The 141,118-nt window shown below is 40.4% G+C and overlaps 2 protein-coding genes across 2 annotated transcripts; one reads left to right on the forward strand and one right to left on the reverse strand.

Annotated features, from left to right (window-relative positions):
* Positions 1–15,585: 15,585 nt before the first annotated feature.
* ELF5 (E74 like ETS transcription factor 5) lies at positions 15,586–20,154 on the reverse strand. Its single transcript, XM_042038870.1, is given in 6 exon segments — positions 15,586–16,264; positions 16,266–16,292; positions 16,868–17,141; positions 17,578–17,630; positions 19,911–20,025; positions 20,028–20,154. Coding segments are annotated over 6 exon segments (654 nt in total). The 3' UTR covers positions 15,586–16,206.
* Positions 20,155–55,753: 35,599 nt separating this feature from the next.
* EHF (ETS homologous factor) lies at positions 55,754–89,644 on the forward strand. The gene is made up of 9 exons (XM_042038620.1): positions 55,754–55,896; positions 74,010–74,109; positions 76,552–76,797; positions 77,118–77,177; positions 79,514–79,582; positions 79,673–79,741; positions 82,699–82,758; positions 85,159–85,354; positions 86,178–89,644. Exons 2-9 carry the CDS (start codon positions 74,013–74,015, stop codon positions 86,275–86,277), a joined length of 897 nt encoding a protein of 298 aa, XP_041894554.1. The 5' UTR covers positions 55,754–55,896; positions 74,010–74,012; the 3' UTR covers positions 86,278–89,644.
* Positions 89,645–141,118: the final 51,474 nt, after the last annotated feature.

The raw sequence follows: 141,118 nt of genomic DNA on the forward strand, positions 1-141,118 counted from the left end.
ATGGCCAGCCGGGCAAGGGAGGGGATTGTCCTGCTCTGCTCTGCACTGGGGCGGCCTCACCTCGAGTGCTGGGGCAGTTTTGGGTGCCACAATATAAAAATGATACAAAGCTGTTAGAGAGTGTCCAAAGGAAGGCCATGAGGATGGTGAAGGGCCTTGAGGGGAAGCCACGTGAGGAGGGGCTGAGGGCACTTGGTCTGTTCAGCCTGGAGAAGAGGAGACCGAGGGGAGACCTCATTGCAGTTACAACTTCCTTGTGAGGGGAAGAGGAGGGACAAGCACTGATCTCTTCACTCATTACCAGTGACAGAACTGGAGGAAACAGCACGAAGCTGAGTTGGGGGAAGTTTAGGTTAGATATTTGGAAAAGGTTTTTTACCCAGAGGTGGTTGGGCACTGGAACAGACTCCCCAGAGATGTGGTCACAGCACCGAGCGTGACAGAATTCAAGATATATTTGGACAATGTTGTCAGGTACATGGTGTGACTCTTGGGGTAGCCTGCACAGGACCAGGAGTTGGACTCAATGATCCTGTTGAGTCCCTTCCAACTCATATATATGATGCTTCTATGAAAGTCCTTACAAAATCCAATATCCAAAAGGGACAAGATGTTTTGTCAGGATCAAAATGTTGCAAAACTGTGTAGTGCACATTACTGACCAGTGAAAATCATTGAGTGATTGCATATACCACAAATACTGCCCATGCCTTGCCACATCCTCATTTTCTAACATGTTCCAGACCAATCCTGTCTCCCAAGCCCTCACTGGTATGAACTGACCATCTCATCCTCTGTTGTTATAGTGAGTAACACCACGCTTTGCCAGCACAGTAATATCTCAGACTTTGAGCTGGCTTACTCTTTTTCCATTCTTAAATACTTTCTCTTGAAGAAGCAGTAACAATTCAGCAGATATTTAAGCAGATCAGAGTGTTTTGCCATGTCTTGCACCGCTTTTTTTAACCAGAACTAACCTCACTTGACTGAGTCGTCAACAGGGTTATCAGAGTGACAGTCAGATCTAGCACAGAACATATGGTGTGCATCTGTGATTGCAACAACAGAAAGATGTTTTGGGAAAATAAACATGCCCCTCTTCTCCTAACCAGGATCCTTTTTAGAACACTTTTAGTTTATTCATTTTCTTGAGTGAGACAGGCGTTTTGTTTTTAAGGAGTGGCAAAATGATCACTCAAAATATGTCAAGACTTTTGATTGGAGTTTAAATCCAAATATAACAAGTGTGCAGTGCTCTGTCAAACTAACTAGACTTTGCAGTCTGTCTGGAAAGTGAACACTTGCAGGTGCCATTTAACCAGTAAGTAACACATTATTGCTTCAGAAATGAGATCCTCTCCAATAATTCTCCATGGCCATGGTTATGTCCCCAGTCTCTGGTATTACTATGTTGAACAGCTGAGATAGTCTCACTTATTGGAGCAATACCTCCAAAAAGATGACCAGGGAACCAAGTTAACACAAGCACTAATCAATTTCCATTGAGAGGGCAAGTACTGGTCTAATATACTATTGACCAAAATGCCCGTAGGCTTAGCAGGTACCTAAGTTTTTTAGGAAAGCTTAAATTTTTAATTAAGCAACTGTGAGTAGACCCCATTGAGATTTCCTAAAAATGCCTGAGCATCTTTGGCAGAAGAGTGCAAAAGAAATTAAGTGATATCTACATACTCTATGTTCCAAGCAATTCACTGCCTCTCCACATTATTTTTATTACATGTTGACCACTAAGACCAGAATGAAAGCACTGCTGTAGCACACAGAAGGGAGAGCCCTTCTGGGCGAGTTCATAGGGGCCCTTCACTGAGAAAAATGGGTCAAGGGGCCATTTGGTGGGACCACCTGCAGCAAGTGACACTCTGCATCACATGCAGATTTTTAAATCTCATGGTTTTCATTTCTCTCCTTCTGATGTTTCACTTCTTATCTGTTGCTTTGTGTATTTATGGCTCCTGACTTTGTCCTTTGGAGTCACATTAAGTGAGGAATATGGATCTCCTGACACCATCCTAGATGTGGGAAAATGGATGACATCCCAGGTATAAAGGGTGTTACATACAAGCCTCACAGCACGTGCCTAAGGTTACCTTAATAGTAGCAAAATGGAGCCTGGCCAAGCTTTGAAAAGAAAGTATGTAGCTGGAAGTTTTCTAAGGCAAGGGAACAAGTCAAAACCACAATACTAAAGGTTACTGTGTATTAGAAAAAGCTGCAGTGAGTGCTACAACCTAATAGTGCTTGTGTCTGTGACACTCCCTAAACTCTGCAGAACTTTGAGAAACAAAACTCTCTGGCCTGAAAAGTCACATCTAGCAAAGACTAGAGATGTATTTAAGATTATTTCGAAAGTTATTTAGAGGCTTGGTTTTTAGATTGGCAGATCTGGCAGATACTTTTGGAAAGACACTGTTATATCCACTCATAAAATATTTAAAATAATCTACTGTCAATAGAAAATCTGTAACTCAGACTAACAGTCACTCCGAAACTGATAGCATAGTTTTCCTTAACAGTTTCAAATGCCAGCCAAAACTGAAGGGGTTTGTATTGCAGAATTTTTTGCTCATTGTAGTACTGTAGTACTGTATGTACTATTTTTGCTGCAGTCTCCTGGATGGAAGCAGAACTGTTACCCACCTAGGTCTGCAAGGACAATATTATTAATTATTTGCGACTATTTGCTTGATTTCTGGTGTACCAACTGTGTGCCTTACAGTAGTTCTCAGACTGGTTTCAGAGGTTGAAGTAGATTGAACTGCTGTTTAGAGACAAACCTTTAAATGAAGGAAGTGAGTTCAATTCCTTGCTACTCTAATTTACAGTCAAAGAGTATCAGCTGACTTCCTCCTGTAGTTCAAGTTAAGCAGAGGACATGGGAAAGCTGTGCAAAACCTGATCTGTGCAGGTGGGGTAGTAAGGAGGAGAAAAGTCCTGTTGTTTCACCTGTTTTTGCCATTTTAGACAGAATGAGAAATGCACAGGATAAGAGTACATGCTGAGTGGATTAAAAGGTTTGGAGTGGACTGAAGGATTCTTCCGCTTTCCTCATGGTTTTTGAAGAAACAAAACCTCAAAGCCTTGCAACACTCACTAGGACAGCCGTTGGTTATAGAGTGTTGCTGTGTCACTGTGTAACCCAGTGTTTCCCTTCAAACGTCGGCATTCATCCCTACCTGACTGAAGCACATCCACACATCATTATGGCATTTTCCTTACTACATTTCCTTCTCACTCAGATATGCCTTCTTTAGTGTGGAGTACAGCTGTGTGAGGACATACTCTTCCATCCTGCCTAGAGCTTTGTGATTATTTGGCTCTACATTTCAGAATACCTCTCAGAAAAGACAGGAAATTTGAATCACACCAACTCTGCCCTCATCAATCTTCTCTTGGCATCTAGTATCTGTGCCAGAGCTATTTCCAAACTAAGCCAGATAAAATATCCAGTACTGAACACCACAGTCACAGCAATCAAACTAAGATCCACAGCGCTACTCTTTATAAAAACTGTTCCCCAGCCACTGTTTCAGGAAAGGTAAAGGTATTCTAACTTTAATCGTGAAAGAGGGCTCATTTTCATTATAATGTTCATCCTAAAGTAAAAACTGTCTGTGCTGTAGTTTCTCTCAAATCACACCAGAAATTTCCATAAATAAACTGCAATATGAGCTCAATTTCTCAGACTTTGTTTCAGATGTATAATGCATAACCAACGGATCTTAAGGCCCTGTAGATTGGCAGTGTATGCAAGTCTCATCTTCAGTCAAAGCTGAGTGTACGCATATGATTCAAATCCACCTTTGTGCCTTTTCTGTTGAATTTCCTTATCTTTTTATATTTGCAGCCATAATAAAGCATGATTTCTTTGTGATGTGTTTCCTTTAACTTCTATGGTACCACCAGCTCCAGCGAAGCAGAGTGCTGAGTGGGTAAGAAGAGGGAAAGATCCTTCAGAAACTGGGACAGGACATTAGAAAGCATTCCTCCCCCTCTGTTGTGTTCTGTTGCCTTTGATGTCCCCGATGACATGTTAAAGCCTCTTGCTTCCTTACCAGGAGGAGAGGAAACATGTGGCTGACAAACCAGGATCTTGGTTACTGGTCATAAATGTTTAAATTAGAAGCCCAAGTGTTCCTTACATCTGCCATGGAATATCTGACATCAAGCAAGATAGGCTTTTTGCCTTTTTTTCCCTTCATCAGAAATTGACACTAACACTAACAAAGTCAATGGCTAGTTTTACCTCCAAGGCCTCAGTAGAGAGCAAAATTGTTTAAAGGCAAAGAACTGGTTCCAGAGTTACTTTGGGTGTTGGGTTTCTTGCTTTATAGTTGTCTGTTGTGCTGTTTGTATTTATTATCCCCACTTGAGCAATTCCCAGAGCAAACAATTTGTCATATTGGTCTTCCTTCCTCACTTAATTGTCAAAATGTATTGCCTTTATATTTTTGCAATTTAGTATTTCCTGAGCACATTGATGTATCTACATATATGAAAGCAAAGCAAGCTTGGAAAAGGTATTTTGTACTGGGTGCAGAAGTAGAGAATTTTGTGGTACACTTCACCTAAACATGTGCAGGTGAAATGTTGGCTCTGTGAGTAAACAGCTAAGAAGTGCACCATAATATTTTTCAGTTTCTGGAGAAATTGAAGTATTTAGTCATGTTTAATGACCCTGTGTTTATCAAACCATCCCAATGAGTAATAAAAATTGTTAGAGAAAGCAAAATATTTGACTAATCTATGTACCAAAATTAAGTTCAGGTCATGTCAAGACGGGCAGCAGAAAGTAAACCAAGTGCTTTACTGCTGTTTGGCTGGTCTGTGAAGTGACCCAAGCATCCAGTGGACTTTGTTCATATTTGTGACTGAACAGTTTGAGTCCGTGTAATTCTGCTCAGTTTTGTGGTTGGACACAAAGAACAAATTCTTCCCACATGCATCTAAAGCACATATTGTAACCACATAAAGAGCTGAGAACAGATAAGTAAAAGTGACTGGAAGCACAGATCATCAACATGTTTCACCAACAAGTTTTTCAGGACCTAAACAATTACAATATACCCAACTCTGGGCATTTTACTACCCTGCAGGCAGGTCAGCTTCCTAGGTAAGCCATGTCTGCCAGGCTACTGGTCAAAATACTGTCAGCCAGGGAGTGATTATTGCAAACCCCTGTGTTCTCCCTGATGGAGCTTCACACTCTCTTTCTGAGAACAAGCCTAGTTTGCATTTGTGCCTGGAAAGCTAATGAACTTAGGAATCACACAGATGACCTGCTGGATGAGTAGAATAACATCTGCAGTTTAGGATCGAGGGGAAAATGGGTAAGATAAAAAAAGACATGGGTATGTGGAATTATTGAAAGCAAAGGCTGAGAAGTTTGTTGCCTTCTATATACAAGACAATATAAAAGAAAATTAACTGGTCAGAGAAGGGACTGCAGTCACATCTCTCCTTCAAAGACTCTACTTTTAAAAATGAATTAAAATGAACACTAGTGGAGAAAATCAATATTGTGAAATATCACAGAATGCAAGGAAAAATTGCTTTCTACCAAAGCTCCTGAAAAAGTAGAGTGCTATTCCTCAGGACATCTTATGCAGGCCTAGTACTTGTAACAAAGTGAGAATGACTCCACCAGTGACTGATTTTACATGGCTCTAGGAGGAAAATAAGATTTGAATAATGAATTTGATGCAGGCAGATTGTGGTTTCAGAAATAATGACATGAAAATTACTTTGGAAATGATGCATGGGGGAAAGTTACGTGCTCTAGAGTAAAGACATTTTAAAAAGGCCATAATACTATGTCCCTAAATGTACTTATCCTCATGAATCTTCAACTTGATTCAGGATTTCAAAGTGATCCTCACTTTGAAAACTTGGTGAGGTATTGCATTGTGTCACATTAGGTCTTTAGAGTGCAAGTATCAACTGCATATGTTATTGAACAAGCACTTTGTGCAGCATGGTCAGTAGAAAACGGGTCATACTGCCGTCATGTGGCTGTTGCTAAAAGAAATAATAAATAAAGGCCTTGGAAATGTACGCTTCAGGGTTTAATGCAATGTAACTGCCAAGAAGTGGCACTCACCAAACACAGACTGCACATTTTTCTCATTGGGAAACTTTTTCTTCTTGCCTTTAGAACAGCTGCTTTGAAGAAGGACTTGACTTGATGACCCACTGATCTTACATTGTCTGACCTTTACCTTTTCCTGGACTCTTCTATATTTAAGGAGGTATTTTAGCTCATCTTTTTGGAGACAAGAAGGTAATGATGGATTCATTTTTTTCATCCTATAATTTTTGTGACTGATCTTTTGTTCTTTCATCATTTTCTCAGTAGTATAGGATTACCTGCATGGAGGTCAATATTCTTCTTAAATCCCAGCATAAAATGTGTTTAAATAGTTTTGGATTACTGCATTTGAGAAATTAGCTAAGATCAGAGTTATTCTGCTCTCATACTTTTTCAGAGTGTACTTCTACAAAGCCCCTTTGAAAGCTGAAGGGGTTTGCTTGTTTGTTCTTTTTTATCTTGGTACAAAGTCGCACACAATGCAGGCTTCTCACAGATATCTGCAGTTCTCACCCCTCTCATGGGATTTGGGTTGGACATGACCTCCAGAGATAGAAGTGTGCAGTTTTGCTGGACTTCTCGTGATAGTGTACAAACAGCATGAATATTGATGCAAATATGATTGGACTGTTTGGAGATATTAGTTAACATCCCTCACCCCCTTTCATCACTAGCTTTCTGTGGAGGGGCTTCTGGCTGTATGCATCACTACTTTTCAGAAGCAACAATAATAATAACAACAGCAATAACAATAATAATAACAACAGCAATAACAATAATAATAATGCAACAGAGATGAGCTTGCAAAGCTCCATTTTTTTCCACAGGGTGCAAGCCTTTGCAATCTTCCTCTAATACCTGGTGATTACACTGACAACACTGTTAGCCCTGTGAGCTCACGACTGACCCTCCACATTGTACCTGCAGCCTTCCAAGTGAAAATGTCGCCATTCAGTGTCATGGGATTCCAGCATTGCACGAAGGGCCATTACCCACCAAAGATGTCCTTGCCTGGAGCCTCATGTGTAGGATGCTGTCACTGGCCATACTCCTTACCAGGCATGTTAAGTAATGGATATTACAGCATGTGCAGGTGCACGTGTGCTATGCACATGTCCCTATGCCTGTAGGGTTAATATCAGATATAATACCTGACTTTACTGGGAAAATTTAGACATGTTCTCCATTCCTGCTCCTCCCTCACACAGATTCTTGCAGCAGTCAAGAGAGAGTAGAGACCTTTGAATTATCCTTTAAAAACAAATGCTGAGTACAAATAGAGGGAGTCTTTCTCAAACAGCTTGTTGTTTCAAAAGAAGGCCACAGGCACAAAAACACTTGGCACCCTTGCCCAAAATGGACTCTTGAACTGGAAAAGATACATGGTTTGAGGTTTAGCAACTTATTTATTTCTCTCTCTGTAAATACTGGTGCAAGGACACTATCACCTACGCTGGTGTTTACATTTCAGCCTGCTGACAGGAAAGGTGGACAAGTGTGGCTCAATCGCATCTTGTTCAGCAAAATCTCACCAAATACCAACCAGTCATGGTAGAAGTGGTTTAACATCTTATCAAGTTGTTCATATAAATTAAAAGAAAATAAACAACATAAGAAAAAAGCAACATGCTTTGCTGGGAAAATTACTGGAGAAAGCATCGTTGCTGGTGCCACAGCTCTCGGAGGCAGTCCAGGGTGGCACAGGTTTTTCTCATGGTCCCAGACCCTGGGCTGCAGTGGTTAATCAGGCCACTGGTGTTTTCATGTACATGGGGAGTTTATGATTTCTGCCTCAGAAGGAGAAAGCACAGTTTATTCAGGGGGCTAAAGTGGGAAAGCTCCCACTTTAGAAAGGGAGGGTACATAAAGCCAGGGTATCATTTTTTAGGCTGAGGAACCTGGTTTAATGAAAATTTGTCACCATCCAGGCACTTGCTCCAATTTGCCATCATGACAGAGTTTTTCTTGCCTCATGGTGGCTCTCTGATACTTAATCCACTAAATCTGATCCCAGGTCCCTCTGTGAGCAGCAACAACACCTCCTCTTCCAGGCAGCAGGAACGTGCCCCACAGGCATTGCAATGACTCTCCAGGGCGAAGAGAGGAGCCCACTTCAAAATTAATTCTTAGACACCTAAAATGAAGCGAGATGGATTCCTTCACAAGTAAGTTAGTTCAGTGATGTTAATTAATGGCCAGATGCTGTCTGCCTGCTCCCACTGATGACTGCAGTGCAGTTAACTCCATTTCTTCCAAAGTAAGTGAAGTGTTTTGCTGTGGGCGTTAGCGCTACAGATTTGGTCTTCTGACTATAATCTGTGTTGTGTCCATATAGCAACTGAAGTAATGAAACATTTAATTAGAAAAGGAAGTGATTCATAACATCAACTTTAAAGCAAAATGTTTTTTCACAATGAAGCAAGAAAGTTGCAGTGACTCATTTTATCTTCATTTAAATGACAGGGCATCTCAAGAAATATCTGCAATTTGCGGGAGTCTCCTTTGAAATCCAGCCCAGTATACTTACTTCTCTTAGCTAGAGTGTGGCAAGGCTTGGGGGCCTAGGGTAATCTTTCTACATGACACTCTGTGAAAGACACTGGCTTGCTGAGTGAAGAAACTCTACTGTAGAAAGATTTACACCCACACTGCAAGATTGCTAAATTAGCCTGCTGAGATCCTGGCTCTGACAGCTGATTGTCTTGACTGTGTCAAGTAGCACATTCAAGCACATCCATGCTCTTCTAGGCTACAGATCATAGTGCACAAACAGCCTAAAGAATCACAGCACTTCAGCAAAACTGTTAATTGTACTTACTGCACCTGCATTTGAGTAAGCATGGTGGTCCTGTCTGACTCTTGGGGCAGGCCCTTTCCATTTGTAGTGATGGGTTCTTATCAAGGACAGAACCAAAATCAGTTGCAGATCCTCCATCTTCCCAAGAGAAGTCTGTACTGTGACATGTTGAGTCCCTGTCTCCAATCCAGCAAAGCATTCAAATCATTTACATGTGTACTTTGTGTCAGTGTTCATGTGCTTGGAGATTAAAAAGTCCTTAACTGGTGATGTGGTGGTGTGCAAAAACAAGAGCAGCCTTAACACAAAACATGGTATTTGAACTTCTCGCTTTTAAGATTTTCAGGCCTTCCATCTGAGTGACATCCATGGTCAAACAACTACTTTCAGCAGGGATTTTTACACTAAAGCCTCCTTTTAGGCTTTTATGTCTAGATTGCTCTGCAATATTAGAGAGTGGAACCTGGCCTTCAACTTACAAGACCACCAATCCCACCAACAGGAGTGACAAATAAGACAGAAAGTCAAAGAATGCCTATTTTTGGTACATGTCTGGTATTTGAAATACCTTTCTCTGCTAGATGCCACCACCAGTTAATTTTCTGAAGTAATTTTCACCAGTATACAGGGATATCAAGCAAAACAGTGTGAAGTACAGAAAAAGTTGCTGCGAGACACACAGATTCAGCTCCAAAGGCAAAAAATTGTGCAAGAATTTCCTGTAACTGATGAGTTATTAAACTAAGGTGTGTTTATGAACTACAGGAACTGGTTAATTATCTACTTCCTGGAAGTACCTAAGTGTTGCCGGGAACATTTAATTCGCTTTAACTGAACAAAGTCAACTATAACACAGAAAAATCCTACAGGTTACAAAGAAAGCTTGGCAAGCTTTGAAAGAGGGAAGAGCAAGACTGGCGTGTGCCACAAACCACTAGAGCCAGTCCCAAGCTGTTGTAATTTACTTGCTGCATGTCTGGTGTGTCTTCCCAAGCAGCCCTATCTCCTGGTGCTTTCTATTCAACAACCTTGTCCTAGGAAATGCTGAGTGCTACCAATCTTTACCATTGCAGCCTGTTAACTACACCACTACCACTGTGGCTAAGCACTTTCCTTCCAAAGGAAATAAACCATCACATTATTTTACACTCCGCAGAGCCCACCTCCAAAATGAAAAAATTTCAAGCACTGCTCCCATACAAAAAGTGCCAGGACAGAAAGCTGCTGCTGGCTTCTACCTTGCCCCTGTTGCCCACCCACAATGCCACTAGACGGGGATAAGCAGCTGCCTAACAAACTCAATGTACCCTAGCACTATTTAACCTATCACAACTGCAGCTCCAAAATTGAGTATGTCTGGTGACTGTTCACACACAGGAGGTATCTGGAAAGAAAGCAGCTGCAGGCCTTCAATTTTGCATTGCAGCCTACAAGCTACACACCCAGTGCTATGTGCTTTCTTCTCCACCTCAATATACCATGACATTATTTACTTTCAGCAGATTCCAGCACAAAACCTGAAAACATCCAGCATTGGCTACCAAAAAAACCCCAACAAATGCCAGGATAGGAAGCTGTTGCTAGCCTTCCTTTCTCCGTAGAGCCTATAAACTGCACTTTGGGCACTGGGGCTGTATGTGCTTTCCATGCCTTGTACAGCTGCCTGTGATATGCTTGCTGAACATAACAGCTGCTTGTGTATGAATGGAAATCCTGGGTTTGGCAGGCGTTTGCAATGTCACTGGTGGCCCTGTTGTGATTGTGCTGGAGCAGGAAGCAGGATTCTGCAGCTTTTGATGATGGCATTGGTGGTGGAGTAGATGTCAGGGGAGAAGCAGGGCACTGGTGTGAATTGGGAGGAGCTATGCTGATGCCAGGTATTGAGGAGAAGGAGTAAAAAAAGCAAGGTAGGTTGTGGTATGTTGCAGAGGGGATGAACCAGAACATGTGCAAATGTTAGTTCCCTCCTTTCCACCCTATATAACATTGGGGCAGGGATAGATAAAGAGGACGTGATTTATTATGCAAGTTAAGTGCTCAGATAACTGGGAAATTCTGCATAGTTGCAGATCCCACAAGAAAAGGCATGGACGGCTCAATCCTATTAACAAATGAACCAGATCTTGGAGGAACCTGAGAGTGACATCCTGGATGTGGTATTGAATGCTGCTTAGAGAATGTCAACCTGAATTTAATACTTCTGTATTACCAGTAAAGAAGGCCCTTGCTGAAGAGCATAGGCTGGTACAGGATTTAAGAGCAATAATCCAATAATCGAAATACAAACAAAATAAATAATGGGCAAGTAATTATTTGACTGTTTTGGATTTAGAAGATGCTTTTTTTTTTTGCATTCTGGTGGATGAGCAGAAATCTAACAATGGGAATAAAGATGCAGCTATGTTAGACAGTACTACCACAGAGATCAAAAAACAGCTCTTCTCCGTTTGGTGATGTATTTGCAACAGAACTGGAACAATGGTTAGGTAACAATAACAACATAATTCCATGCCAATATGTGAATGAAAGACGGTTGATTGGCAGAAATACTGAGACATTCAAAAAAGAAAAACTTTCTGCAGTTTGGTGGATAACTCTGTGTTGGGAGGAAACGGGTTGAAGGAGGAAAACTGGCGAGGAATATTGTCAATAGCTCAAGTGACTGTGCAGCTGGGAATAACCCCTGATAAAGCAGAGTGACCAGCAGGCCAGTGATGCTCTAGCATGCACGAGTTCAACAGTGCCTGTGTGTGCCTCTGCCCGGGTGCTGCTTTGGGGATACCCCAGTAAGCAAGACAATGGAAACAGATTTACTATTTTTAAGTGTTTTAAGTGTAGGTTTGTGGTTATTATGGTTGGCTGCCTGTGAACTTTGAATCACACACTGAATCAACAAATTCTCACAACCACTAGAAAATCAGTCTGCTGTGCAAATAATACTAAAACCCCTGTAGGAGGGGTAAAAGGGGGAATAGCCCCAGGGCAATACTGGAAAACAGATTTCTTTGAGTTATCTAAATGTGGATGTTGTAAGGATCTGCTAGTTCTAGTTGATACTTTCTCAGGATGTCCGGGAACTTTCCATTGCTGCATCAGCTGAGCCAGGGAGGTTGTTAAAATTTTTATTAAAATAAATAATTCTTAGATTTGGAATTCCAGAGGGTTTCTCTTCAGACAGTGGACCACATTTCATCAAAGAGATGGTTCAGGGATTGTCTAATTTCCTTCAGTTTAAGTGGTATTTGCACACCCCTTGGAGAAAACAATCTAATGAAAAAGTAGAAAGTTTGAATCAGACTATCAAGACAAATTGTCAGATTTTAGGTAGATGTATTTCCTGTTGCTTTACTGAGAATCCAGATTACTCCATGTGCTACAGAGGGAGTAAACCCCTTTGAAAATCTGTAAGGCAGACTGTATCCAATTAATACTGTGGTGACAAAAGGTGATCAAATGCCTGTGAAAGATGATGATATGTCGAGAAATTATCTATTGTATCTCTCTCTCGTGGATTTTGTCCTCTTTGCATAGGTATCTCAGTCAGCGGATTCTCCCTTCCTTTGGATGTGTCCGTCCATAGCTTTCAACAAGGAGACACTCTTTATGTCCAGAATTGGAAGGATGAACTGCTGGTGGGAAAGCAAATGTTTAGCTCCAATGCTGGTGATGCAGCTTATAGGCTGCAATGGGAAACCTACATCTTTCTGTCCTGGCTCCTTTTGTGTGGCAACATTTGCCTGACTTTTTCAATTTTGGAGCTGCACTTGTGCTCAGTGAAAAAGCATCCGGGTTCATTTAGACTGTTAGGCAGATACACACCACCATCTAGTGGTGTTGTTGAATGGCATTGCGGGAAGCCAGCTCTTGCTCACTTGCACTTTTCCATCGCACCCTCTAAAATGTACCACCAACTCTGAGGCTATGCACTCTCCTTCCCAACAAATGTGCCATCTCATACTTCCACTCCAGGAAAAGCCCAGCTCAAAACTGAAGAAGTCCAGCAACTGCTCCTGCACAAAAAATGCCAGGACAGAAAGCTGATGCTCACCTTCTTTCTCTCTGCAGTCTATAAGCTGCACTAGCAACTGTGGGGATATGTGCTTTCCTTCCCACCTAAATATACCATCACATCATTTACTCTCAACAGACTACAGTGACTCCAGCTCAAAAATTGAAAACATCCAGGGACTGCCGGCATACAAGTTCCGGACAAAGTTTCCAGGACAGAAAGATGTTGTTGGCACCTTTTCCTTGCAGACTGCCAACTGCAACGCCAATACTGGGGGCCATGCACTTTTCTTGCCAACTGAATCATCACACATGATCAGTCTGGAAGGAGACCATCTCCGAAACAGAAAACATCCAGCAACTGCTCCACACAAAAGGCTGAAGGACAGAAGGCTGTTGCTGGACTTCACTATGCCCTGCAGCCCATAAATTGTACTACAAACACTGTTGTTATGCGATGTCCTTCCCACCTAAATCTACGGTTAGGAAACTTTCCTGTCTGACCACCCAGGAGCCACTCAGGCAGTCACGCTCCCACCTCCAGATACTTTCACTGCTGGGACTGAAGCCCCTACACTGTAGATGGCCCCAGTGACCCCATAGGTGCCCCTCCTGACTCCCTGCACACTCCACACTCACAGTCAGACAAGGTTTCCTTAGTGGATCGACAGCCAGTTTCCCATAGCAGAGCCCCAGATATCTGGGTCAGGCGTTTGCTCGGGGCAGGGTGGGGGCATGCAGAGTGTGGCCCGGTGCGGGGGGAAGCGCTGTTGGGGGTATGACAAAGGCCAGCAGCAGCTTTCTGTCCTGTCACCTTTACTGTGGGAGCAGGCACTGAACATTTACAATTTTAGAGCTGGGCTCCAGAATGAGACTATGAGGGTGGGAAGGAAGGCATTTGGTCCCAGTGTTGGTGGCACACTTCAGAAAATAAGTTCAGAAATAGGGGACTTGCCCAGCCAACTAAATGTGCAGTGACACTCTCTAAATCACCACAAGCGTAGCTCCAAACCTGAAAATCTCCAGTGACTGCCCCTCCACAAAATTTGCCCAGACAGAAAGCTGTTACTCTGCCTTCACCTTCCCCTTGCAGCCTATAAACTGCATGACCAACACTGGGGCTCTGTGTTTTCCTTCCCACCTAAATGTACTACCACATTATTTACTCTCGGCAGACCCCAGCTCCAAGATTGATAACGCCCAGGCACTGCTACCACACCGAACTTGTCAGGAGGGACAGATCTTGCTGGCATTTACACTCCTGCTGTCTCTGTTCCACAGCACCACTAGATGGGGCGATGCACTTGCCTATCAAATTAAATGTACCCTGGCACCAAATGAAACCAAACCTAGCTCCAAAATGGAAAATGTCCAGCAACTGCTCCCCACAAAAACGGGCTCCAGGACAGAGAGCTGTTGCTGGCTCAAGGTCCGCACAGAAAGTGATCTAAGGGATGAAAAGTGAACAAAAGTGTACACGGGGGTCCCTGGGCTGTGAAGAAGGGCACTCAGAGGGCCATGGGGTACACAGGATGGCACTTGGTTCCCAAATCCACACAGAAAGGGACACAAAAGGTAGGAGATGAATGCATTGTGGTGTCATTCCCTCCTGCCCCCCCATTCTTTCTACCTCTTGCTCCCCACATCCCCCTTACTTCTCTAATATGAGTTTTGTAACATTTGGTGGGTAGACATGAAGCCAGGACAGGATGCAGGTGTACAGTCAGTAAGAGCCATCCTGGCCATTGCCCACTAACCCTGTGTAATACGGTGCCAACCTAAAACATTATTGCAGCAGCAGTTAATTTAATAATTCCAGTTCTCAAACCAAATGCTTTCTGTAAAAAAAACCCAACTTATTGTAGGCATGGCCATAGTCTTCTGATTTTCAAGAACAAGACTTTTAGGGCTAAAGAACAAAGGAACTCAACAATGAACTGAGGTTATGTGGAATAACATGCTGCAAAGAAGTCCACTGGAAAGCAAGATCAGAGCCCTGAAAGCCACCTGTGGTTAGCCTAAAATTGTTGATGGATTACAGCTGTTGTTTTAATTTGTAGTGCGTAAAAACCAGTGTCCACAAAAACTACCAAACAGCTATGATGCTTTCAAAAAACACAATTGAATTTTCATATATCATCTTTCATTCTAACCAATTTACTTATTGTGAAGTTTAGGTAGGGAGCAGCTGAGAGCACTTACTGCACACTAATTGTTACTGGTATATGTAAAACTGTATGTCATAGACTGCTTTGAAGAATTAAAACTATGGTTGCATAGATGTGGGCAAAAGTTCTAGAGAAACTTTGCCACAAATAATAATTTGCATTTCAAAATTAATCTACTTCAGCAAATGCTTATACCTTTTCCAGAACTGCTTCTTCCAAATGCAAAGGTTACTTGAACTCACCTTCAAGAGGATTAGTAGAAGAAAATTGAAATTTACATGCATGAGAAGTTGTAGAAAGTGAACTTGAATTTCAGTGGAGTATCTTCCCTGAAAATTCTTTGTAATAAAAATTATACTCATTCTGCCATGTAACAGAATTGATATCATGTGAGCAATTGCAACTCAGCACAAGGAAGAGTGATAAAAATTTGCAGTGAATGCTTTTTTTGCTCAAAAACCTAAATATACCACGTATATATGGATTAATGAATTTGCATAGATGAGATTAATAGGCAAGGAAGGTAGCTGCTTAATAAATAATTCAGAATAGAGTCATTTTTATTTGTTAAGTTGATTGACTGGACATATTAAATCCAGACAAATAGAGAGGATTGAATTGTTCATTTTGGATGACATGCTGAATTCTACCATATCTGAGAAATGCAATGGCTTAGGGTACAATGGATCAGAAAAGCTTTTTCTTATGAAATGAAAGAAAGTTTTCTGCGTTACTCCAAAGTACAAGAACCTAACTGGGAAATGTACCTAAATAATTTCTTTTAAAAGGCAATGAAATGGGGCAGAATTTAATGCTTTCCAGTGGAAATACTGGCTAAGACAGAGAGAGGCAGGTAGTTTTTAAATACCAACATTAATCCTAATCTCCTGAGGAGCAGTAAAGAGGTATGAGGAGATAATGCTCAGCTGAAATCACAAAGAAGACAACTCTGAAATTCAAGTGCTGTTTTTGTTGCTTTAGTCTGTGTCTTGAAGCAGACTGTAATGAGTTCAACCAGACTGGCAGAGGGGAGAGAGGGAGCAGAAAAACTCTCCCTCAAGTATCCATTCCAGCTGTGTAATTCAGGCTGCAGCATGTTCCATGCTGAAAAGAAAGCATGAGGCAGTTCACATCTTGTTCTCCTGCCATCCATGGGCATGCTTTCCAAACTCGTACACCAGCCACTTCCAAAATGCCAGTTTTATAATGGTAACTGCTGGGGAAACCCAGAAAGGAAACAATGGACAAAGTAGTAGTGGAAGTCACCTTAGGGAAGTTTTTTATATGGACTTTATGACAGCAGAACAGTACCTGAGTCACCGTGTTCTTTACAGGCAGAGAGCTCCTCTCTTCCTGTTAAATTGCTCTTGAGGATTTAAAACAACAGCTTAAAACTTTTCCATGTGCCCTGGAGGATGCCTTTCACTGTTTGAAAGATACAAGAATTACAGTGGTTATCACAGTTCAGAAGAAACCATCAGTGTTACTGGTACAGCAAAAAGAATAGTTTGGGGGGGACTGGTTTGCAAACATAGGGTAAAATTCTCAACTGAGATAAAATATGCTAATTTTGTTGTCATCAGTAGTTACAACTCTGTACTGCTTTACACTTAGCCTATGGATATTTTATAAGTGAAGGAGACCAGGTACTATCTCATGATCTATAGAAAAAACATGAAAATAACCACCTACCCAATCATTCTCCCCAACTCCCAAGTTTTCAGGATAGCTACGAAAAACAGAGCGGAAGAGTAACGAAATGAGGGATATTGCTGCCTGTTAATTCACCAGAGAGCTCTGCTCAATTTTTCGTATGTCCTTCTGTCATTTTTCTTCCTTTGTCCCCACATCTTTGCCAGAGCTTCTGATTTAACAACACAAAAAATGCCTTGCTGCCTGTCTTCCCATTTCAGAATGTCACTGTTTTCTTCAGGAGAAATGAGCAGATCCCTTACAAATTCCCACAAGTGAGAATTCTGTAAGTCTTAAACAGGAAGAAGACAGCTGTTAAGTTGATGTTTTCTTATGCATGCCAAAGTACTGGGGCTCTGAGAAAGCTGATCTAGTGAATGGCATCCCTGCCCATTGGAGGGGGGTGGAACAGGGCAATCTCTAAGGTCCCATCCAACCCTTACCAGTCTATGATTCTATGATTCTAAGTGAATAATTACCATGCAGCTCTATGCCTTGCAGGACAAGCAAACATGTTTTTTTCTCAATGTTCTGTTCAAAATGCTTCACGTGCAGACATGGGAAATTTGGCGCGTGGTGGGCATGGATCAAATGAAGCCCTCCCTTATGTGCAGCTCAATGATTTCTTGGCTTAGTGCTGTGCTTCTAGAAAGTCAAAACTGCCTCAGCACTAAAGAACATTAAAGAAGAAGAAAAGGGACTTTTTTTAATTTTTAGAAATCTTTTCATCTGCTACATACTGCTGATGTTTGAATACAGTATTTCCTGTTAAATGGAGCTTATTATGTACAAACAAGTTTACTTACAGTCCTTGTTTGATGGCTTTGTTACTTCTGCATCAGTAAAAAAGGAAATACCTAAAAGGGAAGAATATACCCAGTGTTTAGTTATTTTCTTCACAAGAATAACTTCTGGACTGAAATCTAAGTCCTGGTCTCCTGCATCACTGCTTGTGAATATACCTCAGAATAGATGTAGAAAATGCAGGCTGCAAAACCGCAAAATAATTTTTCATCTTATTTGCTGCAAAAATTATTTATTCTTCCCAATGTGACTATGTCTGTGTTTTAGTTAGTTTTGGGGTTTTTTTTTAACTTTTGGGGTATTTTTCTTACCCTTTACATTCTGTCTGTATGTCTCCGTTCTTATGATTCATGTGTTTTGTTTCTTTGCCCTCTGGTCCCTTGGCACTTCATTTTTGCTGTCATCTATATCACGGTTTCCCTCCTTGTCTTCACAGTTAGATTAGTTCTTTCTCATTCAGCTCCTTGTCCCTCGAAAACTACCCCTACAGTCCTCCCTCCCTCCTTCCTTTCCCTAAGTAAAATCATCCCTACTGCTGAAAATCATATCTTCACACAGCTGGAACTTGTCTACATTATTAGGACAGTATCACCTTTTCAAGGAGCAGTTACATTCACAAAACATTAATAAATGCCTGCATATACAGATCTGCATTCAAGGAACTTAACTCATGTGGTGAGTGTGGCATACAAAACTGGGAAAAGCTAGAATTAAGCCCGCTTATGCAGCCATGGCTTGGTCCATTGATTATGTTGCAGTAAGGTCTGGCATTGCTGGACCACTGTCTTTCCTCAAAGGTCTTATTTTATTCATGAGGTGGATATTCATGAGCTGTTGTAGTTTGTTTACTGCCAAGTGTCCAGTCTTTCTACTGACTATAAAAAGTTAATTTTCTTAATGAGATTTTCTTCACAGCTTTGCATTCTTTAATTCCCTTAATAACATCCTTATCTCCTACATCTAATAATTGCCTTCAGAATGGCCTCTCTGACATGATACATGAACACTGACTGGGTGGAAGAAAGTGATAATGGCCACAGCAGAGCACAACCAACCTAAACACAGGGTTGTTTTGTTCTTGTGATGGTCTCTAGTCTTGCTCACCTCTGCCAGTCTTACCTCTCCTATTGACAACAGTGTCAGTCACTGCACAACCCTGCTGCATTTTGATAAAGCTTGTCCACATATTTTCTTACTGCTTTCCCTCTGGTCTTCCCAGTCTGTCAGTGATCCTGTTTCAGCTTCAGCCTGCCCCTCCCTGTTCACTGTGTACCCAGGTCACCCTCTCCTGCTCATTCTGCCTTGCCAACCTCCACTCCCCACTGGGCAGTTCAAAGGTGGGTAGTGGACCAGTGAGGGATGGATAAATTCCAGTACATTGTGACTAAGCAGATGCTCACCACTGGCAGTGTCAGCTCCCATGAGATCCTCCAGGACTTGCTTGCCTAAGCCTTTAATCCTTTTCCAGGAGTCATAAAACTCCCGTTTGGTCAAATACTCCCCTAAGCCAGAGGAGGCTTGAGCTGTTGAGGGCTTTGAGCAGCTAAAATGCTCTTCAGATTCTCATTCCTAGGGCATAGGGAAATGACCTTCTAAAATTCCCTGCTTAATGGAAACTTTTTTGTTCGTATCACCACAATAGAGCTGGGTAGAATTGCCAAAGCTTGGCATGCAGACTAATTGATTTTTGGCAGGAGTGAATAGCAAGAAACGGTATCTGCAGCAGCAATTGCACTTCTGTTTCACTTACACTGAACGATCAATAGCTTAGTTTTTGAATCTTAGCTCATTTATGCAGTAATAAATCTTCCAAGACAAGGTTGAAAAGAGTAAATTAATAGTGTTTTCATTAAAGTGCATCATTAAGCATACTAGTAATGAGGTGGATTATCAGTGCAGTATGCACAGTAACACCATCAAACAAAATTTCTTCTTTACTCTTTAAGAAGCAGACCAATCTTCACTACTTTGAGTTACAGGAATAACATGTTGTGTCTTTCTGTATCCTGTCAGAATTAAAACCTCCCTTGGAGCATTCAGGTTGACCACTTTGAGTAGAAAAACCCAAGGAGAGAGCAGAGCTTGTGTCCTTCTGGAGATTTGACTGGTTCACGAAGATGAGCCTGGACTGCGTGTGATTGTGAAGCCAAAGCTTGCAGTGAGATTGTTGTGTGCCTGCCCTATATCTGAGTACTCCTCATGTAGTATCTAAGTGGCCTCTGTATTTTACCTTTTATCAGTGCTTGGGAATGTGGATCCCACACTTTCTGTTAAACTCACACAGAAATGCAATGCTTTATGTTTTGAGTTTGATTTCTGGAGCACTAACCATGCATCCATCCTGCTATTCTGTAAGATGAAATACAAGTATTCTCCACAGAGGCCTGCAGCATCCACAGACTATTCCTGGGTCATGTGGCATAACTACCAGCCATTGATATGAAAGTGGGAAAAGAAATGCACTTGGCATCTAGTTTGTACTGGTCACAGCAGAACTGCAACCACTCACAGATGTTGTGCTCACTCCAATATTCTGGGTGGGTGGATGGATGTTCAGAAAGAATTAGAATCTGTAACATATTTGACAAGAAAGAAAAACTGTAATGAAAAATTGACATAAACATATTTCAAGCAAAACTAATCCCTTTGCTTTCTCCTGACTGCAGTCTTCCTTCCTTATTCCTCCAGAGCACATCAAGCCCTGTGTTTTGCATTTTTCTTTCTGTTATATAGCCTTTAGTACTTCATTTTGTGTGAGATATTTCAAGAGAAAGTGCTTTCACCTGGACATAAAAAGAAAAACTTCCTCTTAAAACTGCAATAAAATTTTTTTAAAAGGTCAAAGTACAGAATTTGTGAAAATTTAGAACTCTGTAATAAAAAACAGTCATGTATTCCTAGACTGAAATAACTTGACTCTTACATGGGAAGGTACTCAGTCAAAGCCACCTAGCTACACTTTATGGCAGATAGATAACTTAAAATAATTTATTACATTTTTTTCATATAATTCCAGCAAGTTCTTTCACTCATTTCATCTAAAATAATGTTAATGTCATCATAGGGAATATTTTTTTTTGTTAGATTAGAACATGAAAAATCTATTACTCTCAACACACATCACTGGACAAAGAGCTTCCAAGTAACCCTGCCAGAAAATTATAGCCTAAAAGTACTTAGCCAATTAAATTCCAAATTTTTTAACAGGCTTCTCTCCTCAGAAATGCAGTTACTGGGAAAATGTGTGGAAATATGTATATATTTGCAATAAACTTTTTTTTTTTTTGCCTAGAAAAACTTATTTTAACTGTTACTGGTACAAAATCTAGGCCTGGTATGGTATACATACTGCAGCTAACAAGCATGATTTGTGACTCAAGCACTTTTTTTTTCCTAGAATCAAAGCACAGGCTTTTGTTATTGTATTTTTAACTTTTTAAGGATGACTAGTAATTTCTCTCAGTTTTGATTCTTAAGCAGTTACAGGAATACAAGTGAGGAATTATTGCTTTAGGAGTTTAAAGGAGTCTAAATTAATTTAAAATATATTATCTGCAATATTTATTATATCACTTGAGTGGGGCAGTTGCAGAACAGTAAATAGCAAAAGAAAGGCCATCAAGGATGTGAATGAAAGAAATATAAAAATGTTCAGTTCATTTTCACATCTCACAGCATCTTATACTTGACCTGTATTTCACAGTTTCTTAGTCCAGTCATCCATTACTCACAATGTAAGTTTCAAGTGAATCCAGAACATTTGATTTTAGGCATTGCTTATATAAAATTGTAATTCAAAATGGGTTATGATAGCACTGCAAGCCAAGTGAAGAGTGTCTAGACAGCAAGTTCAGAGTGCAAAATGATGCAAATAGGCTGGAGGAGTTTCCAGAGTAAAACTAATTTAAAGGGCTTGAAATTGTGACAGAATAACTGTAATATGGATCTTGCATCCTACATGGCTTCTGTAAAGTAATTAATACTTCTAATTACTTTAATTACAACTCCTAAATGTTTACAGAGGAATTTGTGGTTGCTTTCATGAATCATTCCCATGCTATAAATATCTTCATATGTATGCACATACAGAATTAATGTAATACTGCCTGCTGCGTTTTAAACCCTTGGATGCTGCTATGACATTGCAGCAAAGCCAAGAGGTGGGCAGAAGCTCTGGGTCTGACTTTTGAGACCCATACCTTGAGGATATTTGAATCTCAGATTTCATTCACCTCCTCATTTAAAAGGAAAATCAGATGAGCTTAACACTGGATGAGCTTTATAAGCCCTGCAGACTGAACACACCTGGCTGTGTCAGGGTCTGAAGGCTTCTGTGGGGGAGAATGGGAGTGCTGGGAGCATCAGGCTCACAGGCCTTCTGCCAGGGGAAAAAAAAAGCTTAAAAATTAGCTCTACAGGAACCCCAACTTCAGAGGCTGCTCAGGAAAAGCAGAAGGCTGAATCGATCCCTTTCTGAATCAGGCATACTTATTTTTTTTCTTCTTTTTTTAATCCTCTGCCAACAGCCTCCAGCCTCCCTCAGGAAAAATAGAATATCATAACATCCTCAACTAGACAGATTTAGAGGAGATGAGCATCCCTGTGGAGCTGGGCATGAATCCAGACTTGTGTTTCAGGGGCTGCTCTGTGAGCTGCCACAGGCCAGTCCAGACCCTTTCCCTGTATCTGTGTTTCCATATGCAGCCAAATGAAAAGTTCATGACATTGCTTTTCTATCTACAAGAGTGTTGGATTGCTCCTTGTTCTTCTATCTAAAGGTAATATGAAAGAAAACCAGAAGTATTTGTTTTGCCAATCCACAGGTACAGTGAATAACCTTGAAATACGTTGTCCATTGGGCTTGAAACTTTGATCTGATTTTGATAAATATATCCTCTGGCAATATTTGTACTGTCATATAAATGACAGGACATGTTTCTTTCATGGAACAGCACTCATCTGGTCCCATTTCTGTCTTTGCTTTGGTTTTGGAAAGACTCAGATCATGATTTTAAAATATTTCAAAGCCCCTTGTAGTACTGTTGTGTTTGATGAGCATTTTAAAGGTGCTGTCACCGAGACCTCACCTTCACACATGCTCATATCTTTTATATCTCATATCAATATGAGTAAAGAATTCAGGGAGCTTTGCTGTCTTGTAAATGCTGAACATGATCAAGGTATTATGCCACTGAGGAGGGAAAGATCAGCCAAAGCCAAAGGGTCTGTGAAAGATCTCAGGGGTTTTTTAAGGGAAAAAGAAAGGGGTGGGTAAAATTTCATACCACCTTACAAGAATATAAGGGCCAGTACACCCCCCTGTGACAGGAACCTTCCAGAACTGTGCCTAAAAGTACAGCTTGATGTGTGTGGGGGAAGGTACCTGGCAGGATGATGGTGAATAGCTGAGGGTGGAGAAGAAAGCATAAAATTCAGATCTTCCCTGTTCCAACCTTTTAAGGTGATTTTCCTCTTTTCAGGAAGTGATGGAAAACAAAGAGAAGGAATGAAAAGCTACACAATATTTTAATTGTCACAAATGTTAACATCCTCCATTTTGTATTAGAAAAAAATACCCTCAAATATAAATGCTGATCTATTCTGTTTGCCAGAAAATAAAAGCATTAAAATTACCAACATGGGAATGGAAAGGCAAACTTACCCTGTATTTCATCCCATGGGAACATGGGGGTGGCTGCAGTGTCCCAGATGACAGTCCTTCTATGGCTAGGGTCCTGTCTCTGATGAAGTGTGCCAGGACTATTCTACATTTTTGCAGAAAATATTTTAGAAACTGGCTCTGGGCTCATGCATTAAAATACCAGTGTGCTTTCTAGAAGAGAAGCTGAGCCCGGCAATAGCCTGTAAATCAGTGGTCTTCATCTGTTTCTTTCTAGGCAGTTTTGCCACCACAGTTTAGTCTCCTTTAATTGAGCTTCTATTTCGTTTCTACCAAGTACAAAACAGGTTTTCAAAAGGCATCAGGATCACAGTCCTTAAGCCTATTACTGTCACCAGAGGAAAGTGTAGGTAGAATGTTATTATGCTGACCTACATTCTTCTCTGGCTTCACAGCAAAGTTCTTTTCTGTTCAAGGGCTGCCCGTGCAATGCTGGTGGTACTGCTGTAGTGGCTTTATCTGTGTGTGCTCAACATGTCATATGTACTTCTAGGATACCATGCAGGAAATGACAAGGGAATTCCCAGGTTGGTTTAAATTTGATTCAGGAGAGAAATTACAGTAACCACGAAGGACTCCTAGAAAGCCTAAAAGCATCAGGAATAGAGCAATAGAAAACATGTGGAGGAAGAAGCATAGCTCCTACCTTGGTCAGAAAAGGTTCATTATTTCCTCAGCTTTCGTAGAGGCTTCTGACCTGATTGTTGTGTAAAGCTGCGTCTTTTACGAGCTGAGGGAGCTTACACTCAGCTACACGTGGAGTTCAATTTAGCATACTTTCTGGGGTGTAGTTGTTGCACTGCTGTTCATCTGGATGAAGTCAGAGCTGTGCAGCTGTTGCATCACAGACCTCTCAGTGAAAACAAGTAACAGTCTGCAGTAAAGTTAGAAATTGCCGAAATGCCTCAGATGGGCTGCTTTGCCTTTGGCAGTCGCTGATCTGCTGATACCACGAGTTCCCTAGGGATTCCTTCAATTTCTGTGTTGGGGTTTTTTGTATGTTTGTTTAAGAAAGTGGAAGAAGATTAAATAACAAGCAAATCTTTAATAGAAATCAAAGCAATTCATGTAAGTGATCCAAAATTAATTTTGAATAAATCCTATCAGGTATTTAGAATGCATGTTTTAGGACAAAATATTTTCTGTGATTTCTGTAATTTCAAATTAAATTTAGAATTGTATTCTAAGATGGAATGAAAACTAATATTAAAATAATATGATTCAAAAAACCTCAATTCCTGCAGGGCTTTAAATACAACCATTTAGTTGAAGCAAGAAGATTTATATTCTACCTCATATGTCAAACTTAGTGATACAGAAACAAAACACTACATGATCAGTAGCTGGATTAGCACCACCAGAAGCCATGAGGAAATTACTGTTATTACTCAAACTGTGTGTCAGCAAGCAAGGTCTTTTCCATAAGATCAGCAGTGTTGTCATGTAAAAGAACAAAGGTAGCTTTGGAAGAGAAAAATGTTGCATGCACCCATAATTTTTTCCCAGTTCTGGCCAAAATTTTGGTTCATTAGCATGAGTTGGTTGTACTACCTCCCTTTTCAGAGCCTCTTGAATGATTCAGCCTGAGTGCAGAGAAGAGTTTCAGGACTATTTGGGAATTTGAACCAACTGTTTAGAAGAGAGAATATTTCTAACAAGCAGTGCTTACTTAAGCTTCTGAACAGGGATCTCATCTGACACCAGAACATTTGGAATGAATTCCTTCAAACAGAGTTGGGATTCCCCACAGGAAATGCAAGGCCTGGTGAAGTATAGGGTTTCCAATGCACAGAGTATTGCTCTCTTAACATTGGAAATTCTGCAGTGGGCAAGTCTTGCATTATTACAGATGTATTTCCTCTGGCACCTTTCAGAATCCTTGTTCTTGCCGGATTAGTGTGTATTGACCTGGTCACTGCTTTCATTACCAAGTTGCAGAGCTTTTTAGGAACTAAATCCCACACTTGTACTCACACAGCTGGAGTGGTGTATTGTGTGGTGCTGCCAACTCAGTGGGCAGAAATAAACAGCTGAAAGCCAATTGCTGTCTTGGAGAGAATAGAATATCTCCACAGGTCATTGGAGGGACACAATTTAACAATGATTGCAAAGACAACCTGCTCAAAGTATCTCATTCACTCTCTATACCTGCCTCCCAGTATGTAAGATTTCCCACAAATAAATGTCTGGAATGAAACCCAGAATCCATGAACCACAGAAAATAGATATTCTCAAGGTGAAATAATATCTGGGAAGATGGGTGAACAAGGAAAGGGTGTAAAAAAAAAGTCACTGGATTGAAACTTAGAACTAGGCATGGACTTGATTTTGTAGTTATTGTGAGGATAACTTATTTCTCCAAGCTGGGAAACTGTGAAGTGGAATGGCAACCTCAGTCCCTACAGAGGACTGGATTTGAACTCACAGGTGTGGGGTAAAGCTGCCAGCTGCAAATCCTCTCAGCAGGTTTGACCACATGCCTTACAGGCAGCAAAAGCTATTTGGGATAGAAAACCCCTGTTTTATCCATATGCAAATATATGAATAATTACCATTAATTTCTCGAACATCCCATATAGAGCTCTGGATGTTCCAGAAATTAATGGTAATTATTAGAATTATTAGCAAAGATAATATATTTTCATGCATTTTATGCAAGCAGGATATTGGTTTGGGTCACATTGAATAGTACCTTACCATTAACTGGTGCTGTTTATGTATGCACATATCTGCTTAAATACACTTATGAGACACAGAAAGTGGAAGACTCAGGCAGGTTTTTTTCAAACCACAGGAGAGCTTTACAGCTCTCAGTCTTACTCATCTGGTGCTGTGTTCACAGAATCTATAAATTAGCTTTTGCATTACAAACAATCTCTTTTGATTTAGTGATACAGGCTGGGATTGCCAATTTACTAAAAGGTGTTGAGGCTCATGCTTGTCTCCACCATTAATTCATTGAAGCAAAGTCAGTTGTTTATTGTTGAGAAAGCTGGTGATGCAGAAATGAGAATGGCAGGCAGTACATCAGTTGAGTGCCTGATTAAATCATCACAGCAAAACCATTTTGGCAGCCTACAGCTTCTTTATAAACAATGACTTCAGTAAAGAAATGGAGCTTGCTTTTAGGTAGGTGATTACTCCTGATGCAGCACTTAAGTCCAGAAGTAGGTCTTGGGAGCAAGGGGGAGCAGGAGGCTTCAACAGCAGCACAGCCCAGCACTTCAGGAATAAAGCCACCTACAGGACTGTGATATATGGAACACCCTAGAGACAGGCTGGTTTGGTTTTTCAAGTTCTTATACACACCCCTTTTGATGACAGTGATAATATATAGCATAGCAGAGCGCAGAGACGGGGAGAAACATTCTCAAGTACAGAAAGTTTATCCTGTGTTGGTTTTTTCCTCTTTGTCTAACAGTGTTGACTTATGCAAACGTGACTTATGGACAACCTAAGCAAACCTGCAGTTTAAGCACTTAACTAAGGAGAGTCTCACTCCTTCTTTTGTGACCTTAGTATGTAAGAAGGGCTGTCAAATTTTGTTCAGAGCTCTCAAAGCCCAGGAAGTGGTGTTCTCACTGTTTGCATCTGGCAAAGACCAGGATGCAGAAAAGTAACTGGATTAAAGCCATGCAGCAAACCACTGTGGGTATTAGAAAAAGAATAGCACTCACCTGAGGCCAGGTGGCATCTCTGTCTGCCTGAGCACCATGCCTCTTAGACCCACAGAAACCTGCTGGGTTCCGGTCCAGATACAGCTGCTTACAGGTCTGATACGATCATTAAGAGATTTGGATAGGATCCATGGATAGGATGCTTGGCATGATTAGAAGCAGCAGACGAGAGACACCTACACAGTGGTAGTGAGAATGAATTGGTGAATGAAAAGCATACATCTAACATAACACTCTCAAAAAATTTAAATTAGGAATAGTTTTGATCAGAGTAGATTGAAATATTTTTGTGTCCCAGAGCTCCATCTTAATTAGCAGTCTTTTGAGGATGCCTGCATAAACAGCAAGAGCAAAACGTTTAGGCACATATCACTTCAAGTGGAGGGATTTCTTTGCTCCATTATGTGCTGACGGTGACTCATGAGCTTCACCATGCTAGTGTCACGTGCATCTCACGCTGGTGGTGTGACATGGCTGTAGGCAGAAGCAGCTCTGATGCAAGGTGATGTTGCATGGCGTGAATGCAAGGAGAGGTGACTCAGAGGGAGTGCCACATTTTACCTCCCCAGCACAATAGGGGGCATGCCAACAAATGCTGCTAATGGAGCTGGTCAAGGGCCACCCGGGTGCAGTGTCCCAGCCAGCATTTCAGAACAGCACCTCTTGTTACACAAGCTGATTGCTGACAAATGTGACTAAAGCCTACAGGCTACCTTTTGGCAAAGCCTTAGCCCTGAAGGACCCTCCTTCCTTCTCCCACTGCTCTCTCCTTGCTCTCCTTCAACTGACTAATCTCTCTACTCCATGCTTCTTTTTTAATTTCCTTCTCTGCTTACCTTTCTTCTATCTTTCTCTCTTCACATTTCTTTTGAAATGGTAGAATGGTGGAATTTGCTTCCACCAGTGGGGAAAATGCATATATACTGGTGCAGTTCCATTGCAGGAAGATCTTTCCAGAAACTCAGTTCGCAGTGTATGAGACCAAACATGTAAGGTTGTGCAACAGCTTATCACCTTGTCCAAAGGAATAGTCTGTTTCCTGCAATTTGGCTTTTGCATTGATAAAGCAGTGTATAAACTGTGGGATAATCCAGACAGGAAATTGTTCATAACCTTGTAAACATCAATAACTGTATAAATAAGGAGTTACTACACTGTACAGAAGGGATCTCAAAGGCTATATGAAAAATGTACAGATATAGGTGTAACCCTAAGAAATGAGCCATAAAAAAGGGACTTCCTCTCCTTCCCACTCCATGAAGATATTTAAACAATATTCTCATTTCTCAAGGATGTGGGAAAAGACCTCTCTTTTGATACAGTCTTGCAGACATGCTTCTGCACTTGTGAATTCTCAAGTCCATGCTGTGTATTTGGTTTTGCACAGAAGTACCTGAGCCTTGGTGCTCAGGACATGAACAATGGTCTGCTGGTTTAAATAAAACTGACTAAACTCTTGAGATTAGCAGGAAGAAGTTATCAATGGATTCGTCCATGGCAGCATCTTTCATGGTATTTAATAAAATTGTCAATCACAGAGCTTTTCAGACCGATTGGAGAAGTACTGCTGGGGTGTGCAAATGGACACTGAAGAATTCCACAGTGAGATGTCTCTGATTCAGATACATCTCTGATTTTGACTGGCAAAAGTGGACTTTGTTCACAGTCTATTAAACTGGCTTCATCTGATATTTCCTAGTTTATAACCTGTTATTATTTTTTATTGCTCACCATCATAAGAGTGACCCGAGACTTTGACTTATATGATGTGGAAAGTGTGGGGATGATAATACCATAAATACTAATCTACTTTCTTTTCTTTCAGCTACAGAAGCAGAGAAACTTGATTAACCCTGTTGCCTCCATCCAGAACTCACCAACACCAAACAATTCATGGTCAATCATAGCAGAGGATGTCATGAACACACTGCATCACATCTTCACCCCTACACATGCAAACCCTCTTAATAGGAATCATGCCACACTCAGCATTTATCCAGGCTTTTTCTATGTATCAGCTACTCCTACAAGTTTTCTATCCCCTGAAAAGGTACAGGATTGTCTGCACCAGACAGGGTGGGACTGGAGAATGATGGAACCACTGACATTCTCCTTGGCTGTATGTGGAATGATCACTGTGTCTTAAAGATTCGCTCTCAAAGAAATGCTGCACATTTTCTGCTCTAAGAAATTTTTGTGAGATGACAGTGTTGAATGTTTTTAGTGTTAGAACTAAAACTGGTGACAGAAAGAAACACTGAGAAAAAACAAAGCCTGACTACAGCCTTGGTGGTGAAGAATAGGCAGCACTTGAGCTTTTTGAGTTTGTCTGGCAAAAGCTGCTTACATTTGTAGCTGTAGATGGATCGGGAAGGAAACTTTGGTTCTCCAGCCAGCCCATCAGCATGGGTTTGACTTTTCTACAGAAAAGAATGCTTTGCTGAGAAAGAATTTGTGCACTTTTTAACTCAAGAAATTGGATTTACTACATTGTGGGAGAACTTGTTTTCTCTCTTGCCTTTTCCTTGACAAAAAAGGAGGCAGGGCCACAGACTTCCCACAGACACTGGCCTCTTAATCCAAAATCCAGTTCACTGGGATGTGAAATGGTTCTACTTTTAGATCCCACTCTTCTTCTAACTACACTCCCAGTTTTAGATGCTGTGAGTGGGCAGCTGCTCCAACAAACAAAAGTATGTAGATAAGTCCCTGCTAAGGAGTATCAGGTGGAGTGACAGCCATTTTTCTCTTGTCACCAGAAATGAGGGTCAAAATGCTTTGCACAACCGTATGTTATTTTTTTAAGGGGAAGAAAAATCAAGGGTGTGTCTTTGACCTTTGAAATATGATGGGAATTCCCCTACAGACTAAGGTCAGAGGAGTTAGGAAACAATAGGGTTGATCAATCTGAGACAGCTCAAGGGTTAGAAAACAGTAGGAGAGATCAACTTAGTGCTGTAAAAATTATCACCATTTAAAAATACCTTTCAACTCTTAATTTACAAGCCCCATAAAAAGGCAAAATAAAAGTGCCTAGTTCTCTCAGAAGTCTAGATGGCCAATATTCATGAAGAAGTCTATCTGCACAGGAGATCATAGAATTATTTAGGCTGGAAAAGCCCTCTAAAATCAAGTCCAACTGTTAAGCCAGCACTGCCAAGTCCAGCATTAAACAATGTCCCTAAACACCGCATCTACAGCTCTTACAAATACCTCCAGGGATGGTGATACAACCACATACCTGGGCAGCCTATTCCAATTCTTGACAGCCAGTGAAGAAAATCTCATTGAAGAAATTTTTCCTAATATCCTATATAAACTTCCCTTGGTACAACTTCAGGTAATTTCCTCTCATCCTGTCACTTGTTTCTTGGGAGAAGAGACTGACACCCACCTCAGTACAACCTCTACATGAAAGTAAGGATCTCGGGTAAAAGCAAGTAAAGCAAGGATCCAAAGGTAAAGAATCTCATGTTTGTTCTGACCTGGGGACCATCATCTGTATGCATTTGGTGCTACTCATCACATGATCCTCCCTGAAAATGTTTTCACTTCTCTGTTTAAAAAGTGTGGGACAATATGAATGGCTGATTTAGAGATGTGTACACACAACAGGTTTCTTGGTTTAATAAATCTATCTGTGTCTTAGAACAATATATTTAATCATTCTTAAGTTGAGGCCAAACTTTTTGTTCTTACTCACCAGAGTCTAGAAGGGTATAATGCATTAAATGGGACTTTAGGCAAATCTGAACAAAGCTATACCCTTCTTTATGCCTTGCAGATTCTGTAGCTTTGTAAGCTTGAGTACCCCTTGTTGTAAAGCCCATGCTCCCATCCCTGGAAGTGTTCAAGGCTAGGCTGGATAGGACCCTGAGCAACCTGGTCTGAGGAGCAGTTTGCCCGGTGGCAAGTTTGGCTGAAGCCCTCTGTGCTAGGCAAGTTTTGGAGACATTGTTGGGTTTGCATGCCTCGAGCATGGTCCTTGAGAAAGGATGATTCTGGGTCCTAGTGAGGCTAGGCAGCATGCTTGGACATATTTTGGTGGCTTGAAAAGAAAACCAGCAGAAATTGGGGTGTGCTGTCCCCAGGTGTATCCTTACTGATCCCAGTTCTATCGCCTCCTCCTCTTCAAATCTGGATTACCTGCTAACTCCTGAGCAAGGATCCCATTTTTCTGTCTGTTGCCAGAAAGCTCAGTGTCATGTAAACTGACCTATGATCAAAAATTCTGCTGGTAACAGCAGGCTCAGAGCCAGCTGAGGCTGCAGGCATCTGTGTGATTTTCCTATTTCTACCCCCATCACTCTCTGCAACTGGCAGGATAGAGGAGAACACCATTTGCACTCCACATCCTTCAACCAGGCTGTGAGGTCTCTCTTGGTTGACCTTGGACTTCTTGTTGGGACTTCATCAGTGCCCACCTGAAAAGACAGTAGTGGATAATACCCAGAGAGCTGTAACAGGCTGGAGAGTTTCTTGGTACTACCTTGTACCAAGGCCCAGTGACAAAACATGCAAAGCTAAAATGAGCTACCATGAATGTGATCAGCCTCATGCAGAGTTCATGCGCATCCTCCCTGAACAATCGCTCCCCTCACACACACCCACACACCCCAAATCGTGAGAAGCTGATGGAAAATCTGTAACAAAACTCCCAGATGCACCATCACTGACAGCTTCAGGTTTAAACAATATAACTCTCAAGAGAGAAATTTAAGATTAAAATATAAACATGAGTGAGAAATGGTGCCAAGCTTAGAGGGATTAAGGGATTCAATGAAAGATGAAACTTCATAAAGTGTTTGAACCTGTTTCAAAATCCTTAAAACTCAAAGGCACAGAAAAGTAACCTCTTAGTTGCTACACAAACCTGTGTATGCCTTTGCAACTGCCTGCAAAGGCAGCTCCTATGTTTTAGTGACCAGAAAATGAAACATCTTTCAACCACAGACCTGTGAACTGTTCCAGTTAAATAAACTCTTCCCTCTCTATCCATGCATGAGAAACACAAGGTCTCTCTTACCACAAAAAGCATAAAATCTTTCTTAGGCTTTTCTCTTGATACTAATCTAATCTCATGAAGTGTTCGTGACTTGAGGCACAAGAAACAGACTGGAAATATTCATCAGAGTCTTAGTTGGAAAACTTGATTATGAGAATTATTAAATCCTGCAAGACTCCATGATCACCAAGGGACTTGTGAATGAATGGGACTAACCAAGTAACCAGTCAGATTTCTCAACAATTTTTTGTCACCTTCCTTGGTACAACATAGAAGGGCAAAATGTTCACTGATCCTGATTGAAACTCAGCTGGAGGATACAGCAGGAAAAGAGCAATGGATCTGCCCAAATTAGGCTGTCTAGATGGCGGGTTGTATAAGTAGGCCTCTTTCCACTGGAAGACTTTTTTCTTCCTAAACCAGTACACCATTAACACTGCATTCTAATTCCTTGGCAGAAAGTGTTGCTTCAAAAGCCCTTTCAAACTATGTTCAGGAAGCTCAGAGGGATGTGTGTTTTGTTTGGAACGCAGTGAAAGACAACTCAAATTGCAGCCTATGGACCACAGAAAGCAGCCACCAACCAGGACACCTGTGCCTGACTTCTTGTCTTGCCATGCATTTCTTTGTAGAAATGCACGCATTCCACCTTTTGCTTCCTGAAAATTGGGGTAGCAGTAATTGTTCTGTAAAGAAGCACGGTGGGAGTCCACAACTATTTGGGAAGGTCACTTAAGGCTGTTTTTCTGTTTCATTTTGTTGAATTTCTCCATTAAATGACCTTGTAAGCTACAGGTGCAGCACTCAGCTGAAACTAACCCTTAACTAGACAGCTTCCAGAAAGAAATGACCATTTCTGTGTCTGCTGTTTCTCAGGAATGTTGGGCAGTACAGAAATCTTAATGCTGCCAATGTTATTGGCTCAAACACTGCTTTTGACATTTCAGGAATAAAGCATGAAAAATTAACAGATAAATGCACATTGTTATGCGTGAAGAACAATCCTTAACCCTTCACACATCCCCAAAGAACATTTGCATGGTCTGGGTGGGCAGGGAAGAGGCACTGCAGATGGGGCATTTGGCTTTCGTTTTGCATTCACACAGGATTCAACTCTGAACTTCCTCATTTGCCTCACATTCTGAAAGGATCAGAATACAAGAGTATATGACTAGAGCTCTGCAAAAACTTGACAGCAGATAGAATGACAGCTAGGTTAGGATGAATTATGCTTGTTAAAAGAAAGCTAAATATCATCACTTTAATCTTGAGGATTGGGCTATAGTGATTTAAGGCTACGTGAGAGCACTGAATTGGAGGTTTAACTTCCTTTAGGATATACATAACAACTTCACACACTTAACTAATTCATGTCCACTTTCCTGAATAGACAGATGACAGTCAGAGGTCAGCCAGAAAGCCAGGGAGTGGAACTGGGAACTAGCAAGTACAATGTCAGTTTCTGCAACAATTGCTATGTTTTTCTTTTCATATGAACTCAGCTAGGATTACACATGCCATACTCCTCCTATTAGCATGCATTAATTTTCTGTTATGCTGGCCTGCAGATCTCTCTCAAACCAACTCTTAGTGAAGTTTAGGAGGCATGTCCTCACTGCATATTGAATTCCTTTTACAATACTGAAATACTGTCAGGTCCTAACATGCTCAGGCTGTTCCAAGGCCAAGTCAGATAGTAATCAAGTTGTCGTGCTTGGAGAACATTTGCTCTAATATGTGTCTGTACATTTCTGTCAGCTGCCACCGAGGTGCCCTGGGAGGACAGAGGCAGGGAGCAACAGGAAGCTGCCATCCTGCATGTGTGCCAAACCCCTAGAAAATGAGGAAAGTGTGTTTGTACATTTTTACTGTTGGGGTCTGCAATGGTGATTTCAAACCTTCTGTTTTCCCTTTGGGATAACCAAGAGTCTGCATTACAACAGCATCAGCTGTCCCATAGAGTAGGCAGCATATGAGAGCGGGATACAGCTGTTATCAGATAGTGCTTCTGCAATGTTCAACAGTGTAAGCTTTACAGCCACAAGGACCACTTGTCTTTCTTGCTTCAGTTTTTAGTTCCCAGTCAATATTATTCTTTGGGCTCTTCTTTTTTCCTGTTAAGCTAGAAGGAATCTTTAGCATTTAATGGACTTTTAATAGGCATTTCAGTTTTCAAGAAAGAACAATCCCTTTATTTGTAAATTGTGCCTAGAAAAAGTCTTCAGTGCCTAGTCTGGCTGCAGTCCTCCTTCACTCAGGCACATGATGAGGTATATTTTAGAATGCCATTGCCATTAAGATAAATCAACTTCTTTAAGATATATGTATTATTAAGTATAGAAAGGTAGGTATCATCTAAGTGGTTCATCTATCATTGCAATATTTTTCTTGAAATGAATACAGTAACCATCCATGACCTATAATTTTCAGAGGAGAATATGTTTGTAAACCTCAACAGAAAGCAGGTTTGGATACTTCAGTTTGCTCAAAAGTCCTGTTAGAACCACCTATAGAACAAAGATAGAGGAGAATTGTCAATGACAAAGGCTCCTTTCTGCTCATTCAGGATACTGTTAAGTGTTCTAGAGCTCCAAGGGTTTGAATACCCTTCCATTAAAATTGTCATCTATCTATCTATCTATCTATCTATCTATCTCTCTATCTCTCTATCTATCTATCTATAGCTGTCAATGCATGTTACTACTTCACAAAGTGGAACTCTGATCTGAAACTCATCATGCATATTAATCAATTAGCTACAAATGGCATCAATTGACTCTCTGCAGCAGCTTTACATGAAACCTATAAATTCATTTTGTAATAATCTCTCTTATTAGCTCATTAGGGGAAAAAACCAAACTCCCAAACAACAAACAGAAGGATAAGAGTGTGGTCAAGGAAAGAATGAAAGAATGATATATCTCGTGGCACTGAGAAACCTCAAACTCAATTTGGATAGAGAATTTTCAATAAAGAACACATTTAGCAAGCAGTCTGTGTTCACTGAGATCATAACATCATTATAAACAAATCTCGAAGTGTGAAGTTTTAAACTAAAATGTACTTATCTTAAACTTATGAAAACTTTGTGTTTAATGGCAGAATGGAAAAAGGTAGCTCCTTGTTTAAATTCTATTTCCATTTAAAAATAAAAATAATAAAAGAAGAGAATGTCTCTGGGAGGACACATACATGTCTTGAATGCACAGTTATCCACAAAAAAGCAAGATTACTCCATTAAATGTACTCAGGCAGGCATGGGTCCCAGGCTGAAACAAGGAGCAGGCTGGACTGATCAAATACTTTCAGTAGGTGAGTCAAATTCTTTGTTCTCTTAGCATTGGCTCCAGGTCTGAGTTCACTACTACCTCTGGAAATTTCTCCTTGGAATATGCAGTTGCTGCTTGGCAGATGTAGTGTAAGCTACATGGGCAAGTGTTGGGGGCCATGTATCCTGCCTTTCCAACCAGATCAGGGCTGCCAGTGAGGAATGTAGCTCATGGGTTAACCACCCTCTTTGTGACTCCTTGTTGAGATGCAAGATCCAAGTTCTTAGCAAGAGGTTAGGAATTTTTTTTTAGATACTCATGGCATTTTTTTGTAAGTACTTGAATGCAGTGCTGGTGAGGAAGCTGCCAGGGCAGCATTTTTTTTTAACCAGAAAATTCCCTTTTGTCAATATTTCAAATATTTTGTGGAAATAGATCTACTTCAAAAGAATATTATGTGAAATGGCATTCTTGGTCAAAACAGGCAGTGATGAATTCTACCTGGTTCAAATATGAGAAGCTAAGTGGTAATAGCAGGATGGGCAAACAGTTTCTTAGAGCAGAAGATGTCCAAAATTATAATCCAGGTAAGAGAATACTTCATCCATTGAACTGTGATTTGCCAGTTAAAAGAAACCAAAACAACAAAACCCACAAAAAACAGAGGTGTTGATTTTTTGGTGAAGGAATATAGAAGTGCAAAAGAAATATCCCTAAATTGAATTAGAGGGTGGATTTTAAAAGACTGCAGATGTCTGTTGTTAGAACTGTGAAAACATAGAAGCAATTGTTTCCTTGAGCAATTGTTACTATTGTGTAAGTGGTTCCTAGCATGGTAAACAGCAAAGGTAAGATGGTGAGATACAGATAGCTTGGAGAAACACGTATTATTTGTCAATACCACTTTGGTGAGTGCAACTACAAATAGATTTGATATTTCATGTGCAGTGTTTGGTATCATTAATATTTGTGAGAAAATCCAAGAGTGTGTAGCACCATCAGTCCTTTTATCAAGGACAAACTTCAAAATTCTGTATTTGACTAAATATTGTCTGTGTAATTTTCTCTTCTACCTGAAAGAGCATTGTGCTGGGTTTGTCTGGGATGGAGTTAATTTCCTTCATAGTAGCTGGCATGGGACTATGTTTGGATTTGTGCTGGAAAGAGTTGTGACACTACAGGGATGTTTTCCTTACTGCTGAGCAATCCTTACACAGGGCCAAGGGCTTTTCTGCTCCTCACCCCGCCCCACGCCACATAGGAGTGGTCTGGGGGTGCACAAGGAGCTGGGAGAGGATGCAGCCAGGACAGCTGACCCCACCTTTGGTCAAGCTCCATATCATACAACATCATGCTCAGCACATAAATCCACAGGAAGATGAAGGAAGGGGGACGTGTTCAGAGTTACAGTGTTTGTCTTCCCAAGTAGCTGTTACACATCACTGCTTTCTTGGGAATGACTGAGCACCTGCCTGCGGATGGGAAGTGGTGAATGAATTCCTTGTTTCATTTTGCTTGCACGTGCAGCTTTTGCTTCAGCTATTAAACTGCCTTTATTGCAGTCAGTAAGTTTGCTCACTTTTCCCACCAGAGTACAAGACAGCTAAATGCTGTTGAAGTGAGGAAAAGAAACTGACCCCAGCTGAGGAAACAATTTAAGAAACTTGGTACAGCCTGCTTTTAATGTAATTTGCAAAGCTGCTGATTTTGAAGTTTCTTTTCAGGTGACCCTTGGATCTTCACTGTTGTAGAAACTTTAAATGGTGTTTGCTCAATATTATACTTTGAAACTACTACTAGATGTTTTTTTCCAAATTACAGAATCATTAGAATTGGCCTGAATTCTAACTCATTCCCTTAATTCTAATGAATGTTGCACTTAGTTTTTCTAAATTGTGTACCAAATAGCTGCTTGATATCCTTCTGCTCCTATGTTGATACTCTTGCAGAAATACTCTGCAATCACTAGACTGAGATCCATTCATTGCAAAACAACCAGATGAGCTAATGGCTCACATTTGGCTTCTTCTCTTTGCAGTCCTGTTTCCTGAGAAAGCTTGTGTGTGTCTAAGTTCATGTGCATCTTTCCTGTCTGCCTCCTTGGATCTTTTTCAGCTATTGATCAGCTTTAACTATACTTAACACATGAGTAGGAGTCCCAAGGATGCCACAGGTTCAATGGAAATGGTCAGATGAGAAAAAAGAGACTTTTTTTAAAAAAACAAACACGTAATACCTGGATCTGATTCTGCTTAAGAATTCAGACCAAAAACATCCTAAAACTTCAAGCTTCCCCAGACTCCCAGACATGTTTTTATGTCATGGGATGAGCTGCACAGATTACACACATTGAGACAGATCTGATCTTCTGTGAAGAGTGTATCAGGGGTTCCCAGAGTTCTGCAGAGTGAGTTAGAGGTGATAGTAATTCCTTTGCTCTTTACCAGGTGATGATAAAGAAAAGACCAGGAGAAACACTGCTTTTAATTTTGACCTGTTTTCCACCAGATGGTGCTCCTTCCCTTGTCCTGAGGTTGTTCTTCCTATCGAGTAATACCTATCCATATCAGACTCTCTGCATCTGTCTCTACCCAACCTGTATACTAGGGCGCATTGTTCTGGGTGTCTGCCTCTGGCCAGCACTGCTTTCCCAGCTCTGACCTGCGGCTGTGCTTTGTTTGGGGTCTGTTTGATTCTTCAAAGCCTTCTGCATTATGAAACTGTGATATTGTTGAGTCCAATCACATTGCGTCAGTACAGCTCAGTGCTTTGTTACCACCATACACATTCTCCTTTGTGGCACTGTCTGAGACAAGCAAACCAAGAAATGGGTGCAATTCCACACACCAGCATGAGTGTTAGAGGCCATGATATATCAATCAAGCGTGGGATTACAACCTGTGATGGAATGTGTTAGCTCTTCGGAAATCACAGACTGGTTTCTCCAGACTAGGTCTGTATCAGTGTAAACAAGTGGATGACAATACCAAATTAAAAACAAAGGCTGACTCAAGCAGGAAACAAAATTGATTTTACAGTGTCTGCATCCTGTGTTTTCCAGAGCACTTGCTGCACTTACCTTGACACTGTTCCCTGCAGAGGGCTTGATCTTGCACCAGCCAGAGCCAAGGCACTTTGGATCACTCAGAGCAGATCTCCAAAGTACTCTTTAACTTCCACTTTTATCTAAGACCAGTAAGACAGCCAGAAAAGGACGCTGTAAAGGCATTTTTATCTCTACTAAAAGTATAAAAAGCTTAGACAGTGTCCCATGACTTTTTCTCTGCCATTTTAGATGTACGGAGCGACACTGCACAGAATAGTAAAGGCACTGACCGACAGCTAATGCTCCTGGGACCTGACAAGCCCCCAGCCACTGGATGCTTAGTGGACACAGCAGAGCCAGCTGCAGCCCCATCCTTCAGCTGTCAGTATCCTCAACCTGCTCACAGCCCTCCCCTCTGCCTTTTTCATGGATCTGCTGTTAAGAAAACTCCTGAAATAACTGAACATATATTTTGCTACATGTAAGGCTTTCCCTTAATTTCTTTCTCCCTCTCAGTATATTTATCCTGCTGGCAGTCCCCACCCTACCTCCCACTCCCCCATGATGGTGCATTATTGCTCTTGTGCAGGAGATACACTTACCAGATGTGTCAGGAAGAGATGGGTGGGGGTTCCAACATCTGACGTAAATAGATTGTGAGCAGGTGGAGTTTCTTTTCTGCAGGACTTTTGTCCTTTGCTCTTACTATGTTACTGGGCTAGGAAGGAGGCAGGTTAGAGATTGTAGTGACAGAACTACTCCTTTTCATTGGAAGCTCTTGAAGTTTTTATGAGACTGAGAACTATCACTGCCCCATTCACCTCTTCCTGAACTGAGACAGACACTTGCCCGGGCTGCACAGTGAGTCACTGCTGAATGTGTATGCCTTGGCTTTAGCTTGCAATTCCATAATGCATTTTAGGGACTCTGTAACGACAGATGATATAAAAGAGAATTAAAATGAGTAAAGAAAACCTCAGTGAGACCAAATGACTATAACAAATCTAAGGGTTGTAACTGCTGAGTCCTATTCTCTCCTGCTGGATGGTGTTAATTCACGTTAGTCCTTACATCCATAGATCAAGAGCCACCTTAAAACCAGTTAGGACTTTTGCTTAAAGCTGAACTCAAATTCCATTTTACTTCTTTTCTCCCCCCCCCCCCCCCCACTGTTTAGTGGAACAAAATAAGTTTTCAACTGTGAAAATTTTACTTTCCTTTTTTTTTTCCTAAAGATTACATGTTTTTGCATTACCTGTGCACAAAGTGCAAGTGTGGATATTTAATTTTAATAGCAAAAAGCATTATACTTCACTCACTGTCAAGCAGCAGAGTCCTAGAAACAGCTTCTTCACAGTCTGCCCATGTTCAGGAATGGTGACTGATTGCACAGACCTTGAGACTCATCCTGAGCTTAATTTTCCTTGATGTCTTGGTGATGCATCGGATCATGTAATTTGTTGTGAGGTTTGTATGCCCCACATTTTCAAATGCCTGGATGTTCTAACCTTCATGGGCCAGCTAAAAGGAGCAAAGGTATACTCCCACAGTTATGATTAGTGATAGACCCATTGCATGTGTTTGCGCCAAATATTTCATGGATTAATGACAGTAAATGTTATGGCTCAAGACTTGCATGTTAGTATTGATTGGAAAGTCTATTTCAGCTTGGTCTTTTTCTACCTAGAAGTTTGCTTCATTTCAGAAACAATTCATAGGAGTGTTCTCATCTTCACTCTCAAGCTGCTTTAATAGTATGATGCATTTATAGGAGAAGGAAAATTATTAGAAGAATTTATGCTCTCATCTGATTCACTACCCAAGAGAAAAAAAAAACCATTTAGAGTATTTGTGGCTAAATGTACTCCTTCTTTCCCATTCAGAATGGCTTGATTCACACATCTCTGGGAATGATTTGTGCCAGAGGACAAACTGAGTATGGAGTGGTCAGTGTGAAAACTGATTTAGAAACAGTCACAATTCTGATGAGGATGGGACAATAGGACTGCAGGAAATACTTGTTTGTGACGCAAGAATGCAAATTGTGCAGTGTGTGTGCAGAAGAGTTAATCCAACAAGAAGTGGTTTTATCTCAAGATGCAGTTTAAGACTGCTGCCCTTCCTTAGACATTTTAATTGCAGGTGGAGAGAGATAAGCTAGCACTCAAAGTGACAACAAGCTAATACAATGCTTTGTATTGAGAGCAAAGGAATGAATAGCTTTCTCATTACCAATTTCAGGCATGGGCACGCAGAAGAAAAGGCAATATTAAGATCTGGAACAAGTCTAGAGATCCTGTTTCCTCCCTGAACCAGCCAAATGGGGACAGTGGAAGCATAACTCCATTGCTGGGCTGGAGCAGTTTGGACTCTTGATGCTTAGTGATTACTAATGGGCTAAAACTTACAGGGAGAAACTATTTTTGATGTTTCATAGATTCACATAATATAATGAAGCTAGTCTTGCACTGACAAAGAGAGTGGCAGTGGCAATGACCTGACATCTGAGTTCTATCTCAACTCCTAAATTACCAGGCTACCAAAGCTAGTGCTGGAGTGGGGTGAAGCAAGACTCTCTGAGGAAGGAGAGGACTCTGCCTCCAAAAGGTCACCAAGGAACATCTGTGATTCAGAGCTGAAGTGACAAAAGAAGAATGTGTTTTCCAGAAAGCCTCCAGCTATGCAGCTCAGATGGGCAGTGCTCCTGGCATGGAGCCGTGGTATCGATTGCTGGTGTCCTTGAAGCTGATGGCACACGTCTTCTGACTTCGCCCCCTGCATTCAGATTTGGGTGCTGGGTGTTAGGAGGCTCTTTTCTTGCTCTTTTTTATTCTTCTTTTTTTTTCCTAGACACGACAGTAAACATTCTGTTTGCTTACTAAAAAGAGCTCAATGTCTAGACCAAGTTCTTATTCACTAAAATCACTAAAATCCTCTCAAAAGACTTCCAAAGGCAGTGTAGAAGGCACTCTGCAGCACTGGCAGTGACAGTGCCCCTTGGCACCCACTGGGACATTGTAGTTCCTGTGGCTGATGCATCCTTTTAGAGGCTGTGAGCATTTCCTGGGGAAATACATCTAGCTGAAGGTCTTCCAGCCACATCCCTTTTTCTCTTGAGGACATAAGAAGAGCACACCAAAACTGTACTCTACAGGTCGTGCACATTAGTGAAGCAATGATGAGTTTCTCCATGTCTTTCTCAAGGGAACTTTGAAGTCATTCAAAGAGCTTTGGGAATGTATATTTTAATAACAACCCAGGACTGTACTTGCTGGGCTTTGCATTTGGCTTTGCCATTTTGTTTACTATAGTGTTTGTGAAATAGGGACAAGCCATAAACATCCACCTAGGTGCACTTCTGCAATGACATGCTCTGACACGCACGAGCATTTTTGGTGGAAGTGCTCCTGCAGCCTTCTTCTTTGACGGTTTTCAAGTCATCCAGTCAGGGAGAAAAACAACCATAACATGTTACTGAGGTCACAGATGAATAAGACATTATGAATAGTCATGCTGGAAACAAAAGCTTTGGTGAATACTCGGTGAGAACTGTGGGGGATGACAAACGTTTGCAGAACAATTCAAATTAATGAAGAACATGGAAAAATGTTACCTTGTGGATAATTTCCAGGCTAAAAGAGTTTTTGAATAAATCGTTCGATGTTGGGATTTCACTTGCCCTTATTTTCATCTGAGCTGTGAATCATCTGATCATCGGCTTGAAGGTAAATCATTAAGTAAAAAAATTTAGCAGGCAGGGGAGAGAGGAGGGGGTGGCAATCAATGTGTCAGGTTTACCCTATGTCCCAGAGCAGTGAATAATTGCTGTTACTGTAGCAACTGATGGCTTAATGCCTAAGCTTAAACTTCTCCCCAGCAGTGTCAGATCTTCTGAGTGGGTCATAAATAAATGTGAATATATATATCATTTTTGCATCAGAAACTTTGCCAACAGATAAAATACCTTTCTTTCTTATGCCATTTTAAAAGAGAGCATATACTAACATGCCCACATAATAATAACTTGTCCATTTGTGACAAAGCTTTTCTCCATATCACATCTTACTGCCAACAGTAACAGTCAACAACTTCCTTCATGAAGTGCTGCAATTTTATCTGGAAGTTTCAATCAGATGTGTGTTTGTAAGCTTTTCTCAACTATAGATTGTGAACATTTATATATTTATTCTCCCAGCAACTGTGTAAAATGATACAGTGCTTTACAGCTCTGGACCTGAAAGATAAATATCATACAACCTGCCTATAGTGTTGCAGAAAGTCTACAGTAGAAAGAGAAATACATTCCAGATTTCTTAAGAACAGCTCTAGAGCCTTACTTACATAATTTCCCAAGCTAAACATCAACTCTGCGGTCATGGGTCCAGACATATCTGTCCCCAATATGTTAAATGGCAGAAACATGCTGGCACAAAAAGATGGGGTGAAGTTGAGTGTTCGAATATTTACTTTTCTCAGTCTTACGTAATCTTAGCATGCTAATCTGATTTTCCTCCCTCTGAGGTAGATTTTACAGATTTTTCTGAAGTGATGAAACATACTTCAAGTTCACTTTGGTCATTCAGTCGCTTATTTCCCCTTTCTTCTGTTACAGTGGGGATACTGCAACACGTGTATCAGACAACGCGTCCTGTGGAAAGAATATATATATATGGACTGATTCTTGCTAGATGTTTCAGAGATATTTATTTCCCCAGCCGCATGGCCGGGGCTCTGCCGAGGAACTGCTCAATCACGGGACCCGAGGGTCCTTGCCCGCGGAGGGGAACACAAAACAACCAATGGGGAACGAGGCTGACCAGGGGCAGGGAAACACTGTGCCTCCCCCCAGGGCCCCTCTCCCAGGGCTACATGGCAGGGGGGAAGGGACCCCGACATTCTTCCACAAAACAAGAAAAGGTTTGCCACCTGTCAGGAAATTTCCAGTGAAAGGACAAAATTGGTGGCAGCAATCAGCTGAAAGTAACAATGTGCTTATTACATGAAAGTGCATGCTTAGCAATTAAAATTTTCTAAAACAACATTGTAGTTGTTTTTGTGCTTTATATACAGTATTAAAAATAAAATAGTCTCCCACATGTAATTTATGAAAGCAGCTAATAATGAGTTCATTATTGCATAGCAAGACAATGTTGCAGTCGTGGTTACAGGCCTAGCCAAAGCCTTTGATCTTCTGGTTCATTAATGTATAAATGAAAAGACCTTAGCTAATTATCTCAGCAACTGGTCTCACTCAGGTCTCAGTCAGTTCTTATTCAAGGGCTTACTCTTTCATTTTCCATCCTCTATACAGGGAGTGAGTCACCTGAGTCATGATTTATTGTCCTTTCGTATAAGAGATTTGTTATTTTCATACCTCTGTCCAAGGGACTCATCTGTCTATAAAATTTGCAGTTGAAACAATTTGAAAAATGCCAGGTGATGTAGCTATTTGTAGTGACACCACTGGATATTAGTAAAGAGAAGCTGATTTTAAATAGGCAAATGCAGCACCTAAGAGTTGAGCCAGCCCCAGGGCTGAACTGAGTATCATCAGAGCATCGCTGAACTCTTCAGGCTCCTTCCTCTGCTCCCAGGCGACAAGGTTGTGAAACCCATGACTGGGGATGAGAGTCCATGTTAATAGGGCATTTAAAAAATCCAGTGAAGGTGAATTTTTGAATCTTCTAGCCAGGCTACTAACAGTGTACTCTGGCAGAAGTGAGCAGCAAATAATCTTCTCTATCAGCTCTTGGCTCTTTACACACAAACATGGTATAGTTTAAAGTTTTTGTTCCCTTTCAAATATTGCAAATAGTCACTTTTATTCAGATAAATTTCAGTCAGAATTACATATATAAGACATATATTTATAAAATAAAAATTCAGTCTGCATTCTAAATTATTGAAATTTGATCTTGATGGTGATTCTAAAATGTGGTCTTTGTTTTATACACAGATTGTGGTTTCCAACTTGCATCTCAAAGAATAGTAATAGTTACCAAATGGTGCTTAATAGATCATTGCCAGTCTCTCTCCCCTTCTTCTCCCATCTTTTTCATTACTTTAATAATGACAGTTCAGTGACAGTAAATAAGAACATTACGTTCCTGACTTAGAAGTTGCATGCCAAACTATTTTATGCCAGGATTCTATGACACATCCTGTATTTCTTATTACTATAAACAAATCACATTCCATGAAGAATTATGTCATTAGAAAGTCACATCAAATTTGTATGTTACAGTATTAATATGATGAATTTTTGGAATAGTAAGATTGCTGATATGCCTTCAAGTTCTAGTATAATTTGGTTTTTGTTGTATCTTTCAATGAATCCATGCATGGACATATCATAGCTTACCTGCCTTGACTGCCATTGATTTTCCAGGGATGAGAACCTGGTGCTGGGAATGGAATCTGTTTTATGCAACTATGCTATGTAGAGAAAAATGCTGAAGGTAATATTTAACAATGATTGGACTCACATACAATTAACCAATATTTTCAGGGGAATTTGCTTCTGTTATTTTTTTACTATACACAATTGTGCACGAACGGGTGGCTGCTTTCTTTCAATGTGTATCCTTATGGACAGTGGATTTCATGGTGCCTTGGTGCCTCTACCTACAGTATTACTGGAGATGTGAAAAGAGATATGACGTACAGTTTAGAAGATGAAGTGACATGGTGAGAGGAATATGACAGTGGATTATAACTGGAGCATATGGTTCAACAGGATCAGGGCAAAACTGAGCCAGATAAAACTTCCTGGCAGAATGTGACAAATCTCTGGAGATTCTGTAGAGGAACAGGTACGAGTACCATTCTAACCAGTCTAGATGACAGACTGGTTACAATGATAGTTATAACAGTAGTTTCAATTCATGAAATACACTGGATTGCCAAGAAACTGCTTTAAAGGGACAAAAAAAGCCCTAAAGCCTGTAGCAACCTTGTCTGATTACTTACCTGACTTTGGTTTGAACAGGAGGTTAAGACATGTTCTGAGGTCCAGGAGAGCCTGAACTGTCCTATGAAATCACAGAATGGTTAAGGTCAGAAAGGACCACTGCAGATCATCTATAAATATAAAAAGCAAATAAATACAATCAAACGTGCGAAGAAAAAAATATAGAAAGTGACTGTACCATTACCAATGAAGTTGAAACTCCTTGGGTTTTTTCCCTTTTTTCCACCTCTTTCCTTTTCTTCTCCACTCCATTTCTTCTTTTGTAAGTTTTGGGGATACTAACATATTTTCCTGTTTTCTGTGTTGTGATCCAAGAACATGCCTTCTGTGCTCTTTCTGTCCATATGCAAGAATGCTCAGACCTACAGATCTCATGCCTGTCCCCATCAAGACCATTAACTAAATTATGTACTTGGCAGTAAGAACAGAATATCCAATCCATTTTAGTAGCAATGGTGCAATCTCCTAGCAGAGAAATTGAGTGAAAGCCTGTGTCTATTCTTTCCTCCAGATTTGGCAGCCCCAATAGGTGTTTCCTTCAGGTATGCTCTGGAGAGGCATTTCTGCAATGTGTATATGAGTGTGGAGGTGCATGATAAAGCCACTTGTCTCCGTAATCAGTGGGGGACAGATTCCTACCACTGGGGTGATTGCAAGAGGCATTGCTGTCTGTTAATATGTCTGCATTTAAGTAGAAGGATCTCCTGCAGGGCATGAGACCAGTGATGGAGTTTCTTGGAGATCACAGCTCCAGCTCCAAGGCTTTCGCTGTCTTAGGGAGCGGTTCAAGGAGAGACTCACTCCTTTGAAATTCAGGGCTGTTTAGCTGTGGGTCACTGAGCCCAGTTTGAAAGCCACAGAATAAATCCACTAAAGTCACTACAATTCTTCTCATTCTTACCTCCCACAGATGCAGAATGCCAGCTGCTAAAAGCCGTTTCACAAAGGGTATGGGAGAAACCTGGGAGAAGGTTTTTCTTTCTAAATAAATCAAGTCATTAATTCTGACTAATGCAATGTTGCATAGTAACCCTATACAGGGGTGATGAGGTGCCAGCTTCATGTCAGTGTGCCTCACTGCAGTGCCTTCAATACTGTTCCCATGGTCACCTTCCAGATTTGATAGTCTGGTTTGTAAGAGGCAGATGAAGCTCCTCAGTGCAAACACCCACAGAACTGAATTACACTGGCCCCTTGTCCTGGAAAAAGTGATATACGTATGTTTTAATCTGGAAAAAAGTGCCAGATGTAAGGATTAGAAACATGAAATCTTTGCTGAGTAAAAGCATCTGGAAAACATTAGGGCTATCAGACATGGACAGCCCACCTCAAATACTAATGGAGCAGAATTCCAAGGATAGAGGCTGAACTTCTGTGCCCCTCAAGTTTAATTAGCATGGTAAGTACTAGTACGATAGTCTGGTACACAGTCTGGTATATCCAAGATTTTCCTTTATGGGATCACTAACAAGCTCTATAGAGTCTTCATCTCTAGACATAGCCGCTGAAACTTGGAATGCCTCACGAACAGGAATGTAGTCATCTTTATAGTGTTACATTGTTTCAAGAAGGGTAGCCTCCTTAGCATCATGACTAGAGAGACCTCGAGAGGCAAATTGCTGAAAGACTCTGACAGAACCCAGAGGAATAACCCAGGCCCCTGAAGTCCTCTCTCTTTCCTGCTCAGCAGAAGTCTCTGCTCCACAGCGCAAGTTTTGTAGTGGGAATCACCTGACTTCCAATGCAGTCAGTGTTAAATATTTGCTTATTCTATTCCCAGTCTTCCTTAGAACCATATTTCCCCCGGTCATGCATGCATCAGACATGCATGGTCTCTGGCAGATAGTGTACTAACTAACTCCCCTTCCAACTAAAGGGTGTGAAGAAAACTCTTGGGACATACAAGGATATACCACATGTGTCTAGTGAGAGATTTTCTTTTAAATGTTAGCAAAGTGAAAGCATAGTAAGGAAAGGGTGCATCGTCTCAATTTCATTATACAAACAAATAAAAGTACTTGCAGTTCTGTGGAATTTTAACACAGTTAATCATAAACTTGATATTTGCATCTCACAGGCACTGAACATTGTGTAGTTACTGGAACTGGGATAAACTGGTTTTGAAAGATTTGCCTGCTATAGCTATGTTCAAGGGTTAACCCTCACTCCCCTGCTCAGATGTTGGCAAAGGAAATCCTCTCATAATCACAAAGATTGGAAGTTAGCCTATGAATTGTTCACATCTCTATCTTGCAGGTAGCTGCTTGCTTTGAGATGCCCTCAAAAGATCTGTTCTGGTATGACTCCTAAGGCTAACTCGAACCATGAAGGGTTGGGTTTTTATTGTCCTTTGTACCCATATAGTTCTTAGACCCCCCCTTCACTCATTTCTGTGAAGCTATTCCAACTTCTCCTAATGGCAGATACATCCATTGCCTGACTCTAAAAGCTGAAATCTTGGAGTCTTCTTTAATATCCTTTCCCAAATGCATGAATGTACTCTTTTAAATTCACTCGGCTCACATTTATACACCATGACAGGAATGTGCAGAAGCAGCTTCTCAGTTTATCCCCTCCTCAGTCATTCAGTTATGCAATGCTCAATCACACACACACAGATATACATGAAAATGCACTCATCCAGAATCCTGCTCTTCAGTGTCATGAAGAGTGAGAAGCTCACATTGACGATCTTGGGCATGCACATATTCCTGCCGTCATGGGCCTTTGTTTGGCATATTCCTATTTGAGCAATCCGGGGGAGTAGCACTGCTACCATAGATACCTCATAACTAATCAAATACATAATCTCTCAGTCAGATGCCCTGCACCTCAATTTGTCTGTCTCTGTATTCTCAGTTAGGACATGTGTTGTGCCATCCTGTCCTTAAACAGCTTTTGATCTAAATCTGGACATGGGTATTTGTGTCCAAGGTTGCCCTTGACTCCTCATCTCTCTTTCATTTTCCCATGTTGTGTGGATTACAAGGGTGACTGCCTTGCAAGCAGCTGATTACAGTGTGAATAATTCCCATTTTTTCATGTAACTGGCCCTGCCATTTCTTTTCAATCCCATTTTATTGGCTCCTAATGTGTTCTTTTAGTATCTTGTCCTTATTTTTTAATTTTCTGCTTTCCCAGCACACAACAGAAATTATGTGTGCTCCTTGTAGGTCTCTTCTAGAGATTAGCTCAGCCCAAATTCTCTTCTCTGAACAGCTTTTAAGTTTGGGAATATTTAAACCATTTAGATTTTTAAAGACTCCATAGGGCTCTTAGGAATCCAACACCCTTAAACTGGGAAAAGTTTACTCTGGTAAGACACACTGCATCATAAGAATCAGCACTCTGTAGCTGGAAGCCATATACCCACTTGCAGGTTTCCTAAAATGTTTGATATATTCTGTATCTCAAATGCAATAGTGAAATACAGTCACTGGTAAGGACCTCCGTGCAAGAGTGAACTTGAACTCCTGTCCAGCCAACTTACAGTGCTTTCCCTCACTTTTCTTACAGTTGTACTACAATGACAAGGTATCCACAGTTCCTACCTCTGTGGTCCTAGCCAAACCTGTTTCTATATTCACCAAATTTTGGGAGTGACAGGTGCAACACCCAGGAATGGTTGTGCCTCTCCTGGTCCTTTGTGGTTTTATCATGTCCTGGTTTATGAATGTAACAGGAGAAGTATTTGAGCCATACAAAAAGTTTATCTCACAATATCTGTGCTCCTTTTTTTTTTTACTCTTTGCGCATTACTTTGTGTTTGCCTTCTTTATGCTCTCATAATTTTGCTTTGGTTCAGGCAGCATCAAAGTGTTTGCTAAGAGATTCAAACCACAACAGATAGAAAAGACTCATTAGGTCATTTTGCCCTGCTTGTTGTTTAACACCCTCTATTGCATAGTTACGAAGTTTTCCTCTGAAACATCATTGCACAATCAGTATTGCCTCATAATAAATTTTAAATCTTTTGGAGTCCTGAAAAGGCAATATACAGAACTATATTAAAAAATACTATTAGATATACATTGTCAAAACCTCACAGAAATCCATGGAACTGTGTCAGCTCATATGGGCAAAAGACAGTCTTATAAATAGTTTCTTACCAATTGATAGTGTTGACTCCTTACAAACTTTTTAACATTTTTCCTTCAAATCAGATGCAAAACATAACTGATGCTGCACTGGATTTAATGGTCTCCTCAGTGCTACGTATCTTTGCCACAGACATCATTTATTATATTATTATCTTAATCTTTCTCTCCTAATGTCTCATACACGTTTATTCCTAACAGTGTGCAACAATGTTGTTACATTGAGTTGGTTTGACCTGCACACTGAGGAGACTAAAAAAATTAAATAATTAATTATAAACCTATATTATCTCTAGGATTTGCATTTCTTTCTTTCAGTGTTTGTATAAGCAATTTGTGTTTGCCCTGACAGTTCATTCTGGCCATTTATAACCCTTATCTTTTCTATGGAAAACTTAATATGTCATTTTTATATATTTTTTTCTTTCTACCCTATCCCCATTCTATTTCTCAGTGCAGAGGTCTATTTTTTTTTCTTATGAATCTCTCTCTCAGAGCATGGACAGTTTTTCAGTGACCCTTGAAAAGTTTGTCACTTTTTTTTTTCTGGAAGTCCTTAAATTAACAGATATACACTTGATTTTGCCTTTTTTGTACCTTTAGACTGACATGATGAGAGAAACCACTGCAATGTTTTAAAGAAAAAAATCCAGCTCTTGATCTGAGATGTGTGGCAAGGAGACCAAAGGGTCAAGGTGGTGCGGGTCCTCTCCAGGAACAGGAAAAGTGGTGCTTAAATGGTATTTTCTGGTTGCCAGATGGCTTTCTGGGAAAGGAATTTGAGGGGGGTTGCTTTTATCCCTTTGTTCATCAGGTTATCTAGCATCCCTTTTGAGGCATATCTGGATTTTCAGGATACGTCCTTCTGGGGAGAACATACAGAACCAAGGAACTTTGTTACTCAATTAGTTTCAGTTTACCAGATTCAGCTAACAGAAAGCTGGGGTCGGTTTGATGACTGCTGTGTGTGTGAAGAAGCTGTAGAAATACTAAAATATGCAGATGTATTGGTTTAAAATGTCAATCTTCACAGAATTGTCTGCAAAGCTCATATTCTGCTGCGACGATTGCCAAGCCCCTCATCATTACTTTCTTTACTTACAATTTATCTAGACAGTGATCAGCAGAACTATAATGGACTTTTCCTTGAGATTGATTACGCTTGGAAAAATGCAGACAAAATGCTTAGGCTGTTTTCTAGACTCATGCCAACATTTTTTCATATTTAAAAAAATAATCAAATTTTTCCTTCTTTTCTGGGAGAAAAGGAGTCTGGTTTACAGAACTAAGTGCTAAGATCTGAAATAAGAATGAATGGTAGCTGTGCTTTCAGTACTTTACATAACTATAGAATACTAAGTGTTTTAAATACATGGTGCTCAGTCAGCTCAAAACAGATACCTTGAATTAATAAACACCTTTGTCTTGATCATTTTAGGATTCTCCATTAAAACAGGGGCAATAAATTATTACCTTCTTACTCCACTAGGGATTCATAAAGATCAATAAATGTTTTTGTGCTAATACTGTAATGTTAGTGCTAATGCATTAGTACAATGTAATACACTAATCTACATATATTAAATGTTTATTTACATTATAAATACATGTGTAACTATAATACCTAAAATACCATGAGGATGAACAGCATAAGAAAACTCATGAGGAAATGAACAGAAGTTTTCAGCACAAGTTTGATTCATGTGCAGCAAATACAGTTGAGGGCCACTCCCTGTATGCATAGTATTGGGTAGCTTCTCTTTGAATGATACCCCCTAGTCTGTGCCCTAAGTACTGTGTGCCTCCCAACCTGTCACAAACTAATAATGTTCTCTTAGTTCTGTTCCCTATGAACAGTTTCTAGGTTTTGAATACGTGGTGTGCAGAGATGGCTGTTTTGGCATTGAGTATCCTGTGGGTTAATTCCACGAATGAAGCCTTTAGCTCCCCCCCTACAGACCTCTGCCAGTTGTACTGAGGGTAGCTGCTGGACCAAATGGAGGACTCATTGAAAAATTTGCTTTTTCAAGTTGGTGGATGTACAAGAATAGCCTTTGTTATCTGCTAGGAAAGCCTTGTGAAGCCAGGAGGTGGAGAACACTTGCAGCAAAAGAAAGCTGAGGGAATGAGGCTCTGCCTCATGAATCCGTTATGTGGATTATTATTTGAGGGGAGAACAGTGGACGTTGTCTCTCTGGACTTCAGCAGGGCTTTCAACACTGTCTCCTACAACATCCCCATAGGCAAACTCAAGAAGTGGGGTCTCTCTGAATGGGAGGGAGGTGGATTGAGAACTGGCGGAGTGGCAGATCCCAGAGGATCGTGATCAGTGGCGCAGGGTCAAGTTGAAGGCCTGTCACTGGTGGTGTCCCCTGGTGCTCAATGCTGGGCCCAGTCTTGTTTAACTAATTCATCAATGAGTTGTAGGAAGGGGCAGAGGCCTCCTCAGCGAGTTCCCTGCAGACACAAAGCTGGGAGGAGCAGCCCATACCCCAGAGGGCTGTGCAGCCCTTCGGCAGGCCTCAATGGCTGGAGAGATGGGCAGAGAGGGACCTTCTGAAATTCAGCCAAGGCAAGCGCAGCCTCCTGCTCCTGGGCACCAGGACAGCAGCTCTGTGGAGGTCCTGGGGGGGGTCCTGGTGGACAATGAGCTGTCTGTGACCAGCAGTGCCCTTGTGGCCAAGAAGGCCAGTGGTGTCCTGGCGTGCATTAGGAACAGCACTGCCAGCAGGTCGAGGGAGGTGATCCTGCCCCTCTACACACCCCTGGTGACACCTCAGCTGGAGTGCTGTGTCCAGTTCTGGGCTCCTCAGGACAACAGAGACATGGAGCTCCTGGAATGGGTCCAGTGAAGGACAACAAAGATGACTGGGAGAGTGCACCATCTCTCTTATCAGGAAAGGCTGAGACAGTTCAGCCTATTCAGCCTCAAGAAGAGATGAACGAGAGAGGACCTTATCAATGTCTCTAAGTATGTGACAGTAGGGTGTCAGAGGATGGTGCCAGGCTCTTCTTGGTGGTGCCAAGCAACAGGACAAGAGGCAATAGGCAGAAACTGATGCACAGAAGTTCCACCTGAATATGAGGAAGAACTTCTTTACTGTAATGCTGAACGAGCACTGGAACAGATTGCCCCGAGAGGTTGTGGAGTCTCCCTCACTGGAGATACTCAGGATCCATCTGGATACAATCCTGTGGCATGTGCTGACCCTGAAGGCTGGACCAGATGACCCACTATGACCCCTTCCAACTTCGCCCATCTTGTGATTTTGTGATTCTGTGATTTGTCAATAAGCTTTAAACTGGCTAGCTTTGATTGGATTTTATTTGGAATGGTAAATAGTACACTCTTAATTTGACAGCCTGTTGTAATCAGTCTGCACTTCTAACATAAATGTTCCTGAGCTTTCCACAGAAAAGGCAGTAATATTTCTAACTATAAATACAAAGTACAGCACTTTCCTTAGCCTTTATTTAATTTGTCAGAAAAAAAACATATACTAGTATGGATGACAATTACTCAAAATTTTGTTGCAAAGCAAATGTCCATGATGGAAAATTTCAACTTAGCCAAAGTGCTAAAGGGTAAAATTTAGCAAACAGCGAAGAAAAAATTACAAGGTCTTGCAAGCCTAAGTAATGGGCAACCTTAGTAATAGGTGGCATTTGCCTACAACATAGAACACAGCTTGGAAATAGTATCTGTCCTATTTCTTCTGGCTTCTCTAGTGATGTTTTTACAGAAAGTGTATTATTTTCCATCAAAGTTTATGAATCACTTCTGATTTTGCTGCAGCAGAATGAAGGCAGGAATCTCATACTCTGTATTAAATTGCTTGGCATGTCTAACCTACGTATCAGCTTTATGCCCTTTTGATATTCCACTGGAATTTAACAAATGAAGCAGAAATTAATATTAATGAAAAAGTAGAAATTACCATACATTTGTTCTCTGTTTTCATCAGGTGTCAGACATTACAGTAAGAGACGCCAACTTAAGAATCTAGACAGATTTAGGTAATTTCCTTGATGCTTGATGGCTATAATTAAATTAATTCTGGGAATCTGCACTGGCACTTCTGCCATACTGTGATTGTGGCCTCCAAGTTCCTAGTTATAAAGTTTTTAATGTTTTCTCTGCCACCTAGAACTGTGTGGGGACCAAATTCATGTTAATTTTGTGGCTGCAATGCTAAAGAAGGATACAGAGAGAAAGGTCTGACTGTCTCTGAAAGCCACCCGTAATCTTCTCTGTGCTGAACCACATGTAAGTGTCAATAAGCATACTTGGGAGCATGGGGGCAGCATAGTTGGCCAGGTAGGGCAGCAAATTTAGGGAGCCACCACCCTGTGTGGCACCCTGCCTTTGAAAATAGCACAGTAATAAATAATGCATGCTGGTGTGCCGATCAAGCTAGCTTCACCTTGTCCAGACCTGTTGGTACAATGTGCTTTTTTGCCTGTCTGGAAGTATTCTGCATCTTAGCAACCAGAGCTGTCTCTGCCCTTAGGAGCTGAAACAGAAAAGGCCAACAGTCACACAAACAGAAAGCGACATTCCAGTCTCAGTACTACATTGGAAGCATTTTTCTTCTGCTTTTGCTGATGTCCTGTTTAGCAAGAGGAAAATTCTGCTTTCCCTATCCATGTTGAGATGCAGTGGTCACATCCTCCTGTGATGCTTCTGCAGCATATAGATGAGATATATTTCAGTGTGATTCTTTAATCTCCCATGTTTTGCTCAGTGGCACAATGTAAGACTTGGGTTTCTTGCTAAAGGTATCCTTCCTTGGAAGGGAAGTGCTCTTTACTGCTTGCTAGTTCTTTGCTTCTTAGCTTTTCCTGCTCTGGACTGATCATTCATGCTGATATCTTGCTAAGGCATTATTTTGATGATGAAAGCTACAAATACTCACCAAGACACGACCTGGTATGCAAATACTTGGACTCAGTGACATGAATGCTTAGAGGAATCTTGTAAGTGCTAGGGCTACTTATCAAAATTGTTGCCCAGATGTCTGCAGGGACAACCTTAACCCTCGGTGTTGTGTCTACAAGACAATACAGCTCTCCAAGATGGGTATTTACAGTCTTCCTTCTTCCTCCAGGACAACTTTCTTTGATAGGCGAGAATCAATGGAAGCCGTGGAACTTGACCTAACCTGAGTGAGAAATGATTGAATCTTCCCAAGCAACACTTGTACACAGGTGCACCTTATCTATGTGAACAAAAGGAACTCAGTTTTTAATTGGTGTTAGTGGGGATGATAGGAACAAAGGTGACATTCCTTGAGTCTGAGATCCATTATTTATCTTGAAATCAGGTTCAGCATAAGTAATATTTGTGAAATATTTCCCCTACGTTGACAATGAGCCTCGATTAATAATTAATAGTATCTCTGGATGTTGAAGGACAATTCATTCCCTGTGCTTGGTAAATCTAGCACTGAGAACTCTTGTCAGCATCTGTCAGGGGAAGATTTATGATGAGACTTGGGACCAAAAATGAGCAAAGACTAAAAAATTCACTTCACACAGGCCACTGAACAGTCACTGAATAATAATATTTAACATTTCTTGTTTTATGCATACAAATTAATGAAACCTCAAAACCTTCCAACATTATGCATTTTTAACTGTTTCCATGTTGGTGCCTTTTCTGACTAGTGAAATAATGAGAAACACATGAGGCTTCATATTTTCATTTGGGCACCTGGTTTCCTGCTCAGGTTCATGGTTGCAGGCTGGAGGGGTAACTCATACATGCTCAAGGAAAATTTTGGACTGAGCACATCTACTGATTCTCTGCCCTGCTAACCTGCATATAGCTGAACTTCCATACTCAACCCCATATACCCACACACTGATGATTTTTTTCCTCATTTTGTTTCTTACCTACTCTTAAATATCCAGAGAAGCTGAAAGACCAATAAACTCCCCTTTCACACATTTTTCAGGATTAGGAATGTATAAAAGAAAGGATTGAGCCCATCACATGGGCTCACGCTGTCCACCTCCCTGCCAGCACAGGGTTATTCCACACCATGCATCTCCTAATGTTATTTCCAGACTAATTTTAATTTAGGACACTCCTGCTTTTCACTTCTCTCCATTCTAACTATGGTCTCCCTATCTACCTGAAATAACCTCAATTAAAAAAAAAATAAAATAAAAAAGAAGGGATGGTCTTAAAAAAACAACTACAAAGAAATCAATCCCTCATCCATTACCAGGTTTTTCTTTTGTTCTGGAGCCACGCGTGTAACCCGGTTAGACCTGTTCTCTTTGAATGCCGAGGACTGAGCTGGCCTTATGCAAACGCTCTCAACCTCATCTTGGTTGTTGTTGTGGCAGATCCAATCAAACGAACAGGAAGTGACCTAAGGAATTCCCCTATTGGCTGCTTGAGTGTTCAGCAAAATGTTTTAAAATTAGTATCACATCCATTTATCTTCACTCTTGGGAGTCTTTAGTTGACATAACCTAGTACCTGTGCTTACCCAACCTACTGTTCTGTAGACAGTTTTCCCATTGCCTCAGTTCAGGATTTCCACTCCAGAATCTGCAGCTAAATGAGGTAAGGTGTTTGGGGTATTTATTTTTTTTCTTAAATGCGCTTCCTTTAAAATAACACCAGTGAAAATAATTAAAAAAAAAAAAAATTGTCTGCTGGACTCCTGGCCACCATGCCAAGCCTCTCTTTTCCCACTTTGGAACAGCAGCTAAGCTCATTTAATCAAAAGGCTTTTTAAAGTTACAATAAAGATTTCTGCTTTTTTGGTTTGAACTTGTATCTTCTATTTAAATATTTCTGTTGTGTTTATGTCTGAGTGGGGACAGATTCTGAGAATCTTTTCTATTATGATGTATCTAATACTATTCTGGGTCCTAAATCTGCTACTTTTGTTAACAGAGTTGTCATCTGTTCAGTATGACAAGGGGCGAAAAAGTGGACTTTCCCAATGCTATTGAGAGTGCTTGTGTCGCAGAACCGGGAGATACTCCACAATGATAGTTTTTTGGTTCCTTTTAGTGATGAGAATGTTGATGGACATTGTGTTTGTAACAGAAAAGCCTAAAGTTCATTTATAATTTGGCTTGGTTTCAGCCTCAAGGCAATTTCTTGGCAGTAGTGTGGTGAAGGAGGTTCTGCTGATCTTAGTTCTGTCTAAGCAAAAACATTGCACAGAACCCAGCTCAGACACTGGGTAGGTAAATACGGTGTGAGGCCCGCAGTGTCTTTGCTTGTTTAATTTGTTTCTGTTCCAATGGTAATTTTATTTTAATAGAACCAGAACTGGCCCCTTAAGGTATAGACACAATTGTTTAAGTAGTTGTAGAAGAGAATGTAAAGAAAAAGTTGCTCCAAATCTGTGTTGATTTTGTAAAATATGTGTAATGGACTTAGAGACAAATGTTTGCATTTCACCACATGAGACATTTTAGGCACATACTTGTTATTGAATTGTATCAGTAATGTGCTTTTTGATTACTTCATCTAGATATATGTCGTATTTGCTTCTAAAGTACATCCAACTATCCTTTCTTTTCTATCTTTCCCATTTTTTAGAATTAAACAATTACTAGAATTAAACAAGCTCATAATGACAGAAATATGCCTTGAGGTAAAGGTTTCATTTAGTCATTTTATTTATACTTGTCTCACATGACACTGTGTTAAACAGATCTAACTTGCACCAGTATCTCCTGCAATTTGTGAAAACTTCAGTGAAATTAAATATGCGCTCCTTCAAGTTTTGCTTTGATAGCAAATTTGCAGGGTGTAGTCTAAGCCAGTTTTCTGACATTGATTTTGCACTGTAGAAAATACCAGAGCTGCAAAATATAGCAGTTTTATATTTAATGCAAATGCAGAAACTAAAGAAAATGGTTGCAATTAAAACTAGAAAAACAACAGGATTAAGGTGTTTCACTTATAAATATCACAATGACAGTTTAATTCCTGCCCCTTACAATTTTCAAACCCAAGTGATTGTTGCAATAGCAACACAGGACTTGCCAGAATTTTTCAGAGATAATTACATGACTTCAAGTAGAGCTTATCTTGTAGAAAATTTTCAGTCTTGAAAAAAAAGTCCAAAAGTCCAGTGATGGGAAATTCCCCAGAACGTTTTTAAGTGCCCTAGTAATTAAATACCATTCTTCTAAAAATATTTTATCTCATTTTCAGTCTGACATGGTCTTGCTTTAACATTCACCCACCTGATTTTGTTGTCTTTTGATGGTTATTGTGAAGTTCCCATGGGTGGTAAATTTCTGTTCCTTGTGTGGTTAGCTGGGAATAAGTTCTTTCTTAGCCTAGTCTCTGATAATTGTGGTAGTCTGAGCTCCGAAGACTGTTCCTTTTCCTGGAGAAACTTACAGTACAGTGAAGGATCTCAACCTGTTTCACTGTAAGCTTTTCCATCCTTTAATCACTTCAGTGCTCTCCTCTAATTTTTCAACATTAACTGTGAAATGTGGATGTCAGGAAGGATCAGAGTCTGTAGGAACAGCAGTGCCAAACAGAGATATTAAGAGTCAATATACTGGGAATTCCAGTTCAGGGGTTTACGAAGTGTGCCCAAGGATTTCTTAGAGCTGCCGTCCTCCAGACACCCTTCTCCCCCTTGAGCACTGGTCCTGTATGCAGAGACGAGGTTATCATTAGTAGAGTCACTGTTTCCTTGCATTTAGCATTTCCATTTTTTTCTACTCCAAGTGTCACTTGTAAAGCCTATAAAAATGGTAAAAATACATATTTCCTCCAAGTCCTGGTACTAAAGGGTCTCTCATCAGATCAGAATATCGCTTTGCTTGCCCCAGGACAAGTTAGGTCATGCTTCACAGCAACCTATAGGGTGATAACCATATATTACCCCCATCATGGTGAGATCGGGTAGTAGAATGTGGTCTGTTCAACATGGGATATTATTACCCTCTTGTCACCTGAGAGAGTATGCTGTGGTATTGCCATAGTAATTTCTTATTACTTTAGATAGTCTCAGGGTGTTGTGGGTTTTCAGCAGTGGTGGAAACAGACAATAGAACAGTTGGACAAATGAAATATTAAATCATTTAGCTCCCACTCAACTTCCTTAATTTTTTTTCATTCCCAGTGAATTTCATTGTTAACATCAGTACTTGTTCTGTCTGGGAGGTGAAAAGTAGCAAATTGCAATGGAGAGAAATCAAACTAATAAAGAAAAATCATCCAGAAACACAGATGGAGAGAGATTAGACAGGAAAAAAGAAGGATTTCTGTAGGTGTGTCTGAGTTCGGACAGGAGTGACATGTTAGTCTGTTGCATGTCCCACAGCAATTTGCACCAAACTCCTGTGTGAGGATGGAATTCTACACCTGCTGAAGAAGCGTGTATTTATGTATAATTCTCACAGAAAAGGATTAAAGTTTTTATTGACTCAGTGAACTCAGAGAACTGCCCATGAGCCATGACACCTTTCCAGAATCAGTACTCAGCTTTCCTTCCTTGTTCACCCTTTCCACACTTTTTAAAAATATGTGTAACGTAGTGTCAGGACCAAACCAGGGAAACTTTTCACTAACTATAATGCAGCCTGGATCTGTTCTGTGGAGTCTAGAGTTACATGCTTTCTGTTGCTGTTAACTTGTTTGAATTCAATCCTCACAAAATTGTCTGACCTCTTTCTGCAATACTATGAATACCATCTCTGTGAACTGGGGTGATGACCTACTGTACAGAGAGACAGGTTGGAAAGTGGGTGCTCCGGGACAGACCTGTCTGACTTAAAAATTTGTCAGTGTGCTGAGATCAAGATACAGATAGAGATGCATGATCCCTTCTTAATCTGAGGCAATGTGCCAACCCTTTATAGGATTTTCTGTGGGTTTACAGGGCTCTCTTTCTCATCAGCCTTCCTACAGTTGTAAAGTAGGTATTCTTGCTGAGGTATAGGCATTCCTGCAACAAGCAGCACATAAAAAGAAAACGGCCACAAGCTTAGTTGTCATTTGTCATTACTAATGACACACAATATTAGGATGTGGTGGAATGAAATGTGAAGGCTTTGTCGTACACAAGGAAATGAACAGAAACATTATTTTTGTAGCTAGCGTAGTTTGTGATGTTTAATGAAGTAAGGTCTCTGTTCAATCTCACAGCTTCATTACTACTGAATTTCAACCATAAACTCATGGAATTTTCTTCCTAATAATAAGTGCCTTGTGAGCATTGGTGAAGTTCAACACCATCTTTGGCAAAGCGCTCTGGCTTCAGCTGCTCAGCCAGCCCAGTGTTCAAGGGCACTTCAAGATCTCTAACCACAAATGTCTGCGTCTGTCCCTCACTGTCCCTGCCTCAGCACACTGCAGCTTACTTGTATTATGGTCTCTAATGATCCAAGGAAGTATTTCTGTAAGTTTTCAAGAGAAGGGTACATTGTAAACTTGGTAACAGTGAAACTCATGGTTAACACTTCTGATCGAAAGGCTAAGCAAAGAAGGATTTGTTCTCACAGCTGGTATACAAAAGAAGTAAGGATTGATTTGGTTTTTGTGGAAGTCATCAGGAAGTCATCTTAGTGTGAGAGCTCCTTTGAGCTCTACTGGGGATGCAGTTTGCACCAAATCCCTCACTGAATGCCTAGAATACTTGGGGCATTTGTTGGTCATTGGTCTACAGACGGGTGAGAATGAGTAAACATGGAGTCATGTAGCCAGTGGAGCAGTTGACAGGCATTTGGCATTTTGCATGTCTCCCTCTGAGGAAGAGCCCTCAAAGGCTGCCTTTCCAAAAGGTGACATTGCACATGGTTATCATTACCTATTCCTCTGCTGATCTTGTGAAATGTGCTTCACAGGGAAAAGTATGAGAACTAGTAGACACAACAGCCAAGTGGAGCTGGGTAATCACTGGTTATAGACAAATAAGATGGGGTAATAAAAGAGAATTGCTTTGTGGTGGTGGAAAGAAAGTAATTCTACCTAAAGGATCTACAAAACTTTAGAGTAAAAATTCCTGCCTAGTATGGAGGAAGGATACAGACATAAACATTTGAGATATTTTCTCATCTCACAATCAGATGCAGCCAGAATAGTCTCCTGAGCACCTGTAAGTCTGTAAGGATTAAGCAACTATATGTAAAAATATGTTCTATTGCCTAAATTACTAGTGCCATCATAAGAAGAGTTGGTTTTGTTTTTAAAACTGTTCCAGGTAACTAATTTATGTTGCTATATAGTTAAAGAACCCTTGTAAAACTGCCCAAGATGCTATGGTCAGGAATCAGACTAAGTACATGATATAGTGACTACCCCTAAACTTTCTTAATGATTTTTGCTGCAACATGTAATTATTATTACACAATAATTTAAAAGCTTGCATCTTGATGATGCACTTTCAAAGTATGCTTGGTTAAGCAATTGTCTTATAGATTGGAGGGGCTTTATCAGGGAGTCAAATTCTGACACACTCAAGGGTGCTGTTCTCATCTCTTTTGCAGTGAGATCTAACATAGTACTCACATAAAAGACTCTTAATATTCCCAGGCACCTGCCCTGACAGAGGAAGATGAAAAAGTTTTAGAAGACTGAATTAATAGGTGATTAGATAAGTAAGATATCCTCATAGACTTATTAAAATTGGAATGTACAAAATTAAATAGATGCAGTTTTTTTCTACATTTAGTGACTTGCAGATATTCTTACCCTCTCTAAGACTTTTAATGATGGAGCTGTAATATTTTGTAACAACAGGTAGAAACTTCCCTTCCTTCTTTAAAATCTTAAATGATTAAATATTTTTGGGCGAGAGTCAATCCCATAAATTTCTTTGTCTGCGTGTTGCTGATTCCGACAGTCACAGCAAACACTCTGCTTTAAGTATATGGAATTATAGATTCATTTAGGCTGGCGAAGATCTCTAGGATCATTGAGTCCAACCATTAACTCAGCACTGCTGAGTCTACCAGTAAACCAAGTCCCTAAGTGCCATATCTACCTGTATTTTAAATATCTCCAGGTATGGAGACCCGGCCACTTCCCTGGCCAGCCTGTTCCAATGCTTGATAACCTTTTCGGTGAAGAAATGTTTCCTAGTATTCAGTTAAAACTCCCCTGGTGCAACTCAAGACCACGTTCTCTCATGCTGTCACTTGGCACCTGAGAAAAGAGACTGACGCCCAAACTCCTTTCAGGTAGTTGTGGAGAGTGATAAAGTCTCCCCTAACCCTCCTTTTCTCCTGGCTAAAAAACCCTAGTTCCCTGCCTGTGGGTTTTGCCCTGTGCTGCAGTAGGTTTTTTTTGCAGGAACACGTGCATGGCCTGAGAGCTGGGGTGCCCAGGGCTGCCCTTCTCCAAACCCTGGACTATTAGCAGCACATCAAGGCATTAGCCTTCCTTATGCTATGACACATCTTCAGTATTTAAAAATCTAATGAAGATTTAATCAGTAAAGATAAAAAAAAGGACAAAAAACTTCCTAGCGTGTGAAAGTAGCTGTTATAAGGATCTGTGATAATACTTCTTTCCCAGAACATTGTTAAAACAGGTATAATTCCATGCTAATAAATCTAATTTTTGGGGAAAATAGTTGTTTGAAATAGTCTGAAAATATTTTTATTGGTTTTGTTGAGGAAATCTTTTCCAGTTACATTGACAGCTGAGATACACAGCAGTACAGGGGAGCAAAAAGAACTGGAGGGAGCAAGTTTTTTTTTCCAATTTCTAACTCCTCCAGCCTCCCTCCTATAGACCAGCTACAAACTCCACAGTTGCTCTAAGACGTGGCATTCTTGTGCCACAGATAGATAATTGAAGATGAGATTTTAATCTGTTTTACTGGTTACAGGATTATGATGTTATGGAAGGAAACTTGTCCAGGTCAGTCAGTCTAACTAATTAAAAGGCAAAAAATTAAAAAGAGGGGAAAAAAGAAAAGAAAATTTAAAAAAAGAAAAGCAAAAGAAGTAAGCAAGAAAATGAGGAATAAAGGTATTCAGTGAAAAAGAAGGAATGGGATCACAAACTTCAGGTCCTGGTTTGGTTTTGAGACAGTCAGAGGCTGCCTGCATTTCAGGTTTAGTGTGGTTGGGCTCTGCAGAGAGTTCCCTGGTCACCATATGCACAACAGCCATATTAGGTGAGTTTATTGCTCCCAGCGCAGCTGCTCTGGGGTGATATTACTGCCTGTGTGCCTTAGTTTTGTGCTTCACATTTCTGTCTTTTACAAACAATTCCACATGACAGAGTCGCACATTTGATACTTGAACAACCTGAATATAGGTTTTTACATGTCAGTTAATTCCCTATTGCCAGGGAACTTTCTTTTAAAAATTCCTTTCTTTCATTGTGATTAAAAAAGAATATAAAAGAAACCCAAACAAACAACAGCAAAAAATCCTAAACCACACAAACAAACAAAAACCAACCAATCAACCAAAAAAACCCTAATAGACAAACAAACAACAACAGCAAAAAAAAAAAAAAAAAAAAAAAACCAACAAAAAAAAAACCACCAAGGGAAAAAACCTATAAAAATAGCCACAGTTTCACAGAACAGAAATTTTGAATTTCAGCCAGCTCTGCTTAGGAATTTCTAGCTCATTTTCAGGATCATACATAGGTCAAGGGCAGCTTTTTTGATTTAATACTTCAACTGTAGATTTAATTGTTTGGCTAACTTATCATTCAAATCTCTACTAGTCACATAATAGCCATGATGCATAGAAGAATCTTGGTTTTAGTCTGAACAGGTCTCTTTTTGTCTTGAGAATTCTTTCTCTTGTTTAATACCTTCTCTCTGCCCTCAAAAAAACCACATTCAACTTAACTCATCTGCATGTTGAAAGATTTCCTGGAGATGTGATGCAGTGGGTAGCAATGGAGCTTGAGCTGCAAGACAGGAGTTGGACTGACTTCTCCATTGACTTGTTATGTGACTTAAGTGAATACTTTCAGCTCAGTGTCTCAGTTTTCCTATTTGTAATGTGGATGAAATGCTGGTTCCTTCCTTCGTTTCTGTGTTTTGTGCTATTTACTGCCTTTGCTGTGTGTGCGGACTCTTCCTTCTCTGCTCCATGGTTGTCAGTGTTTCAGGAGTTCTTCCACCACCATAGATGCTGTTAGAGTAGATGAGCCCTGCAGGCTTAATTTTAAGGAGAACTTAAAAGTAGCTCAGTTCCCAGCTGAGTACCTGCTTCTCATGGACTCACTGTTTTTTTTCCCTGTGAAATAGTAGATTAAGAGTTGGAGTGCGTGTGGGTTCATATGGGAAAGCAAACCCTCCCAGTCTTTCAGGTTTTCTTTATCTCTCAAAAAAGTTCCTTTACTTTTTACACTTAATTTGCTGCTTTTTCCTAGTAATTTTTGAACCACTGTGTCTTAGTTGCTTTTTCTTCATGTATTTTGTATGATACTACTTCTGACTTTAGTCTTAGAACAGGGTGTTACTTTGACTGGTTCCATTGATGGAAAAGAAAAATTTTGAGTTCTTTTCTGACACCAGGTTATTCTGTAGCAAAGGACTACTTGTGAAACAGGAGAGAGTTCACATAAGAATTGAAAGAGCGCATTTGTACAAAAACCCAATGAGAAAAGCTCTACCGTCAAACCGGCCCCGGCTGTTGAGGCAGATGCCTGGCTTTGCTTTTTTTGTTTATATTCCAACAAATCAAAGCTGACCTGTGTTGTTATCAGAGTAGAGCAGCAGGTGCAAAAAAATAACTCTGCTGCCAACTCAAACGAAAGGGTAAGACTAATACCCTCTGGGAGGTATTGAGGAGATAACAGAGCCATGCCAGCAACTGAATTAACGGCTCTATTTACGGTGGGTTTTACTTAATAACCTGCTCCTAACACTGACACATAAATACTCCATTGTATTGTTTAACGCAACCTCTGGAGAAATCAATGGAAACAGGATGGGCAGCTCTTGCTGTGCCAGGTGAGAAGGAGCAACGCCACAGAAGCATTGCTCTTCTAACCACAGGCAGGAGGGAGACAAGGAAGGCGTTCTCGGCTTTTACAGAAGTGGGGAGACATCATTTCCCACAACTGCTTGACTTACCTGTAGAAAGTGGCTACAGAGCAAGGAAACCTCATTCCCCCATTTTCTGGTTGCTTTTAATAAAGGCAGTGAGCATAAATAGGTGGTGGCATATATGTAAAGTACTGTTCCAGTGCCATGTGGCTCTGGGAGGCTCACAATCCTGGTAGCAGGGGGGGAGTAAGCCTGCTGCCACACCCAGCAGTAAAGCAGACAGCTGTTGTGCCACCCCTGGAGTGGGATGCCAGGAAAGTGGTCTTGCAATCTGTTACTCTTTTCAATACAATATGAAGAAACCGCATGGATACAGCTCGGCTCCAAGTAAATGTTTACTAAAAACACGCAAGCATGAAAGACTGAGTGGTAGGCAAAGTAATGGTCTGACAGAAGCTTTCTGAAACAGGGTCAGTGAGCTCCACTGGGCTGTTTCAATGATAGCCACCCACTTGGGGACAACTTCCTTTTCAAACAGAGGCTCACCTTGGGATACCTGGTAGTCTGGGGAGGAATGCAGGGCAAGCAGGCGTCCTGGATGAAGCTATCCCAGAGGTGGGATCAGCAAGTCCCAGCTTGGTACTGGGGAATGGGGTAGAGGAGTTAATAGCCAAATAAACCCTCTCTGTCAGCTCTGCAGAATGACCCTTCCCACCATGAACCTTGCGTTGCCTCTGCTACATCTCCTCTTTGAAATATGCTTTTCCTATCACATCTGCAAAAAGTATGATCATATTGTGGTTAGTCAGGCAGTGGGTTGTAACATGGTATAAATACTTCTATCAACTAGGCTGAATCCCCAGAAAGCTGCATAGTTTAGCATAAAATTCTTTATGCTTAATTTCCAGCTTCTCTGTCCTAGTTAATTTGTGCTGTGACTCTCACATATTTAATGAAGAAGCACAATCAGTTTGTTGATTGAATGAATCAATTAATGTAAAAAGTAGTAGTCCAAAGGGAAGATTTGCACATTCCCCAAGACACTTTGCTGTTTTGGGTCTCCATCCCAAGTTCCTTATTCTGTTTGGTTCTCACTCAGAAATCAGCCCTAAAGAGGAACCTTGCAGTTTCCAGGCAGATGCCCTTTATTAAAACAAAATATATGAAACAGAGTTTACAAAAAGGCGAAAAAACACAATTGCTTTTTTTTTTTGAAAGTAGGCAAATTAGTGGTTGTTACTGTTGAAAACCAGACTAGTCCCATAGCAAAAGAGAAGTGCTGGTGGTGATAGTGGTTGAAGTAAACTTCCACATGAAATACTGGCTGCTGCTGCAGTATATATCCGAGTGGTTGTTATGTCAGCAACGAGTCAGCATCTAATGAGAGCCAAACATGAATACAAACACAATTATTACTGTTATTATTGTCATTATTCACTAACAACTGAACAGTCACACAGGCCATATTAGCAGTATGGAAAACAGTTCCCTCAATATGCTGTTAGTCTTTAAAGCAATGCAAAGAGAAGCTGTCGTGGAAGGTAGAGGGAAGTGGTTGGGGAACCAGAGCCAAGGGAAAAGGAGAAGGTGTTAGAACATGATGGTAATATTTTGTTAGCTGATGAGGTTCACGCGTAATTATAGACGTGTGGCTTGTCAAGTTACAGGGCCATCTAGAGTGCTTTTTGGCCATTTGTATATTTAGTGTATTGTAAGCAAAAGAAAGGTGTTTAGCAAAAGGAGATTAGGGAGATGAGTTGGCTCCTGGTTAGAGGAAGGATGTACCAGAGAGATAGGAAGGACATGAAAGGAGGTGTGAAGTTGTTCCATGAGGTGTGGTATTAAGTGCTGAAAGAAGAATAAAGAGCAAAGGCAGTTTTTCCCATTATTGTGTTTCCAAGACACTGTATCCCTGAGGGCTAACCTGATGAATCTATGGCAAATGACTTCTAAATATTCAGGAAAAAATGGTTGACCCAAATTATCATGAACTTGCTGAGGTGGTGCAGACAGTAATGAAAGCATCACTATATACCAGTCAAAGCCAACTCTGAAAAATGAAAAAGAAAATAGCCCACTTATTTTTGGCCAGTTTTTAGTGAATCTGTCTACGTGTTCCAAACATTCTAAGAATACATTACTGTGAGTATAATCCAAACATCTATCACAAGAAATAATTTTTTTTTCTTGACTCTCTTTTGTCTCAGCTCCATGATAGCAATTTCACTAATATTATATGGATCTGTGCACAGAACTTCTGCAAAAAGGAGGAAGAGTTTTTTGACAGTAAAATAAATGATGATATTATTCTTTTCATATTCAAAAACTAGTGGCATGGCAAGAAGATGCACATCTAGCCTGTGATGTGACGGAAAAGCATGAGTCTGAAACACCAGATCCTTGTTAAGTGGCAGGTTCCATTTCACTGTTTTCTCTGCTAAAGTAACATGACAATGGGTAAAATTTGCAGAAGTGCAAACCTTTGGTAGTTAACACTGTCAGACACATCTATGCCTCGAGGACTCTCTTCACAATCTGCCTTCTGTTTGCTTCTGATTTAGAAAAACAAACAAACAAAAGCCCTCCTGTTTTAAAAATCTTCCTTTTATTTTCATTTTACTAATGAGTACCTTGAAAATTGAAGTCAGTTCATATGAAGATTATTGGGAAAAAAAGGGGTCAGGGAAAAACAACCTATGAAACTTTGCATATAATCAAGTAATTTTTTTTTCTTGCATTCATAAAGTGAACTTTGTTCTCTCTCAAAAAGGAAACTGAACTATGGTTTTGTCTTTAAATTACATCGTTAAAAGAGAGATAAGAACCAAACCCAAACCCTGGAGCAGAGGGATAGCTCAGATACAGATCTAGATCCTAACTTTTCTACCCAAGGTTCTCTTTAGTTAAAATATATATGCAAGATTTTGAAGCATCCATATGAACATGTTAAAACAACCACCACATATCTCTTACAAAAGTTGCCTTGTAGTGCATCATGAAAATAAGATCTTTAGTAATAAAATATTCCAATCAAGCTTTATTTGATTTTGTTTATCATGATCCTATCTGTAATGTAGGTATATGTTAAACACTCCTTTTCTATTCATCTTCCTTTTTCTGGTCTTTCAGTTTACCTTCATGTATACATTTAATATACAAGGTTCAAAGAAAACAAAAGAATAAACCAAAGTCTTCCTTTCCAAAAGCCCACAACAGTAAATGATCAAGGTCTCAATGTGGTCTCTGAAAGCTCACCAAGAGCTCACCAGTTTTGCACATGCAAAGGTGGGTTTATGCATATGAACCACAGCTGTATACTCCAAAAATACGTAAGCATAGAAACATGCACTTCAGAGAGGTGTAGTAGGAAAAAAGATTAGCCCCAAAGGCCCGAACCAGAATCCTGAATACTACGAATTTTGGAGATTATTTAGAAAATTTTATTATAAAAATGTTTCCTTGAATTTTATAGTCATAATGTGATTCAGTAAACAGGTTTTGTTACTATGGCCCAAAGGCACATGAGGTGGATTAAAAATGAAATGCATCAAATGCTCAGTATGTTTTACAACAAATACTGAGTGTGATCAGAGTGTTTCATCATATGAACTTTCTTCAAAGCTTTCTAAGAGTTTTTCAGTTCTCTTAGTTGTGAGTCTTGAGGTTATCATCAAACAGGTCAAGCTGCATAGATTGTCACCTCAGTAGTACCTTGTGGGCCATAGCAAAGCGGTCCAAAGTTGAGCTTTTTGTTGTGAAGCAGATGCCTGTGAGTAATCAGCCTGCAGATGATTGTTTCCCTTGAGGCTTCTTTCTGCTCTATAGGCACTATAGGTATGGAAACAAGGAAGTGCGTGATAGCTACAAGTGGATCTACATGGCCAGAAGAGATACTGACACGCTGCAGAAAAGGTCACATCTGAAAGTGAGCCATGGCAAGGATGCTATCTTATCTGGGAGTCTGGCGCAGACACCAAGGATGAACCTGAGACCTTTGCAAATTAGACAGATAAAGATCATAAGGCAATCCTTGGGTCAGCCATAGCTGTATGTATTGACACACTGGCTCAGACCAGGACCCTGGAGCCTTGGTAGTAATGCACATTAAATGAAAGGGAATAAAAAACCCCATAGCAGAAGACCCAAAGCTCACAGTAGCATGCAAACAGGCTTTCAACATTCATATATTCAGTTTGTGCCTGCCCTTACCACCACTGGAGATGTAAAATAGCTGGTTGGAATGCAAAGCAGCTAATTGATCATATACATTACAAGTACAAGGCATTTATGTTTCCAAAGTAGCCATGTGTGTAAAACAAGTCCACGTGCTGTGTCGTACATGTCCTTTGTGATGTTTTGAAAACTCTGCCCACTTAATAGTCTTTTGATTTTTCAAGAAAAGGAATAAAAATCCAGATTTTGTTACTCTTCAGTTGCAATTATCACTTGGTGTTATTTATTTTAGATTACTGTGTAAGTCTTTGACTATAATCCAAGATGCAGTAATGATCTAAAATATTTAACATACTCTGTAGATACTTGTTCCATAAACTCCAAGCCCTGAAAAGCAGGGATTGTGTCTTCACTGTGTACATAACACACTTCAAAGAAAATAGGCCTGGGTGAAATCTACATTTGAAGTTCAGCCATGATGGTAAAAGGGGAAAAATGGGGAAGAATCCCATAGGTAAATATGCCAAAAGAGATCCACCCTTTTGGACACGCCAGGAGGAGCTGCACTGAGCTTGTCTCAGCTAGAAGTCACTCCTAGACTTTGCATAGCTTACAGGTGGAGTCATGGCTTAGTAGTTTCAGTCTGTTTTGCCCTAGACATCGTTGTTGTGTTTTGCGCAGAGTGCATGGCTTTACCAGAGGGATGGCTGGAGGCCCCCTTCCTCTATGGGCCCCTTTCCCCTATGGGCTGCCCTTCCACGTCCCCTTAGTTCACATCACAGCTGTGTCCATGAGCAACTTTACAAATTGGTATAAGAGCAATCACTCTGGTTGTACTACTTTAGGCTTCAGTCACTTTCTCTGTACCGCTTATTTGCCTTTCCTGTGTTCAAAATTTTCGTGTCATTTAATATAAGCTGTTCTTGAAAGATTCTGGTTCAAAGAAAGGAGAAACTCTTTATGTGGATGTTAAGATTCATTGGGTTGAATGTGGAAATGGGGATCAGAGTAATTTATTTTCAGAGCACACCTGTAGTGCAATAAAATAATTCGCATAGAGTGCACTATACAGTGTTCAAGGTTCAAGGATTTGTAAACATGTTTTTCTGCAATGCTGCATTTGCTCGACAGGCAGGCCATGGCTCCTTGCTCTTTCCATTGCCACTGTTTACTCAGAGTGGTCAGGTGGTCATGGAAGAGAAGAAGAGCAGAGCAAATGACCTCCTGCTACAGCCAAGTTGCTGGGTTGTGGCTCAGCCAAAGCTCGTCTGGACTCCAGTGAGAGCTTTCACTAAGAGAGGCCTTCAGGGTTTGGTCTTAGAATACCACCTGATATAATGAATGTAGGTGAAAGAATTGGTTTTTTAAAATGCATTAATCCCTTATAATAGGACTCTCTCTCTGGAAAGAACTTTGTTGAACACCTGTGCACAGCTATATTTAACTGTGCTGGTTGAGTAAAGTGTTATTTGCATAGTGTTATAACTCCAGAGATGGCACCTCTTCAGGGGAACAGAATGGGAATGTGTGTACAGACACTTGCTGTGCACAGACATAGACGTGTGTTATGTGTATAAAAATACATGTGATTATATACTCATATGATATTTCATATGTGATTTCATTTATAATGTACCATGTCATAGTAGAGGGACAGATCTCAAGACTTTTTGTATTATTTGCCAAAATCTCAGCTCAGCTAGAATCCCTTTTTAACATGGTTTCCAGAGGAAATGAGGCTTTCGTGGTTTTTCTGTCTTTTGGCTTTTACATTTGGCCTGTAACAATCTTTGAGTTTGATCGCCAGTTTTAATTAAATTTGATATGGGGATAGAAGTCCCAGAGATATGAAGTTTTTACAGGATTAATGAAAACTGGCTGCCAAGTACCGAAGGAAAATCCATTAATACTCGATCTGAAAGAAAGAGTGACGCTTGAGCTCACTGCTTTTGAGACAATGAGATATTATGAATGCCCCAACCGTGGGAAAAACTTCAATCGGCACTCACATCTTACTAGACACTAGAGAATCCAACCACAAGATACACATTCATAGGAAACCAGGCTTCATTAGTTACACAATTCACTTTGATATATGGAATATAATTAAAAGAAAACTGAACATCTTATGTGTCCTTCCCCTTGAGGTTTCACACCCTTTAACCAGGTTTGTCTGTACACTGGGGAGGTTTGAGCTTTTGGCCCTGAACTAATGAGGAACGTGCTGCTTCCAATATCCTGACTCAAAATCTTTTCAAGTATGGGATGAGACACTGCTGTAAGCATAAAATCTTCCATGAATTTTTAGCAAAGAAAGGCATATACAGGATCACATGAAGAAAATACCACTTTAGTTTTCATACAGAAAATATTGTTGAGCATAATGCTGTATGCTTCCAAGCAAAGGTGTGGAAGTTGTTAGTAGGACTTTATACTCCTCCTGAGCAAAGTGCTAGAATGATTTCCAAATAAGGAACACCCTTGCATAATGTAAAGGAAGTGACCTGAAAATTTTCAAGACACCAAAAAACTCATTCCTTGAATAATACACAGAACTTTGGCAAAGCTTTGGTTAAAGCTAAATCCAGTCCTCTTTCTGTGATTAATGTCATATAGTAAATTCTCCCTCTTAGGCACAATTGTTCCTACAGGTGATACTGGAAATCAATTAAGTTATTCTGGTTGAGATAATTTATTTAGCTTCCAAAACCAGGATGTGTTGATTGATTAAATTGTAAAGCAAGTTTCATGGACATTATTTGAAAAGAATATTAATGTTGTTCAGGGATATGGTGAAGAGCAACTGTCTGCTAGACTGTGACAGGGAGAGGACATTTTAAAGGAAAATAACTAAAATCCAAATCTCGGGAAAAGGCTGTTAGAGTTCTTTTCAGATCTCTAACATGCATTGGTTTTAGTTACTGCTGGGGTAAAAATGCAAGACACATGATTTGGTTTATTTAACTATCCATAGCTTCAGTTGTTGAGTCAAAGTGTCATCGGATCTTTTGGTTTGGAAAGTCACCTGATTAGTTATGAAGAAGAAAGAATTAACTGAATTTTCAGGACAAAATTACACAGAAATCATTTCAGTTCATATGCACACGTTTCCCCAGACATACTTGTAAGCCTTTCGCACAAGTTATGAAATCTGTGTAGGATCCCAGAAACTACAGAAGTTGCGGAATACAAAACCACATAACACAGCACTTGCAATTCTGAGATAGCTTCTGTAAATGTGACTTCAGATCAATGGATTTAAGTTATGAAGTGCATGTTACAATTTTTTAAAAACAAGTGAATTCAGCAAACTAAGTTTCTAAGTGTGTTTTCCTAAACCTCAAGTTTTATAGTTTTCCTGGAATAGCTGGTGTGCTACCTCACCTCTATTTGATACTGTAATAAGGTCTTTTTCATTAATATTTCATTCATTCATACCTAATTGTCTTTAATGATTTAAACCAAAGTTAAAGAAATAACTTGTTACGTCATCAACCTGTACAGCCTCAGAAGTGTATGTATTGACTGTCAAACATACATTATTGCTTAAAAGTTCTTATACATCAAGTATATAATTTAAATAAGCTATAGGCTGAACACCTTTATAGGCATGATATTGAATTCAAATGCTTCCTCACACCTTCTCACTCACGATACTAAGTCACTTGGCCTATACACAGGGCAAAAAAATGTCTTCTAACTTGTAAAAATATACTGACTGATGCGATAGTCATCTTTCATTTGGCCACAATGGGGCAAGAAGTATCTCTCTCAATTTTAAATATTTTATAACCCCATATACCTACGATAAGAAATTAAATCCTCCTTGCTGGTGGTCACTGAATCACAGTTTGGCTAGAATTAAAAGTGGAAAGCAACTGCCAAATCATCCATGGTTTGATTTTGCCATTCTGTGTAGCTACCAAAAAAAAAAAAAAGCCCTAAACTAGTTTATATTGTGAAGCACCATTCCCTGCCCTGTGATAAACTTCCTTAAACTTCCTGAGGCTTTGGCTTTTTAAGCAATTGTCAGTAACCTCTCTCTCTCCCTGTCCCTCTCTGAATATATAGGGGGATAGAGGGGTGGGAGGGGAGAAAATAGATACTTGTAACTTTTAAGTTACATGATTTATTTTAAATGACAGAGGAAAAAGCCAATCCAAGTCCTTTCCAGATTGCTCCTTTAAAACCGAGGCTCTTAAGTGTTTCTATTGACTCCTTCTCTTTTACCAAAAAAGGTTGCTGGCATGAGCTTTTACGGGGTAGAGATGTGCTCTCTGTGGATGTTTTTTCACTGGCCTCAGTAGATAAACAGCCAAGACCAGTGACTTTGTCCTTCACAAGTCCATTTTGTATTTCATAACCTTTTTAATTCTAGGGTGAAGGCTGGTTGCATGCACATGCCATCCTGATGTCTAATGTTTTGTTTTTACAGACTTTGCGGCTTTCAGTATTTTTGAACAGGGGCTTGGTTTTGGTTTTTTTTCCTGTGCATATAAGAATTACAATCCAAAGCCTTTGTAACATTTAACAAATTACTTTCCCAATCTCCTCAATAATATCTTCGGTTATAATGTATGTTTTTAAACTTTACAACTTCACACAACTGAAAGATAATGTAAAACATCAAGAATACTCATCACTGGGGAATTTCGTATACTTTCATTGGAATGATTAAACATGGGATAAATGTAATATTTTTCTAGAATATCATACAAGTAGGGGTTTTTGTTAAGTATAAAAAAGTAAAGGACAATTTTACTCATGGTGCTAATGCTAAGATACACGGAAAGGAAAGTTTGCTTAAAAGAGGGAATACTGTCTTGTGGGTGGTGTCACTCTAAAATATTGATTCTGTTGTAACAGTGGCTGTCTCATTTACGAGATCTTTGACCATCTGATTTATTTGGTGGTTTGAAGTGTATGATCTGAGATATTTGTTACCAAGAAGTGTTACAGACACTGCTGACACAGATCAGATAAGAAACTGGGTCAGCTGACAAGATATTCCCGGGAAGGCTACCTCCCTGTAACATTATGTGTAGCCTTCTGTGCAAAGGATTTTCTGAGCAGGGGGTGTAGTCTACTGTATAGTTTCATTTGCAATTATTGAAAAGTTCTTCCTCTCTCCTAAAAAAAAATAAAAGAAAAAAGAAGAACATGTTTAAATCATATTTCTCTTTAAAGCAGAAAAAAAAAGCGCAAAACTGTTTGGTGTTTCATTTCTCAAAGCTTGGCAGTTTTTGTGTATTGCTCTGTCAGGATCCTTGTCTTTTCATTCGGCTTCTTTTCTGATTACAGATTATTCATTTATGGATGGGCAGCTGTAGAAACTTGCTTCTTGCATATGCAAATTAATCATGGTAATGTTTATCATAAGGAGATTTTGTGGCAGTGGAAAAGGGGTTGTGTCAACATGTTCTTGATTTCAGTTGTATCTTCTTCTGCAAATGGAATTGGCCTCCTTGCTTTACCTTCAGTGGATTTCTTTTTTTTTTGCCATTTACCTCTTGGACTAGACACCGCTCACTAAGCAAGCTGTTTGATTCACTTACAGATCATGATTTTGGAAGGAGCTGGCAGAATGAGTATCAATTCCAGCAGCAATCTACTCCACCAGCAGCCTTCCTGGACAGATGGATATTCTACATGCAATGGTAGGAGGAATTCAACTGCTCTGAGCCGTGTTCTTTTTAGGGAGGCCAGGGGAAAGGGGCTGCTACACCTTTAAACATGTACAAGTATTATTTAGTAGTACTAAATTACTGGAGTTTCACTTCTGGTAAGAAAAATTTCCAGTTGCTGAACTTGCAAAAGGAACCAGTTTATTGTTCATTTCCTTACTGGCTCTTTTTCTTAAAATTTAATGGTGTTGAAAGTGCCAGAAATTCTCTCTTCTCAGTCCAGAATCCTTTCTCTCATACCTTTACCCCTTGCGCTTGCTCTGAACCAACATTACTCTTTAATGCTAATCACCCCTCTGGCTTTCCAGGGGAATAGTCTTTTGCTTCTTTGCTGTATTTGCCTTTTCTGCTCAAATTACTAGATAGCTTTCTAATTAGACTGGCATTAGAGCACTAGATAGCTTGTGGCTTGTGATTTTATCTCTTTTTTTCTACTTACTGTTTTCTGATTATATATCTGTGTACATAAAAATGTATTCATATATATTCTCTCAGTATAAAAATATATGTATAAACCTATATCTTTATGTATAGTGCTTGACATAAGTTTAAAATTCTTTTCATTATTCAATGGACACATAAAACTTAAAATCTAAGCAGACAATCTCATACTGCAGTTATCCTTCTAATCCAAATAATGCTGCAACAAAAGTTACAATTAAAGTTCCCACTTAATGAAATGCTTATGCTTTTTTATGTGTAATTTCTAAATACGCAGGAATACATCAACGTGTGCTTAATGAATGTGCCTCTCTGTCTATAACAGTGTCATAGAGAAAAAAAGTTCTATCTGAGTTTCACTTTTCCCACAGGATTTCATGGGTGGAAACGGTAGGGGTCTATGTCAAATTTCCAGTGTGAAGCTCCTCAGGATTCACTTATGTTTTAGAGAGACAGGAAGCTCAAAGCTCAGACCAGCCTGTGCAGTAATTCACCACTTCACTTACTTTTTATCTAAGATACTTTTTTCCTCTCACTGAAGTATCTTTGCTAACATTAGGATTCTAGTGGCCTCTGAAATCACTTTACTCTTCTGAAGTGATAGGAATACAAATCAACCTCCTTTTCAGGGCATATATGACAGCTCCAGCAAACCTTTTTTCTCTGACATGCCACACTTTTAATACTTTCCACACTCATTCCCCAAATCCTTCAACAGGAGGATGAAGAACAGTCCTGCAAACTCCCTAAGTTACTTAACACAGGCCTTGTTGGCTAATACTGGTAAAGAAGGCTAAACAACTGTGGGGATTGTTTTTGTGTTACCTGGAAACTGTGTCCTGTATCTCAGCAGAAGAGACCTGAGGTCTAGTGCACCTGAGTTAAGGTGATTTCTTAAAATGTGCCAACTCTGATGCTTGTGGTCCTCTAGCAATATCCACTGTTGTCAGTATTTCTTGCTGTGTGGTTAGTCTTTTTCTAGAGGAGACTGGGAACAGATTGCTGCCATATCTTGGAGTGGGGCCACTGCAGAGCTAGGCCATGGCAGTCTCTCCTCCTTCTGCAATCTCTCATTCCCTCAGCCTTAAACACTTCATGCACTTGTGAACATTTTATCTCACCGTCACCTCTGTCTGGCCTAGTCTGTTTTCCTCCTTTCCCAGGGAATAAATTGCACTGAACTCTGTGAGGACAGACCAAAGCAGTCCTGCCTTTGCTCTTATCTTACATAATGATCCCATCCCATGTACAATTTCTTCCATTTGCACATGTAAATTATTGTCATGCAATGACATACAACTGAGAGCAGTTTAAGAGATTGCCAAGAAAGGACTCAGACATTCTAACAAGAACATTAGACAGCTTCCATAACTAAAAATGAGTTTTACGACTACATTCAGAAACCACTGTACATAACTACAGCAATAATGTGCATCCATCAGAATGCCAACTCTGTCATGAAACAATGGCCCACACTGATAGGCTTTTACCATGGAGCAGTATGAGAGTGCTTTAGCTTTTAACCTTCCCTTTTCTAACCCCACAATTCATATTCAGCTCTTACTAAGTTCTTACTCAAAGAAAGTTTTCATGTTACCTTATGAGAGTTTTGGAAGGCTTTTCCATCATTTTCTGATACAATAAAATCATTTTCCCATATACCCCTTTTCAACAGTACTTCTGTAATGTATCCTCCCTCAGAGAATTTTGGAGTATTTAGCCAACATTAAAAAGTTAATTCCTGCAAATCAGTCAGCCAAGACGTGTAATGAAATAGTGCCCAATTTTTAGTTGTAGAGCTGTGGCCAAAAGCCCCGCAATACCTTCTCTAGCAATAGCTACGGAGCCAGTGTTAAGCACTGAGAAAAGCATCTAGATCTGTAGACTTCCAACGTGTGCAGTTTGGCTATAGATCTTTATTGCTGGTGACTATTATGCTATCAGAGAGAGTAAATATTTTTTTTTCTTTTCCAGTATCCAGTAGCTTCTATGGAACCCAGTGGCATGAAATACACCCGCAGTACTGGACTAAGTTTCAAGTCTGGGAGTGGCTGCAGCACCTCCTTGATACCAACCAACTGGATGCCAACTGCATACCTTTCCAGGAGTTTGATATCAATGGGGAACATCTGTGTAGTATGAGCCTGCAGGAATTCACTCAGGCAGCTGGGACAGCAGGACAACTGCTTTACAGCAACCTCCAGCACCTAAAATGGAACGGTAAATAGATATTAGAGAGAGACACATGTACAGCGGTCTGAGTTCTGAGATCTTCAGAAGTCACTTACGTTCCCCAGAGACCTGCCTGGCAGATTATATTTGCTATGTTTTCTATTTGGCTTACAGCTCATTTACTGTATTGCTAAATTTCTTAGATATGACTTAAGGCAGAAATCTGAAGGACCAAGAGGAGACAGTATGTTTCCCATTCCAAAAGCAGCCCTCTGGCACAGGTGTAGAAGTTGCTGCTTGAAGCTAATACATTTGATTCCTCTGTGCTCATTCTCATACCTACTATCTGCCAATTTGCTTTCTTGCAGGCCAGTGTGGAAGTGACATGTACCAATCTCATAATGTCATTGTGAAGACAGAGCAAACAGGTGAGTAGCAGTTGGGTAAATTGTCTTTTGAAAAGGGGGGACCTTCCAAGAGAGACAAATAAAAATGGCATTAAAAATGGAAAGTGTATTGTGCAGAATTAAAGAAGTAATACAAATGTCAGTCAGTGCCTACTTCTGACATTTCAGGTAATACCATGTGCATGTGGCCACTTTTCCTGGGAAACCTCTGCAGTATCAGCAGTCTACACTGATGTTCAGAGTTTGGACTAGTTTGAGGAGCTCAATGGAGGCAGCTTTGTAGAGGACTTCATTCTATGCTTATTTCAGCAGATTTCAAAACAACTATTAACAATATGCTCAGAAGAAAGAAAGAAAGAAAGAATATATTGTGCTGTTAATGTTTGAAACTGGAGGACATTTCAAAAAAAAACTGCTTGAAGAGAAACCAAAATGTTACATTTTAATTTCTTCATGTTTCAATGAAACTGAAATTCAGGCAGTAGTTTGCTTTGATCAAATCTGCATTTTTCCTGTTGCTGTTCTGTTTCTGAGTGTGTTCATAGCTAGATCCCTCTCCTCCCAGGACTTTGTTTCACTGAGAAAAGAACTTCAGCTTGGTTCAACCGTTCTCTTTAGGCACAATTATTTTCCTGGTTCCTTTGCCAGATCACAGCTGTCCATATCCACACACTGTCTATCCCACTAATCCCAGCCTCTTTGTATGTAGGTGTGTCCATGAGCCACGTTTTGATATCTGCTGGCAGAACAAATACAGATCTGTTGCATGTGGCATCTCCAACAGATACTGTCAGCCTGTTTATCCAACTAACCTGCTGGAGCCCAGCCTTTCCAGCCAGGGACACTATCCACCTTCTCCTTGCAGCAGGCAAGGATTGCAGTCTGCAGTCCACTCCTGGCCTGTGCCATATGGGAGCTGTGCATGAGGCAGCCTCGCTGCTTTCCATAGAGGCAGCTCCAGTAATCCTTTTAAGTCCCCATTTATGAGATCCTGGTATAATACTATTTCCTCCTCCTACTAGAGATGAGGGCAAAGTACCTCAGCTGCACATCCTGGAAAGGACTAAGTGATGGATGGTTCCTCCTGGATGTGCTGAGTCAGGAGTGGCCTGGTAGGGCTCTGGTGATGCCAACCACGGGCAGTGGGAGTGGGCGCTGCATGTGGGGGAGCAGGAATTGTGGATTAGGGCTGCTGGGCTCCTTGTGAGGCAGCAGGGACAGCGCTGGTGGTTTTGAGGGGAAGCCCGGCTCACTCCAGTAAATCATCACAGCTGCAAAGACGTGGATACTGAAAAAGGCCAAAATGGGAAGGTAAACACTGTCCCCGTGTTCTGGCTGGGTAAGGCCTGTTTTCAGAGGCAACATTAGGCAGATCAGGTGTCCAAGCAAGCAAAGGGTGTGTGCTGTTGTAGGAACGCAAGCTCTGGGTGCCCAAACATGCAGCTGTTAGTTAGCATGCCTGCTGAATTCCTATGTCATAAGTGGTAACGTAGCCAAACATGATGATTTACCTGTAACTCATTTTGGGGTTTTTGATTTCATTTATATGAACATGAAAAAAATTAGGTTTAACCTAGATTTGAACTTTGTATCTCATCCTTTTTGACCTAGTTTCAAAAGAAAAAGAGATTTTTAAGGCTTCTGACCTTAAAAATGCACTGTGAAGGAAGTAATTTCCAGACCAGTGTTCAGGTCATAAAGACAATACTTCTGTTTTGCTTATATTGATCCATATGACCAGAAGGTCACTAAAAATTATTCCTCTTTAATGATGAAGGTGGTTTTTAGGCTAAGGATGGGGACTTGGTGTGCCTGGAATAAAATGGCCCTTCATCTAGGATTAGGCTTTGATGTTTCTCACTATGTGCTTAAACATGAAGCTCTGTTTCAGAGAGGACTTTCGAGTTCTACCATTACAGAAATAAGTACTCATCATAAGCATCCTTCTGTTTTACTAGATATTTGAGAACACTTTCATCTCTGTGGCTCCAATGCACTGTCACAATCATCAGGGGCTGAGAGTTCAGGACTGGATTGGGTAGAATTAGAGTTGATCTGGCATAGGAAACCTCCTCCAAGGCCAGGCATAAGTGATATATTAGTCAGGAAAAGGAAGAGCATACTACATTATTTCTGGAAGTCTGTGCTTTGTGTAAATACATTTGCCTGAATATGCAAAACTCCATGCATAATTTAAGTGAAAGGTAATAATTTTGTACTTAGCCCCTTCACTTCTTGGTTCCCTTGACAACTTTTTTTTTTGCACATTCTTAATTGTCTTTGTGCTCAATACTTACCTCTGTGCTAAAAAATTTTCTCTTAGTAATCTGATTTTCCTTTTGGTCCTTTGCCTTCAGATCCGTCATTGATGGTGTCCTGGAAAGAAGAGAACTATCTTTATGACAGTGGCTATGGTAGCACAGTAGGTAACTAACATCACAATACTTCGTGCATTCTGAGATGGCTTTATTGTTGTCTGAGGCTATTAGTTTAAACATCTTCTTTTTAATTCCCAGAGTTATTGGACAGTAAAACATTCTGTCGTGCTCAGATTTCCATGATGACACCTAGTCACCAATCTTCTGGTAAGAAACTTGTAATTATATTTTTAATTGTTTGTCACTTGTCCCAGAGCTACCGACATGCAATAGTCTCTGTGGTGTTCTGTTGTAGGATTACATCTGAGCCTCCCGTAATTTTAAACTAAGCAATGATGATTCTGACAGATTTATTAGCTGTCATTATTACAATAGGTTTCTTTAAAGAAATACTTCTGTCTTCTCTCTGTCAAGAGAGAGATGATCAAATAATCTATAATCTCCACATATCTTTTAAAGTGACTGAGTCAAAGGGGTAAACTCTAGTGCCGGAGAGACGAGACATTCCAGCTACACCATGCTTTTCTGTGGTATGGGCAAACGAGTGCCCTATTCCCCCCCAGAGGTGCCCGTGATTCATGCTGAGTAGGTTGCTGGGTTTGGGGCCAGGTCCGGGTTGGCTGTGGGCAGGCACCAAGCCCCGTGCCCAAATGCACCGGCACAAGGGCTTCCTCCTGCAGCCTTTCTCAGCTGACTGCAGGGTACTCACTGAAACTCCCTTGCCTTCCATGAGGGAGAGTAAAAACGTGCCTGCTAAAGGGCAGGAGAAAGGGCAAACCTGTTTGCTGTAATGCCTGGTGAAAGCGCAGTCTGTTCACACGTGTCAAAGGCCCTGTGGGCCCTGTCCCAGGGGCTGGCACCAGGCCGGAGGTGGGAGAGCGAGGCAGTGGGAAAAGAGTGAAGCAGAGATGGCAGGGGAGGAAGAAAGTGGGGAGGGAAAGGTGGGTTCTTCTTAGGAGGCGGTTAAGCAGAGATCTGAGGGAGAAAGCAGTGGAAGTCCTGGGAGGATAAGAAAGGAGAGCACAGTTGCTGTAGACGAGGCCTTGCCCTGGGGGCAACCCTGTGCTTGTGCATACGGGCAGCAGCCCCGGCCCCTGTGCCCGCCATCCCCTGCGCCTCCAGCCTCCAGAGCTGCATTTGCCACGTGACATACAGTTTAAACTACTGCTCTCAGCTACAAATTAAAAGAAAAAAAAGGAGAGAGAGAAAACTTGACCAGAAGAAAACCACAAAACCTTAAAAAACTCCAACCAAACACCCTGTTTGCTTTCTCCACCACCTCCGCCCACTCTCACAAGATGGCTACCGGGATTTCAGGGCTCTCTGAAGGGCTGGGGACGTGTCCGGATCCTGCCATGGTGTGTCTATCCGCTGACTGCTTAAGCCTAGAGCTAGGGTGGCACGCCAAGGGCACAGCCTCCTGTAAAAACTAAATTTGTATATCCCGTAAAAAAATGGCTCATTCCTGAGTCATATGCAAATCATGTGTAACCTTTTGTCAAAAGTTTTGCAAGACGGCTTTGTTGAAACTGCATCATAACTCTTTTCATCTGTCAGGCCTCAGCCTCCTAACACGGCATGTTCGAAACCAGTCTCTGTGTAGGAGCTGTGGCAGAACAGGAGGCTATTTACACAGCTAAAATCCAGAATAAATCACTGGCTGGGCAGAAGGCAACTGAAGTTCCAAGAATAAATCTCCAGCTAAGCAGAGCATAACAAACATTTGCAAGCGAATTGTGGGATTTTAAAATGAGAAGGATTTATATGAGGGCAAATAAAGAACTGGGTCCTGCAGTCCGTACCTGGAGTTCCCACAGGCTTTTAATAACATATGGGGAATCATAATCTGAGGAAAGGCAGTGAAATAAGCCTCATTTTACTTCCCCCACACCACACCCCCCTCCAAGCTGAGTGAGGTTCAGGCTAGCTCATGCTTTTCGAGAGTGGGAAAGCAAAATGACTCAGAGCACGTTTGCTGCTTGGGGGTCAAGGACAGTAATTTATCAGGCGCAGAATAGCAGAGGTTAGGCCCATCCCCATGGGCCTTGTTCAGTTTATGTTTCCAGTTATGTATGAATAAAGCAAGTGTGTGAATAACTTTGCATCTACCTTTTCACATGCAGTTATTGCAGTAGCTTGTGCAAATCTGACAAGTTTCTATGCAAATAAATATTTCCTGTGAGTCATTTTCCCATGCAAATGCCTGGTTTCCATGAAAAGTATGATAATTGTGCATTCATAGAAGCTGGGAAAACATGCGTGGGACCTTAAGCTTTGCTTTATGGGATTCAGGGACAAGGTATGCTGAAAAGCAAACACAGAAGGGGCTCCCTCTCAGGTCTATCCCACAGATTTTGCGAGACTTAGAGCAATCAGATGAAAGCTATTCATTAAGTACAAGAGCAGAGCCAGGCTGTGGTGGTTTGGGGGCGGGAGGGTTGAACGTGCAGACTGCGAGGTAGGTTACAGTCATGAACAGGCAGAACTTCTTTTTTTCATTTCTGAAGAAATGCTTGTGCCAGAAACTCTATTCCTCCTCTGTCTGGCTGCAGGTGATAAAGTACCATTGATGAGAAATGGCTTGTTCCTATGGCTCTGAGCCACAGAAAAATATATGCTTGTCCTGCTGCCAAAAACTCCTTCCAGCGCAGCCCCTTTCCCCCACCCTGCCCCCCTAAACAGCAGTGCTGTGCCAGTTCATTATGTTTTAGTCAGGTAGGTGTTCTGTGCATTGGTACCAGCACATACATTTCCCATTAGATCATCTCTTCAGGAACAAATAAGCCCCCAAAGATACGTGCTTCAGCAAAGACTAAGATAATGGGACAATTCAGGATTCCTTTTACAGATGTGATCATCCTATTTTTCTCTCTCTCACACATAACATGAGGTGAGGTATTTGTTAATCAAATTTACGTTTCAAAAGCCAAATGTTTACCTCTGCATTCATTCTTTATTCATCAATGGTCTCTTTGAGAAGTGTGCTGATTAACATATAGTACAGAAAACAAAACTCTCCCTCCTCACTTAGATTGCCTTCCGAAAAGTGATTATCTTTAGAAGAGATATTTGTTCTTTTTTGTGGTTTTATTTCTTTCAACCTGCTAGTCAGTGGAAAGCCTTTCATCAAATTTACAAATAGCCTTCATTTTCTTTCTCTGCAGACTCTTCAGACGCAAAAAAATCTCAAGATCATACCCCAAAGTCGCACACCAAGAAGCACAGTAAGTCAACATCCATGCTTATGATGGTGGTTAGTTGATTGAAGGAAAAAGAAACAAATGAAAATCAGATCCTATTTGAGAGGGAAGAGGAAGTATTTTGAACACAAAACTCATTAAATCATTATTGTGATTCAATTCTCCAATGATCTGACTGTCTAGTACTGCTTGTTTACATCATTTTTTGACTCAATATTGTTAAACTTTTCAAATTGTTTTTATTGGTGAGGACCTATGGGGAAGCAACCAGAAACCAGCTTCCTCTGCCCTGTGTTGAGCTGGGCCGGTGGAGTGGAGTAGAGGAATGATGAGGAAGGCCCAGGATTAAATCAGGAGGGCCTGTGCGTGGGCACAGTCATGCTCGTGCCTGTGCCTGCCAGGTGCAGCACACACCACAGACCCTGCTCAGCATCGCCTTGCAGAACTTCTCAAGCATGACATCACAAGCAAGCACCTATCCCTCAATCTTACCATGCTATCCCCTGATACAACAGTCTTTCCACTCCCTTCACCTACATTTTCTGCTAGTTTTTATTCAACCTGACGCTGGAGACAGGTTACCATAATTGTGATTTCTGTACATCATTCTATTAATATATTGAGATTTTTTTATGCTGAAATATCTTGTGCATGTCTTTTGCATCCTGTGCAATTCCCTGATTATAACAGAAAAGCTTAATATTGGTCTTTCGCTGCATTTTGTGGTATTTGGGTTCATCCTGTTTCAGTATGACCTCCAGATTATTTCTCTTCCTGACTCCTCTTTTTACTCTCTTCTGCCACTTTGCCCAAACAGAACTCCTGAATTTTATGTCTGTACACAGACATCTGGGTGAGTTTTTTTGTGTGTGTATAATAAGGTTGTTACTGAAAGGATTAGACAGGACTGGTCTGCAGAAAGACCTGTGAAGAACTGAAGTCTGTCAGCTTGTTCAGCTTGGAGAAGAGAAGGCTGAAGGGTCACCCATCCCAGTCTACAGCTTCCTCAGGGATGGCAGTGGAGGGGGAGGTGCTGATCTCCTCTCTCTAGTGACCAGTGATAGGACATGAGGAAATGGAGTGAAGGTGTGCCAGGGAAAGTTTAGACTGGATGATAGAGAAGGTTCTTCACCCAGAGGGTGGTTGGGCACTGGAACAGGCTCCCCAGGGAAGTGGTCATAGCACCAAGCCTGACAGAGTTCAAGGAGTGTCTGGACAATGCTCTTAGTTATGTGATTTAGTTCTAGGACATGCTGCGAGGAGCAGGGAGTAGGACTTGATGATTTTTATAGGTCCTTTCCAACTTGAGATACTCTGTGATTCTAAGAACTCAATTACAGCCCGGGCATACAAAACAGGTCACATTGGCAGTATGAACTAATCCCCTTCATTTCCAGTTTCTTCAGTACTGCTCTGTATCATGACCGTAAGTTACCGATGCCTAGATAGGCTAGGTCCACCGCATTTTACGGGGTCCAGAAAACAATTATAATAATAAAGAAAAATTATTAGATTACTTGACTGAAATCTAATTCTACTTACACTGCACTGTATACCATTTTCAAGTTACCTTCACATCTTTGACTAGCTTGTTTCCTTCTAAATTTGGTCTAATTGCATGCTTTTGAAGTCAGACCAAAGGACTGCTGTCTTTCTGGCTCACCTTGTCACTGTGTTTGTTATTCATTTGTAAACTACTTCATCTGACTTGTTGCCTTCTTTTTTTTTTTTTCTTTTTTTTGACCTGGACTTTCTGGTACCATCTTTATAGTAACTGTGAGATGTATTTGTGCTTAAACTGGGAGGTCTACCTGTTGAACTTGGAGATCTGTTTTTGTCTTTTCTACACCATGGTCAAACTTTTTAGTACTCCTTTTACATAAAATTTTGGCTGGCCAGTTTTGTCATTATCCCTCTATCCACTCTACACCTTCTTACTTATTCATGCAGAATGGCAATTCACCTCCTGTGCCTTCTGTCTGCCTTTTAAATGCATGGAGGTTCGGTGCCTGCTTCACGGTAATCTCGGCTGTTTCATGTGCCACTCAATAATATCAGGGTACACGCCGTGCTGTAGACGGGGATCAGCAGAAATGGCAAATGAGATGAGGGGAAGGCTTAAACATGTTCTCTTCAGGGCAGAAACAGTGCCAAAGGCAGAAGGAAGCAGTGGGTGGTTTGGACTCTGCTTCCCCTGCTTGCTGGGGCCCCTACCTGCCTGCCACAGGGCTCAGACTGCCCGAGGCTGACACTTACTTCCAGTGTAAAGGCTGCCAGTGTTTTTCACCTGTATATCTCTGAGGTGGGGGTCCTGTGCTCCAGAAATTATGGCCTGAGTGTTCACCCTCCGTAGATGACATAAAAATTGCAAGAATAGCCCAGAGAGCTCTTGAGAAACTCCTTCCTGCCTCTTTCTTCTTTCAGATCCTCGAGGAACTCATCTTTGGGAATTTATTCGTGATATTCTTCTCAATCCTGAGAAAAACCCAGGATTAATCAAGTGGGAAGATCGGTCAGAAGGTGTCTTCAGATTTTTAAAATCTGAAGCTGTGGCTCAGCTGTGGGGAAAGAAGAAGAACAATAGCAGCATGACTTACGAGAAACTCAGCCGGGCTATGAGGTGAGCTGGAGTCGCTGAGGAAGACTGTGGCACATACACAGACAAACTGGATGGAGAATTTGTTTGACTTTTAAAAATGATTTGTCAACAGCACCAGTTGCTTTCTCTGACAGTGTGTCACTCTAATTTTGAGACTGTAGCATCTCGTTCTTTGTCTTTTCTTCTCCTCCTATTTCTGTGTAATATATAATACATATAACAGAAATAATTGTGTATATATATATAAATTCTGTTTCCCTCCATCCAAACAACCAAATTAGGAAGGGAATATGGTTGCAGAAACCTGAAAGTTCACATACTACTAAACTGAGAGTGTTTAAATGGCCCAGTAATAGCTGGAGACCTTGTTATTTCCAGCAGTGTTCAGAAACTAGACATACCCCACATCCATTGTCTTAAAATAGGTGTTAGGATTTTCTTTCCTCTTTGATTTAACATTTTGAGAATTTTTCCATAATCTCTGAAACTTCAAAAGGTATTTTGAAAAGGAAGCTGAGGTTCTTTCCTGGTCTGATTTTCAGATCCTGGTTTATCTGGAAAAAAATCCCCATGAAATCTCATGAGTGTGTGATAAATTTAGCAATATGCTTTGACGTGAAATACGGTGAAATTCAAACTCAGAAGCTAATTAATAGAAAGTAAAAAGAAAGCATCCATTTTTCCTTCTTTGTCATTTAATTATAATGATCTTAGGTATTATATATATCTCTCAATAAAAAATAAAGACCTTGTAGTCTGGCTAAGGGATTGTCTATTTGGCAGTGGCCTTTTAGGACTACAGGTGAATTTATTTTTATATCTTTTTCTGTTTTTATTTTAACAGATACTATTATAAAAGAGAAATCCTGGAGCGCGTGGATGGTCGGAGACTAGTATATAAATTTGGAAAGAATGCCCGTGGTTGGAGAGAAAATGAGAATTAAATCTATCTAGAAATAACATTTAAAACACATGGATGTAAATATTCAAGGACTATTTTCTTATATTTATGTACCAAACTGGGATGAAAAAACAATTCTACTTCTGTCGGGAAGAAAGAACGTTATCATTATTGGTGTTAAAATTATTTTATTTGAAGTATGTCCTGTATGGGGAAAAAATGTACACAGTTTTCTGTGATATAAGTTAACATTATAGAATTATGATTATTTTTCCCTTCTTGTGAAGCTTTCCTTTTTTTTTTTTTTTAAATCATACAGGCATAATGTGATTTATGAGTCATGCAAAGAAAGGGAAGGAACTAAATTCTAGGGCATTTAGGGAGTATGATAATCCACTTTGGAAGGCAACTGTAAGTGGAGGAAACAGTAAAGCATCTCTGAGCCAAGTAGCCTCCTTCCACAGTCAGATGGTTTATAACTTTCCTTGGCTAATACCACTTGTTCCTTCCCACCTCTGATTTCTGAGTGTTTTAATACTTTTCTGGCTTTCAGCTGCTTTTCTTGAATTAGACAGTGGGTTCCTCTTTAGCTGGCTTATCCCAGCCACGAGAACAGTGGCTTTGCAAGGTGGCTGTCAGCATTTTTTTGGAGAGCCCATACTACCTCCACCATTGCAACCTTCTTTTGTAGGCAGACATTTAGGACCAGACCGTACCTGGTTCTCAGTGTCCTCCCTAACCTCCAAAGAGCATTCAGCTCGCCCCAGGAAAAAGGCTATTTGTTATTAACTAAATATTGTTGGGGTGAACTGCTGGAAGAGAGTCAACCTTGGGGACCAAAAGCTATTGAAGGAAGATTGTTTTCTGACTGGGCAAACTTATTAAAAGGCACTGGTTTCCCAGTAGGAATGTTAATAGTCCTCTCACCCTCTTGCACTTCTAATTAAAGCTTTCAAATCTGTGCCATATGAAGCAGTGAGGAGGTGGGCAAGCAGAACATTTATTAATCCCATGGCATGAGGAAGAAGTCTCCCCAGTTACTTCAAGCTTTGTGGTCCTCCTGGAAGGTCAAGTCTCACTTGGACAGATACTTTCAAAAAAACTTTGAGAAATGCAAAGCTAAACTGTGTGTAAAGTATTAGTTCCCTTTGCTTTCCTCCAGTCTAACTCTATACTGTACTTGTATTTGTTAGTTGTGCTTGGGATTCTTAGTTGGAGGGAAAACCCCATCAACATAAAGACACTGAGATTTTAGGGACATTCAGATCTGGGTCAGTATTTTGGGTTCACCTCTAGCAGTGCTATGCAGACACGGAGCGTTCCTCGGCAGCTTTTCCTTTCTCCAAGTCACAAATGCTTTCTGCCAGCACTGAGCATATACAGAACATAGGGAAATAAAAACTAGAGGAGGCAGCACTTCACCAGGTCACTGACTATGTGAGATGTGGGAGTTGAGAAACAGGATTGTCTTGGTGATGTTAACAGAGGTGAAACCAAGATCATTTTCAAATCACTTTTTCAGGGATGAGGAGTTTGGGAAACAATAGCAGGGACTGAGAAGTCCAGGATTAAAAAAAGAAAAAGGGAAAAAAAAGGAAAATTAAGAATATTCAATCCATCCAGTATCCATTTCCTCAGGCATCCCCTGGGTTTGAATCCATATTAGCTTGAAATACAGCAAAATACAGCTGGAGGTTGCAGGTTATTCCATTTTTGTTTGTCTTAAAAGGAAATAGAGATGAAACTAAGAGACAACAGAAGTATCAATATAAAGGGTATAAAACGTGCTTAGCAACAATTTGTAGGCAAACATGAGAGCCTAACTTGTTATCTACACATGTAGGGCATGTTAAACAATAACACCACCTCCTACACTCTGTATGCCAGAGCTGTCACCATCAATTACCCATACATGACAATTTTTACTTTTCATAACCTGGGTGGAGAGAGGTTCATCTTATTTACAAATCAAATAATAAGCCTGTGTACTTCAAAGCATTTTTTTCTCTCAGTCTATCTCTGTTGGTTTTTTTTATTTGGCTGTCTGTGCTAGCCTTGCTTGCTTTTGCGCAACTCAGTAATTTCATTTTTTAGCTTAATTTGCTACATTTCACTTCCTTTACCATCATTCTGTAGTTGATAGAACAAGAATCAGGCCACCAGATGAGAAGAGCACTTTCACTTTGCTTGTAAGACCATTTCTTCCCCCTGCCTGATGGTTATTTGTAGCCCTTTGCTCCATGCTCTTCACCTCCACACCTTGGGTGAAAATCTGAGATCAGTGGTACTGTCACAAATCTGCAATGTAGTTCTACCTAATCTCAGGTTAACATGTATCTTATAGCAATGGATTGTAATACTTCATGAATTTGCTTTCTACCTGATCTCTCACAAAATTTCTTGGGAGACAAAACAAACCTGTGATAGATGCGTGTCACCACTTGGTTGCTGAGCAGCAGCTAAACCTGCCTGTAAAGGTTTCAAAAGATAAAATTGTACTTAGAAGCATACTGTATAAATTGAGAGAGTGGTTTACATTGGGATGCAGTATAAATGGTCTTCCACTGTCACATCTTTCAGCACGTGGAAATCATGCAAGTTTCTGTTTCCACCCTGCAGAACTTTGCAGAGTACTAGGTACTCGTCATTCAATATTACAATAGTACAAAGTTGGAATAGAAGCCAGCCAACATTTACTCTGTTTTACAAATATATTAACCTTTGCCTAAGACAAACACAAAGGACTGTTTAAAACTACAGTTCTTGCCAAGGACAGATGCAACCAACCAAAGAGAGTCTTTTTACCAGACCTAAGCAAACGGAGAAAATGAAGAGATGAATTTTTATGTAAATTGCTATTTAAACAAAAAGCATTTCTGATTGCTCTTTTATTTTGTATTTCAGAGGCTGAGCAATCATATTTTTAGATGTATCCTTTAAGTTAGCAGCTGCTGAACTGGTAGCACCATGTGTATAGATTTTTATTGTACCATAATTTTTCATATGTATAAAGCTCTAGATAGGAAAGTATATTGTATTTATACAGTTACATGCAAATCACAATGTCAAAGGGTTGGCATGAGCACTCTCAACATTTTCTGCACAAAATTAGAGCAACTTGCTCTAAAAACATCCTGAGAAACTGTATGTAGGCTGTTGAACTACATAGACATTAAAATGTTTAGTTACATTTTCGTCTTTCTTTCTGCAGCACATTGCATAATTCCTGCTTGCTTCTCATAGCATCGTCTTCAATGTCTACGTGGGGAAACAAATCCAAGTTAGCTATTTCACTATTGCCATTGTAAATCTCAGCTTGGAGACAATGTATTCACAAAATGGTTCTAAAGACTGTTTCTATTTTTGTGAATATGATATAAATTCAAATAAAACACTCATGAAAGAAATTATTTGAATAATGTTTATCTTCCCTTTTTTATGTCTTGTGATTGGAAGTGACTAATGTGAATTCTTTCAGTACTGACGAATATTTCAATATTGATGAAAGGACTGCTCTAACTACAACAAAATCCAATGGCTTAAATTTACTAATATGTTGAATAGTCCATCTGTTGTGAAGATATTGGATTTCCAAACCTGTTTTGTGTCTCACAGGCCTCACTGAAATAATGGATTATGTCAACACAGCTAGATTGCCTTTCTTGTTTGGCTGCTAAACTGAACAAAGGCCTTACTTCAGCACTGATTTAACTTCAAGGTATTTTGAAGTGTGTGCAAGGGCTAGGCTGATTAAGGATGCCATTACTCACACTGAGCATTTCCTTTACTGAATCAAAGCAGCTAAAACGATGAAATTCTGTCCCTCGTGTTATTTTTCCATCCAAGTGGTGGCTACAAAAAGGGGCCATCTCTCCCGATTTACTCTCCAGTTTGAGGTAAAAAAGTGAAAACGCCCATAGTTAAAAGCAAGTCAAGGCAGACCCCTGTGGCATTTGCAGTCTGGGGACTGTGGCTGTGCCAGCCGGCTGCGAGGGTGCTGTGTGTGGCCTGCGAGGGGCCACCCTGCAGCCCCTGTGCTGCCCGGCTGGGTGTCCCGGGCTGGCAGCACGAGGTGGTGCAGAGCAGCGAGTCTGACACAGGCAGCTGAGCCTGCTGCTGTGCCAGCACGTCTGGAGTTGGGCTGGAATCTCAACCAGGAGCTTCACTGCAACAGGACAAGTCACACCATCACACTCTATAATCTGCAAACGTGCATAATTTTAAGCAAGGGAGTGATTCCCCTGCCTTTGAAATTATGCATATAGGTGTTCAAGGATGGTGGCTCTAGAAGTTTTCAGTCTATATTGAATCAGCCTATATTTGAACCTGGAATTTCAAAGGGGCTCCAATATTATGTCCACATAAACAGGAGAATGGGTTTGAATTTTCAACTCAGGTATAATCAGTGTCCTGAAAGGGTGGTCATAGTTTGAGAACTTGGGAGTCCCAAATTTGGTTTCAAAAGGAATTGGAAATAGATTTCAGGCACGTTCAGACTGAGATTTAAATAAGCACACAGCTGGTTTTCCAGTAAATGGTTGGGGCTTTTGTTTCAAGCAAGATGAGGCCAATATGTGAGACAAACACAGATGAGAATATTGTTTGGAAACATGCAAATAAACGCACACTTAATAACCTGCCCCCCTCCAACAAAACCCCTGAAAAGCCAAACCAAACCAAAAAAACCCAAGACAACTAATACTCTTCTTTGATTGTCACTTAAAATAAAGTAAAACTTCAGCTTTCAGCTGCAGTCTAAGGCCACATGAAATAAAAATTCAAAGCAAAATTCAGTTGCAAGTCCTATGTAAACTGAGAATAAGTAAGAGGAGTGCTGCAAACAGAGCCTACCTACATCTTAACGTGATACAAATTTGGGTGCATGTCTGCATCAACAACAAGTGATAATTGCTTCAGGTAAGTGAAATCTGGTACTAGCAAGAGAAGAGGTGATTAAGAGTTACCAATACTAATAGCTTCCAGTAAATGGGTTAATTACAATAATTTGAAAGGTAGGTTATCTATCTGGGTTTTCAGTATTTGCTTCCTTGCCGATGAAGCTTTGCACAATGCAGTCTAAGTCCTAAACTTTGTGCAAGCCAAGAATTTTCTCCAACAACCACCCTTTCCCCAGATATTTTGCTCCTTCAGTCACGTGAGTGTTAGAGAAAATAATAGGGAAAGAAACAAAGTAGGAGGAAGAGACTGAGTTGATGACCAGGTCTTAATGCACCAAACAGTTCGATGAAGAAATACAAAGGTTGTATGTGCAAAAAAATTTAATAACATCCAAGCAAGTCTATTTATAGTCTTTCCATCAGAGGTTGGTTGCAAAAATTAAACATAAATTAGTGTTTACAAGTTTAATTATAACTTTAGGAAGAACAAGAAATTATAGCAATATGCCTGTGTGTACCGCATCATCTTGTGTACCTAAAAAAAATTTAATTATGAAAAATGACTGAAGCATTATTTCTGCTGAAGAATTTCTCCCCTCTGTATTCAGTATGTGTGATACTGTCTTTGCTTTCATCTTGGTTTGAAATTCAACAATAAGATTCAATCTCAACACAGGGAACGAAGAAAGAGATGTATGATCTGTATTGTTGTAGCAGGTACTTCAAAACAAATAGGCAAAGTGTAGCTTCTTCTTTCTAAGTGTTTTGATTCCTTATTTAGCATTTATACTGTCCCTGGGAACAAGCTGTGAAGTTGGGGGTAAATACCAGTATCAGTGATACATCTTGTGAATTTTGCAGAGGAGCTTTCTTGTCTCTATCTAGGAGTGGTGAAGAGACCTTCAGAGCATGAAGATGGTGAAAGCCTCCTTCTGACACCTGAGTATGTTGAGAGGCTGAACACACCACCTTAAAACCTGCTTTTTAATGCTCCTGTCTGTGGCTTGAAAGCCACAACCTTCAGCACTGTGTGGCAAGGGGATTATTGTACTTCACAGCTCACATGGAAGGCTGCACGATGGCCTCTTAGCAACCTATGGTTGAGAAGAAGTGCTGTGTTTGCATCCATGTTGCAGCCTCTGGAGACTGCAGGACTCACTGTTTTGAGGTCTAGTGCCACTGTACACCTTCATCTGCATTTCTCAGATGTGCCAAGGCAGAGGGAGGCTGAAGACTTATAAGAATGCATCCCAAATATTTCTGTGAGTGCTGCAGAAAGGTCAGAGGATTACTGGGACTGTTGAAGTTCCTGGAAGTGGTGCTGCCATGAGGATGCCTAGACACAGGTGCCAGCTGGAGATGCTGAAGTGGTCTGGGAGAGGGTCCCTTCTTCAAGTCTTGCCAGTTTTGCTCTCTATTTGTCAGCTTCTGTCTCCAGTTTTTTCTCACATCCCCTTTTCCCAAGCGGTGTGGTTGTAACGTCACTGGCTGTACCCATGGAAACTGCTCTTTCCCTGGAAGGGGTTGTAAAGTCCTTGTCTTATGTGTCGGCTTTCATGTGCTAAGGCCAAACCAGCCCTTTGGCTCTAGCTCGCATCTTTATAGGCTGTTAAATTGCCAAGGTGGGGAAATTTAAAAGTGCAACCCAAATCTGTAACCAGGGGCTCCCTTAGGGAGTCACTGAAGTTCGGAGAGGATGGAGGTTCACACCACAGGTCTGATCTTGCCCAGCCTCCTGTGGACTATGCTGCTTCTCAACACAGTCATCCCATGAAGCCTGTGCCCAAACACTGACAGAAGGAGAAACGGCATTCACCACCAGATGCTCACAGGCTGGAGTCTTATGCTGTCTAAGATCCCTGTATTTTCAAAGAAAGCTTAAATAGACAGACAATTAATTAAAAAAAAAAAGAAGAGAGATCACCTTGAATTTCATCCTGCTCATAGCAGATAGAATCAAAATGTCTCAGGTAATTATCTTTGCCTGAGATGATGATCACTCATTTTAGGAGTATATAAAATCTATGAGTTGTAATGTGAGGCAACCTGCAACTCTCCATGCATCCTCCTAGAATTCCCTCTGTACTCCTATATCTCTCTCTAAATCGTACCTCCTCTCCTGGGGAAAGGCTCACCAGAGCTTATCAGATTCAATTACTGCTGTTTCATATCAATGTTCTCATGTGAAACCAGAATACAAATAAGCCAAGACTACCTCCATACCCCCAAACAATTACAAATGCCGATGATTCACCAGTTATTCATGCCAAACCAATATTTTTCAGTATTTTATAGTTCACGAGTGAAACATTTCAGCATGTTCAGACTGAAATCACTGGCATGCCAGGAGGCATTTCATGGAGAAGGGCACTCTGCATGGGGATGCATGGCATATCCAGCAGCTGTCATGCAACCACATTTGTCTCAAGGACACTTTTTACTTTTTCAGTAGGTTTGGAGGTGAAGGGATAGTAAAAGTTACATTTACTTTCAAGAAAGTTTAGAGTTAGATGATAAAGCTAATCTAATTTTTCACTTTGCTGCCACTGTAAGACAGACACACTTTGCCCTCCTACTTCCCCAGACTTTTCATCAAATGTAATTTTTAAATACACATACAATGAAAAGTTATGTGGTGGTGTTAAAACGTCCTTTTTTTTTTTTTCCTGGTGTGTAGAAAGAATTTAATTCACTATGAATGGGTAACCCATTTGTTTATACTCAGGTTAAGAACAAAGCCATCTAATAAGCTTTGCTGTCACCTTAAATAAATGGTTTCACAAGATAATAACTCTCCATCCAGCTACACCCAAGGGTCATCAGCATTTTTAAAGACTCTTTATGTTTCAGAGAAAGAAGTCACACTGTAACAGTCAGCAACACTGTGGGATAGCTATTAAAAACTGATATTTTGTTTGGATATCAAGGTTATGAGTTCCTGGGGACCTGTGGCCACAGAGGCTTTAAGCAGATCCCCCACCCCAAAAAGGGTGTATACCAGCAAGCCTTTCCTTAGCTTGGAGGAAGGCAAGCCTGGAAATTGAGCCTTATCACAAGCATATGTCCCAGCTCAGTCACCATGTGAAACACCTTGAGCTTGATTGCAGATAATAGTCACAGCCTGTTCAAGCCGACTTGAAATCCTGCTGAAAGGGCAGCTCTGGCTTCCTTGTCTTGTTTCTCTGTGCCTGTTTGTTGCCTAGTGTTTGTACCAGCACTGCCAGATCCAAAAGGCATTCTGAAATGAAAAAGGGTAAGTCTTTTTGTTAGATCTCCACATCCTGAGGCCACAGGATCATCAGTCCCACCTCAAGGGAGGAGTTGGAAAGGGAGAGGGAGATGCCTTCCTACCCCTTTAGCAACCCTTTCAGTTAGATCAGGGTAAGCCAATTTGTGAAACCTCAAGTGATCACCTGCTTCACAGAGAGGAACAGGGAAAGTGGGGGCAGGGGGGTGGGAGAACCTAGGATGTGTATAAATATGTGAATATTTATACCTTTGTTTTCATTTTGTATGTTAATGAGATCATTTTGTGTTTTACTTTTGTGATGACTTTTCTCTGGCCTTAAGAATGTTTTTGTATGCCTAGCAAAGAACAAATCTCCAGGGACTGTTGGCGTTTTTGTTGACAAACAGGACAGGGAGTTTGGACAAGCGTTCCAGGAGCCTTTTATTATTTTATTCTGTTATCTGTCTCACATACAGAGTTGAGACTTTCTGTGTTTTTCACCTTCTGTGTTTCCCCACAAGGGACCAGTGAGACTGGGGCATCAAACTCTCTTAACACAATATGTGGCAATCCAGGGGTAATGCAAGCTTCCTCTGCCAAGCAACATGGCTGAGTTTTCTGGGAGTCAGTAACACAGGGTGTTAGTTTGAGAAACTCTACCTCCCACTAGTGAGTGTCCTCACAGGATGGTGAGGAGGTCACATGAGTCACAAGGTTCTCTGAAACTCTGACATCCATGCCTGGGGAGTAAGGGAAGAAAGGGGATAAATGGGGTTGGGAGTGCTTGGTGTTTTTTATTTGTATCACCAAGATAAAGAGATGCGTTTTAAGTGGTGGAATATAACTTTAAAAAGGAGGAACTGCAAAGATGAATTTTGGGAATAACTTCTTGACTGTGCAACTTGTCCTTCTGAAGGGCAGGTTGAGTAACTGGAGGTGCTTGGTCTGCAGAGCTGCTCCTGCTCACTATGCTGCAGTGCACAATCAGAATTGGAAACTATTATGACTTATGACTGAAATTGCAGTGTGATGCATCAAGTCCTTTTGAACTCTGGATGCTGCATTTGCCTATTAATATCTGGGAACAATTACCTCATCTCTGCTAAGGGAAGTGGTTGAGGCCCCATCACTGAGCACCAGCACGGACTGATTTTCAGAGGCAGTGAGCAATCACCTATCCCATGAAAAACCAAGATGGAAAATAAACTGCAGATAACAATCTGGTACCAGCAGAGGGAAAGGATAGCTGTGACCTGTTATGCATTTTTTCTATTTCAAACTTTTGGGATTGGGCTCTTTGTGTTCACCTGATATGCTAGTAAATACAATTTTTCTTTTTAAATACTCTGTAATCAACCCACACAGCTCAGTTCCTCTGCCGGTTCCCACACCTTCTTTCCTCAGCCCATTGAAAATGCTTGGTTGAAAAAAAAAAAAACCCTAAGAAACCACAAGTGGAGTGGATCATCACACTCCAGCAAAAACTTGGTTGCAGACAATTAATTTCTTTTGGCTAGATTATTCCCAGGGCTTACACATCTGCCCAAAGGAGTGAAGCAGAAAAATGCATCTCCTACCTAATGCTGAGCAGCAACTACACATTTGATTTTGGGTGTGGTGTCCGGGCCATACATCTGTTCTGCCCACACAAGCGTGGGCACAGAGGTGATATGGAGACATAGCAATGCTTCTCTGTCTCAGGTGGAGGACAAGGGGAGATGGGAACTGCCCTCTGAGGAGTAGATGCTGCTACTTCCTTCCAGGAAAAGTTAGGAAAGAAAATATGACTCTGAGTAATTTTATGGGTTTAATTGAAGCAAGATAGCTACAAGTATCCTTTTATATCCTACTTAAGGAGCTTGAGGTACTAAGAGGTCTATGGCCCAAATATTTGGGTAGCAGAAGGTGGACCTCTTTATAGGTGGGGAGGCCGAGATACTGCAGTAACAGTGCCCATCCTCCTTTTCTTGCCTTGTCCTGGAGAAAAAGCAGGTACACCCACTGCAGTGGAAAGGGATAGCAGTGAAAGAGTTCAAGTTTTACTATCTTAAGATGTTCTTGAGTAGGTTGTTTTTTCTCTGTCAATTGCAATAAAGCATAAATCCTAACCATGACTGGTTCATTACCTGCATATGAAAATGTACCCGTGACCCATGTGTCACGCGTGTGTTCATACATGAGTGAGTTCTCAGAAAAAATTGTCCTATATATGGAGCCCAAACTTGTCAATCACTCCAGCATGTATCCTCTCATTTTCTCACTGGCAATGTCTGATTTTTTTTCTCCAGCTATTGTTTTGAGATGATGGAGTTGGAGGCTTCATTATTCTTTCCTTTAGTGTAATTGTAAATGTGTTTCTCCTAAATTCTGCTTTTGATAAACAGGGTGGTGTGATTATATCTCTGTGGAGTGCTGTGTGTTTACTTATTAGGGAGCTTTGTTGTGTGCACAGGAATATAAAAAGTGCTCTTTTGGTCACTTGGAGGAATCTTCTGGTGGATGGTGTCAACCATGGTGTCAACCATGGACTCTGCAGTTCATCACTGTGCCATGTTGTATTCAGACATAAATCCTAGTGCTTCAGGTGATGGCTGCTGAAGCATAAAGCTGGCTTGTGACAAATGTGTATGTGGGAGAAGTAGCTCTAGCACCTATTCTCACGGAATTATTTCTGGAGTGTGATATGTTCGAAAAGACCATTTCTGCAATGCTTTTGTTTTATTATACAGCTCTATTTTCTGCACTAATATGGGGAAAGCAATAGTTTGCCACTGGGACCCAGTATAATCCACAGATGAGACAGCTCAAGTAATGGTCTCTGGAATTTTTTGCTCATAAACCCTTAACTCTACTTTGGGCCTGTCAGTTTTATTTTACCATGTAGAAACTATAGCCTAGGTACTGAGCATGGTAGGAAAGTGGGAAATTGCTGCTAGTAGGTTTTCCTTGATGCATGTCTCAGGGGAAAACCAGGAAAGAAATACTAGGTTTTTAAATTAATCACTATGGGTTTTTGTGTTGGGGTGGTTTTATGCTTATTTTTTATCCAGAAGGCAAGTTGCAAATAAGTAAAAGCAGCCATGACTTATAACTTCTGATATTTTAACATACTATTTTTTTAGAATATCTTGAACATTTAAAAAAAATATATTACAATGTAAAAAAAAAAAGTTATTTTTCAGTTTGGAATAGTTTTCTTTTATTTTGCTTTTTTTCCCACTGTGCATATCTGAATAGTGAGAGCCTTTTGAAACTTTCCCACTGGAAATTTGGTTGGACTTCTGACCAGCATACCCATACAAATTAAGATCAGGAAGAAAAAGAAATGAGACCTCTGAATGGAATGGTAAAAGAATATGAATTGAATGTTTCACATCAGCAGACCTTTTCAAAATCCATTCCAAATGGTTTAGGAAGGCATCTGAGGCAATATTTGAGTTGTTATTAGCATGTTCAAAATAGAAAATCAGAGCTATGGTAAACAGAAAAAGTTAAATATAGAAACTGTACTGTAAAAGGCGATGGCGAGGAGAAGAGGACCAAGTCAAATGCAGGTCAGAAAGTGTAACTTCAGCTTCTCCAAAATTGCTACACATACTCTATTTGCAAACCACCCGTAAAGCCACAATGGATTTCCAAGCACAATCCCAACCACTTTTTCACTGTGTTAGTATGACAGGCTGACATTTCTTTATAAACAGGACAGAGAACATGTTAGGTTTATTGTGCTAGGCTTTTGACTGCTTCATAGATACTTTCATAAACAAAATATGGAAACATGATCCTAATGAAATTACTCTAAACTGTGCTCAAACTAGTTGCAAAATTGTACTCCAAGAGTGACTATTAGTGATTCACTGTCAAACTAAGTTGAATGAAATGTGACTCCACTGTGATCTTTCATGGGCCAAGTACTATTCAGTATTTTCATTAATGACTTGGCTTATGAAAAAACAGAGTCAGTTTGCTGAGTTTGTAGGTCATGCCAGCCGGCCCTTTGAAAGAAAGGATGAAAGTTCAAAACAATGATGATACACTACAGAAGTGATAAGTAAATAAGTAAAACACCATTCCAGACAGACAGAAGCAAGAGCAATGGCTGGATATGTTGCACAAATACGCAAGTTGCACAAATATGAGACAGGATGGTTGTTTTGTAGAAAGAAGGAATGCAGTGTTGCAGTGGATCACAGGCTATAAATGAGTTGGCAGTGCCATGCTGTTGTGAAAAAATAGATGAGAACATATAAATAGGTGTGACAGCTGTGAGATAACAACACTGCCCTTCCAGCCTACTCAGCAGAAGTGGCACTAGCTTTAGATACAGTAACATGTTCAGCTTTGGACACTGTACTTCTTTTAAAATTAAAAAAAAAAAGCCAAACAAAGCCAGTTGCTTGGTAGTGCAAGAAGGACTGGAGAGCTAATAAAGATGTTTTATGAAGAAAGTTTAGAAAACTAGGGCTGTTTTACAGAAGGATTGTAGCAGTCTTCAAACACGTAAAAAGTTGTGAGAAAAAAAGATAAATCTTTCCCCATTATTAGTGAGACAAAATGAGAAATAACAAGCCAAAACTATAGCAAATGAAATTTGGATTACATGTAGCAAGAGATTTGTGATGGTGTGGATAGGAATCCCAACAGCAGACATTTGTAAGAACAAGTTACACCAACATCTTAGGGAATTACATAAGTGCAGATGATCTCTCTTTCGGGTGAGGGATGAACTGGCATCATCTTAGATCTTTTCCAGGTTGGCTTTTTATGATTCTGCAATATGTCTTCATGAATCATGTAGGCATTGATGAAACAAAAATATCTGCATGGAAAAGACATTTGTTCAAAATTTTCTGAACAAGCTACATGCATTGACAGTTCATAAAGTTGGCTTTTGTTAGGATTTCACTGTTGTATTTGGTCACTTTTTTTCTATATTTTGCAAGAAATTATAGGCATTTCAAGACAGAAGAGTAGCATGTGGACAAAACTTTTAAATTCAAATATGTGCAAAATTCAAACTGGCGGCAGAGGACAAGTGGGAGAACAGCTCACAATGACCTACTCTGAGTCATGTTTGAGCCTCACCTTTCTAACCTGTTAGGTAATTGTTTACTGTGTACTGTTTCCCTGCAGGTGAGTGATAATGAAAGTTCAAATGTTAAAAGAAATTGAGAGGTCGTTGTTCTCATTAGATTGTGGGGAGCATTAACCTAGATTGGTCTATAATGCTACACTGGCAGCATCATTTTCAGCAGATAACTGCCCTCTTATCCACAAAAAGATACAACAAAAAATTTCCTGTATGCATATAACACAACTTCATAACCCATCCTGGTGCAGTATCCTAAAATACCTTTCAATCCTGTCTTCAAAATCTTTTTGTCAGAAACAGAAGTATAATAATCCTCACACCACTTATACACACAAAAGAAAGCCAATCTCTTGTTGGTGTTTTTGAGTTGCTTATGTACATACCTGTGTAGACTTGAGCTGAATCAACTTCCTCAATGACATATGAATAGATCCTGAATGCAAATGCATCTGCCAGATACAAGCAGTTGCCCTGTGCTGGGATTGTCTTTTCCTTTCATTTAGGCTGTCATGGAGCACTGAACTGCCTCATGAAGCACTCATTTATAGGGAAGTGCTTTTGCTGAAAGTATTAGAAAAGAAGGTTTAATGGGTTTTGTTTATTTGCTAGAAAAAATTAAATTCTTAACGTTAAAAAATGAAAGGTAGCATAGACATTTCTGGTTTGACAGAAAAGTTCATCCATCCAGTTAGTCAACCTGCCTAGTTGCCTTTTGTTTCATAACAGGTAAAACTTTTAGCCAATCCCATTGTTCCTGTTGACCAGTGGTAGAGACCCAGTGAAAGGTGAGTATGTGGAATCTGTTTCAAAAGAAACAGAACAAGTTAAAGGAGTTGGAACTATTTTTTTTCTTTCACATACCATGCGTAGATCATCCCTTTTGCAATGCTTTTGCTCTCTGGTTTCATTCTTCAGTTTTAGTCTTCAGCTGAGTTCTCAGCTAAAGAGAAAAGAAGCTGAGAAATCTTACCATCGAACTTCCATATCACTATCAACAAAGCAACAAGGAAAGGAGATCTAGCTATCCCAAATGCACCTGATAGAAACAAAATGCATTAGTGTCCTTCTTCTAAGCTGAATGATACTTGCTGTGTAGGCAGGTAGTAACAATAGGCTGGCTGCAGCCTATTAAGATCAATTATCTGAGGATCATCTGTAGTGAATGAACAATTTTTGTGTTTGGATGTGCAATGCCTGTGTTGGGAGAGTCAGCAGACAAACGTCACAGGTCAGCAGCACACTCTGCATGGCACTGCAGGAAGGGTAAAAATCCTATGCAAAGAAAGAGCAAGCCTATGCTGGCTGTGGTGTCATATCAGATCAGTTTGTAGCAACAACAGATAAGTGCTAATGACTAATTTACTTAGTACTACTAAGTTAATTTTGTTACCTCGAACAAGCCTCTCTCTGCCTTGGCACTTGGAGAATTCCAGTGCAAAACCAAAAGAGAAACGATGACCCAAGAATTAACAAGATGGAAATATCTTACTGCACTTGCCAGACCACAGCAAAATGGATTTGGCACTTGGTACTGTCCTCCTTGGGTACCTGAAATGAAGTTGGACTTGGATATATCAGGAAGCAAGGACTGAGTCTCATGCTGCTATCTTCTAAGGATAACTTGCTCTCTTCCTGATGCCTAATAGGAACTGGGATGTGCCTAATCAGACCAAACAAAAGATGTAGCGATTAAACTGCACCATTGGTATGCACTGGTAAGATGACTGGAGAAGATCTCTCACAAGCAACAGCTTCATTTCCATGCTTAAATGATTTACTTCTTTATTAAGTCCACTTGAATCAGCATTTCATCCCAGGAAATTAAATGTATGTGAAAGAAGAGTTGGCATCTTGACCACAAGCTATGCTATAGGTGCGGATTTAAATACACAAGCCTGCAGAGTTAGATATTACTAATGAAGGAAAGAGAGCAGAAAAATAATTTGCATATGCTCACTCTTGGGGGAAAAAAAAATTACAGAAATCCTAAAAGGTCAATGGAAATTATTTAAAAGATAAAAGAAAGCAGTGCTATCACAAATATAAAATTTCCCAGAGAACTGCTGTTTCACTTCATGGGAAGACTGTTGATTTCACCAGTATAGGAAAGGTGGCAGAATTATCTGCTTATAATTATGATACTCAAAGCTTTAAGACTCTCTGAAGGTTTCCATTATTCTGGAAAAAAAAAAAAAATCTATAGTTTGTGAATAACTCTATCCTCCCCTGCTCAAGACCAGAAGCAGCCATGATATTTTGGCATGAAAAGTTTTATTTCCAGAAACTGCTAAGGTAAAATTTTGCTTATGATTTCTCTAGATTTCATTGTCATTTTAAGATCAGCTCCTGCCTCACTCCTTCTCAAATGCAGGATACAGGAGGAGGGCTGGAGAGATGGTGCTGGAGATGGCAGTCCTGTTAGGCAACTTTGTGCACTAGGGATGATGGTACTGCACCGGTGCCATCCAGCAAGAAGTTTTAGTCATTCTTAACATGAGTTGTGAATAGGACTTGACTGCTACAGGTGAAAGATTCCATATCCCAATTACTCACTGCTCAGTTATCCAACACCCCCAAGGTTTTAAATTTCTAAGGAAAACACACTTTGATCTTGATTCTCTGGAAAGAGGGCAATTTGTTAACCATGAATCAATAGGGATTGCCTCTTGCCATACCAAAAAGTTCAACCATGTTTTGAGAGCTTTGTAAACTTGCTGCGGCACAGAAACTGGGAACTTCTCCCACTTGGACTTTTCTCTCTAGTATTTACAGAATCTAGGATGTGATATAACTTTTCAGTCTGGATTTCAGTTGAATTCAGTGAAATGAAGATGTCAGGAAAAATAAAAACTAAGAGGCATTCCAAGTTGGTTATGGGAGGCATCTTCACAAACAGCTATTTGCATTCATATGAAGCACCTTAGATTCATATTTATTTAATTATTAACTGATAACAGATTTACTTTGTTGTTGTAAAGTGGAGTTGTAGAGGCACATGGAGAATCAGTCATCACAACTGATGGAGACACATTAAATCCTTCCCAGAAGCTGACGAGAAGGGGCACACAGAAATCTCAGGCAAGGCGCTTTGATACTTGAACTTAAAGCAAAAAACATCCCCAAACGAGACTTTTTGGTAACTGAGCACCTCACAACCATCATCACAGCACCCATCACATAACTGAGCCTGGTCTAGTGAAGAACAGCATATTTTTCTGAGAGCAGATCTGCATGTTGGCCCAGGGGAGAGCAGGGGCTGTCCCAGGCCACACAGGCAGCACCAGGATGAGGACATTCCTGCGGCTTGTTTCTGTTAATCCAGTACATTTCTGTTCATCATATAGAAGAGTACAGCCTAAACAAAAACCTGGCAGATGGGTGAGATTTTTGAGGTGGTTGAAGCAGTGGAAGAATTTTATAAATAAACATAGGTGAACAAGCATTTGAGAGGTTTTCCCAAGAAAATACCAGTAAGCCACTGCTTTTTAAAAGCTTGAAGGAAAGATTTGGGAAAGCAAGTGCAGGTCACTGGGGAGCTGCCCAGGACTAGCACGAGTATCTCTGACACTTTTCCAATGCCTCTGAGCAATATCCCAGCAGTGAGTGAGTGCCTGGTGGAGGCTGGGCATTTGCTGGTACCATGACAGAGTCCCTGTAGGTCACACAAGCTTGTCCCTCTGCCCCAGTACTTGCTCAGCAATGCTGTGGCTGCTTTGAATCAGATAGACAAAAGTAGCTGCAGTTTTTTTTTCTGTGGTGACTTTGTTTCCCTTGGTTTACAGGCTGTAGTCATGCATGTTCCCGGAGGTGACAGGGCACAGCTTTGGGCAGAAGGCATAGCTGATGGCTTTATTTCTCAGTCCCTTGTGTTCTGACCCAGCATTTTCTTCCACGTGAGCTGCAAATGCTTGGCTCTCTGTTGGTGGCTGGTGGCATAACCCAATGGTTACCTTGAAATGTGGGTGCTAAGCCAAGTGCCTGGGAGGCAAACCTTTGTGTCCTGCTAAGTGTCCCCTCTTGTTTCTGTATATAAAAAATGTAGTTTTCTTTATGTCTGACATTTTCTTGTTTATGTTACACGTAATGATGCTAGAGCAAACTTGGTGAAGTTGCAAAAGGAGTCAGTTTATCTGATTGTATTTGTTTTTCTTCACTATTCTTAAAAAAATAATTAGATGTCATTAGTAATATCTGCTGTAGCCTGGCAATACATATAGTGGCAACAGATGAGATTCAATCTCGGGTGAAACCGTCATTCCCAGCTAATGTGTGTGGGAGAGGCATGCAGACAAGATTTTCAGCCCATTTGTTCAGTTATGTAATGGCCTTTTAAACACTTTCCATTTATGGTCCCTGTTTAGTTTACTCTAAGTCACAATGGCTCCATGTGAGCCCAAGCCATAACACACACCAGACAGCCCAGCCATAAATCAGAGCAGCCTATGGTCTCTGTGCATTTCTTCTTTAATGAGAAACCAAAATGCTCATTCCCTGACTTTTAAAATGAGACTTGAGAAAATAATTCATTTTGGTTGCTGCACAGAACAAACCTGTTCAGTGAGACTATATCTCTGCTCATAACAAATGAAAGAAGAGTTTAGAAACTCTGCTCTTTAAAAACACTTAAACTTACCTTTTGTGTTTTCTGGCTTCAATCATGATTGAAAGAGAAAAAACATGGTGGAGAAAAGCAATCCTGCAGTATAACTTTTGAACTCTTCAAAGTCAGGAGCACCGACAGGCTCTTTTTGCAGTATTTCCATACATCTCATTAAATGAGGTTTGGATTAGTGTCTAAATTACAATATTTGCTGGACTAAGAAAAACCCTGTCTCTACTGTAAACTAGCCATAACACAAGTTTCAGCAGTGTTTGCTTCCTTTATTATCTTCACTTTAGCACTTCACTCTCTTCTTAACTTTTTCAACCACCTGAGGATGTATCTTTTTTTTTATTAACTTGTCAATGGTGAGTTACTTGAGCTTCAGTGTTGGGAGTCAATGCTTTTCCTTCCATCCCACTTCTCTCTGGCCCCTCACCATAGGCATGAGCCAGAATGCAAACCATGAAGATGGGGCTCTAGGGAGTGTTACCCAAACACTGTGGTGTTCACCAAAGGGGTGCTGTAGCCCACCATGGACTGTGCTGGGTTATGCAGTGGAGTCAGGCCCTCTGCAATGTGCATCTCATACATCTTCCCCAAAAATGAGCAGAAAAATGAGTGAGGAACATGATGATGCCAGTAAGAGCTGTGTTTTTAAGAAAATCATTGTGATGTGCTGGGGCTTCCCCCATGTCAGAGCCAGCAAGTTCAGCTCAGGTGTGACTCAGGACAGGGTGCAGTGTTAGAGTGCCCTGGGTCATCCTGAACAACCAGGCTGGGTGCAGGCTTTTGTGGAAGCAGGCTGGCCACAAAATTAGCACAGCTGCTCTGCTGAACTGCCTGTGCACAGCACGCAGTGCAGCAGAAATCCATCCCCCGTGGTTTTTCACCTGCTGCCCAGGGCTGTTGTAACTCCTTAATTAGCAGTATTCAGCGCTCACATGGTTAGGTGGATCTCTGTTTTAAGGGTGATGTTGTTTCTGGTGTTTGGACTGGCTTGCACAATTTTGGATGGTTCTGCCTGTCACCCTGACAGACAAACTGAAACATCCAATGAGATCTTTGGCCTCTGTACTGGGCAATGAAAGGCACATGGACAATTATGCACCTATCTTGTCAAGGTAGATAACCCATGAGATAAGAGAGTGTGCCAAGTGGGCATGCAGATGCACCCAAGGTAGCTTCCATTTAGTGTGCTCGGGTACTGGTGGCACTTGAATTGTGTGTGTGTGTGTGGCCAACAGCCAAACCTTGCTGGGAAATGGTATAAACCCCATGGCACTTAGCCTGTGTAGCACTCTGTGCAGCCACAGCTAGGCCTGCACGCTCTGGGTGAGAGCAGCTGGGGCCTGCCCCACTGTACTGCCTCCTGTACGCCCTCGGGATGCAACCGCGGTGTCCTGGGTGCTCCTGGTGCTGACAGCCAGTGCAGGAAGGAGAAGGATGGCTGTGCTGGGATTCAGCACCGATGGCCAGGGCTCAGCCTGCCCCTCTCCTGCTCTCCACCTTTTCACTGCTGTTCACCCCACATTCATTTTTAACATGTTTCTTCCTCGTTACAAGGGACACATTAAACCACAGTAGGGCATAGGATGGATATTAAGGCTCTGCCAGCTCACTGATTAACTGTGTGGGTGCCTCCCTTTTAGCTGCAGGCAGAGATGGGGATAGAGGTCAGCTCCTTGCTGAAGGTCTCCGGAGGGGTGCTCCCAAGAAACCAAAATGCTGCCTGGTCTGTCTGCCTGCAGGAGGGCAAGTCCTTTCCATGGCATTTCTGAGGGACATGAGCTCTGGTGGAAAAACACAGATCTTTGAATTCCAAACTCCCCACACTTCAGCCTAAGAGGTTGGTCCCCCTGTCTGTTGGGTTAAGAGCATACTGCAGAGGGAGAGTGGAACTGCTGTGCCTATTTCTGTGTTAATGAAGACTGACTGTACCCTATATTTCTTCTCTGTATTGACTTTATCAGATTGAAATCTGATGGGTCTGGTGTATTTGTGAGAGCCTTGTGTGCATTGTTCTGCTGTTTGGTTTTGATAAAACGTGGTATTGTACTTGATGTTCTTTAGCTACGTCAAACCTTGCTTCATGGCTAATGCATGGCATTAGTCCATACCACAAGTTGTGCAATGCTTTACAGCAAAAATATTGATGCTTCTTGGGGATTAAGAGTGTTACAAGTTCAATTGAAGAAGGAAAGATAGAAATGAGGGAAGAATAATTTCACTGCAAAATTAATTTTGGCAAGTGTAGAAGGAAAATCCCCTTTTTCTTTACCCATTCAAGCATTATGCATTAATCTGTTTCTAAAAGCAAACCTTTTTTTTTTCCTTTTGGTTTTAATTTCAAGCTGAACTAAAAGAGTATGGTAAAAAGGCAAAAAGTTTTGTCTGGAGCCCTTCAGAAAGCACATCTAACCCAGGCTGGGGGAGAGAATGATGAAAAATTTTACAGTAGCTGATCTATTTCCCAGTGGATATTTCCAGTAAAGTCTCAAGAACTGGGGCAGTTCAAGCCAGCAATGTTTCTTGTATCTGACCAAATTCCTGTAATTCTGCTGAAAAGAATGAGGTGTCAGTGGAGGCGGATTTGGTCCATTCTGCACAGAGCTGGCACTTGGACATGATCACTCTGGGAAGCTCCGATGGGAACTAAATGTGTATGGCCTCTGCGGTTACATCTGAGCTGCTAAATTGAACAGTGAAGAAACAGTCCTTGCTTGTTTATGCCACTACACTTTCACAACATCCCTGGCACCCTTTTCCAGCAGTTCCTAGCATGTTTTAGGACGGGCTGCTCCCCACTAGAAGTCTGCATGGAGAGAGGGAGTCCAACGGTCCTGGGGACTGCAGGGTTTAGTTTGCCTGCAGGGACATAGTGGAAGGATCTGCAAACTGAGTGGCTTTTGCAGTCCCAGGGAAGTGGGCTGACAGAACCATCCGGCCCTTTGGCACCCCAGCTGAAGGCTGCCTGTTTAGCTGAGCCCTTGGTGAGCTTGCAGCACTGTGAGTTTTTCCTTTTGGATGAGAATTTGAGGTTCTTCTCCCCTGCCAAGTGGATAGCTCCTTGTCCAAGCAGTGCTGAATTTATTCTGCTCCTTCTTTTTCCCAGCCAAGGAGGCCCCCACACTTTGGAGGGCAAGGACCAGTGTGGATTAAATGATCCTGCTTATAGGAGAAATGCTACCTCCATTTCTCCAGGTAGCAGCAAGATAGTTCTCTCACATCCACCCTTTGGACTCTGATTCATGAGGTCTACCCATTCATGCTGGGCTGATAAAAGAGATTAGCCGCCTGATGGGTTGCCACACCTGTCTGTCTGTTATTGCCCTGCAACAGGGGCAGTGAAAAGGCACTGTGTCAGCTTTGTATGCTCTCCAGGTCATATGCTGATAAGGACAAACAAGCTGCTTTTTTGCTTTTGTTTTATGCTGCCCTGGCTCAAAACAATGTGTGGCAGTGACACATGACCCCTCAGATAAATAAATAAATAAATTTTGAAATTTCATTTCCAGCATCAGTTCTTTGAGACTTGTTCTGCCTTTTTTTTTTTCCCCCCCACAAAGCCCAGTCTCTACTAAGACTGGCAGACTCTTATTAGCACTGCTACTATTAACCACAAGAATAATAACAGCAGTGAGTACCTGCATGAGCCAGATAATGAGTTTATTAGATGCCGTGAACACTTTTTATCATGCAATGAAAATGTTTTTGTCATGTAGCCTAAATGCCTTGACTCCAACTAAAACCCAGACCACTGGCTTTCTTCCAGAGTATTTCTGACTATCCACATAGTAATTTTGGGGTCAGTGTTGCATGTTCAGAACCAGGCTGTCTGAATCCAGAAGGTCAGAGAAGGATGTTCCACGCATATGCAATGATTTATCCCAGCAAGATCGCTCCATCTTGCTCTAAACCCAGCACTCATACATATTACAGGGATCTCTATCCACCAAAGTTTGCATGTGGTGTTTTTGCATATTAAATTCCTGAGTCCTCAGGTCATCATTTGCATTGTGTATCTTCCTCTCTTGGGCTGATGGTGCTGCAGTATAAAAACACTGAGGCTAATCGTTCTACTATTACAAAGATCTCTTGAAACAAAGCAGGTTTGGAGGATAATGGAGAGCAGGTGCTCAGAACACAGGAAGTTCTGTTGTCCAGTGACAGGTACCGCATGAAACCACAGATACTGTCCTTGGTATTGGCTACGTTTGTCTCCAGATGTTTCAAACCCTCACAAAAAGAGATGCAGCATAGACAACCTCCACAAGTATCTTCCACATCTAATCCTATAAGCATTACATTAATTTAGGTTTTGCATAACTACACGTTTTTCTAGAAGTAGACCTGCCTTTATTTTATTTACACTGTGTTACAGCTGTTAGTACATTCAAGGACATAGATTCAAAACTGCATTTAATCTCTCTGGATAAGTCATCTTGAACACATGAAGGGAGGAAATCCTGTAAAGTCCAGTGAAAATATTTTCAAGTCATGCATACTTTTTTTTTTTTGGTAGGATGCTGTAATTCATCCTAATGATTCTTAAAGAGGGATATTGCTGTAGCAGAGCTGCATAGGGGTTTTAAAGTTTTTACAGAAAGGTTAGACATTAAATTTCACAAAATTTCCACGAGGAAAATGAGAATATGTGCCATTATTATGCCTATTGATGCTCAAGCTATAGTAAGAGAAACAAAACTTTAGCCAGTGAAAGGAAAGAAAGCTGAATATCACATTGCAGATTCCTTGCAAAATCTGTCCTTTTCTTTTAGCTGCAATTATTAATTGGTGGCAAAGAAAAGCAAGTAAGGCTGCAGTGGGGTCAGATATAGCAGCAACCCTGTAAAGGGCCACTCCATTTTAAAAAGTAATTTTCAGATTCATATGACATAAAGTATTTTTTAATATAAGCTTTGTTTTGTTCCCAGAAACTTTGTAGTTGTAATAAAAATAGAACAAATCTAGGACTGTTAGAAATATTACTATAAAATATTAATGAAGTACTGAAGCAAAAAATGAGATGGAAAACAAATGTAGAAATCAATATGAAGGGGGTTTAGAGGTAGGGTTTTGGGTGGTTTCTTTTCTTTGGGTTTTTTTGGTGCTTATATAAAGTATCTTATTTTTCTTCTTCAGTACGAGTAGCATAGGCTGAAGGAAAACCTGACTGAAATGCAGTAATTTCAAAAGTGATCCTGAAGAAGCTGTGCCATGATTTCACCCTGAAAGAAGAACTGGACCATCCATGTTTAAGCTAGCCTGAGAAATTTATTGTTTGATTCAGGTGGGACATTCCAGGAAAATCCCTTCCACATAATACCTGAATAGTTCATCTGCAAATGCACTGGCAACTGTAGCAATATCCAATTACAGCATTCAATAGTCAAGCAACATTATTTTATGGCAAATACCTGTGATAGCAATTTCCTGATGTTTGTTTTATGTTTAATTCAAAACAGGCTCATAATAAAGCATGCTTATAATGGCATGACTTCTTATAATATGTTATATACTGTACCTCATTAGTAAAAAAACCCCCAAAAACCAAGAAACCAGGAGAAATAGTCATGCTTAGCAGCAGAAATTGAAGGGAAAATAATAAATAAAAAACCAAACAAAAAGCCCAAATGACATGTAAATGAGCACTTATCTCTAATCCTGCTATGATGCCCAGATGAATAAACAAGAATTAGTGTAAGCTTTTTTTGTTAGCGGATTATTCTGTAGAATTATACACGTTTGGTTCATTATGAACTTGTGAGCTGTAATTAGGGATTTTCGAGGTGCTGTGCAATGAGCTGGTAATTCATGGTGTTGTAGTGGCTCTCACATTAACCCCCCGATGTACATGTGCTTTCAGTGCACTCAGTATTAGCAGCTAACCAATGGAGTAAATGAGCTGAAATTACCGCAGGTGAAGAGTTAATTAAGAGTTTTTAATACACTTTATGATGATAATTTAGTGTACTACACAATTACATAGCTGAGAAGAGTAGAGCTTTCAGCCTGATCAGAGGATAATACGGTGGATCATTTCTCTTTTACAGAGGCCTGCTGATTTAGCATTCCTTAGTTGATAGAGTTGATCTCCATAAAAATACATTGTAAGAATTAGGTAGAAATAATAACTGATTGCATAATGCTTTTGGAATAGCATTTGCATTGCATATACTGGTGCCTACCTGCTACTACCAGCTATGAAATAGATGTATGTATACATATGTGCCTTACATGAATGGGTGTATGGGTGAATGGGTTATTCATGTTTTTCAAAAATTTTATAGACAAATTAAAATATTTATACTAGTCTTAGGAGCGGCATGAAGTTAGGTTTCTTAATAAATAGCTTGTTTTCTTTCTGGAGATTATGAATCACATTTTATGTTTCTTAACTACCAAGGAGTAGTTCATGAATAATCAGTCATGCAAAGCTGTCACACTTGGTTAAATAGCTCAGTCCTGTTTTTACTGCTTCAGCCCTTTATATCTTTAATTACCTTTATTTAGCTGATATGAATCACCCCAGAACACATACACTCCTAGGCAGCCATATTTCTGCATGTGTTCTGCAAAGCACTGATTGCACTTCTGGCTGAAGTGCAAAATACAACAATGTATCTCTTTTTCTTTGGCATGGTTATGGGAATAGTTTCCATAGTTTTTAATCCTTTTATCTACAGAGAACTTGTTCTTCCCCCCCACCTTCCTCCATTCACCCCTTGCCCCCCTTTCTTAGACACATTTCACTGGATTGGTATTCTTGCTCAGTTGCCTTCTCATCCAGATATACACATTTTTGTTTTATGCCAAGTCCCTTGTGAGAACATTTTTTCCAGCACCTTCACTCCTGGAACAAACTTCTTTGGATATGCAGCCCAAAATGCCTTAATGATTCCTCTGTTTGCAATCAACTCTGCACTCCTCTGAGCCTAAAGAACACTGATTCCAAAACCGCCCCACACAGCTGGTCTCTAGCTGACAGCGTGAAACTCTGTGTTTAAGACAGCAATTCACTCAGAAGGGGCTTGATAACTTCAAACATAAACATTACTGTCATAATAAATGCCTGAAAAAGCCACTTGGCAGCCTAACCTACTCCACTGCTCAGGTACTTGTAATGAAAAAGTGATGATGTGTTAAAGTCATAGTAACTCGAAAAGCCAGATGATGACTGCCAAAAACACTCTCAGGCTAATGTGAATGTCACTTTCCATTTATTTTTTTCATAATCTTGCTGTTACAGTGGACAGACAGATTTGTTATAATGGCTAGTGTCTGCAGATTAAATGTGATTAATTCTCCAAAATGAAAGGACTTCATCTTCATGCAAAAAGTTAATTAGGCTCTAAAAATTGTCTTGCAAATCTCCAAAGGAAAGACAGACAAAAAAATCCCAAAGAAGATCAACTAGCCGGATTATTTCAGGATGATAATTTAGTTAGATCAATTACTTCAAATTCTCTCCTCTTTTTTGAATATGTTTTAACTTGTGTTCAAGGACTGCAGCTGATTATGCATACATGAATATAAACAAATGACTGTTCCCTGCTCATTGTAAAGGGTTGGACTAGATGACATTTAAAGGTCCCAAACCATTCAATGATTCTATTGCTGTAGCTGAGAAGATGAGTTTAAGTGTCCAGTATTTCTGATTTTTTAACAGGCGTGTGACCAAGGACATGGATTTCACATTTCTGTGTTTTGGACTAAGTAATGTGAGGGTTCAGAGAAGCTTTCTCTCTTCTTCCCTGTCCCCTCAAGCTTTTATCTTGTTTTCAAAATTTTCCCTTGAAACTTCCAGCTCATGAGTAATAAGGCAACATCTATAAAAACAACACTTACTGTGAAAATACCTGCTCAGAGACAGCTGCATAATGTCAAACACATCAACAAGTCATTAGCACCCTAACCTTCTGATGCATCATCTGACATCAGCAATGCCTGCAATCAGACTGGCAGAGGCTGCTGTTCTGGCTGGTCTTGCTTTCTCAAATTCCTCTTTGCATATTCACTTCCAACTGCACAAAACTGATACGCCTTTTTGATGAAACAAAGGAAATATTATTGGACAAACTGCTGATAACAATATGCTGTTATTTGCATATCTAAATGCTGGCTTGTGAGTAAGCACCGTATGCCTGGGAATGGGTGGGTTTCTGTTAGAAGGACTGAGACTGTACCTCTGCTTTAGTGATCACCAAGTGTCCTCCCATTGTCTGTACACCAAAAGGTTGGAGCCACTCTTTCCAGTCCACAAAAACCCTTGCCTTTCGGTACATATAAAAACAACAGCAACTTTTTACTCTAATGCGATTTTTTTCTTGATGGTCCACAAAAACATTGGTAATTTTCATCCCAGAAAGTTACATGAAATATTCACAGAGGTATTTAACCAGGTTTGAAGTTTCTGATACCCAAAACTCTGACCCCACTTGAGTGCAGTTAATTGATTTTTCTACCACAGATGTGCTGTATTTTCCAAGTCTTAGACAATGAACCTTATGAGATCATTTGTGCCTCAATCTGAATGTTTTACCTCTTTAATTGGAGTGTCGTTCCAATGTTTTCCCACTCTTTTTATTCCTACCTACCTACTTACCTTACTTGCCTTTAACAGTACAGCTCCTCCACAATTTTAGTGATAGACATCGATGTCCCCTCCAGTTCCTCTTGTACTTCCAACATCCGATCCATTTTGGTAAACGAGTTGATAAAGCTGCTCTCTTGCACACTGTGCCAGGTACACCATGGCTCATAGTGCAGGGCAGGGGTTTTGTTCACCTACTCCTTATTTATTCCCTCCAAACTGAGCTATGCACTTGGGAGTCAGCGTGGATAGAACAGCTCCACGTATCCACCCTTTGAAGGGAAAATCCCTGGTGAAAATCAAAATGCAACAAACTCTTTATGACCTATGGATCTGTTTCTTGTATAACAGGTGTTTCCAACACTGGAAATTCAGGTGCTTTTTGCACTGCTCCAGGCTTTGGAGGTGGTCCAAAGCTGCTCTCGGAAGACCCTGGTGAGACAGGTGTATTTTGCATGCCATAAGACAATGTGTCACTAGTCCACAGTCTCTCTGAACTCCATAATTTCCTGATAAAATGGATCTTCCTTCCAAGTCCTTTGAGAGATGAAGACCTTCCTCAAGATATTACAGCTTTCCACCCACATAAGAGATTAATTTGGAAAATGCCAGCAGTGAGGCCCCACACTGACAAAAACTCTTCTGCCCTGCATTTAGCTGAGCAGCAGGTGCTCCCTGTGCCATCCCTGTGCAGAGACAGGGGAACACGAGTCCTGTGGCCTTGTCACACCCACACCATGTCTGAGTTGTGGGACTGGGACATGGAGATGACAAGCAGGGGCAGCCTGTACCTGGGTTTCACCCTGGTGTGAATTTGTATTTGCGTAGCACCGTCTGTAGTAAGATTCAAGGCATCAAAATCTCCCTGACTCCCAGGTTGTATGTACATGCTTTACCTCCAGGAAAGCTGTCCAAGTAGTGATGTTATTAAAGATTCTGGAACAGTGGGGGTTGTGCTCATGGTTAAAAATTCAAAGATGTGGAGATGATACCCCCTGGGACTTTTTAGGAAGCACAGGAAGCAAGAGAGAAAAGGATAAATAAAGAATGGGGCCAATGGACCCTCTCCCCTATGTCTGTAGTTCACGCAACACCCAGATCTTTCAATTTTTGTGTTCACTATAAGAGTTCTTGTGTAAAAATGGGATCTGGGTTGTGTTAGGAGTGCTGTGTTAGGAGTAGACACATATATGATGAATCTTCAGGAGATGATTCCTGCCCTGGGTCTAACAAAGCTACTCATCTTCTCATGTTCTATTCCGCAATTTGTCTTTCCAAATGGTCAGGGCAGTTTGGAAAAGGTGGTGAGTGCTTTTACAAGTAATCCCGCAAAGAAGTGAAGGCGGTTGATGGACAGCTGTGTTTAGTAGTGCCATTTTTAAGAATTCTCCTCTCTGCTGTAACCCAAAGTAGACCATTTTCATGGTGCCCCTGCAGGACCCCATCTGCTAGGGCTGTGGGAGCAACTGGAGTTTTCAGAGGTCTGCAGAACGCACTCCCATAGAGAGCAGCAGAGCTTCTGGAGGGTAGGGTATGACAGATCTGACCTGGTCTGCAGGCAGGATTGGGTAGGTGATGATGCCCTCTAGTGACTTCCTAAAGCGAAAATGGGCTGGAGCAAATAATGAGGGAATGCTTTTGAGCTAGTAAAAGACCTATGCTGATAAAGAATTCAGGCCCCCTGTCCTTATTCTTCTGTCTGACTGAATGCAATTATTGTATTTATTTCCAGCAGCATGTTAAATTGTTCCAACATAATGAGACTTTTGTGAAATATTTGGCTTGGTACAGAGTAACTCTTGAGTCTTCTTGTTGAGGAATTCTGCTCTACTCCAGGAGAGTTTGCATAAAAGCTATATTATTCCTCTTTAAATAAGGAGAAAAAGTTTTCTAATATGAGGGCTATGTTTTCATACAAACCTCATTAATCATACTATATCTGTTTTCTTGCCATGGGAAATTCAGGTTAAAGAATGTAATAACTGGATTTATTCTCTGCACTCACGTAGTGGACGTTACTTTTTGGGATGTCCCCACAATTTCCTTATTTTTTTCCAGCTGAGTAGAATGGAATTTGAATCAGATGTTTTATAAGAACAATGTTAGTCATGTGGGCAGTGCTTTCTGAATGCAGATGACTCCCTTGTAAGGAGTGTAAGAACAGTAGATATAAAAGGTTGACAACCACCACGTTTGCATTCAAAGTACTCTGATCCTCTCAGCCCTTTGGTACGCCCCTGGTTTTTCATGAACTGATCCATTCTGCAGAGATGCTCTTGTTTGCTCCCACACTCTCGTGTCTGTGCAGCTTTTCTTGTTTTGCTTGTAGCAGAACATCACAAAAGATCCTCTTCTGTGAGATCTATCACACATACACATACTACTTAACTTTAATTCTTGAATTACAACCAGAGTTTTGCTGTATCACTTCTCTTGGAAATTTTTTTTGTGTGTATGTGTGCATCTTCTCTTATTACTGAAAATATGTCAATGCTAAATAAAAACTTCCAAATCACCTCATGTCCAAAAACTCCAGTAGTTTTCCTTGTTGTTTCACCATGGCTGTTCATGGCCTTGTTTAGCCTCAGTCTGAGGTGAAGGAGTAGGAGAATGAGGGGAGAATATATCCTCTTTGTGCTTGGCAAAGGAGTCACCATCCTGCCTCTTCAGTGCCTCCTATTCATTCCCAAAATGAATGAATATGGCCAAACATACAACAAGCAAATATTGTACCTTGTACCAAACCTGCATCCTCCACGACCAACACTGTACCCAGTGGGTGGTGGATGAGTTTGCAAGGGCTGCATGAGAAGCCTACAGGCAAAATGAGGACCAGGTACTATTGGCGAGGTGAAAAGGGATGAAAAAAGGGAAGGGACACATAGAAGAACAGAGGTGATAAACTGAAAAATGTGGGGAAAACAAAAGGATGTATTTGCCTTCCGATTCAGCCAGGTTCTTTGCATTTCAATACTCCCAAGACCTGGGAAGCAGAGGTACCATGTTTGCAAGAGGTCAACAGTAACAAGGGTGATAGAGGAGGAGAGAAATACACAAAGTCAAGTGTGCTGGAAATGGGGCAGATAAAACCCAGGTACATGTCACAACATGCCCAAGCCTTTTATCTTGGTTGCCACTTGCCAAGTGACCATCTGAAATAATCACAGGGTATTAATTAGATTAGCAACAAGAATTCAGTGGGTGGAAAAGTGGGACAGTCTGCTTACAGTACTCATGTCAGCACGTATGACTTCTGTGCTAATTCAAGGTGTCTCTTTAGACAGTTCTTGGTGCTCCCTTAAGCTGACAGAAAAGTGCTCTGGGTGGAAAGAGGTATACTTAATTAAGAGTTACACCAATCTGTATTTCTACTTAAGGACCTCAATTAGAAGAGGGTAAAAAATGGGCTAGACTGTGTACTAGTAGGCCCTGTGTGAAAAGGGCATTATACCTACAGAACCTCCCATCTGAGAGGATGAAGTGAGAAGTGAAATAAAGGGAGGTGTCTCTATTTATTTGGCTTTAGGACCCCTAAAGTAAGACTGTCAATTACCAAGGTTAATCTTATTCTTTGATCACATTCCTTTTTTTGGTGTAGTTGCTGTCCCTTTTTAATGTACACAAAATGCTTAAAAAAACCCTAAGGCTCTACCTTGCTGGTACTGTTATAATTCAAATTACTTTCTTAGTAACTTTTTGTGCACAGGTTGTTTTTATATATAGATAATGATTTTGAAAACTTGAGTCAGTTAATGCAGTACTGGAGGAGAAGAAAGCAAGCCTGCGCTGGTGAATTTGAAAGAGCAGGTCTCTTTAGGACACGGGATGTACAAGCTTAGAATTGTGTTACATGGTCTTACTGGCCCTTCTGTCTGCACTTGTGGGCATCCCTTCAGCTATCACTCTGCCTGGTTCCCTCCTATGCAAGAGTGCTCTTTCAGGATGTGCCTGAGCATCATCAGAGGACAGTTTGAACATATCTGTTGTTTTTCCACAGACACAGTTATTACAGATGGTACAGGTGCAGGATGTTACACCTGTGTGCCTACATGGGGTGAGGTTTTCTCCTTGTCAGGCAGGGTGATGGAGAAGCAAAAAGACTTTCCTAGATATAGATTAAATATTGGAGCAGGGACTGATAATAGAACTGGAGAATAGCCTCACTGCTATGTCCCTTTATCAGGGGAACAAAAATTGTGGAATGAATTAGTAAATGACTTCTATTAGGAATTCTTTGGGGGAGTTTTTATTCATTTAACTTATTCCAGTAAAAGGATTTACCATGGACCTGGAAAATTTTATTTCTGAGTGCTCACAGTCCCTGTGTGTTGATGTATTGGGGTTTTTGGTGTTTTTTAATATCAAGTAGTAATCTCTGAAACTGTGGTTTTTAAAGCACCTCTGTGCATGTATTGAAACCACAGGGCTTCCAAACTGATGCCTTTTCTTCATGCTATATCTGAAAAAGAAGGCTAGATAAAAGAAACTTATCACATTTTCAAGGGAACCAACTCTTGGGAACGGATGGCTCTTACATTTAAGCAAGTTGTTCTTTGCCTATTGTTGGTATATCACAGACTGTCTGACAGGAATAGGTCTGTGCAGGTAGAACTGAGAGCAGGGTTTGGCTGCAAAGCCTGGATGACTGGGAAGGGTACACAGGAGGGCAAGAGCCTGTGTTGTAATTGCACAACTGACAGTTGAAAAAAACCCCCGCTTTCGATTATGACCTAAAAAGTGCACAAGAAACCCTGAGATAGCGATTCCTTTAATCCTATACTTTCAGTCACATGATGGGACAGGACCACACTTCGAGGCAATCTGATTTTCTTCCTATAGATTTAGGATTCTTCCACAATTCCCTAATTGCTGTGGAATGCTGGTAATAACAAGCAGGGCATTATCACTACATCTGGATTATACAGCACTAGAATAGTTTGCATTTCTTTAGTCTCATTTACCATGGGGAATTTAGATGTAACCTGACTGGTGAACCTACATGATTAATATTTCTTTTTTTAGGCATGCAGAAATTGAGATGAACTGTGCTGGTGTTTTTCTCTTCTCCACGCTGTACAGGCTAGGAAAGCCTGAGATTGGAACACATCCTTAAAGCGTTAATTGCTTTTACCCTTAAAGTATATGTACAGCTTACACAGAAATCTTCATTCTCACCTTCAGGGTCTTGGGCATACTCCAAAGCAAGTCATAGAAGAAACTTCTTTAATGGCTCTTAACTTCTGTGTTCTTCTGTGTTCTTTAACACAGAGGTTTTCTCAGGCTTTCAATATACACTGCATTTTTAAAAAATACATTTAAAAATGTGTCAATACTGAGAACATACATAATCTCTTATTCCCGAGACCTGCTTTGTGAACACTCCTATGACTAGCATGGTTATCTGAGTGGTCAGATCGCAGTTCTAACATTCATTCTAAGATCTATTTCTCTAGTACACAGAATTCACATGCTTTTTTAGCTGCTGGGTTTGACTGCACTGTAAGACAGCGAAAGATTTGAACCAAGGGTTACTTGAACTAAGTCAAAGTTTTAATGCTTTTAAAATCTACACAGATTATTTCCATGTATCACTTCCTTTTGAGCAAAATATAGTAGATCTTTTCAGCAGAATGTGGATCTTTACTTTCTCAGAATTGACATGTGAGAAACATGTTGGCATTTCCACTCCTCTGGTGGTTGGCGTTTACAATTTAAGTGAAAGTGTGTCATGCTGACTACTTTAAAATGCTTCATTATGAATATCTCTTTTTTTTTTTTCCTCTCACAGAAATACATGTAACACAACAGAGTGGTTTGTGATTACCAGACAGTGGTACACAAAGAACTAAATGTATTAAAGACAAGAGGACTGTGTCTGTGTGCTGAGTTTGGCTGGGATAGAGTTCATTTTCTTCATAGTAGCCAGCACAGGGCTGTGTTTGGATTTGTGCTGGAAACACTGTTGATAACACAGGGATGTGAGCAGCTGTGCGGCGTTGAGTAGCTGGCTGGGGTTGAACCACAACACTATGGGTTGAAATCTCTCTGTGAAATGCTCTTATGGTGTTAAAGTGCAAGTCATGAGAAGCAAAATTACAGTCTCTGCCTTGCAGATAAATGTGCAAACAACTAGATACTCTGTGTTGATAGGTGGAGAAAAAGATTACATAATTTTGGGGTTTTCTGTTTCCCAGCAGCACAGTTAGCAGTATGCCCAATAGCTCATTGTACATTATGACCCCAAAAGTGTAAAATGAGACTCACAAAGAGGTATTTTTTTGTCTGATTTACCTGGTTAGAGCTCAGGGCTCTGGAGGTACAGATATTTTGTACTCCCTTCTCCCCTCATTGTTATTCTGAAGGGTGTGTGCTGAAATGCCCAGCTCACTGCCCACAATCTCTCAGCCATCTGATGACCCCTACTAACCTTGACCAGACTGGAATGATTGTTCAGCCATTTAGCTGTGGGAGATAACGTTTGTCCAAGTACTTGGCCATAATTCCCCAGTTCCCAGGCCGGTGCATGTAGGCAAGATGAACCTATCACAGCTGTGGTTTAATGGGTAGAAACAATTAAGTAATTATAAATCAATGAGCTTTGTAACTCTGGTATTATAATAATTACATTTTAAAAGGCACTACTTAGTTACAATTCAGGAATTATTTACAGGCAATAATTAAGGTCAAACTGACTTCCTCCTGTTACGCAGAGTATTTGTATGAGCAGCATGTCAAACAATAAATAATTAAAGGCAAACCTAATTGCCTAGTGTACTGAAGTGTGTCATTATCCTAGAGATTATGCTCTTGTGTCTATCACTGGTTATATTTTAAAGATAAAATATGTCTTTTTTTAATAAAAATGCAAATTGTCTTAATATGTTACTTTTTGGTTAGAATGGTATAATTTCCTTCAGGGTTTTTTTACTCAACCCACAGGAAAGGGAATAAAGTAAAAAAAGAGTACGGCACATTCCATGTATGAAGCAATCCTATGAAGAAAGAATAGATGAGAAAAATTAGTGCAATCATTTTACAGGATTATTCCCCACACTCTATTTCCCAGTGATTTGTCTGGTCTAGTTTGCAAAGATGCAAATGATGTTGGTTTTATTGCTTCCCTTAGGGGAGATTATTCCAGTCTAATAACACTCACAGTTAGGAAATTTTACTGATGTTCAAACTGTTTTTCTTTACCTGATTTTACCCCCATTGCTCCTAGTCATAAATTCCCACAGGCAATTCAGGATAGCTCCTCTCCTTCCTGGGTGTTCTGAGCCAAGCAATACAGAAGTATTTCTTTTAATCTTTCATTGAAGTCTATCCACACGATGGACGCTGGGGCTGTGGAGAGTCTCCAGTCGTGAAGGCAGCCTCTGGTCACTGCCCTGTGTCCACATGGGGGTCTGTGCACGGACCTGCTTGTGTGCAGAGATGGCTATTCCTGAAATGGTTACCCCAGACAGGGCCCTCGTGGTACCCACTGACCCATCAAGCATTCTCTTGCAAATGGATTTCTTTTCCAGTTAGAAGAAAAGTCACCTCCAAGGCTCGTAACCTCTTGGAAAGGTGAATCCATAGGATGAGCACACAGTCATAAAGATGGGAAGGGATTCCAGGAGGTCTCTGGACTGACCCCCATTGCAGAGAATGGCGAACTATGAAAGCAGACCATGTTGTACAAGTTTTGCCCAATTGGGTCTCGAAAGCCCTCAGAACCACACAGTCCCCAGCCTTTCTTAGTGATGTTTTTGGACACTCCATTTTGTCATTGAAATATTTTTTCCTTTTCACCCAGCCAGAAACTAATTTTGTACTTGGTAGCCTTCTAGGATTAATTTTATGTTTGATCAGAAACAGCAGTCGAAAATTGTCTCTTGAGCTTTGAAAGCTGGAAGAGACTTCTCCAGTTTTGGGTCAGCAGAATTTTGTCAAGTTACCTTCCCTCGTTCTTTCCAGTCCACTGACAATTTATTTAAATGTTAAACCTGGGAAAAAAAAATGTCTTTGGAGTAACATCCTGACAAAGCATGCTTAAAATGCTTGTGTTAACACACTTTAAATTTAGTCTTATCGTGAGAGGCATTTCATAAAATGCTGGTAATTTTCTGATAAAATGCTTCACATTACGTGACCATGGCTGTCACACTGTGCAGTCTTTCAGCATTTGTATGGAAAGCGGAATTTTCTACAGGAAATACTCTTCTTTCTGGCCATGATTTCGACATCAGATGCCCTCAGTGACACCTCCTAAGGGGATTTGCTTTCAGACCCCAGTGTGCAACTGACTCTGTCACCAAACTGCCATTCCTGCTCAGTGCTCCTCTGTCTTCTCTGCATTTGTACTGCTGAACGGGAACCGAGCCTTCCCCCACTCCATCTCAATAGTGCAAACCTCCTCTTTTTAATCTCCATTGGCACTGGATAATTAAGTCACCTACTGGTTCCCTTCCCTGAAATATATCACTGTATCTCACAGTTCTGGCAGACTTGATTATCACCTGGGAATTGTGCTCCTCCCAGGTGGATGTGTCACTGATAGAGATAATACCTAACCTTTTTGCAAAAGCAAGTGTAGTGCACACTTATTTGAATTTTTTTTTAACTAGCAACCTCTACTTCTGGCAGTTTTTGAAGACCCCTGCCTCTTCTTGCTCTCCTCTATGTCACTTCCAGATGGCATATTTATTGAAGTGGGATTATCAGTTCCATAGGCTCAGTATTCCAGCTAAAATCTTACAAACACTGAGAACAGATATTTCATGTCTGTCAGGCTGTGCTCTGCTTCACTCATCCAAGGGTGATGTCAGTCTCTCATTTTTTGGTTGTGGCAACACAATCTTTACTCAAGCGCAGCCTGGGCTTTGGTAGATTCCCTGCCGCCATGTACTACTCAAAATAATTTTTGAATGGTCATTCCCTATTTACTTTTTTTGTTGAGTTGAACACATCTGTGTAAGTGTAGCACCTTCCACTTGACCCGTTTTCAAGTTCTAATCTGTTCATCTTTCAGTTTCTTGTATTTTGTTATTGATAACTGCAAGAGTCAGCACTGTTTTCTGAGGCTCTTCTCCATATTTTATTCAGAGTTAAGGGTTTAGTAAAATATAGTTGTAGTACTCCATATACCGAAAAGAACAATTTGACTAAGATACAAAAGCCTCAGTATTTGTAGTGGGGGAAATAGGCATTAGTTTAGGAACAGATATATCTTTAAAGGGAACAAAATATAATGCCTGCTTTATAAATTATTGCAAGGGAATAAGTGATATGTCTTTATGACACTTCATACAAGGATGACATATTTTATACAAAGGCTGCCTAGGAAACTGTTTCAAAAATAACAAAATGAAAGAGTTCTGTTCTAAAGCAAATGCGTTTATTTTTCATTCAACAAAATATCGGGTTTACAGTAAGGTTCTTTTGTGGAGATGTACAGATACGCACAGAATCCAAAATATTAACTTAGGGATACTGGAACAGCCTTTAGCAAAAATATTTCAAAGGGGACAGGCTTTTCAAAAACTTGGCTTTGCCTTAAGAACCAAATCAACTCTCCGTGTTTTAGAGACTTCTGGCACACATGGCTTTGAGCACTTCTGAAAATTTGCCTATGGAGGTGGATCCCGAGCACTTGAAAAAAATTATCCTTGAGCTCTTTGGAAAATCTGGCTACATTTTAGACAAATGCCTGTTCTATGATCTCTTGCCCTTTGATATACCAAAGCTTCTCATTGCTATTTGATGAACTGCTTGTTGACAGATATTTATTAGTTTTTAGATCACTTTAAAAAAATAAGGGAGTAGGGGAATCCTGGATTTTGTAGAGATGTGGCTAAACTATAGAGGGAAAATCAAACAGCCAGCCACGCAATCAATGAAATTTCTCAGGCCCTCAAGATGACCTGGAGTATACATTCCAACTGCAGGCCTGGAGAGTCTTTTCACACTCCAATCCTTGGTCACATCAGGGTTTCAAGGTTTTATTAATGTTACTGACAAATGTTTGCATAGACTTTTCCACCAGCAAAGGGGAAGAAGATACAGCAAAATTTTGTGCTGATGCAGAGAATGATTAGACAGTTTGGAAAGTATTTTACAGGTAAGTACTGTAACTAATCCCGCTGCTGAATAAGTTTTTCCTAATAAAAGAAACAAGAAGACCATGTGTACTAGGATTTATCCAATATTTCACAAAAACCTGATTTTAAATGTCACCTACAATGGCTATATTAATCTAATGTAGTGTAACAGGCATTTACTAAGGTTTCTGGGTTACATTCATATTTTTCAGGTATATATTTTGACACAACACATAATGCCTATTTTCCATCCTGATAGTGTAAATGTTAACCTGGGCATTCCTTTCCAGCCTCCCACCCTCTGAAGAGCATCTAAAGTGAGTGTACAGAACACACCTTCCTGGAAATCTCCCTATGTATTTAACTAACAGGTAAAATCTTGTGGCTTTCCTGGATTTCTGAACATATATCAGACAAAATGTAATCCAGTGCAAATCCAGATTGGATCAGCAGGATTACCTTGGCTAGCCTGGAAGTGTCCTAGGTGAAACTGTAAGGCTACCTGCTGTATTATACTCCCAAATGTTACATGAGCAGAGACTGATTCCTGCCAGGCTGTCTGGAAGAACACTGTTGAATTATTTTTCTTCCATATTTATTAAAATGGACCATTTTTTGGAACATATGCCTCTCTGGCTGTACTCACAGTTGTTATAGTTACAAGAGTAGTAATTATTTACAGGACTAGGTGGTTAACTTGCTCCTTTCAACTACCAGTGCTACCCTGACTAATCAGTATTTAATTCTGCATTCCACCTCTCTATTGACCTTTGAAAATACTTTTTGCTATCTATCAGATAGTAGCATAGAGTGGGCATTACTTTAGATCTTACATGGATGATTAATTCTCTGTTTTTCAATATGGTGAGAAGAGTAGACTTCTTCAATGCATTTCTCAAAATTACATTAAAGTAGTTTCTGAGCAATAGAAGTGTGCCATGGGTGCACTGATCTAAAAGCTACATGATAGAAGACAACATTCATGCTTTGTTTTCAGAAGTTATTTGTGTACTTATTCCCTATAGCCTCTTTTCAAAGATTATCCAAGAGATGCTTAACTATAGCAGCAAGGTAAAGATGTGATTGCATAATAGATATGGTTTAGGATGAGTTTTAATCTGTACTGAATCTTCTCACTAAATAATGAATGATATGTAGCTGATGGAAGAGATACAGGAGAGAAAGAGCAGCTGGTGTTTTGACTGATTCTATGATATTGTAATTATGTTTCTAAATCTGTGCCAGGTGCTTTAACAATTCTAGCTAGGATTTATTTTGTGTGGATGTAAATAAATAAAGATTGTGGTTAATTTTCCTGTTCCCTGAAATAAGACTTTATAGGTGTCAGTGAAAACAATGTGATTGGGGCCTAGAAAAAATAGGAGACTTAATTATTGGAACTGTGCAACTAAAGTAATGGGGTGCTTGAGAGGTCGACTGGGTAGCAAGGGGTGATTTAGAGATGATTTACCAGGTTATTTTAGTCCATCAAAGGGTCTCTATTTGTCTTAATAAGCACATGAATGCTAGGAAATGACCAAACTTAGGGCATGAGCCCATGGTGCAGACAATGACCAGAGTTAGCATGGGTACATACTGTATGAGCAAGTCACTAATCAATTGAAAAATGCCTTGCAGATTGATGTCAGAAGCTAAGGAGCAGGGAATACAGAGAGAAAATTAAAACAAACAGACTAGATGTAATTAAAGAGCAAGGGAGAAGAGATTTGCATACAAATTTTTTGACTCACCTGCTTGAAAGCTTGACCAGCATCATGCTTCATTTCTTACTGTGCTACACCAGCATGGGGAACCGAAGCAACAAATCTGGTCTGGATTTAAGTATGTGGTTAAGGGTGACTGGCTGAGTGAAAGTTCCTGACTGGCAGCAGAGGGAGGCTCCTGCCAGGGATGAGGAGCTAATGGATGAACAGCCAAACCTAGAGTAGCATCCGGGGACCCTGGAGAGTGAGTGGGGCACAGAGGGCAAGAGAGGAGTTGCAGCTGACAATAGCATACACGTCAGTTTTAGGGGATCTTAATTATTATATTCTGAAGGGTTTAACTTGATTTAAATTTAGATATTTATTTTAATGCAACGTAAATCAGATAGCATTAAGAGCAATATGTTATTACTTACTCCCAAATAACTGTATTTAACACTGGTTGCATAGATGTAATGTTTAACACTGAAAGCATAGATGTAAGTGGAAAAGAAACTATCTTGTTCAACCCACAATGGAAAAGGCTTGAGGTTTTTGTGAAATGTGGTCATATTTTCTATTTCACAAAATATTTTTTTGTTTTTGTTTGTTTAAAATATCCTGTAAAACCATATGAGATTATAACAAATCTCATAATATTCCATTTAAGTCTCTGGGACGGTGGTTATTGTGCAATTTACATTTCAACATACAGCTATGCTCGCTGGACTTGAGCCCTACTGGAACACGATCAACCTCAGGATAAACAACAAAGAGAGGGTATAATTATATGTACTCACAGGAGATGAAAATTAAAACCGTTTTCCAGTTTATGGATGTCAAATGGGCTTGAGTCAATTAGAAAAATCATCTTTCACCATACGTTATAGCAGTTAATTAATTTTAAAGTGAGGGATGGTCACCTACTGCAAGTTCTTAAGCAGTTGTGCTTCTTTCAGTGATAAGCAAAAGTATTAAATATTTTCTCTGCTGCAGTGCCTAGCAGTGGAAACCAGTCCTTGCCAAAATCTATGAAGCCTTATGCCTTAACCTCCTCTAAATCCCTCCTCAAAACCTTTTTCTGCTGTGATGCTCATGAACCACTCCCATCAGTTAGGCAAGTAGTGAGCTGTAGTGAAGTCTGTTTGCTTTACAACTGAAAAGCAGCCTTTCCAGTCCACTCCCACCTTGTTTATCTCTTTCATCCATTGCTTTTATCCCGTCCGATAAGAACCCTGTTAGATCTGTGATGCAGGAACTCTTTCTTATTATTGTTTGCAAAACACCTAATTAAATGGAATCCTTTCATTTGGGGTTCCTAGGTGCAACTATATTATAAATAGTAAATACTAACTTTGTGAGATTATCATTATCTCTAACCCAAAAATCTCAAAATAAGGCTTCATTAGTGGGTGATGTGCAGTGCACTGGGGTGCTACAACAGAATCTCAGCACCAGACAAATCCTGCCCAGTAATATGGAGAGATGTTAATAGATTTGTGCAACTGTGCGTGTGTATGTCTGTACAGCTGTCTCTCAAAACACCATCCAGACTAGGAAGTCAGAACAAAAAGTATTTCCACTGTAAGATGTTTTGGAGCTACTTAGGTCTGTTTTATTGGTTTTCTGGTTGGCCACCTGTGCCCAAAGAGCCTCCCACATTAACAAAGCTTAGGAATAAGGTGTAACCTGAGATTCCTCACATTTTGACCATAATAGCATATCTTGTCCTGCAGTGAAAAGTACTTTATTGCAGAAGCAATGAGATCATTAGTTAAACCTTACAGGAGAGGTTACAGGTGAAAGTGCTGGGTCATTTCTGTGTGACTGGGCTTTTAGCATGTCAACATGGCTGTGATATTGATAATTAAGTCAAAACTGGCAATGAAAATGAATACCCAGGGCATCACTAAGCCAGGAGGAGAACACTGTGTCTTTTGAGAAGTCTGTGTAACTGGTCATACCTGTTCTAAAATGAGTACATTCTTTGAAAAGCATTAAAGGAAACTGGCCTTACCTTAGTGCCTAATCATAATAAATGACAGACTGAGTTAATTATTACTTGGCAATTCTTTATTTAAACTTTGTACTAAGATCCATTTGCAGTATATTCTTTCATGCAGAACATAAAAGATGTAATTGTGTGCAGAGTGGGAGTGGTGTTTCCCTAGGTCAAGTAAGAAGTAATTCTTTTATATATTTTCTCTGTATGAAAAATACATGCATGCTGTACATGAGTAGCCCAGTTTATAGGACTGCTTCTAGTAATTGTTTGCACAAATTGAGGACAGTCACTTTCCTAATGCTTGGGTGTCACTTTTCTTCTTAGAGGAGTAGAAGGGAGCAAGATACTGATGTGTTTGCACAGTGCAGCAGAAACTAGGTAAACCCTTCAAGACCCAGTCTTCATCCTTCCCTGCTCCATTTATCAGTATTCCTAAATCAGCTGGCCTGATCACTCCATCTCACAGTCTTGTAGGACTTGGTAAAAAGTCAGGGCCCAGACTTTGCTCCCAGGTCATTGATTAGCCATCCCTAAGGAGAAAACAAAGTAATTTTTACTGAACCTATATACTCAGAGGACTGAAGCTGGCCTTCTGCCTTAAGAAACCTGGATCACTTTTCTGACCCAAAATATATGTGGAGCTTTTGTATGTGTTCCACATGTGTAGCTGTTGCGCAAAGAAATTTTTGGGAATTAACAGAGGTATAGGATATGTGGAATGAGACATAAGCAAGTAAAAGCAGAAGTCACTTTGGAAAACATTAATGTGACTTTTTGAAAATAATGCAGCATCATGAGAAAGGGGGAATGCTAGCAAATACTCTAGGGTTTTGTTTATTCCTCTGTAAAGCAGGATTCTTCCTTTTACTTGATTGTCCTCCTGCCCCCCTTCCCCTCCCCCCCACCCCTCCCAGCTTTCCCACCCCTAACTAACAAGCTTCACCCACCCAGAATAAAAACCAAAAGACAACCCTCTAAAATCTTCTGAACCTGACATCCTTGGATAACCATCAGGTTTCTACCAAAATCAACAGGATCCTGCTGAGATTGAGACAATTCAACGTCAGACTTGTAAATAATTCTCAGCCAGGCATGAAAGACTTCTTCCAGCACATTGCTCCTCAAAGCTGCTGCCTTTTCTCCCATCTTTGAGTTTTCTTCCTACAGCTCACAGCCATAGTTTGAGCTCAAAGCCCCTGGCCATTCCCTACCTTGGTGGCAAGCTGGTAGCATCTCTCTGAGCTTGTTTTTAGCATAGCATGAAGCTTACCATGCACAAGGGAGGGTGAATGAGCCGAGTCAATATCAACACAAAGGTTAAGAATGAAAGTCAAACCCAATCACTTCAGTCATGGCTGGCTGATGTTTATTAGTAGTAGCTGGGCCAGTACAGGTGAATTAGAGAACACCTACAAAAGCCTTAACTCCATTCAGCTTTAGAAGTTTCCATAGAAAGGGGAAAGGAGGAAAAGTAATTGCCTTTGCTCCAGGGCATCAAGAGTGATGTGCTAGCTGCGCTACATACACAGAAATAAGCTGTAAAAGTCATCTCTGGCCATCCTGTGGGAGACTGGAACCACAAAGCTGCTAACAGACACTTAATTAGTGCTAAAGTTACTAGCCATCAGGGAAACTTCCTTTAGTAGCCCTCCTCTGCAAGTACTTTGGGTTCACCCACTCTGCTCTCTGGGAGTCTCTGCACTGTGGAGCTCTCATCTCAGAAGGGTCCAAGATACGTGGCTACATCACAGAGAAATGCAACCAATTACAGAGGAAGGAGGTTTGTTTTTCCAGCGTGGGAAAAACAGATGGTGTACCACAGAGTGCTCATTGTTTCATCACAGAGCCGCTGTTTTTTTCTGTTATCAAACACTTTTAGAAAGTAAATGTTTTTCTAAGCTCTACTATTTTTCTGCCCTTTAGATACTCTTGTTCTAAATCCTTCACCCTATATTTTTCTTGATGTTTTCTTCATGTGAGTGTTTCTTAAGGTCCCCTTGACATCTAAAGTCTTTGTCCTATTTGACTTTTTCAATAGGCTTCCTTTTTCCTTCCTTTTTTTTCCTTTAGTCTCTCTTGCATATTCCTCTCCCTTTCCCCCGTCTTATATTTATTTATTAACTGCACTTAGGCAGCCTCAGTTGACCACAGCTGACCTTCTACCATGAGAGCATATTACACTGGTCACAATCTACAAAGCATAGCAGAAAGGAATTTTATCCTTTTTCACAGATAAGGAAAACATGGCTCTGGCCAGTCAGTGTCTTGACCTAATCCACGAAAGGAAGCCAATTGCTTTTGGGTTTGAGATCATTTAGGATGGGATGGGATAGAATAGAATAGAAATATTTCAGTTGGAAAGGACCTACAGTGATTATCTAGTCCAACTGATCACTTCAGGGCTGACCAGAAGTTAAGACCTGTTATTAGGGAAAGTGCCTATGTTATTAGGGAAAGTCCCAAATGCCTCTGAAATACTGGTTTGGGGCATTGACCACATCTTTAGAAAGCCTGTTCCAGTATTTGACCACCCTCTCAGTAAAGAAATGCTTTGCAATGTCAAGTAAGGGTTTATCTCCCCTGACACAGCTTTGAACCAGTCCCATCTGTCCTATCACTCAGATCAGCACGTGCCTCTCACTTCCCCTTCTTAAGAAGCTGTAAAGACCGAGGAGGCCACAGCTCAGCTTCCTTTTCTCCCTACTAGACAAAGCCAAAGCCTTAGCCCCCTTCCTATAGGACATTCCTTCCAGCCCTTTCACGAGCTTTTTTGCCCTTCTCTGGATACATTAGAGTACTTTCACATCCTTCTTAAATTGTGGGCCCCAGAACTGCCCACAGTGAGCAAAGTGAGGCTGCACCAAAGCTGAATACAGTGGGTTGATCATCTCTTTTAACTGGCTAGGGATGCTTTTTGATGCACCCCAGGATGGAATTTGCCTTCTGGGCTGTCAGGGCACACTGCTGACTTCTGCTGAACTGCTTGCCAACCAGTACCCCCCAAAATCCCTTCCTGCTCTGCAGCCGCTCCTCTCCCAATTTATACTTGTGCTCGGTGTTCCTCCATCCCACGTGCAGAATCCAGCATTTGGACTCGATAAATCTCATCCCATTAATGGTAGTCTAATGCTCCAACCTATCCAGATCCCTCTGCAAGGCTGCTTGTCCTTCAAGCCAGTCAACAGCATCTCCCAGTTTGGTGCTATTAGCAAACCTGCTATTGATGCATTCAGCTCCTGCATCCAGACCATTGATACAGATACGGAACATGACTGATCCCACAGCTGAACCCTGAGGAGCTCTGCTGGTGAATGGTTGCCAGGCAGATGAAGCCCCATTCACTACAACCCTGTGGGGCCTGCCCTTCAGCCAGATCTTGTCCCAGCACACTGTGTACCTGCTCACCTCACAGCTGGACAACTTGTCCAGAAGGATACTGTGAGGGACAGTATCAAAAGCCTTAGGAAAACCCAGAAAACCCAGATTTTTCATGAGTCCCACTGGTACAAGGGCTATCTGTCCTTTTTTTTTTTTTTTTTTTTTTTTTTTTAAAACCACACCCTCTATGTACTCTTTCTTTTCCCTTTGTACTTTTCCAGAGCAAGCAGTACTAACCCCTGGCCACTTTGCTGAGTGGGTACCTTTCCACCCATTCAGTAGCAATGATCTCAGGTTACAGGATGTTTCATCAAATACAGAACACCTGTATTGCATAACTCAAGCAAGTTGAACAGTACACCCATCTTGAAATAACACTAGACACACAAGTTAATTGTGTAGTTGCTGTGGAAAAAAACCTCCACTAAAATTAATTATTTGCTGGTAACTACTCTGTGACTCTATCAGCAATGGTAGTAACTTGCATGTTTAACTTAAGATAACATGTTCAGTGCTTGCTATTTTCCTGTAATCATGTAATTGACTGGTATTTAAATATTTTAAAATGACATTTTGGAAGAATGCTTGCACAAAAAATCCCAAGCTAACACAGCAAGAAAATGTTACTCCTGCTACCTCTCTAAACATTACTGACAGCTCTTATCATAACTTATTAAAAAATAAATGGAAAAAAATAGAGTGAGTACCCATGTACTGCTGCAGGGCAATGGGGAAAGGTGCACAACTGGGGGAGAAGGAAGAAGAAAAGAGGTACTTGATTGACATGTATAAATGAAGATCAAACAGTCTTTTTGGTTTTGTTGTCCTTCTGTGTGGCAAATGATTTGGTTGAGGACAGGTTTTTTGAGTTACATGGTGAAATATATGCTCTATCTCATTTACAAATCAAAAGGACTACTGTCCTCTTACTCTGGGTGGCATTAACTCTCCAAACCTAAACTTCTAGTTCTGAGAGCAAGATAGAATCAGATTCATTTAATAGGAGTTGGAAATTAAATATCCAATAGATCTAATAATTAGATTCAAAGTTTCTAACATGGAAATGAATATTTGGCTGATAAGAGAGAAAATTTGATCTTTAGGCTTTCTAAAAATTAAAGAAAGAACCATTTTTTGTCGATTCTCTCAAAAGAAGTTTAGAATGAATAGGTTTTCTCAATGGATTTTAGCATTTATGGTTGCATGTCAACAGAAAGAATCATGTTCAGTCTACATAAGGGTCACCATCAAAATAAAGTAGGGTATGAATAAGAGGTTGTTTATTCAAATCCTGAATGTATGCTCGTATTCCAAGATGAAAACTTACCTATATTAAACCAGTTCTTTTAGAATAGAAAACTCTACCAGTTACAATGATGCTGTTACATGGGTACAACAAGCTCCCTTCCTCTCATACCACACAAGGGGGCTTTTTCTGCTTTTATTTCAGGTGAACGTAACCCCTTTCTAGTCAGAACACTGTAGCATTTAGCACTGTAACAATTACCACATGCACAAAAGCACCATATGTCTGTGTCACTGCATTATCTTGAAAGTGCATTTTCTCATTTTTACACGTGTCAGCCATTGAATTGGGCCTGTTACCATTTTTCCTGGGTGTCTGGAAGATTGGGATTCAGTGTCTTGAGTGCTACTGTAATACAGAGATCTTGCAGAAATAGTATCTACCAAAAGTTCACAGCAGCTGTTTTTCTGTCTGTATTTTGTTAAGATGCTTCATTATTAATGGAAGTTCTAAGGGAGCTGTTATCCCATATTAACACATAACAAGAGATTTCAATCTATTATTGAGTCATAATAGCTACTGGCATGGTGTTTTTTTGAGTAGTAACTGGTTGGAGAACAACTTCTGGACATGTTCCTGCAGCAACACCCACTCTTCTAGGGAAAAGGATTATCAATGCAAATTACAGGGGTGTGTTTATTAAAGGTTACTAATTTGAAAAATGAAAAATTTGCTGAGATGAATGATTGGACCAAAAGAAGATTATAAGAAACATGGAAAGCAAAAGAGATTTTTGTTAAAAGGGTGACTTGGAATCTGTAATTGCTCATTTCTTTAGATTTATTCTGAAGTGCCTATTTAAACCTCCATTTCAAGATCAAGGACTTTTCTCAAGCTTCTTAAGTATTTCTATTAGAGATATTTAATCCATAGGTTCTTTCCCTCGTAATCTAAATTTCTTCTAGAATTGTGTACAATAATCAAAAGCCTTGAATAACCAAGCACATACATCAAAACTAAACCCTTTCAGGAACCAAAATCTTTATATGTCTTTGGAGGGTGTGGGCACATCTAGGTCAGGCTCTGAATGAAATGTTTTTCATAACTGATCAGAAAACTAAGCTTTTAAAATTCAATTTTATAAAAATGACACTCATTCAAAAATCTTCTTGTTGGGGTTTTAGTTTAGTCTTAGTTTTTTTTCCTGTTAAAGGAATTTTCTCCCATATGCATGTTGCTAGGGGACAAATAGCTGTACTTAAGAAAGACAAAAAGGGGAGTGGGGCGGGCCTGGCTACTCCTTTGTCTACACCTGGGTGTGGGGTCAGTTCGCTCTGAGCGTCCGGAGAGAGAAGCTGCAGAGAAAGGAGCTGCTGCTTCTTTCTTTTTGGCCGTTCTTTCTTCCTGCTGGAAACAACGCCGGGACCCCAAAAGCCGCTTTCCCTGCCCTGCTGGAGACCGAGCTGTGGCTGCCCTGCCCCGCTGCTGCTTCGAGCTTTCGCTACGCTGTAGCCCTGCTCGCCCTGCCTGCCTGGGCCTCCGTGGGGTTCTCCCATCTAGATACATCTTGCCTGCCACCCGGGATTTGCGTTCGTCCCTGTCGTTCCAGCCTGCCGTTCTAGCCTGCCGTTCCAGCCTGCTGTTCCCGAGAGTCCGGGATCGGCTGCCCAGGGGTTTGTGAAGCCTTTGTTCCATCCCTTCCCGGGATCCCAGGGCACCGGTGCCGCGTGCTCCCCGAGCTCGCTCCGGAGCGCCCCCTGCAGCCGCGGGGGAACCATCGCACCTGCCCTGCTCACCGGGAGCCGCCAGCGCCCCTGCCGGCTGCGAGCGGAACTGCACCCGAGGGGAAAGGGCCCGACAGCCGAGAAGGCTGGCACTGGGTTTGTGATTGTTCGCTGTTACTGCCAGAGTTATTGTTGTTTGTTTGACTGGTTATAAACATATAGATATAGAGAGAGTAAAGAACTGTTATTCCTATTTCCCACATCTTTGCCTAAAGGCCCTTGATTTCAAAATATAATAACTTGTAGGGAAAAGGGGTTATATCTGCCACTTCAAGGGGGGGCTTCTGCCTTCCTTAGCAGACACCTGTCTTTCAAAACCGAGACACTTCTGTACACAGTACACTGTGATTCCCTCTTCTGCTGGAGGGTCTTCCTATATATCTGCATCTCCCATGACAAAAGCTTTGCTGAGTGACAGTGCTTTAGCTTCCTTCTGCTTACTCATCTTCCTCTAGCTCAAGCTAAAAAAAAAAAAAAAGGAGGACACTGATTCAAGAATCTATCTATAAACACAGAGTAGAATTCAAGACTCCCCTGTCCCATCTAAATGGTCTATTGGTTGCTCAAGGTTTCATAGGTACCCAGTGCTATCTCTTTGTAAGCCAGTGAATACTTTCACAGCATTTTCAGCCAAAAGGAATGAGAGTGCTCCCTCCAAATTTAGAATAAATGAAGTTTTAGCTCTCATCTTGAGATGGGAGAAATTTGGTTGTGCCTCCTTGTTACAAAAGGGTACCAGGTTTTCATAATTCTGAATAACTGCCTTGAACACAACTTGATGGAACTGGTACTTACTTCCTTCTCCTCAGGAAAAAAAATAATAATCCCTGGTTGCATTTTATTCAAAGACAGTGCTTAGTCATCCACCTTTAGGAATGGATTCTAGGTTGAGATTTCTCAAATAGGAGGAGGCTGCTATTCTGCTCTGCTCAGTCTAGCACCCAGATATGGCTCAAGATTAAAGACCTACTGTTGCTCATGTTGTGTGCTACTGGTTCCTTATTTTACTTCACATACAGCTTGCATTTGAAAAATGTAAATCCTCTTCTACCTTTGAATACAAAATTTTTACAAGGCAGTTCATCACAGGTATCAGAAACTTACCTTCTTTTTTTGGATAGCACTTTCAAGCTATAAATGCTTGAAAGATGCGTAAGGAAGAACAAAACATTTACAGAGCTTAGGTGAATCACAGGAGAGTCAAACACCTGATATTACTTCTCTGAGCAGGAATTGATTTGTACCTGACTTGAAGATCACACCTTTGTGCTGGTTTTGGCTGGGATAGAATTAAGTTTCTTCATAGTCCTTGGTATGGGTCTGGGTTTTGGATTTGTGCTGGAAACATTGTTGATAATAGAGGGATGTTTTTTGTTATTGCTCAGCAGTGTTACACAGAACTAAGGCGTCCTCACCCCACCCCACCAGTGAGGAGGCTGGGGGTGCACAAGGAGCTGGGAGGGGACACAGCCAGGACAGCTGACCACAGCTGACTGAAGACACATCCCACACTGTATGGCATCATGTTCAGCACATAAAGCTGGGGAAAGAAGGAAGAACAGGGACACGTTCAGAGAGGTGGCATTTTCCTTCTCAAGTCACTGTTAGGCATGACAGAGCCCTGCTTTCCTGGGTATAGCTCAACACTGCCCATGGGAAGTGGTGAATGAATTCCTTGGTTTGGTTTGCTTGTGTGCATGGCTTTTGCTTTACTTTTGGACTGTCTTTATCTGAATGCTTGAAGTTTCTCTTTTTCCCCTCCCAATTCTCTTCCTCATCTCACCAGGGAAGAGTGAGCAAGTGGCTGTGTGAGGCTTAGTCTGGGATTTAAACCACAACAGGAACTTAAGACTTCCTCTAAGAACTCAAGTGTTGAAGATATGGTTTGGAGAAGGATGTTGTGACTTTATACTGCTCTTGTGCTCTTGAAGCTGAAATGACCAAATATTTTAGGTAATCCCAAGAGCCTGTTTGGGTTATAGAAGCTAATTCCCAAAGACATCTGCAAATCCTGAGGAAGTGCTGTATCTCCTGCTCCTGAAATAACTGTCTGTGCTCAGCCCCTCAAGGAAGGCATGCAAGAGTTCTGCAAGGAAGGCTTCAGTTGCTTACATTATTCTTTATCCTGGTGAAATTATCTCTGGCCTGTTCTTAGCCTTTTTAATGTTTTAGTCTTTCTAGTCAAAGTAAAAGGCATAGAAAATGGTGATAATTTCCTTTATAGATGGAATTAGTCCATCTAATTAATTTGTTGTATCAAAAGGTACATTTTCAGTGTGGAGGTGGCAAGGTATAAAAATACAACTCATGAAACTATTCTGACTTTAACCTCTCTGGGCTAACAGCATTTAGTGATACCTGCTGTATTACTTTGATTTTCTGGGGTTTTAACACTTATTACTTATGGATTTTAGCATGCCCCTTCCTGTTCATCTGCACCCTATTTCTCTGTTCAGGAATCTTGTGCTCATTCCTTGCACTCATGATGGATTTTTTTTTTCTACATATGAATAGTCTGTATTCCTTCTTTCATCCTGAAGCAGTTCTCACATGTGGACACTTCTTGTATTAAGAAATCTTTGTAGAACTGTCCCCTGTGTTGTTAGGATCAATTCTGGATGTGGTATGAGGGAAAAGAAATCAGAGACCTGTAAAAATAGGTAAGGCAGATTGGAACCCTGCAGAGATTTGGAGGATTTCTGGAAGTGAAGTTGTGAATGGCCTATCATTAATAATAAAGGAAATAAGCAAAATAGTTCCGGGATTTTTTTTTTTACCCCTGCAGATTAAGCCTTCTGATAAATTTCTTCATATAGATTTCTGCACAGATTTCCAAATGCACAGAAAGATGATAAGGGAAAGCTCATGTCTTGCATAATGCTGCTGTATGGCATAATGCCACAATTTTGGTCTCAGTGTTTCAGCTTGGGAGCCTTTATCAAGTTAGAGTTAAACATAGGCTTTTTTTTATGGAGAGACATTAAATATAGCTGGGATAACTGTCCTCAGTCCATTGTCTCCCTATGGGAACGGGTTGCAATGTATTGTCAGTTTCTTTTAGTAATTCGTTTTGTGCAATGTGAGTTTTGACTTACACTGAGGGCTACACTATGGTCTACTCCATCAGCCTTTGTTCTCTTCTGGTTTGAATGGAATTAGTTCCTAATTAAGAATAGTCTTGCTTTTAACATTTCAAAAATTTAGTGGCGATCTGTGCCATATGAACTACTTAAAATGTCCAGACCTTCTTTTTCATACATAGCAGTCTTCCTCACTGAGGACTAGAAGTCTCAAACAGGACAATACATCTTAATGTAGGTTAGTATACAACACTTTCATTAATAATATTGAAATATTCAGGCTACTAGAGCTGTGCTGTTTTAATCATAGTTACAGTAAAACATGGTACAATTTCTAGTAGAGCGGAAGTGTTTTATTAGTGTTTAAACTGAAATGGACAGTGATCATCATGCTATTGGTTCAACTGTGCTTATCTGCTAATGTTGCTACCACTGCTACTAGATGCTTTCTTATTTAGGTGTCTGAGATCTTAATTATATTCTCTCTTCTTGCCTTTCCTACAATTAAATAATTTGTTATCATAATGTTTGCTCTTTCCTCACTTGAAACGTTACTCCCTTCTTATGCTATGGCTGGAGGCTTGATAGCCTGAGCTGTCCCTGACATGCTCCTGGATGGGTTCTCCTCCCTCGGCTGCTTTTCAGAAACAGCAGCTGCCCTCTTGCTACACCTGCACATCTCTTTGCATCCCCATTTGTTTTAACCATGGCAAGCAAGCATGACAGCAGCCTTGGGATTTTTTTGGCTCTTTTTTTTTTTCCTGTCAACTGGACTTCTGGATTCAAATAACTTACCCATCCAAGATGAGGAAAAAAATAAATAACCTTTCAGATACCACTACAGCACCCTAGCCATAAGCCTCTAAGCATGTTTAACTGGAGGAAGTACCAGGTGGTAAGTGTGACAAATTCTTTACTTTGACAATGAGATTCTCCAAATAAAAACTTCAAGCATGCACCTGAATTTAAAATGGAAATCATGAACGTCCAGCCCTGAGTATGAATCCATTCAGAAACAGCCCTGGTAGGTGCCTTGATTTTTCATTGCTAATGTACTTTCTCTTGAAGCCCTTCTGCTAAACTCCTATGTGGACACTTCTTTATTTATATGCAAGTAGAAAAAAGTTCCTGAATTATGAAATCTCATTGGTTTTGGCTATGTTTTTCATAGGTGTAATCCTGAACCCCTGTTTTTGTGGTGCATGCAAGATTTCTGAAGTTATCATAACCTGAAGGCGAGGGCATCAAATAAAATGATGACCCAAGAAGATGCTGTAGCTTGATTTTGAACATGTGACAGAAGTCATAAAATGAATAATTTTTTTATTGTATTAATTAAGTTGTAGGGACTGTTAAGTTAAACTTAAAATAACCCTTCTAAAAGTTGTTGAGGATAATGAATTACCCAGGAGGAGTTAGAGCCTGCTGCTGCCAACTAAAGTGCTTGGAGACTTGAGATAGAAGTGAACGATAAGAAGAAGCTTTCATGCATTCAAATAAATTACATGTTGGGCTTGGCTTAATCCTGGCAGCAGAATGATCTCAGGGGTTTTCCCTACATTATCTTAGTCTATGATTATGCAAATATCCTTTTAATGTAGCGACTCCTTAACAGGAAATTAGTCTCATACTTGCTCATATGCTCTTGCAATCAACAGACACTTGCTTGCAAAATCCTAGTGTGTCTGAGATACAAAAGGCATGTTAACTGTTTTAAGTACCAAAATTTTGCAAACAGACAATAACAGGACATGCCCAGATATGTCAGGGATGTAGCAGATGAATGAGGAAAGAGATGTTTGCTAACACAAAAGTATTCCTGGGTTTGAAAGTTCAACCAGAATGCAAATGGTACTAAGTTTACATTTGGTTTCAAAGATTGTAAGGAAAACACCAGAAGGAAGAAAATCTTACAGAAAAGCAGGATTAAAACTGAATAAAACACGGAAATAAGACAAACCATAAAGACAAAAGAAATGGAATCTTTAGTGTTAAGTGCCCAGCAACCTGCTGAGCCCGGGTAATGCACCGTCATCATTTGCACATATTCCTTCTTGCAGTGTTCTCAGGAGCTGCACAGAAATGGGGACTGTCAGGGTAACCTGCTTTGTCTGGAGAACAGGCACTTAAAAATGACATCATAAAACAGAGGCTTCATCTGGAAAGACAGAGAGCTGGTATCCTTCAAGAGGGGAGAAACTGAAGCCACAAAAACTGCGCGTTGTTACTTGTGGTAGTCTTAATGTACATCTGAGCAAGCAGGACAGCTCAGTTCCTGATTTCTCGGGTTTGTAAATTCCTTCCAGGTGAAATCAAATTATGTAACCTTTCTCTTAACCACAGGTTTGTAGTACAGTAAAAAAAAAATACCAGTTAGATATTTGATATCAAATTGGGATACAGCAGGGATAAATTGGCAGCTTGTACTCAATGTGACCCCTCTGTTCTTTTCTAACTCATGCTTGAAATAAAGACAGCTACATCCTTGGAGTTAAGAGGGAAGCCTAATGAAATGAATCCCCTAACTTTCCAATGGAATTTAGGGTAGTATCTGATTCATTCAAGGTCTTTTGAAACTCCCATCAAAGTGAACTGTTCAAGGCATGTCCTTAAGGTAATGGTTGAATCAGCCACAAAATCTAGACTTCCAGCTCTTTGTTTTAAATATAAGACCTATTCTTTCTTCTATATCCAGTGTATTCTGTTTGTAATAACCAGAAATTACCATTAGAGAAACTGAAGCTAATCGGAGGCTCATTAAGGAGCAAGAATTTATGCTTAACTACTCAAATAAATTCTTGTTGATCTGGTTTCTGGAGATTAACCTGTAATTTTATCTGTCATAGATGGGAGAAACTTGCTAGTACAACAGCACAGTATCTTAGAGTAAAAAACCCAACACACATATGTAAGTACAGAGAGAGTGTTTGTAAACGCTACTCAGAGTATATGAACTTCCATGATTCCCCATCTGGACAAACATGCTCATTCCATTTTTTGTACTGAGCATTAGGCAGTCACTGGCTTTCTTTGACTGCTCTAGCAAAAACTAGCAGATGCAAGATTAAGTCTGAAGACTACAGAAAAATTTTAAAATTTAATATTTGGAATTGCTTTTGATTTCAATAGATTAAAATCCTAAGAAATAGGCAATGGCTGTGGTTCCACTAGAGGTTTCACCTACAAAATAATTTTGCACTCATTATGCTGAAACCCTAGCATGCTTATTTAGCAGAAATACCACCCTATGCTAATCAAGTCAACAAAAAAATAGATTTTATTTACCATCCGTTTTATGCAGCAGTACCAGGATAAATGCCTGAGGTTTTTTTCAGTCTTTTCACTCTTTTATAAATCAGGTCAGGTAGCATTCCTCCTGAGTAACATTAAGCTTTTAACATTAAGCTGACTTGGAATTTAAGTAAATGTCCAGATCCATGAAGGCTTAGATCAGTTGGTAGCAAAGTGCAGTCTCAGGCACCTCCACATGCTGTTACAAAAGTCTCAGCTCTGAGGGCTGCCCTTGGACACAACCTGGCTCTGTAAGACACAACTTCTATTTCACCTAACAGGTAAGAAAACAAAATAAAAAAGCCTGTGAAGGTTCACCCCCCCCTTAGAACAAAAGTTAAACACAAAGTGGCTTGAAAAATGAAGCATTTTCCTAATTTTTTTATTGCTTATGAATCTGTAGAGATAACTCCCTTCAGTAGAAACACCTAAACTTGTATCAGCTCAGAAGTTAACTACTTTGAAATAAGGAAGGATTAATATCAAACTGTATTTTTTTCTTCTACTCCTCAATTTAAGAGTAATCTAGAGTGTTCCAGGGATCTTTTTTCCAATTTGACATCTTCTGTAAAATAGCAAAAAACTGTTACAAACCGGTTTGCCAAAAAGCGCGTCAAAAAAAGTTTAGAGGAAGGCTACTGGTTTATTTGTAATGTTCCATTGGTCAGTGGGCTTTTTTCATGTTAGTTTTTAAATGACAATTTCAGAGCTAAAGAGGATGCCAATTGTTCAGGCATTACAGCATTCACGACAGAACACACACTGGCATCGTAACTGCTTATGGTGAGTTAAGAGTTCTATCTATTCGCATTTCAAGATCCCGTATTCTGCAGTTTTATTTCCTTCTTGGAAAGCAAGCAGGATGTTTGCTAGGAAGTTACTTTTATTGAGAAATGTTGGAACTTACTTGGCTTTTTGGATGAGCCATTTGAAATGGGAATTATGTCATTTTGCCATAAGCCTATCTGGTGATACTAAACCTAGATAATCGGCTTCGATGGAGATCAAGTCTTTGCTGCAAACAGAGAAAAATACCTAGCTGGCTTATAAGCCTACCATTCACATCAGAAAAACAGACTTAAAATTATGTGAGTTAAGAAGCTTTGAATCATATGAGACATTTTCCTATTTTTGTTCTACATAATCAGAGCTGAACTGCAAGAGCTTTGTGAGCACTTCAGGAAACAGTAATCATTTCACAGGGTTATGAAGCCACCAGAGTTGCGAAGGCATTAATTTCTTTGATGAGGGTTCACATGAGAAGACATGAGAAGAGTGCATTTAACTCATTTTCAAATCACTAAATGGCACTCTGAGCATCTAGAAATCCTGTAGGAAAGAACTTAACTCCTACTGTAGAAATGTGATGATTTACAGATTTTACAAAGGATACAGAGTGGCAAATTGTAGCTGCCTGAGAAAAGTGAATATTGTAATTAACACAACCCCAGAGGAACATATTTGGCCAAAAATATCTTTCCTCATGAGTGTTCTTCTATGGTTTGTCATTATATATGCAAAACAAAAAGACACCAAATATAAAATGTTCTTTATCCTTACAAAACATCAGTATTATGGAATGATACAATCATTACCTATTTTGAAATCATCATCAGAATACCACACAAAATTACTTTTTGAAAAAATCAGGCAGTTTTAATAAAAAATTAAAAGGCCACAATAAATAGATGGCAACTTGATTTCGAGACTCATTGGATTGTCACATTAAGAAGTATTTTTATTAGTACATCCACAAGGAAGAAAAGCTGAGAGAATTGCAGTCTGCTTTCCCTTCAGGTCAGTTGCACCTCTGAAGTCTTGAACCCACTTCAGAGATACTTTGTGCTTAAGTGAAGCAGCCTGTAAAAGTCACCCTCCGGTCTAAAAAACAGCATTTTCA

Source organism: Corvus kubaryi, unplaced genomic scaffold (assembly GCF_017639235.1).
Source record: "Corvus kubaryi isolate FWS band 111438036 unplaced genomic scaffold, C.kubaryi_AGA036_p1.0 37392, whole genome shotgun sequence".
Lineage (NCBI taxonomy): Eukaryota > Metazoa > Chordata > Aves > Passeriformes > Corvidae > Corvus > Corvus kubaryi.

What these genes read in the sequence shown, in the direction of transcription:
- EHF (XM_042038620.1), top strand. Translation starts at nt 74,013, where the DNA reads ATGATTTTGGAAGGAGCTGGCAGAATGAGTATCAATTCCAGCAGCAAT. An exon ending in CCAGCACCTAAAATGGAACG is followed by an intron (nt 76,798 to 77,117) that starts GTAAATAGATAT and finishes GCTTTCTTGCAG; the next exon opens with GCCAGTGTGGAAGTGACATG. An exon ending in TGGCTATGGTAGCACAGTAG is followed by an intron (nt 79,583 to 79,672) that starts GTAACTAACATC and finishes TTTAATTCCCAG; the next exon opens with AGTTATTGGACAGTAAAACA.